The following is a 143,284-nucleotide window of genomic DNA, read 5'->3' as shown; positions in this document are numbered from 1 at the left end:
TTAAATATGTTGACATTGGACACACACAGCTCACAGGCACTCACACAATGACCCACAGGGACACGTAGCATTGGGAAATCCCACCATAGACAGAGATCCCAGCCTGTGGTATATGTCAGATACCCGCTCTTGGCCAAAGCTTACAGGAGGAGCCTTTTGGTAGTGGTGGAGGTGGTGGGCAGAAGAGCGTGGAGAGGGGCCTGGCAGGTGGCAGCAGGGTCACACAGACTCAGATTCCTGCTCCAGGGCAGGCAGCTGGAGCAGGAAATGCTCGGTGGGAAAACACACACTGGGAGGAAAGTGGGGGCAGGGAGGACAGGAACCAGCATTCCCTGGACCACTGAAATGGGAACCTGGGCAGGAACTGTTGCTGATAGGTCTGCAGGTAGGAGGGACTGCAAGGTCACCTGTAAGGCCCTTCTATGGCTATTGACAATAGAAACTTGTTTCCCACCTGCATAGGGTTGGTATAGGATTAAGTCTGGCTGTGAGAGACCAAAAAGCCGAAATAACAGTGGCTTAAACAGATAGAAGTTAATTTCTCTCACACACAGACCTATGTAGTATGCTAACTTCATGTTCCTTTTATATTATACTCTGCTATCCTTATCAGTTTCCACCCCAGTGTCCAAATAGCAGCTTTAATTCCAACCATCATGTCTACACTCAGCCCACAGAGACGGGGAAGGGGCACTCTACTGCACCTGACGATGCTTCCCTAAGATGTACACACAACCCAGTGGCTAAAATGTAGTCTCTTGGCCATGCTAGTGCAAAAAGACTGGGAAATATTATTTTATCTGGTTGGTCACGTATTAAGCTGCAAATTAGTAGTTCACTTAGTGTAGGAAGAGTGGATATTGGTGACATCTAAGTCTCTGCCCTAAGTGGGAAGCCCCTCTTAGACCCAAGTGGCAGAGCTCAGCCAAGCTTCTCCTCAGTGACCCTCCCCTCCCAGGCTTCCACTCACATGATGAGGAATCACAAAGGTTAAGCCTGAGCAATGTGCCAGAACACCACACAGAAAGAAAGACCTAATTCCCTACTTTACAGATATGGAAACTGTGGCCCTGTCTCTGGGAACCACCCTGAAATGTAAGTGTGGGCCCCAAAGGTCTGTCTATGGCATGTGATCCTGCTGGCATGGCCACTGCTGATTGGCCAGAAGATTATTCTCCAGATTTTTCAAATCAGAAATAAGAAGACACACACCAATGTAAAACAATTATACTCCAATACAGATGAAGGAAGGAAGGAAGGAAGGAAGGAAGGAGAGAAAAGAGAAGAGAAGAAAAGAAAAGAAAAGAAAGGAAACAGAGGCAGTTCCTCTCTGGTAGTGACATGCAATGAGATACAGACAGAAATTTCAGGCAGCATTTGTGTTCCTGGAGCCCAACTGCCCTTGAACTTCCCAAAGTTACATGAGATAACATCCTACCAACAAATTTTCTATTTCAACAATCTCTCTGGAATAGGTTTGTGGTGTTTTCAACTAAGAGTCCTGACTACCAGATGATGAAGGGCTTCTCAGAGGGGATAAACTTTTTTTTTTTTTTTTTGCGGTACGTGGGCCTCTCACTGTTGTGGCCTCTCCCATTGCAGAGCACAGGCTCCAGACGCACAGGCTCAGTGGCCATGGCTCATGGGCCCAGCCGCTCTGCGGCATGTGGGATCTTCCTGGACCGGGGCACAAACCTACATCCCCTGCATCAGCAGGCGGACTCTCAACCATTGCGCCACCAGGGAAGCCTGAGGGGATAAACTTTAAGCTGTGCCTCGAAGGATAAGCAGAAATAATTGACTGAACAGAAAATGTGTGGGAGAATTCTTCCAACTCTGTGAGGCTGAAGGATGTTTGTGGGATCACAGAGCCCCATTTGTTCCCCTGCGGCAGGACTGATCATGTTATGGGCAAGTGGTCAACTTATGTGTACTCTTTCCCTGTTCATAGGCAGAGATGCCCTGTAGATGTGCAGATCTATGTGAGTGGGCCGTGTTACTACCCTGCACGTCTGCTGGGCAGCCCACCCTTAAATAAGACAATGGCTAGGGATGCTATAAATCCCAGTGCTGACGGAGCTTCAGTGGGTGAGTGCAGCAGTGGAAATTTCACTGTTAATGTGTGCGGTCAACATTCATTCATTCTCCAAATATTTATTGAGCATCTAATATAAACCAGACAATCTGCTTGAAATACACTGTTAACAAGACAAAGAAGCTCCTTAACCCAAGGAACTCACAGTCTATCATAAAGGCAAATATTAATCAAATAATCCCACAAATAAATCATCATAGACCATGATAAATGCTGTTTATCGTAAAAAGTCATGACAAACTGTGAGAGGATATCACCTGGAAGCTTGATGTTCTCAGACAGTAGTAGGTGAGGTTTCTCCATGAAGAGACGTTTACGTTCTGAAGCATGAACAGGAGTCGCCTAGGACAGGGGTAGGGGAAGGGGAAGGATGGCGTGGAGCTGTCCAAGCAGAGGAACAGCGTCTGCAAAGACCCCAGGGCAGGAGAGGGCACAGAGCACCCGAGGGCCTGAACTAGACCAGAGTGGCTGACAGCAGAGAACCAACAGGAGAGTGGCCCGAGATGAGAAGGGAGCAGGGTACGGACCTTGGCCTCTGAGGTTTTTAAGCAGGGGACTGACATGGTAATTTGTGTACTTCATGATCACTCAGCTGCTCTGTGGAGAATGAACTGGAGAGGGCCAGAGGGGAGATGCAGAGGCTAACATGGGAGATAAATAGAAGAAAAAGAGAAAATGAGAGGGTGTGAGCAACCCCATGTTAGTTGGGAGGCAAACTGGCAGAGATTAAGGACTTGGGCTCGGACGCAAGCTACCCAGTTTGTGTCCTGGCTTTGTCACTTACTCTGTGATCGTGAGCAAATTACCTGAGCTCATCTATAAAACAGGGATAGTATCTGTCTACCTCCTAGATTGTGTGAGGATTAAATGACCAATACACCTCAAGAACTTAGAGTGGTATCTGGCACACAGGAACGTGCTGGGGCTCAAGGCCACACAGCTACTACCTAGAAACAGAGAAATACTGGACTGCTCTGATTAAAGCTGGGGGTGGGCGGGCCAGGCACCAAGCCTCGTCCACTTGTCCACCCCTAACCACCACCTTGTCCTAGTCCCACCCACGCAGCCCTAAATGCCTGGGACTTCACAGACTCCCTCTGTGCCAAAGAAGGTTGACCTCAGAGTGGCCTGTTGGAAGCCTGTCTCCTGGGCACTGTGTGAAAAAATGGGGTGATGGCCGCTGACCTGTTTAAGCATTCCAGCACACAAGGCCACTCTCAACTTTATAACATAACTAGACTAGAACCTCAGAAGGCTTTTGCTTCCCATACTTCATCTACCAAAAGGAAAAAAAAGTCTAAACACTCTTCTGCTTGCTGACGTATATAGAAACTGTTTTATTTTTTAAATAACAATGAAGGGGAAAAAGGCCACAAAACAGACAAAAACAGCCTCGAAGAACTCGAAGGACATGTAGATCTCAGAAGGGTACGGTTAACAGAAATGCCTTTGAAGGAACTCCTGAGAAGTTTATGGTGGCCCTCACTACCTGCCTGCTTTATTATTCACTCTGTCTCTCTTCTCTGCCCCTCCTAAGCCATGGTTGTGACCCGGTTTCGAGCAGAGACTTAGTCAACTCTGGGCTGTAACCTCCTAGAGATCTGCTTGGGGACAAGGAAGCCCATGGATCAACCACAGGCCCCAGTCCAGGAGCGGCCCCCTGAGACCTCACGGCCTGTGACTGGTCAGGGTCACTGGGGGGTGAAGACAGGGTCTATGAACCCACAACCCAGTCAGCTGTTCCAGAATTAGGTCACAATGAGGGATACTTGGACTACCTGTGTGCCAAACACCTGTTCTCAGCCATTCCTAACATTCCTGACCAGATGTAGCCTCCTGGTGATTCTGGTTTACACAGATGGGACTATGGGATCATAAGGGCAAAAAGGCCTCATGTATCTGAAGACAGGATAGCTGATAAACCCAGAACTACCCCAGGACAAATGAGAGCTCTCACCAGCCCAAAGAAAGCAGCCAAAGGTCAAAAAAGCTGGGAAGACTTGGGCAGAGGAGGCCCTCTCCAGACAAGGTGAGCTGCTGGACAGCACAGATATACACAAACGGAATAAGAAACTGACAGGTGCGCTAAGATTGCACAGACAAGTGTTCACTGAGAGCAGGTATAAGAGAAGGAAAACTTGCAATCATCCAGTTGTCCCCAGCAGCCCCGGGGAAAGCACGTAACTTCTGTTCCAGAGAGTGCAGAGCTGGTGGAGCTGTTCTTCAAGGCAGCACAACCTTCTCCACCTCACCTCAGTCAGCCAAGGCCAAGTTTGTGGCCTGCAGTCGCTCCATCTCCTGGCAGATGCTCTGCTCCACTGTATCACATGCAGCTAGGAACGCCTACAAGGTAAATGCAGAGCAGTAAGGACCCACTTGGGGCCAGGCACCCCTGCCAGCCCCACCTGCAAAAGGCTCTTTGCCCAGCCACTCTAGGGAACCCCTGGGCGACTGACTCAGGCTGAAACAGGTGTGCAGGGATGGCCTGGGCTCCAGAGGAAGGAGGGGGAGGTAGAGGAAGCACAGGACCAGGGCTTCTGACAGTGCTCTATGCCAACAACCCCCAAAGGGTGCTGAGGACAGGAAGCCAGGCCACTGCAACTGCACGATTTCAGGGGGTCCTGTCCATCGGATCAGTATAACATGTCAGCCCTATCTGCTCCCCAGCCATCTTCCTTCTCAATTAGTTTAAATCCAAATTTAATTACAGGGACATAAAAGGAGCTCTTCTCTTAGGTTCTGGGTTCATGCTGAGATATAACAACCAAAGAGAGGCCACACCACACTTGTACTCTACCGTACTTTGAACAGATACATGCACCAACACATTACACTTTGTGATGCCCTACCACACAACTCACCTGAATCTTTTTCACCAAACCCTTCCTTTTCATTCGACTGTCTTTGAAATTTTCTGGCAGAACCTACGGAAGTATAAGTTGACGTATAAATAATCCTCAGTGAAAATGACATAACACGTCAGAAATACCTACAGTATACCGAACAGGCCACAGGTCACTAATGTGAATGACATGCATTTTCAGGAATCACTTCCCTGGATCTGTAGCCTACATGGCCCTTCCCATGGCTCTCACCCCTATACAAGCTCCCTTTGTTCTTGGTGTTGGGGCCATAGATCTATAACATGGACTTTGTCCTCTTACTGTTTCCTGTGCATGGATACCGTGTCCTGGCTGGACCATGAGCTCAGGGTGGCAGGAAAAGCACAGTGCTTTTCTGCTTCTTCTTTACCACCTCCCCCCAAGAATCCCAAGCAGAGTAGTTTAGGCTAGAGATATCATTACTGTGTCATCTCTAAGAGGGAGCGTGGCATCAATGATTCCCAACAGCCTCACAGGAGCTGGGTCTGACTGAATTCTGTACAGTTAATGAGCTCAGTGAAATGTCAGACACGTGTGTTACGAAAGTTAAGCCCTGTGTTTCTCTAACCATGAGATCATGGACCATCCCAGCTTCCTGAGGATTAGATGCTACTGGCATACATAAATAAAAATAACAGGGACTTCCCTGGCAGTCCAGTGGTTAAGATTCTGCACTCCTAATGCAGGGGCATGGGTTCAATCCCTGATCGGGGAACTAAGATCCCGCATGCCGTGGCCAAAATAAATAAATAAATACATAAATAATATGACAAAAGCCCTATGTTGGTGGGACAGGAGAAATCAGGAACCATCTTACCTTTCTGTGTATTCACCAAAGACCTAGCAGTGTCTGGTACGCGATAGGTGCTCAATACCCTCAGGCAGTGAGTGCGATACTGAAAGAGTGAAACTGACTGAAAAATAGTCAAAGGAAACTAGTTCTTCTCAGCTGAATATTTACTTACTAGCGAGTCAATCTCTTCCAAGATCTTCATAAACTGCTCGATTGTGGCTTTTACTCTCCTGTCGAGTTTGCAGAGAGCTTCAGCTTGCAAATCCTTGGCCAGAAAACCCTGTGGAGGAATGATGCATTATTGCAAAGGTTCCTTGAGGCTGATGGAAAACTCCAAGCCAAGGCACTGATGAAGCAGCCACACCCTGAGTCCACATTCCCCAACAGGCTGGGCCAGACCTCAGGCCCGCAACTTCACCTCTTAGGAAAAACAGAAAAGCTGGCCCTGGGCCACCCCAAGCACTGTAGTAGGCTGCAGGCCATTACATGGTCTATCTTACATGGTCCACTGGGGTCACAAATGCCTGTGGAGGCCTGGCTCTGGTGAAGCCCCCAGTCACCAGTGTATACCCACACACGAGAAGCAGACATTAAGAGCACAGGGTTTAGAGTTTGATAGGCCTGGGCTTCAATTCTGACTGCACTGTACTGGCTTGTGACCTTGAGCAAGTTCTTTACCTATCTGTGCCTTGGTGTTCTCATCTTTAAAATGGAGATCATGATACCCACACCCCAGAGGGTTATTACCGTGAGGATAAAGAGAAATAATGTAGACCTTTAATAGAATTCCTGACACAGATGTATGTATGCTAACAAATGGCAGCACTTACATTATTTTTATTAAATTGTCTGTTTATTCACAATGCTTGGCCTAATGACCAGTTAGCTGGTGACAAAAGGTGGACAGCAGGTATCTCTGAGGAAGTAAAAGCCATAGGCTACAGATGCAGATTTGACAACATGTAGTATATATTAGCTGGCAATTCCAACTTAAAGAATTTATCCTACCAAAAAAATCGGAAATGGTCAAAAAAGATTTATGTCCGAGGACGTTCAAAGAAGCATTATGGCTTCAAGATGGCGGAGGAGTAAGACGTGGAGATCACAAATACATCAGAAATACATCTAAATGTGGAACAACTCCTACAGAACACCTACTGAACGCTGGCAGAAAACCTCAGACTTCCCAAAAGGCAAGAAACTCCCCACGTACCTGGGTAGGGCAAAAGAAAAAAGAAAAAACAGAGACAAAAGGAGGGAGCTGTGAAGGAGGAAAGGTTTCCACACACTAGGAAGCCCTTTCACTGGCGGAGATGCGGGATGGTGGGGAGGGGAAGCTTCAGAGCCACGGTGGAGAGCGCAGCAACAGGGGTGCAGAGGGCAAAGCGGAGAGATTCCTGCACAGAGGATCGGTGCTGACCAGCACTCAGCAGCCGAGAGGCTTGTCTGCTCACCCTCCGGGGTGGGCGGAGGCTGGGAGCTGAGGCTCGGGCGTCGGAGGTCAGATCCCAGGGAGAGGACTGGGGTTGGCTGCGTGAACACAGCCTGAAGGGGCTAGTGCGCCCCAGTTAGGCGGGAGGGAGTCCGGGAAAAGTCTGGACATGCCTAAGAGTAAGGAGACCGTTGTTTCGGGGTGCGCAAGGAGAAGGGATTCAGAGCACTGCGTAAACGAGCTCCAGAGACAGGCGCGAGCTGCGGCTATCAGCGCGGACCCCAGAGATGGGCATGAAACACTAAAGCTACTGCTGCTGCCACCAAGAAGCCTGTGTGCAAGCACAGGTCACTATCCCCACCTCCCCTCCTGGGAGCCTGTGCGCCTGCTACTGCCACGGTCCCGTGATCCAGGGACAACTTCCCCGGGAGAACACACGGCGCGCCTCAGGCTGGTGCAACATCACTCTGGCCTCTGATGCCGCAGGCGCACCCCGCATCCGTACCTCTCCCTCTCCCCGTCCTGAGTGAGCCAGAGCCCACTAATCAGCTTCTCCTTTAACCCCGTCCTGTCTGAGCGAAGAACAGACGCCCTCCTGCGACCTACACGCAGAGGCGGGGCCAAATCCAAAGCTGAACCCCAGGAGCTGTGCAAACAAAGAAGAGAAAGGGAAATCTCTCTCAGCAGCCTCAGAAGCAGTGGATTAAACCTCCACAATCAACTAGATGTACCCTGCATCTGTGGAATACCTGAATAGACAACGAATCATCCCAAAATTGAGGTGGTCGACTTTGGGAGCAACTGTAGACTTGGGGTTTGCTGTCTGCATTTAATTTGTTCCTGGTTTTATGTTTATCTTAGTTTAGTATTTAGAGTTTATTATCATTGGTAGATTTGTTTATTGATTTGGTTGCTTTCTTCTTCCTTTTTTTTAAAAAAATATATAGATACATATATTTTTTTCCTTTTTCTCTTTTTGTGAGTGTGTATGTGTATGCTTCTGTGTGTGATTTTGTCTGTAGAGCTTTGCTTTTACCATTTGCCCTAGGGTTCTGTCCGTTTTTTTTTTTGTATAGCTTTTAGCACTTGTTATCACTGGTGGATTTGTTTTTTGGTTTGGTTGCTCTCTTCTTTCTTTCTTTCCTTCTTTCTTTCTTCTCTCTCTCTTTTTTTTTTTACTTCTTTTTAATTTTTAATAATTATTTTTTATTTTAATAACTTTCTTTTCTTTCCTTTCTTTCTTTCTTTTTCTCTCCCTTTTCTTCTGAGCCATGTGGCTGACAGGGTCTTGGTACTCCGGTCAGGTGTCAGGCCTCTGCCTCTGAGGTGGGAGAGCCAAGTTCAGGACACTGGTGCACCAGAGACCTCCCTGCTCCTTGTAATATCAAATGGTGAAAGCTCTCCCAGAGATCTCCATCTCAACACTAAGACCCAACTCCACTCAACGACCAGCAAGCTACAGTGCTGAACAACCTATGCCAAACAACTAGCAAGACAGGAACACAACCCCACCCATTAGCAGAGAGTCTGCATAAAATCATAATAAGGTCATAGACACCCCAAAACACGGTCTTGCCCACCAGAAAGACAAATCCAGCCTTGTCCACCAGAACACAGGCACTAGTCCCCTCCCCCAGGAAGCCCACACAACCCACTGAACCAACCTTAGCCACTGGGGGCAGACACCAAAAACAGCGGGAACTGTGAACCTGCAGCCTGCGAAAAGGAGACCCCAAACACAGTAAGTTAAGCAAAATGAGAAGACAGAGAAACACACAGCAGATGAAGGAGCAAGGTAAAAACCCATCAGACCAAACAAATGAAGAGGAAATAGGCAGTCTACCTGAAAAAGAATTCAGAGAAATGATAGTAAAGATGATCCAAAATCTTGGAAATAGGATGAAGAAAATACAAGAAACGTTTAACAAGGACTAGAAGACCTAAACAGCAAACAAACAATGATGAACAACACAATAAATGAAATTTAAAATTCTCTAGAGGAATCAATAGCAGAATAACTGAGGCAGAAGAATGGATAAGTGACCTGGAAGATAAAATAGTGGAAATAACTACTTCAGAGCAGAATAAAGAAAAAAGAATGAAAAGAATTGAGGACAGGGCTTCCCTGGTGGCTCAGTGGTTGAGAGTCCGCCTGCTGATGCAGCGGGCACTGGTTTGTGCCCTGGTCTGGGAAGATCCAACGTGCCATGGAGCAGCTGGGCCTGTGAGCCATGGCTGCTGAACCTGCGCGAACGGAGCGTGTGCTCCGCAACGGGAGAGGCCACAACAGTGAGAGGGGCCCGCGTACCACAAAAAAGAAAAAAAAAAGAGAACTGAGGACAGGTTTAGAGACCTCTGGGACAATATTAAATGCACCAACAGGGCTTCCCTGATGGTGCAGTGGTTAAGAATCTGCCTGCCAGTGCAGGGGTCATGGGTTCGAGCCCTAGTTGGGGAAGATGCCACATGCCATAGAGCAACTATGCCTGTGTGCCACAACTACTGAGCCTGTGCTCTAGAGCCCACAAGCCACGACTGCTGAGCCTCTGTGCCACAACTACTGAAGCCTGTGCACCTAGAGCCAGTGCTCTGCAGCAAGAGAAGCCACTGCCATAAGAAGCCTACGCACTGCAACAAAGAGTAGCCCCCGCTCGCAGCAACTAGAGAAAGCCCGCGCACAGCAACGAACACACAACACAGCCAAAAATAAAAAAATAAATTAATTTTTTAAAAAAATGCACCAACATTCGAATTATAGGGGTCCCAGAAGAAGAAGAGAGAAAGAAAGGGACTGAAAAAATATTTGAAGAGATTATAGTTGAAAAATTCCCTAATATGGGAAAGGAAATAGTCAAGTCCAGGAAGTGCAAAGAGTCCCATACAGAATAAACACAAGGAGAAACATGCCAAGACACACATTAATCAAACTACCAAAATTAAACACAAAGGAAAACTATTAAAAGCAGGGGAAAACAACAAATAACATACAAGGGAATCCCCATAAGGTTAACAGCTGATCTTTCAGCAGAAACTCTGCAAACCAGAGGGAATGGCAGGACATATTTAAAGTGATGAAAGGGAAAAACCTACAACCAAGATTGCTCTACCCAGGAAGGATCTCATTCAGATTCAATGGAGAAATTAAAACCTTTACAGACAAGCAAAAGCTAAGAGAATTCAGCACCACCAAACCAGGTTTACAACAAATGCTAAAGGAACTTCTCTAAGCAGGAAACACAAGAGAAGGAAAAGACCTACAATAACAAACACAAAACAATTAAGAAAATGGTAATAGGAACAAACATATCAATAATTACCTTAAATGTAAATGGATTAAATGCTCCAACCAAAAGACACAGACTGGCTGAATGGATACAAAAACAAGACCCATATATATGCTGTCTACAAGAGACCCACTTCAGACCTAGGGACACATACAGACTGAAAGTGAGGGGATGGAAAATGATATTCCATGCAAATGAAAATCAAAAGAAAGCTGGAGTAGCAAGTCTCATATCAGACAAAACAGACGTTAAAATAAAGACTATTATAAGAGACAAAGAAGGACACTACATAATGATCAAGGGATCAATCCAAGAAGGAGAGATAACAATTGTAAATATTTATGCACCCAACATAGGAGCACCTCAGTACATAAGGCAAATGCTAACAGCCATAAAAGGGGAAATTGACAGCAACACAATCACAGTAGGGGACTTTAACACCACACTTACACAAATGGACAGATCATCCAAACAGAAAACAAATAAGGAAACACAAGCTTTAGATGATACATTAAACAAGATGGACTTAATTGATATTTATAGGACATTCCATCCAAAAACAAAAGAATACACTTTCTTCTCAAGTGCTCATGGAATATTCTCCAGGATAGATCATATCTTGGGTCACAAATCAAGCCTTGGTAAATTTAAGAAAATTGAAATCATATCAAGTGTCTTTTCCAACCACAATGCTATGAGACTAGATAACAATTACAGGAAAAAAATCTGTAAAAAATACAAACACATGGAGGCTAAACAATACACTACTTAATAACCAAGAGATCACTGAAGAAATCAAAGAGGAAATCAAAAAATACCTAGAAACAAATGACAATGAAAACACGACTATCCCAAACCTATGGAATGCAGCAAAAGCAGTTCTAAGAGGGAAGTTTACAGCAGTACAATCCTACCTCAAGAAAAAAGAAACATCTCAAATAAACAACCTAACCTAACACCTAAAGTAATTAGAGAAAGAACAAAAAAACTCCCAAAGTTAGCAGAAGGAAAGAAATCATAAAGATCACAGCAGAAATAAATGAAAAAGAAATGAAGGAAACAATGGCAATCATCAATAAAACTAAAAGCTCATTGTTTGAGAAGATAAACAAAATTGATAAACCATTAGCCAGACTCAACAAGAACAAAAAGGAGAAGACTCAAATCAATAGAATTAGAAATGAAAAGGGAGAAGTAACTACTGACACTGCAGAAATACAAAAGATCATGAGAGATTACCACAAGCAACTCTATGCCAATAAAATGGACAACCTGGAAGAAATGGACAATTCTTAGAAAAGCACAACCTTTTGAGACTGAACCAGGAAGAAATAGAAAATATAAACAGACCATTCACAAGCACTGAAATTGAGACTGTGATTAAAAATCTTCCAACAAACAAAAGCCCAGGACCAGACGGCTTCACAGGTGAATTCTATCAAACATTTAGAGAAAAGCTAACACCTATGCTTCTCAAACTCTTCCAAAATATAGCAGAGGGAGGAACACTGCGAAACTCATTCTACGAGGCCCCCATCACCCTGATACCAAAATGAGACAAAGATGTCACAAAGAAAGAAAACTACAGGCCAATATCACTGATGAACATAGATGCAAAAATCCTCAACAAAATACTAGCAAACAAAATCCAATAACACATTAAAAGGATCATACACCATGATCAAGTGGGGTTTATCCCAGGAATGCAAGGATCAATTAATGTGATATACCATATTAACAAATTGAAGGATAAAAACCATATGATCATCTCAATAGATGAAGAAAAAGCTTTCGACAAACTTCAACACCCATTTATGATAAACACCCTCCAGAAAGTAGGCATAGAGGGAACTTTCCTCAACATAATAAAGACCATATATGACAAACCCACAACCAACATCGTTCTCAATGGTGAAAAACTGAAACCATTTCCACTAAGATCAGGAAGAAGACAAGGTTGCCCACTCTCACCACCTTTATTAAACATAGTTTTGGAAGTTTTAGCCACAGCAATGAGAGAAGAAAAGGAAATAAAAGGAATCCAAATTGCAAAGGAAGAAGTAAAGCTGTCACTGTTTGGAGATGACATGATACCGTACATAGAAAATCCTAAAGATGCTACCAGAAAACTGCTAGAGATAATCAATGAATTTGGTAAAGTAGCAGAATACAAAATTAATGCACAGAAATCTCTTGCATTCCTACACACTAATGATGAAAAATGTTAAAGAGAAATTAAGGAAAAACGCCCATTTACCATTGCACCAAAAAGAATAAAATACCTAAGAATAAACCTACCGAAGGAGACAAAAGACCTGTATGCAGAAAACTATAAGACACTGATGAAATAAATTAGAGGTGATACAAAGAGATGGAGAGATATACCATGTTCTTGGATTGGAAAAATCAATATTTTGAAAATGACTATACTACCCAAAGCAATCTACAGATTCAACGCAATCCCTATCAAACTACCAACAGCACTTTTCACAGAACTAGAACAAAAAGTTTCACAATTTGTATGGAAACACAAAAGACCCCAAATAGTCAAAGCAATCTTGAGAAAGAAAAACGGAGCTGGAGGAATCAGGCTCCCAGACTTCAGACTATACTACAAAGCTACAGTAATCAAGACAGTATGGTACTGGCACAAAAACAGAAATACAGATCAATGGAACAGGAGAGAAAGCCCAGAGATAAACCCATGCACATATGGTTACTTTATCTTTGATAAAGGAGGCAAGAATATACAGTGGAGAAAAGAGAGCCTCTTTAATAAGTGGTGCTGGGAAAAGTGGACAGGTACATGTAAAAGAATGAAATTAGAACACTGCCTAACACCATACACAAAAATAAACTCAAAATGGATTAAAGACCTAAATGTAAGGCCAGACACTATCAAACTCTCAGAGGAAAACATAGGCAGAACACGCTATGATATAAATCACAGCAAGATCCTTTTTGACCCACCTCCTAGCGAAATGGAAATAAAAACAAAAATAAACAAAGGGGACCTAATGAAACGTCAAAGCTTTTGCACAGCAAAGGAAACCATAAACAAGACGAATAGACAACCCTCAGAATGGGAGAAAATATTTGCAAATGAAGCAACTGACAAAGGATTGATCCCCAAAATTTCCAAGCAGCTCATGCAGCTCAATATCAAAAAAACAAACAACCCAATCCAAAAATGGGCAGAAGACCTAAATAGACATTTCTCCAAAGAAAAAATACAGATTGCCAACAAACACATGAAAGATTGCTCAACATCACTAATCATTAGAGAAATGCAAATCAAAACTACAATGAGGGGGCTTCCCTGGTGGGCAGTGGTTGAGAGTCCGCCTGCCGATGCAGGGGACGTGGGTTCGTGACCTGGTCCAGGAAGATCCCACATGCTGGGGAGTGGCTGGGCCAGTGAGCCATGGCCACTAAGCCTGCGCATCCAGAGCCTGTGCTCCGCAACGAGAGAGGCCACAACAGTGAGAGGCCCGCATACCGCAAAAAAAAAAAAAAAAAATCTACAAACAATAAATGCTGGAGAGGTGTGGAGAAAAGGGAACCCTCTTGCACTGTTGGTGGGAAGGTAAATTGATACAGCCACTATGGAGAACAGTATGGAGGTTCCTTAAAATACTAAAAATAGAACTACCATAGGAGCCAGTAATCCCACTGCTGGGCATATACCCTGAGAAAACCAGAATTCAAGAAGAGTCACGTACCACAATATTTACTGCAGTTCTATTTACAATAGCCAGGACATGGAAGCAACCTAAGTGTCCATCAACAGATGAATGGATAAAGAAGATGTGGCACATATATACAATGGAATATTACTCAGCCATAAAAAGTAAAGAAATTGAGTTATTTGTAGTGAGTTGGATGGACCTAGAGTCTGTCATACAGAGTGAAGTCAGAATGAGAAAAAGAAATACCATATGCTAAAACATATATATATATGGAATCTAAAAAAAAAAAAAAGATGGCTCTGAAGAACCTAGGGGCAGGACAGGAATAAAGATGCAGATGTAGAGAATGGACTTGAGGACATGGGGAAGGGGAAGGGTAAGCTGGGACGAAGTGGCATGGACTTATATATACTACCAAATGTAAAATAGATAGCTAGTGGGAAGCAGCCGCATAGCACAGGGAGATCAGCTCGGTGCTTTGTGACCACCTAGAGGGGTGGGGTAGGGAAGGTGGGAGGGAGACAGAGGAGGGAGGAGATATGGGGATATGGGTATATGTATAGCTTATTCACTTTGTTATAAAGCAGAAACTAGCACACCACTGTAAAGCAATTATACTCCAATAAAGATGTTAAAAAAAAAAAGGAAGCACTATACATAACGGTAAAATAACATTAGGTGATGAATAATAGAGAATTGGTTAGGTAAACCATGATCCATTCATATGATGAAATAAATACTATGCAAGTTTTGAAAAGTATGACCTTGTTTTTTTCAGTCAAAACTTTTTTTCTTTATTTAGGTATAGTTGATTTACAATACTGTGTTCGTTTCAGGTATACAGTAAAGTGATTTGGTTACATACGATCATTTTTAATGACATGGGAAAATGTTCAATTTTTTAAACCAATAAAGGAACAATTTACAAACAAAGTGTGTCTAACATTATACCAATTTTTTTAAGATGAAAAAATAGATTCCAGTTTCTAGTAATGATTATCTTTGAGTTGGGGGTCTTACAGGTAATTATTATTTTTCATATTAGTGCCCATATGTTTTCTTAAAAGCTATGTACAATCAGCATGTATTACTTTTGTAATTAAAACACAAACATACATCAATAAATGTTACAAAATGAAGGGATCAAAAATAAGTATGTGCTTTGGGGCTGTTCCTCATCCTTATTTGGTTTCAGTACTCCACCTCTAATACTATAAGGAATTGAATAGGATGACCCCTATGCCCACCACAAGATCATGGTCAACTTGGACCTTCTATGAATCAACACAATGTTCTTTGCCTTGCCAAATACATTATAGCTGACTAGACTGAGAGAAGCTACTTATTCTATTTTAGACACATGATCCTAGCACAGCAGGTGTTCTCCTAGGAGCACAAATGGATGCTGGCTGGGGTTTGGAAATAACAGTGTTGATAACACTTACAAAGCACTTAGTATATGTCAGGCTCAAATTATGTAATTTAATCCCCACAACAGCCCTAAGAGGGAGGTACCATCATTACTCCCTTTTTACAGATGAGGAACCTGAGACAAAGGCAAACTTGCCCACAGTAACAGAAAGGATAGAGCCAGGGTCTGAACCCAGGGAGTCTGACAACAAAGTCCGCCCTTGTAACCACACATTTGTATCTCCAGAGAATTCTTATAGAAGGCAGAATGACAAAGTCCACGGAGAGAGTTACCTGCTGGATTCCAGTAAGCTCTTTACTCAACTCTTCCAGTTGGTCAGCTATCTTCTCCACAGACTTCTCCAAATCTTTCAACTTCTTTATTTCAACTTCTTCCTCTGGACTGTTCTAAAATGTTTAAGAATAAAATGAAGTCAAGAATTTTTTTTCTGTCAGGAAAAAAAAAATCTGACCACAAGTGGGTTAAACCACTGACCTAGAAAAAATCGTATTAACTCTGTTGCTTCTTAGAAGGCAAGCTGGAGGGTTATACATGAAGGTTTTCTATCTACAAAGACTCTAGACTAGATAGAGAGAAGGTATCAGGTACACATTCTGGCAAGAGAGCCCTGACGGCTTGGGTTCAGAGAACAAAGCTGATCCATGTGCCAGATTCAACCTCAGCCTGGGGCTGATTACCAACAGATTCCGGACTGAAGCCTGGAGTGTTAACAAATTACAGTGAATGCCTGTGAGGAGTCCAGAACGGTGAGACAGGTGGAATTCTACCCTTCCTTTAAATGGAATTCCTGAGCTCTCTCATTCAATATGATGATGATGATGAATACTTTTACTGAGCATCCCCTGTATGCCAGGTTTCATCCTAAGCACTTCACCTGTATTACTGTTTAAGCCTTACCACAATCCAGTGAAGGAGGTACTGTTTCAGATGATGAAATTGAGGTTACTGTAAAGTAACTTAAGGTTACACAGCCCAAAATAGGTAGAAGAGACATAAATTGGACTTGGCTCCACATACTCCAGGACAGCTCCAACTGAGGGTCCTAAAGCTTCTTCAAACTCAACCCTTGGGTTCTGCTCATTGCCCATCACCATTCTCCCTGACCCTTGAGCAAGAAATCTCTAGATTATTTCCCCTTCTCTCACCTTAATTGGTAGCCAGCAGCTTCCTGCTTTTACACTACCCTAAATTGTTCACATTCTTCTTTGTGGCCAAATCCTGAGTGCCAGTCTCCTGGCAGTTCCAAGTCTGGAGTAGACTTTCCTTGCCTCCACTTTGCTAATCTCTGCCCTCTCTCCACTCTGAATCAGCCACCTCACTCGAAGTAAGGGAACTTCACAGGACCAACAATTCCACTGTGTCACAATGCAGGGCTGGCTATGGCCCTCTCTCATCACCCCAGGGCCTACTTTTCTCACCAACTGGCTTTTTCTCCGTCACCTCTTTAGTCTGAACCTTTCTTTCCAGCCAAAGAGGGTTTATCCTTATGTGAGATTTTAGTAAAAAGAATGGTTAAAGGAAGAGAGGCTCCTGAAGTTTGCAGAGTACTTATTTTTAAAATCTACAGGTTTATTCTAACAAAATGCTCTCTTGCAAATCCCCCTCCAAGTGAGTAGGGACTGCCTCAGGCACTATTTTAACCAGACTGATTCCACCAACAACACAAAAGCCACATTACTGAGGCAGCATAACCACTCCTAATTCCCAGAGTGAAAGCCCTGAACAACAGGCGCTGGAGGGTGTGAGAACTGGTGACTCCAGGGAACAAAGAGACTACATTTGTTTAGAGAGCGCTACTTCACCAGCGCCAACCCTGGCTCCCCGACTTGGCCTTCTAAACAGAAACATGCATAAAAGACCTTCGTCATTTGATTCTGAGGTATTCTGGTGGAAAAAGCAATTTACCTTTTTCCCAATTAACATGACCCGGCAACCATTTTGTATTCCAAGTGCTGACAATGGCGTCTCCATTTCCTTCAGAGATTTTCCTGAACAAAGAAGAAAGTGATGTCAGGTTGCAACAATTGCACAACAGTGAAAACAGATTTCAGCAAGGGTACAGGAAGTAGTGTGTTCACTAATGAGAAGAGGATGAATTGGTATAAGCTTTTTAGAAGGTTTCTTGACCCAGTAACTTCATTTTAGATATTTACCCTAACACATAACTGGACATGTGCCTGCACAATAACTGTTATACAATAACTATTATTCATAATAGTGAGAAACTGGAAAGAGCCCAAAATTCAGGAATAGGGGACTGATTAACTATACATCAGTACAACAGAAGACTTTGTAGGCATCAAAGCTCATTTTTTCAAGAAACTTCAATGCCATAATACATGTTGATGACCCAGTGTTATAAGATCACTAGAAATGATCCTAGTTTTGTCAACTAAAAAAAAAAGCCACAAATGAGAACCTACACTTTGGGATGCCAGGACAAACAAACAAAAAGAGGCTGGACGGAAATATATTGAATTGTTATAAGGGGTTTTATCCAGGAGAACATTTTCTTTTTTGTGCTTTCCTCTATTTTCAAACATGGATTTCTATTGCCTTTATAATTCTAAAATGAAACGTTTTTAAAAAGAAAAGACAAGGAGCTGTACTATGAAGTACAAATATAAATGCCCATCACTAAATTCCCATCACTAAATTTTTTATGACTGGCACCAAATGGGATACATTTAGCCTCATCAGATACCAGAATAATGGGTTCCCATGGGAATGGGAAGACCAGAGAATGGGGATGGGAGTGGGTGTGTCCTGGCAGAAATCAGCATCATCCACTGGGCCTGCCACATCCAGGCCCTGGTAAGTTTGTTCAATACCTTCTCTGTGCCAGCGCTATGCCAAGCATTGGACACATAGCAGTATCTCTGCCCTTGTGGAATTTGTTATTGTATTAGAGAAATCAGATGTTCGGTGACTATGAAGACAATTATTTAATAGGAATTTCAGTACAAGTTATGCAAAAGTGGTAGGGAGTGCCATCTGAACACAATGGGAAGAGGATCTAACTTGGCCAGGGAAGGCTGCCCATGTGCTTCATCAAAAATGGTAATATTTCTGTCACCTTCATGTGACTTCAACTCTAATACCTGTTCAAATGTTTGCACGTGTCCAGTGCATAGTAGGTCCTCAATACATATTTGTTGAAGTGATGAATAAATGAACAAGCAAATAAGAATTGTCCTAGTTTCGAAACTGAGAGTTTCTATTATTAAAGTTAAGCAGTTTTAAATAGGCCTTTTAGCAATGAGGGCTCAAAGCTGGAAGAGAAATACCTACCCTTAAATATGAGTTTCTGAAAAGGCAGCGGGACCCCTGTGGCCTCTTCAACAACCTGGGCCAGGTCTTGGACAATTGGTTCACTACAGCCTTCTTGCGGGATAACCTGAAGATCGTGCTTCTCATTGCCTGGGGAGAGAGAAAAGTGTTGAAGAAAACTCTTTCACACAAACCAATATAGGCTGACACTTTATTTACCCAGCCTTCAAGGCCTGCTCAAGGATTTTTGTTTCCTTTATTATAGTAACTAACAATATCAGTGATATCAGCTAACATTTTAAGCACTTAACATGCATAAGGGGCTGACTAGGCTCATTTCATGCATGATCTTATTTAATTCTCAGAACAACCTCATGAAGTAGGTACTACCTATTATTCCCCATTTCACAGATAAGCAAACTATGAGTTCAGTCCAATTAAGACCTGCCTAATGAGACCCAACTCTAGAATTAGAACTTGACCTCAGATCTATCTGATTTCAAAGTCCGTGCTTTTCTTCACAAGCCATCTGCATCCTGTGGCCTGACTGTCCTCTACTCTGTGTTGTACTGGGCAAGGTACTATTTTTGTCTCCTTTGCTGTAATGGGCAAGGAAATGTTTTTCCTCCAGGTCTCTCCCACTGGGGACACCTCGGCACATACATGGTTGGTGCCCAGTAAATAGACAAATGAATGAATAAACTCAAACAGCAGAAATTCCTTTTTGGAGCAGAGGTGCTAATTCTTTTCTGGGTATGTGGACAATAAGGAGGTAGCCTGTGCCAGTGCATCATGCCAAGCCTTAAGCCTACTCAACAGCCACTTGTAGTGAGTGGGACAGGTGTTACCAAATCTGCTTCTATGTGAAGTAGAAACCAGCTGCCTAGAAAGGAGACATCCCAAGGTCACTTAAACCTGAATTATCTAGAATCCTGGTCACCAGATTCCGAAGCTCTGGGGTCTCCCCTAATTGGTCCTGAGGAAACCTCATGGACTCAGCTATCTGGAGAACTCGACACAGATCTTTGTCTAGTTCTGTGTCAACTCCAAAAGTAGGCAGACCCAAAGGGTGCCCAGAGTGTACGCTTGAACCCACGGCTCACTCAAAAAGCAGACAAGAGTTCAGACTCTCGCACACACGTAGGTGTCCAGACACACAGCAGTCATACACAACATGGCTAAAAAGAGCCAGGCACAAAGACCCACAATAACTACGCAGGCACACACTAACACATACAACCAGGACCACGATGTGAAGCACGGACATCGAGTATCTCACAAATGGCCTGAGACAAAACACACCAGCCACATGGAAAGGTGTGCTGAACAAAAGATCCGTACAAAAGCCGGCCCCACGGACACAAACCAGATCCCACGCTTCCGGACGCCAGAAGAACACAAGGACACACGCTTCGGGAGGGCACGTGGCCAAACCCACAGACCCCGCCAGACTTTTCGCAGCCCGCGCTCACTGTGGGTGACGGTTACGCTGAGCCCGGCTGCCGCCATTTCCTCGCTCCGGGCCACCTCTTCACTTAGGGCCACCTCTTCGCTTCCGATCGCCTCTTCGCTCCGGGACCCCTCTTCGCTCCGGGTCACCTCTTCGCTCCGAGCCGAGCGAGGCCGTGCTTTCTTCTTCACCCGCGGCCTGCGAACGCAGGCGGCGGTGCCCCTGGTGGATCCGGCATGCCCTCTGGTCACACTCCGGACGGCTGATCGCTGGGAGGGAGGCGGACCGCGCTCGCCTGGGGGCACCGACTGGCGCGGCTCCCGGCCCAGCCGAGGGGCGCGCCGCCGGGGGCCCAGCCGCTCCCGATCGCCTCGCGATCTCCGAGCGCCGCCGCGCTCCGCCAGACCCGCGCTAGTTGCCCACCCAGCGGTGGAGGCTGAGCGCGGAGCCCCGCGACCCCGCCCGGCTACTTCCACGCTCCGCCCGGGCCTGCCGGCCCCGCCCCTCGGAGCAGCCCTGCTCCCGCCAGGCTCTATTCCGCTACCGCCGCCCCCGGGCCCCACCCACTCAGCTGAGGCCCCGCCCGGCTTATGAGGCCACGCCCACGCCCGCCACCGAGGCCACGCCCCCTGCTGACTCGGTCTCTCACCTCCAACCTCCTGCAGTTCTTCCCCGGAAGACCGAGCTGAAAATCCGGAAAAAGGATCGGTAAACGCCAATAGGCACATTGCGCTTGCGCATGGAGGGCCGGAAGTCAAGTCGGAGGCGGAGGTGATTCTGCTTCCGTTTCTGGTTTAGCTCCAGTGTTTGGGTTGTCTTCGCGGCCGCTCAAGATGAACCGATTCTTCGGGAAAGCGAAACCCAAGGCTCCGCCTCCCAGCTTGACTGACTGCATTGGCACGGTGGGCACTTAGAAACGCATAACTAGGCTCAGGGACCCTGACACCCCCCAACCCCACCCACCCCCGGCTTCGGCGCCTACTCCTGGGTCCCGGACCTATTGCATCTCAGCTCTCTCCACCCCACTTTCTTTCCTGTTACCCAAGTCATTGCTGACTCCACAAACCAGGGACCCCTAACCCATCACTGTCTCGCCCTTCTTGCGCCCCACCCCTTCTGGTGCTCGTGCCGCGTCCACTCGCTGTTTCCTTACCTCCTCACTCTTACCAGCCATAGGCCCACACAGCTTTCCCACCTCGTCCAGCCTGACCCCTAACTCCTCTTCCATCCCTCATCCCTCTCTCACGTCAGGACCCTCGGCTTGATATCCTAGTTCAACATATCTGTACCCCAATCCTGGATCTCAGTAACACAAAATTCAGAACTCTGACCCTTGACATTAAGCCACCACCTTCCATCCAAGCGAATAGCATTAGATCTAAGCCCTAGCCGGGATCCACTGGGCACTAACCCATTTCACACACCACCTGCTTGAGCCCTCAGCCTGACAAGCCTCTGATTCTAGGGAAATCTCACCTAAGCCCAGTGATTCTCAAATTCTTTTTCTGCTCAAGCACATTTGAGAGTGACCCTGGAATATTAGAATTTAGGGGGTGGAGTATAGTTTATAAAAGCTCTCCAGTGTTTCTGGCTGAGAATCTCCCCACCACCAACAGTTAGGAATCACTGTTTTCCACCTTTCACCATATGCTCTTTTTTTTTTTAATTAATTAATTTTGTTTATTTATTTTTGCCTGCATTGGGTCTTCGTTGCTGCACGTGGGCTTTCTCTAGTTGCAGCGAGCGGGGACTACTCTTCATTGCCATGCGCAGGCTTCTCATTTCGGTGGCTTCTCTTGTTGCAGAGCACTGGCTCTAGGTGCACGGGCTTCAGCAGTTGTGGCATGCGGGCTCAGTAGTTGTGGCGCACGGGCTCCAGAGCGCAGGCTCAGTAGTTGTGGTGCATGGGCTTAGTTGCTCCGCGGCATGTGGGATCTTCCCAGACCAGGGATTGAACCTGTGATCCCTGTATTGGCAGGCAGAATCTTAACCACTGCGCCACCAGGGAAGCCCCTCTTCTTTATTTGTCCTTTCTTCCTCTATATTCATTCCTCTCCTGCCACTTTTCATGTAAATGTATTGCAATAACTACTACTGCCTTTGATGTTTTTCCCCTCAAGGTGGACAGCAGGGCAGAATCTATTGACAAGAAGATTTCTCGGCTGGATGCTGAACTAGTGAAGTATAAGGATCAGATCAAGAAGATGAGAGAGGGTCCTGCAAAGGTAAGGTAGGCAGCACCTGAAGAAGGTACTGTGACAGCCTAACTTGAGCACCTGTGGAAGTAGGGCCTGGTGGTAAGGGCTGGTGAGAGATACGGAAGAGATGCTCACAGTCTAATAAGAAAACATACGTGAGGGTGTATCCTTCAGGGAGGAGAGTTTGCAGCCATATATGAGAGGAAGGCTGGGATTTGACCTGGTGGCGAGAAGATGCTGGTTACATGTCCAGAAGCATGTACATGGGAATTAGCATATTCTACTGAGAAGGTGCTATATTCTACCTGGAGAGCTGGGCCTGCTCAGGAATAATGAGTTGCCAGGCTAGTCAGGTTAGGTAAGTATAATAGACTGGTTAAGGAGTGGCATATTGGGAAAAAAGTACCAGTGTTCTATTAATAATATCATCACTACCTACTAGCTGTGACCTTTATAAAGTCAGTTAATTTTTTATTTTCCTCTTCTGTTAGGTAGAAACAGAGTTGTATATTTAAGTGCATGGACTGTGAATGTGGAACTGTCTTCTTTTTTCCCATCCCTGTAACTTATTAGACATTCAAGCTAGGGCAAGTTACTTAGCATCACTGAACCTCAGTTTGCCCATCTATAAAATGGGGATGATATCTACTTTAAAGTGTGAGATTAAATGAGGTAATTCATGTGACCTACATAGCACTGTGTCTAGTACATAGACACATTCAGTAAATGTTAGGTATTATTATCATCTGTGAAGTAATAATACCTGCTTTTCCTTCTTCATTGGAGGAGACAAATAAAATGATTTATGAAACAGTATAGAAATGGAAGTGACAGGAGGATTTTCTCTGCCATCTTAGTTAGATGGCATGGCATGAAGAGCGAACAGAGGCAGGAATGCCCACCTAGACTTGAGGAGATGAAAGCCTAAACCATGGTGGTAGTCATGAGAATGACATGAGAGGAATCAATTTAAAAGTGAGTTCTGGGGCTTCCCTGGTGGCGCAGTGGTTGAGAGTCTGCCTGCAGATGCAGGGGACACGGGTTCGTGCCCCGGTCCGGGAGGATCCCACATGCCGCAGAGTGGCTGGGCCCGTGAGCCATGGCCGCTGAGCCTGCGCGCCCAGAGCCTGTGCTCCGTAACGGGAGAGGCCACAGCAGTGACAGGCCGGCGTACCGCAAAAAAAAAAAAAAAAAAGTGAGTTCTGAAAATCTAAGATAGCAGTGCATGAAGACAATAGAGAGAGGAAAGGTAAGGTTGGTATAACAGTTTTCAACCTAGAGAAGTGAGAGACTGGCGGGGCCATTATTAGTCATTTCCAAGGTAAGAGCAGGCTGAGGAGTTTGAGCATGCTGAGTTTGAGTGGATAGCAGACTGTCCAAATTGGGAATCTCCCTAAGGCACCTAGATATACAAAATCAGCCCTCTTGGGGCTGGGAGTAGAGATAATATGCACTAGGAAAAGGAAATGAACTTCAGTACACTGAGATGTGGGATGCCAAGACTGAGACAAGCTGGGGCTTAAAGCCTGCTTGGGAAGTGAACAATCCAGGAGTCACTGTGTCTACTACTTTGAAGATGAGAGGAAGTAGAGGTATGTGGGGATATGGGAGATTTTTTTTTTACCATATGTATATTTTCTACTTCTTTTCATTAAAGTCTGTTTTTCTCCCTAGAATATGGTCAAGCAGAAAGCCTTGCGGGTTTTAAAGCAAAAGCGGATGTAAGTTATAAGCATAACTTCCTTTCCTCTAGCAGGTTTAACCAAAAGGGAAATGGTCTTCCATTCCTTTAGGTTTTCATACCACTTTATAAGTATTCTTGAGTTAATTGCAAATTTCATTTACACATACAGTTAGCTGGGTTTTTCTCCCCCTGCATGTTCAGCAACATCTGTTGGAGCACTGTCCATTTAAATAGAACTTTTTGCTTTGATGGGAGGTGTTTTGTATCTCTGCTCTTCAGTACAGTAGCTATTAGCCATGTGTGGCTATTGAGCACTTGAAATGTAGCTAATGTGACTAAGGAACTCAAGTTTTAATTTTATTTAATTTTAACAATTTAAGTAGCCATGTGTGGCTAGTGGCTTCTGTATTGGACTGCCCAGATCTATAGAGTTTGATTCTCCCATTTATTTAATTAGAGTGTGCCTTTTTAATTTTTGTTTGTCTGTAAAATTGGGAATCTTGAATATTTGTTCCCTCCCATCAGAAGATTTAACAGTCCTTAATTTGTTTTAGGTGACTGTTTCCCAGTGTTTGAGCAGAAGCCCAAGAGTATCTTTGGTACTTACCCTTGTGAGCTGTTGAGACCCTCTGCAGGGTTTATAGAGGTCAGATGTAATCAGCTAATAAAGAACCAGAAAAATTGTTGATATCTCTATTCCTATTTATAAACTAACTTTTTATAAGACATCAGACACCATCTTACTCCTTTTAGATTAGACAGAATTGGAAAAATAAATTATAACGCCTAGAGTGGTGAGAGAGTGTGATAAAACGGTTACCTCTCTAATTGGTAGCATTGCAATTTATAGGTAACTTTTTTTTTAATAAAAGGATATTATTCATTGTAGAAACTTGGCAAGTACATAAACATGAGTAGAAGAAAAGGAAATCTACCTAGATTCCTACTAGCAGAAATAACCACCTTTAAAATGCTATTTTTACAGTTTCTTTCTCTGCTTGTGTATACATGGTATGTGTGCATATAATTTTTAGAAGATAACAAATGGCATGTATATAGGTTATCCTTTTCCACTTAATGTTATATCATGAGTATTTTTGTCCTTCTAAATATTCTTTGCAAACATACTTTTTAACGGGGTAATAATGTTCCACCACCATTTGCCTGCATCGTTGACCATTTTTCTTCTGGTTGGATGGTTAGATGGTTTCGAAATATTGTATAAGGGCTATAGGGATATAAGTCTTTGAGGCAGTATTATAAGTTGATATAAAGCTTTATTTTAAAAAAACATGGAGTGTCAGGCATTATATTAGGTTGGATAGATTATCTATTTGTGGATACGAGATTAATAAAATAACATAACTGTCCTCAAGGAGTTCAGTCTACTGGAAAAACAGTTTCACTATATGTATGAAGAGCCTTAAAAACAGTCTTGCCTTTTCCCCCAAGAATTCCATTTCTGGGAATTTAGCATAGGAAATAATCTAAAACATTATGAAAACATGTATTAAGACTTCTTAGCAACGTAGAAAGCAGCAGTAATAATAATAATGTTAAGTGGAAAATAGTGTTGTAACTAAAATATATACAAAGGAAAAAGACTGGAGGGACATTAAATGATGTTTGTGTTAGATTGATTAAATTGTTTTTCCCAATTTTTCTGTATATTTAATTTTTTAACATTTGTTATTGTTTTTAAGAAAATTCTCTTATTTTGTGTTAGAGATACTTTCTTGGTGAGGATTTCTATCTGGCTCACATTTATCCTTCTCAATTGACTCTAAAAAGGTATGAGCAGCAGCGGGACAATCTTGCCCAACAGTCATTTAACATGGAACAAGCCAATTACACCATCCAGTCATTGAAGGACACCAAGACCACGGTACTCCCAAAACACCTTTGCCATGGTTTTATTTTATTTTTGTTTTATTTTATTTTATTTTTGTACTCTGTGCTCTTTTCCCATGGTTTTTAAAAGACAGTTTAACCAACACAGCTTCTTAAGACATGGTGTTTTCTCTTTCCTTTTTTTAGGTTGATGCTATGAAACTGGGTGTAAAGGAAATGAAGAAAGCATACAAGCAAGTGAAAATCGACCAGATTGAGGTGAGATGTGTACTGGATTCTCCAAGAATATACACTTGTTTCTGAAAGAATCAAAATGATTGTGTATGTGATGGGAAGAGCACAGGAGAGGGATTGAATCTTGGGTTCTGCCATTTACTAATAGAGTAACTTTGGGAAAGGGTTCCAAAGGTCTCACTTTCCTCATTGTTAACCTAAGGATCCTAATACCACATACAATTATAATTAGGATGAAATAAATGAGCTGGTGTATCTAAATGCACAATGCCTGGCACATAATAAGCACCCAGTGAATAAGCACCCAGTTTCCTTTTACTTCTCACTCACTTAATGATTTTTAGTCAGTTGCCTGAATTGTAAAGTAGTGATGTTGCTGCTCATCTCCCAGGATTGTCCCGAGTGTAAAATGAGGACATATACATAAAGTGCTTAGCACAGTTCCTGGTGTAGAATTGGTTCTCTTTTCTAGTAATTCTCTTTATATTTTTTCCCCCCAGTTTTATTGAGATACACTTGACATATAGCATTGTGTAAGTTGAAGGTATACAACACGATGATTTGATACATATATATGTAGTGAAGTGGTTACCACTATAAAGTTAGTTAACACCTTCATAACCTCACATAATTACTATTTTTTTGTGGTGAGAATATTTAAGGTTTACTTTCCTAGCAACTTGCAAATATTGTTAAATACAGCCACCATGATGTACTTTAGATCCCCAGAACTTGAGTCATCTTTTTTTTTAAAGGTTATATTCCATTTATAATTATTATAAAATATTGACTGTATTCCTTGTTGTACAATATATCCTTGTAGCTTATGTATTTTATACATAGTAGTTTGTGCCTCTTGATCCCCTACCCCCATTTCTTTAGATTTTTTTTTTTTTTTTTTGGCTGCACTGGGTCTTAGTTGCGGCACGCGGGATCTTCACTGTGGCATGCAGGCTTCTTAGTTGTTGCTTACGGGCTTCTTAGTTGTGCTTGTGAACTCTTAGTTGCAGCATGCGGACTCTTAGTTGCGGCAGATGGGATCTAGTTCCCCGACCAGGGATCGAACCCTGGCCCCCTGCACTGGGAGCACAGAGTCTTACCCACTGGCCCACCATGGAAGTCCCTAGATTTTTAATAATAATGTCATTAGGTCCTTAAAATTAGCATTTCTTTTTGAGATCATGTTTTGGCTGGGGCACTGAGCCCTAAGAGTTTGTCTCCTCTTGCCTCTCTCAGTTGAACAGCGCAGATGGCAAACAGGGTTAGCAGGAGTAGTGACTGGCCTGAGAAAAGCCTTCCTTTCTGCGTATGTGATAGTTCTAACCCCCGGAGTAGAATGTCTCTTTCTAAGAGGGCATGGACTCAGTTTTTTTCACTGTTGTATCCCCAGTGCCCCAAACAATGCCTGTCCATAGTTGGTGCTTAGAAAGTATCTAATGATTGATGAACAAATGAACTAGAGGCTATTCATGGAGATAAAGCAGTTCTGCCCAATTGGAGCATTATTTGTTGGTGGAATATTTACTATGTCCCCAGCATTTTACGGCTTCTGCAGACGTATTCTCTGGTAGGGTAGTTCTGGTCTTTACTAAGTGAAGGCATTCCTCCCATCTTGCTCTTTTCCAGCACCCCTCCTTATACTTCTCAGGACCCTCTTTCTAATCCTCCACACCAGTCTCTGCTTACAAGAATTTAGGCTTAGTGATATCTTACAGGAGATTTCACTGAGAAAAATGTTCTGAGTATGCGTGTCTTATTTGTATATTATTATTTGATAATAAAATAAAATGAAACTGAATTTTATTTTCTGCTTTTCGGGTTCCTTGTGTTTTAATTAGTGCTATTTAATGAACAAAATAGAAATTTTGATCTTTGTGGTTTTTTGTATGTTTCTTTGTCTTTCACCTATGATTGTCTGGCTCTCTCCCCATCTAATTATCCTTCTCTTGTCACCTCATAGATTTGCTTGCATGACAGGTGGAAAGCCCCTTTCGTTGTAACTTTTTTGATGTGTATGGGTATGTGTCTTTGGCTGGTCTAGGTATTTTGAATTCCATTTGTTTTCCTAAAATCCTTTACTTGTAAAACATTTTCACTGTTTTATAGTACTCATTCAGAAAATTTGCCTCTATGTATGTATGTTCCCCTGTTTCTGTCTTTTTTGTTTCCCAGTTTCTGCACATCAAGTGTAGTGCTTATATTTGTTTTGTATTGATTTTGTTTGTTTTTCCAGAGCTGAACCTGCTAATTCTTTGTGATGATTTTTTTCTTTTCTGTGTCTATCCTAGAGTCTATTGCTAGGAATCCTATCCATAGATGATTTTGGCAGACTTGTCTTGACATGTAAAAGCATAATATAAGTTCAACTTGATTAGTTTATGTATTTTCACTCTATTTTAAGTATTGTTTCAGCCAGTGCTTCTCTGTATAGCAGACTGTTACATATGGCACTTGGAAATGCAGAAAAACAAAGCATTTTCTTTTTAAAAAAATGTTTTTCTCCGCTTTATTTTATACCCTTTATATGGAAAAACAAACCTAATCTGGGGGCCAGGAAGGAGTTTTTAAATGTTTTGCATTGCTCTAGAAATCCTGAAGGATAAGTGGTGCTGATTTGGACCCTCGGTGTTATCAACACTAGTCCATTCCCCTCTATGTGGAATTTTCAGTATATGAAAAACATATTGTTTTGTACATCCTTCACACAGTAGAAGATATATAGTATTAAGTGCTTAGTGTTTGACACATATTATGACATATATTATTGCAATAAATTCTTATTATAACCCTATGAAGAATGACTATTAATAATCCCATCTTACAGATGAGGAAATAAAGGCTAAGAGACATTACTTTTCATTGAGTAATGGCCAAATTTTAGCTTAGATATGTCTGACTCCAGAGTCTGCTCTTCTAACCATTATACTAACTGCCCTTTATTATGCTATAGTACTGCTCAGCTTGGTTTTACATTCTTTCTGGCCTTGTAATAGTCTCCCAGTTAAGTACAAATAGATAATTCCCAGAAGATTTATGCCCTCAATCAATTTTTTTCACCAGCCTGGTCTCAGGTATCAAGCCTATCCTGATTACATTTCTGTTTCCCCATCCGGGGTGGGCCCAGAACAACTCTTTTGTACTACCCAGTTGTTTCTGCTACTGCTTCCTTTCCCTGTACAGCATAGTCAGTTTTTGGCTGACTCAAGAAGAGTAATTTGCTTGTCTCAATTACCTCCTTTTCTCTATTAACTAGAAAAATTTTGATAGTGTAACTGTTGCTTGATTTGATGTTTCAAGGAAACTTTCTGTAACGAGAGAGCTGATTGGGCATCTATTCTTGCAGTAGAAGTTTGGATTTCCGTGAAGCACCTTAAATTCAAATGCAAGATTACCAATTCTATTCTTTATTTTGAAGTTTACATTTTACCACCCAAAATAGGAAGATTATGTAGGCCATTGCTCGTTTCTGAGATTCAGGGGAGAGAATAGGGACAGGTGGTAGTTAGAGAAAAATGGTAAGAAATGAATAAAAATCCTGTCATATATTTTTGTAGGATCTACAAGACCAGCTAGAGGATATGATGGAAGATGCAAATGAAATCCAAGAAGCACTGAGCCGTAGTTACGGCACCCCAGAATTAGATGAAGATGACCTAGAAGCAGGTAAGTTATAGGAAAAGCACTGTATATGTAGTTTTAGCATCTGAGAGGAGCAACTGCCTGGGACCTTTTCTCCCAAATGTTAGAGAAAATTTCTGCAGTAGTTCCCTGAGAGTTTATGGTATAGTCTCTGGGCAAAGAGCTTGAGAGGCAGCCATATCAGATTTGCATACCCCACCAACTCTGGGATGGACAAGCTCTGAAGGAATGTCTAAGCAAAGTCCTCTGCTGACCTGGTGCTTGGTATCCAAACACTGCCATTCCCTGCCATTTTCCTTTTGATTTTTTTCTCTTTATTTTCCTGCTGGAGCCCTCTCCCTCAGAACAGCGAAGCAGATCAAGAAACAGTAGTTGGCAAATACTTAGTGTGCATCTCCTATATGCCAGGCACTGTATTAGATGCTGGGGATTCAGCCTTGAAGAAAACAAACACAATCCCTGCATTTATGAAGCTTCTCCTCTAGCAGGGGTAAGAAACTGCTTGTTTCAAGTAATTCATTAATTATAAGAGCACAAACTGTTGGGAAGGAGAAGTATGGGGTACCATAGGAACACATAGCCAGTGAATCTAACCTATTTGGGAGTCAGTGACAGGCACTGCACCTGAAGGATGAGCAGAGGGTAGCAAGACAAAGCGGAAGGGGTTGTTAAGTGGCCTCACAGAGAGTTGTTTAGAAACTATTCCTGTAGTCCATTTAAGAAATTGTGGTGGCTGAGACTATGGTGGTGGTAGCAAAAACAGAGATAAGTGGACATATTGAAGAAATTTTAGGAGGTTGAATGGACAAGACCTAATGATTGATTGGGTGTGGAGAGAGAGGGAGGTGTCAGAGGTGTTTGTCAATTTCTAGCATGAGCAGCTGGGTAGATGGCAGGACCACCCCACACTGGATTTTCTGTCGCATGATTCCCCTGTCCCATTACTACTTCTTCTTTCTCTCCATGTTCTGTTTTGCCTAGAACGTTTTTTCCCCTTTTTATTTCTTTATTTTCTTATTTCTCATCTTAAGTTTCCTCTGATGAGTCTCTACCTGCTGTTGCCATTTCCCCTGGTCACTTCCAACTCACTTTGCCATAGACTTATTTTTAAAGCCTGATCTCGTGCAATGGTCACTCACTATACAACAATCTAATACCTCCTTTCACTGCCTGCTTTCAAGTTCATCAATAAATGGGAGAGGATTTTTTACATTTGTTATCATCAGGATTTTCTAATTTGAATTGGCCAACCGATAACTATAGAGTCTTCTCATGAAGACTGGGCCTTATAAACCTGTGGGGAATGGTTTTGTTTGTTTGTTTGTTTTATTTTAATTTTTGTTTTTCATGGATTTTTACTACACCAGTTCCCTTGAAAATTTCTTACAATGACCATCTTTTATTTTGAAAATAGAAATTAATAATCCCTTCTCTTTGTTTCTTAAGTTTTCATCTTATTGCAAATAATTTGGCCAACTTTCTTAACATTAGCTGCCAGTTTTCTTACTTACATTTTTTTGAAATATTGACTATTTCAATCTCAGAGTTGGATGCACTGGGCGATGAGCTTCTGGCTGATGAAGACAGTTCTTATTTGGATGAAGCAGCAGCTGCACCTGCAATTCCAGAAGGTGTTCCCACTGACACAAAGAATAAGGTGAAAGCTTTTTCTGTTTTATTTTCTTTGCAAAATGGTCTGAGAATCTAAAAGGTATTCTTAAGTAAGAATAAGGTAAAATCTTTTTCTGTTTTATTTTCTATGCAAAATGGTCTGGGAATCTAAAAGGTATTCTTAAGTAAGAACAAGGAAAGACTGTCATTATTTTGGGAACCCTTGAAAGCCCAGTTTTCCCACATTGGATTGTGGATAGGCTACATAAATAGTGTCACTGAGGCCCAGGGATGGTTTTATTCAATGACAATTTGTATAGTATACATAATCACTTTTGTGAGCTTGGACTGGGTGCTATTGGGTTTTAGACATTTCCTGGGAAAGCAGCAGCAACATATGCATGAACCATGTGGGGTGGCAGCATAAAATAAAGGTCCACTCCAGACATGATGATCAATAATAGGGTGGATTTTTTTTTTGAACTAGGGATTCATAATTTAAGTATAAACAATGTAGAAAGATTCTACTTCAACAAGGAAAAAGAATCAGGACATATGGGTGTAAGCCTGAGATTGACACCACTAACTGTGAGACCTTGGCAAATCACTTAGCTGTTTTGAACTTTTCTGTTCCTTGCATCTATAAAATGCAGATAACTGTAACTATCTCACATAATTGTTGTGTAGATCAAATTAGATCTTGTATGTAAAAGGACTTTGCGAACTTAAAGCCCTGTTCAAATCTACATGCTTGTCATTATAAATAGATAAAATTTTGCTGCTTATAAAATCCTGTTTACCCCATCTGAGTTTCTGGTATCACATGTCATTTTTTCTATTGCCACTGGCCATTTACAGTCCTGGTGTTTACCTACTCCCAGCGTGCACATCGAGGTGCACAGTATAGTTGACAGAATCCTAGAGTGGGAGCCAGTCTCAGCTCTGCCTCTATTCACTGTGTGACTTTGAGCAAATTAGAAGTTCGTATCTTCTTTCTGAACCTCATGTTTTTCCTACCTGTGCAATGTGGGGAACAAAAAGGTGGGAAAGTAGGTAATTGCTCAGGTCCCTTATAACTGCATTTTTTTTTAGTATTTATTTATTTGGTTGCATTGGGTCTTGGTTACAACAAGTGGGCTCCTTAGTTGTGGCTTGCCAGCTCCTTAGTTGTGGCATGCGAACTCTTAGTTGCAGCATGCGTGTGGGATCTAGTTCCCAGACCAGGGATCAAACCTGAGCCCCTTGCATTGGGACTGAGGAGTCCTAACCACCGTGCCACCAGGGAAGTCCCCCTTATAAATGGTTTTGACGAATGTGTGTGTTCCCCTACCTTACCCCTCCCCCCCGCTTACTTGAGCCTGGGGTTGTCTTACCTTTCTCTACTACACAGGCCACCCTCACCATTTCAAGGCACCAGGTGCATAGGTTGCTTTTTCTCAGCATACCTAAAATCATTTTTATTAACACTACCATAGCCCGTCTTTTCAAATCCTTGGTAACAAGTCCCTGAGGGATGTGTGTTATTTCCACTTTTAGAAGGTCACAGATTCCTGACTTAAATGTGCTGTTGAGGTATGGTTTCTGAATTGATAGTGGTGTCACTGCCTATAAGTTTGTAGTAAAGTGTGATATGGAAGTGACTGCCTGTCCCAGGGCACCGCTCCTTCAAGGATTGATGAGGCGGGCTTCCCTGGTGGTACAGTGGTTAGGAATCCGCCTGCCAATGCAGGGGACACAGGTTTGAGCCCTGGTCTGGGAAGATCCCACATGCTGTGGAACAGCTAAGCCTGTGCGCCACAACTACTGAGCCTGCGCTCTGGAGCCCACGAGCCACAACTACTGAAGCCCGTGTGCCTAGAGCCCATGCTCCATAACAAGAAAAGCCACTACAATGAGAAGCCCACGCACCGCAACGAAGAGTAGCCCCTGCTCTCCGCACCTAGAGAAAAGCCTGCGTGCAGCAACAAAGACCCAATGCAGCCAAATCTAAATAAATAAAGAAATTTTTAAAAATAATTAAATAAATAAAAGGATTGATGAGGCTACAAAAGGTATTGGTTCACTTTGGGATCAGAGGGAAAGTGGGAATCTGGAGCAAGCACTCTCTCCTCTGCCTTCACTCTTGGACATTCCCAGTCCCCTTTTCCCCTTTCTAGGTTTACTCTTAGGTTTCTCTTTCTTTCTGTACTCTTCCCTTACTCTGCAAGGAGTCATCCCTTTTGATCTCTTCCACTTGTTTTCCTGGTTTATCACTTCCCCGTTTACCTTTCATAAAACAGCTTGTTCTCATCTTATCAGTGGGATTTTTTTCATTGATTAAACACTTAGAAATGAGTTTTGACTACTAAACATTTGTAATCTTTTTCTTTTTTTATCAGTTGGAAAATAGTGGCACTAAACACTTCTTCCTTTTCACAGGATGGAGTCTTGGTGGATGAATTCGGATTGCCACAGATCCCTGCTTCGTAGACTTGCATCATTCAAGTACATCATGTAAAATAAACACATATTCTGGGACTAGGAAATATTTATCTTTCCATGTTTGCCATAACAGATTTAGGTTTCTTTCCTTTCTTTGGAGGAAAAGTTAACTACATTGCTTTCATTTTTTTTCCGTTAAGAGACTTATTGCTTGAAGGAAGCTTTCTTCGTACTAAATTTTTATTCCTTTTCTCTTATGAAAGACTAACTTACTTAAAGTTATCATTGGGTATGTATAACTTCATTCCTTAATAATAATTTTGAGATAAAACCAAGGAAATGGGAATCTTTAAGTTCTATGACAGCATATCTCCACAATCTCAAATTGACCCGATAAATTGATGACAAAGGCGAGATTAGTGGGACTGTCCATATTATGATTCAAAACCATTTTCTCTTGTGGTATTATAGGTTGGTTAAAGTGATGGCCTTTTTTGGTGAGTTTTGTTGTGTCTTGTGAGTAAATCATTACTGTGTCCAATATTGGAATGGAATTATCACTACTGTATCATGGGTGGCTATTTTGATTCTGTGGTTCATTCAGTATTACAGTGGACTTGTAATCAATAATGAATATTTCTTGATATTTAATGTATAGGACATTTATTTATACTCAATAAATATTTTTCAAAAGGATATAATTTTAATAGTATTACCTCAGCCTGAAACTTCCACTACAGAAACCAAATTTAATATAATTTTAATGTCGACTCAGCCTAAAAACTCCACTACAGAGATCGAATTTAACTGGCAGCATTGTGGTATAGTGGAAAGAGCAAGGAGCAATCCAGGCTTGGGCCCTGGGTCTGCATCTAATAACTACTAAGTAGCCTACTCACACCTCTAAATTTTTATTTCCTTACTAGTAAAATCATGCTTCCCTCACAAACTTGTGTGAGGAATAATTGATTGTCTTGAGTACTTTGTTAACTGCCACGTCTCATATGAGGGGTTATTAACAATTAAAAATCAGGGGTTGGGAGTTCTCTGGCAGTCCAGTGGTTAGCACTTGGCACTTTCACTGCCATGGTCTCGGGTTCAATCCCTGATCGGGGAACTAAGGTCCTGCAAGCTGCGCAGCTTGGCAAAAAAAAAGTGGGCTTTATTCCCTTCTTGGGAAGTGCCTGGAGTGCTACAGCAAGTCCAAATTCCTGCTAGATTTCAGGGTCTTTAATGATCCACCCTCCCTCTGCCAGCCTCACTGGCTGCCTCACAGTGTCACATGCACCAGCCTTTCATGTGTCAGCAGATCAATAAACATTTATTGAACACCAGCCCTGTAGAGTCTCTATACCAACCCAGGGGATACCAAGAACAATCACAGCTCCTCTCTTCAAAACTTCACTGTCTAGTTATAGGTGAGGATGAGACATGGATGTAACCCTCTCCCATCCCCACTAACCTCACCCTTGAAGAAGACTTCCAGTGGAGCAAATATTACACTATTCATCATTACCTTCTTGAAACCGTCCTTGGCTTCCTTACAAGTACTCACTCAGCCCTTTTAATATTTCTTCCATTATAGTTCCAATCTGGGATAACTTCTTACCCTTCATACTTTCCTTGAGATAACTCACACCCATGATTTTAACTATTACCTATGAACTAATGCCTCAAAATAACTGTTACTAGCCCAGACCTCTTTCCTTATTCTTTTTTTCAGTTCTGGGTATTCCAAATTAAATGCCCCACCACTACCTAAAATCTAACATCCAAATTAAGCTCATTACCCTGAGCTTCACACTCAACCAACGTTCCTGCTTTATTTCTTATCTTGCCAGTGTTAAATCAGTGACCCATATATTGCCAGTTTTAGTGGGTGATATTTAGTGCTCCAGCTAGACCACTTTAGTACATTGGATACCAGGGAACAGTCATTCTACCAGTCTCTCTTCCCTTGGCTTTTGTGATGGTATCCCGTGGTTCTTCTATTCTTCTGACTATTCCCTCCAAGATTCCTTTCTGAAATTCTCATCTCTCCAACCCTGTAATGTTGGTGTTCCTCAGGAGTCCAGCCTTTATCCACAGTACTTCTTTCCCTGCTCACTTATATTTAATAATCTCAGCTATTCTCATGGCTTTAACTGCTGACTTCTAAGTCTATACTTGTATCCCTGGTCTTAACCCTGAGTTTCAGAATCCTGTTTATATCCACTCATTGCCTAAGAGTAATCTGGATGTTACAGAAGCCCACAAACACTTCACATTCAAATAGCCAAGACAACCATTATCTTTCCCCCAGACCTAACCTCCTGTTTTCCCTGCCTCAGCTAATGGAACCATTATCCTCCATCATGCAGAACAGAAAGCTCTTGAGTTGTCCTTGATGCCTACATTTTGCCTCATCCTACACATTCAATTAATTATTAAACCCTGCTTTTAACCCCTATGTGTTTCTCAAATCCAACCCCTCCTTTTCTCTTTTCAACTCTCTTTGGCTTGGACATTGTTCACATAGCCTTTGCGAAGAAATGACCTGCCTTCCCTTGCATAAAGTCCTGGTTCCCTGACACCTCCAGCAGGGCTTAAAAAGCTGCCTATTGGCCCCTGCCTCTCTGTAATGGTTTATTGCTTAATCTTTTCAGAACAGCATTCTCTTTCATTTAGAGAACTGCCTCCCCAATTCCAAATGTGTGATTATTGGAAAAATACCAATTAGAGTAGCCCTACCTTTACTTCACTATGGGAGTGGGCTTGTAACCAGATTTGTGCCTATTGAAGTTCATCCCTCAAATTTTCTAAGGGGAAATGCTTTCCCTTTTTTTTTTTTTTTTTTTTACTCTTTATCAGTCTGAGAAGTTTGAGATATTGAGTCGGGAGAGCAGCCAAGAGGCAGAATGAAAGAATCCTCATGGCACTGAGCCCCGACTTCTGATCTTTGAGATTCTCAGAGTGCTCCAAGTCTCTGTAACTCCTCCTTTAGTTCTGTGAACTGAGAATTCTGCCAACAAACCCCCTTTTCTGCTTAAACTAGTTGGAATTGGGTTCCTGTCACTTGCTAGTAAGAGTCCTGTTCTAGTTCTCCTGCATCTGCCTACAGTCATTCCCTGCCTCTGCTCATACAGTTTCCCCTCCCTGGAGCAGTAACCGATCAATGGGCTCGTGTGCCCATGGCACAGAGAGCCAAACTAACAGCGGGTGTTTGCAGCCAAGTCAGGGTTTATTGCAGGGTGCCAAGCAAGGGAGTGAGAGACAAGTCTCAGATCCACTCCAGCTTGGTCTTTGAGTTAGGGGTTTGTTTTTGGGGTTTTTTTTTTTGCAGTACGCAGGCCTCTCACTGTTGTGGCCTCTCCGGTTGCGGAGCACAGGCTCTGGACGCGCAGGCTCAGCAACCATGGCTCACGGGCCCAGCCGCTCCGCGGCATGTGGGATCTTCCCAGACTGGGGCATGAACCCGTGTCCCCTGCATCGGCAGGCGGACTCTCAACCACTGCGCCGCCAGGGAGTCCCTCCCCAGGTAGTTCTTATGTATAGCTAACGTTAAGAAGCACTGTCCGAGGGTGCCTGATCAGTACGAACCTGTTTTCATGGACAAGCAGTCTGACTGTTGCCATAAATTTCTGCAATGAAGAGCTAGGCAATGATTGCCCTAAGGCAGAGTTTTCATCCAGAGAATGAGTTGGGAAGTATTACTTTCTCCTCTGTGTTTTGGAAGAATTTTCGAAGGATTGGTGTCAATTTTTTGAACATTTGGTAGAATTCACCAGTGAAGCCATCTGGCCTGGCTTTGTGGGAAGCTTTTTCTTTTTTAATTACTAATTCAATCTCTACTTGTTATAGGTCTATTCAGATTTTCTATTTCTTCTTGAGTCCGTTTTATTTATTTATTTATTTATTTATTTATTTATTTATTTCGGCCACGCAACACGGTTTGTGGGATCTTAGTTCGCCAAACAGGGATCGAACCTGGGCCTCCTACAGTGGAAGCACAGAGTCCTAACCACTGGACCGCCAGGGAATTCCGAGTCCATTTTGATAGTTTGTGTATTTCTAGGTATTTTTCCATTTCATCTAGGTGATCTGATTTGCTAGCATACACTTTTGTTCATGGTATTACCTATGATCCTTTTTATTTTTATAAGGTTGGGAGTAATGTCCCCTCTTTCATTTCTAATTTTAGTGATTTGAATTTTTCTCTTTTTTTGTTTTTCTTGGTCAGTCTAGCTAAAAGCTGATCAACTTCGATGTTTTTGGTGAATGGATCAACTTTGTTTTTGTTGATTTTTTTCTATTGTTTTTCTATTTTTTATTTCATGAATTCCTGCTCTGACTTTTATTATTTCTTTCCTTCTACTTGTTTTGGTTTAGTTTGCTCTTCCGTTCCTTAAGGTAGAAGGTTAGGCTACTGATTTGAGATCTATCTTCTTTATTAATAAATCTTTTTAAGGGGACTTTTCTGGCGGTCCAGTGGTTAAGACTCCACGCTTCCACTTCAGGGGGTGTGGGTTCGATCCCTGGTCGGGGAACCAAGATCCAGCAGGCCGAGCGGAGCAGCCAAAAATTAAAACCAAAACAAATATTTTTAGAGCAGTTTAGGTTCACAACAGCATTGAGCAGGACGTACAGAGAGTTCCCATACACGCCCTGTCCCCACACATATACAACCTCTCCCACTAGAGGCGTCCTGCTCCAGAGTGGGACATTCGTTACCATTCATGAACCTGCATTGACTCGTCATCACCCAAGTCCATGGTTTACATTAGAGTTTACTTTTGGTGTTGTACATTCTATTGGTTTTGACAGTGAACCCACTATTATAGTATTGTATCATACAGAGTTGTTTCACTTCCCTAAACATCCTCTGTGCTCTGCCTATTCATCCCTTCCTTCCCTCTAATCCCTGGAAACCACGATTTTTTTTTTTTACTGTCTCCATAGTTTTGCCTTTTCCAGAATGTTATATACAATAGTTGGGAACATACAGTATGTAGCTTTTTCACATTGGCTTCTTTCACTTAGTATTTGCATTTAAGTTTCCTCCATGTGTTTTTCATGGCTTGATAGCTCATTTCTATTTAGGTCTGAATAATATTCCATTGTTTGGATTTCTTTTTTTTTTTAATGTTGGGGGTAGGATTTATTAATTTATTTATTTTTGCTGTGTTGGGTCTTCGTTTCTGTGCGAGGGCTTTCTCTAGTTGTGGCATGCGGGGGTTACTCTTCACCGTGGTGCGCGGGCCTCTCACTATCACAGTCTCTCTTGTTGCGGAGCACAGCCTCCAGATGCGCAGGCTCAGTAGCTGTGGCTCACGGGCCTAGTTGCTCCGCGGCATGTGGCATCCTCCCAGACCAGGGCTCAAACCCGTGTCCCCTGCATTAGCAGGCAGATTCTCAACTACTGCGCCACCAGGGAAGTCCCTGGATTTCTTTTTTAATGTAAGTATATATAGCTATAAATTCCCACCTGAGCACTGCTTTTGTTGTTTGTCATAACTTTTGGTATGTTGGGTGAAGCACTGTTTGTATAGGAAAGGCAGGATAAATGCTTGCTTACTTCCATTTATTGACAAGTTTTGGAAATAATGAGTGGGTTCCCTAGTATGCCAGCTATGGATTATTGACTTTCAGTTCCAAATTTATCCTTTTTGCCTGCTCTGTGAAATGGATTTGGGCCCTTTAAATACTTATCCTTTACCAGCTGGCAGGTATTAAGCTTTGTCAGTAGAGGGCAACAGAGAGATACTGCAGGAGGAAAGGGTTTCCTTTCCTGTTTCTAGTGCTTGGGTTGGGCAGGGTTCTGTGCTGTAGGCAGCTTCTCCAGCGTCTGGTTCCTGTGCTTCAGCACCTGGTTTCTTCAGTGTATGATGGCCAGCAGCCAGAAATTTCTCCTGGCACCTCCCCCTGCAAAGTGGTTTGTAGTAGACGACCTCTTGTGAGACTCGTCACCAAGAATGGCTTTCCCCAGCACCATATAAGGTAGATTTCTGGCAACTTCCACCAGTGCAGCACCATAGCAGCTTCCCTATCTAGTGAGCCATAGGCGCATCCCCTCTAACAAAGTCTGCACCTCAGCTCTGGGGTGATCTTCACTGGACACTTTATCTCAGCCCTAGAGGAAGTGGCTGTTCCTTACATTGCTAATCCTGTATTCTTTGAGAGTTCTCTTTTACTTCTTTACTAGTCAGTCCCTTATTACTCTAATCCCTTGTTATAGTTAATGTCTTTAAGTAAATAAAACCTTCCCTGTTCAAATTACTATGTGGTTCCTCTCTCCTGACTAGACTCAGACTGATACAACTGGTAATTTCTAAAGGGGATGATAAGGTTTTTTGTTTGATGAACTTACCTGTCAAAATTAAGGATTTATCTTTAATCCTTTTATCAATGAAGGATAAAACTAATGGACATCATAGAAGACAGCTGAAATGTCTAAAACTGACAAGATATACAAGTCGTATATCTACAATATACAAGAAACCATCAGCAAGAAAAATTGAGCAACCCCAACAGAAAAATGGGCAGAGGATGTGAATAAGCAATCTAAAAAGAGAAACTCAAAAGGGCACTAAGAAGTGTTCAGACTCAGTAATCAGAGAACTTCAAATTAACAGAACAATGAGATTATCGCATCACACCTTTTGGTTTAAAAAACATTTGGAAGCTGGATAATGGTTAAATCTCAAATATACCTTAGATCTGCCCTCTCCTCTCCATCACATTTGCTGTCACTCTAGTCCAAGGCCACCATCTTCAGTATTAACATAATACAAAAATGCAACTTTTCTGCCCACTTATATTCTTGCTCCCCCACAATTCACTCTTCACCCGGGAGCATGAGAAATCTTTAAGGGTAATTCAGACACTGAAACTGAGTGCCCCTAAAACCGAGTTCCCTTACTGAGTTTATGATTAATCTCTCTATCCAAGACTTTATTCCCTTTCTTGTGTTCCTTCTGACCTCTATCCTGTGCTAACTGAACATTAATCAACCAGAATCAGATGACGAAAATTGCTGTTGTCAGTAACATTTTTAATGTGCTAAAATCGCTATTATAGGGATCATTAATGTACAAACTCAGGACAAGATGAGCTCCCAAGCCATGGACCACAGCCCAGAGGCTTGTAAACCAGAGACATCCTGACTCCCGAAACTATGATTAAGAAATGTCACCAGATGATCATCAATCCCAGCCTCTTTTATCTTCCTCTTTAAAAAACAAAACAAAACGAAAAAAACCCTAACTCAAAAACCAATTTGGAGTGGATCTGAGGCGTGTCTCTCACTCTTTTGCTTGGTGTCCTGCAATAAGCACTGTACTTTTCTTCACCAAAACCTGGTGTCAGTAGATTGGCTTTGCTTCGCATGGAGTGAGCAGACCCGTGTTCAGTTAGGTAACAATACCACTTCTTTGCTTAGAACCTTTTAACTTCCTGTTGCTCTTCGAATAAAGTCCATTAGCATGGCCTGCAGGTGATCCACGTGATCTCCTTATCTACCTCTCCAATTTCATACTGTGCCACTCTCCTTGCTTACTGCTATCCAGCAAATATTTCAATGACTTGAACACTTCAAGCGCTTTCCTTCCTCCATAGCTTTTGCACATGCTATTCCCTCTGAATCTTCACATAGCTTACCCTTCTCATCTGTTCTTTTACTCAAAGAAAGCTGGCCACCTTTTCTGGAGCAGATCTTAGTAAGTCTCTATCACTGCTACCCTACTTATTTCTTTCATAACGCAAATTATTTGTAAATATAAATTACTTAGTTTTAACCTCCCCTACTAGACAATGCACTTCATTGAGGGCAGAGACCATGTTTGTCTTTTTCACCATTAACCTCCAGCACTTAGAGCAATGCCTAAGACAAAAATAGGCATTAGAATGTATGTGAATGAATGACTCTATTTTGTGTTTTGGGGGAAGCCTGGACCAGTGAATTACTTTACAAATGCAGGTGCTTCACACTTAAACGTTGTGTTCTAGTTAGTAATGCAACAACAAAACACACAAAGAAAAGAACGCCACACATTCGCTCAAAACATTTTGCACTTTAAAAACTATCAGTGCCAGGCTTCCCTGGTGGCGCAGTGATTGAGAGGCCGCCTGCCGATGCAGGGGACACGGGTTCGTGCCCCAGTCCGGGAGGATCCCACATGCCGCGGAGTGCCTGGGCCCGTGAGCCCTGGCCGCTGGGCCTGCGCGTCCGGAGCCTGTGCTCCGCCATGGGAGAGGCCACAACAGTGAGAGGCCCCGCATACTGCAAAAAAAAAAAAAAAAATTATCAGTGCCTCCAAACTTTTCCCCCCTCACGTTGTGTCCATCTGCCCGTTCAAGTCCTTTATCATTTCTAATAAATGGGTGTTCGTTTTCTATACTGATTTATAAGAGCTATTTGTATGTTAGCCTTTGATCGTTTGTTTTGCAGGTATTTTTTCCCAGACCGCCTTTTGACTACTTAGTTTTTGTTTTAATCCTAAGCCTGAACTACTCTAGTAAGGAGGTACTGTCTGAGGTGACTCCAGAAACCAGGTGAAGCTGGTTGGGTGGGAGGGTGAAACAGGAGAGCACAGAGACTCTCAAAAGGAAAACAACTATTGATTACGCAAGTCCGGGCCCGCCTATCCTCCTGGTATCCTAGCCACCTACAGCCACTAGCAACCTCCTTCAGCCCAGAGCCTGGCGCGCCTGTCTGACGTCACGGACGCACCGCACAGTTGACTCGGGCCGCGCAAACTCCGTGGCCGTCTACCGGGCGCGCAGAAGCGAATATTGTCGCGGCGCCGGAAGTCCAAGGCACGTGACCGGGTGACAGCGCTCGCTGGGCTGCAGGGCTCGCTTTAGGTGTTGCGGCACGGGATGGCGGAGGCGCCTCCTGTCTCAGGTACTGTCCTGGCCCGCGCGGGACTGGGCCCCTCTCGGGGAGCGGAAATTGAGTCAGTGACGAGTCCTAGGGCACCGGCCATTCGTATCGCGAGAGTGGCGCGTACTAGGGTTGGAGATAGTGGCTCGGAAGGGCCAAGCCACGCGCGTCGTGCGAACCGAGATCTTAACCATCCTTGACTGCGTAGTGAAGCCCGGCACCTGGTTTCTAAGGAAAATGGGTTTGTCCTGCTGAGTCGATGTGGGTGTCCCGCCCTCTCCAGGGCTCAGCCCGGCCTTCCTAGGGCAGCGATATCCGACAGGCGGGCGTCGGCCGGGTCACCGCCAGTGACGGTGTCGGGCTCTCGACGCACGGCGGGTTTGCTCGCTGCGCTTAAGATGTATTCGTGCGTCCTGGGGCAGCGGCGCGTGCGCGAGCCGAGCACCCGTGGTTTCCAGTGTCAGCCTGCCACGAACTCTCAGTGTGAAGTCTCGTTTTCCTCATCTGTGAATTGGGAGTAAATAAGTCAATTACAGTGAAGGTTCCCGCCGCTGCTGTACCTGTTACACAATTGTTAGCTTACTTCCCCTCCCGGAGTTGCCTTTGTGTGCAGAGACAGCCTCATTTGGCTGTTAATAAAACATCCATTTCCACTTCCTTCAGGGTACCTTAGATCTTTGTTTTCCCAACTCTTTGGACAGTGACCGAAAAGGAATATTTTACATGGTGACCTCAGTGCACAGACATAAATATAAAAGCGAACCAAAAATTTCAAGAAGCAGTGGTTTTCCTTCCTATATGCAATGCCCTCTACTACATATTTCGTTTGAAAAAATACTTGTCCCAACCCACTGCATGATTTGATTTCATGACCCACTCTTTCTGAAAAACAGGGCAGCAGTGTACAGCATGAGGTTTGTGAACAGTCATGAATTTGAGTCTTCGTTCTGCTATCTACCAGCTGTTGGGGCACCGAGAAGAGTATATATGTATTTGTGTACTTGGTGGCAGGTAAAATGTATTTACTACTGTGGGTCTTGGTCAAAAAAGTTGGATAACACACTGCATTGGTGTACCCTAGTCCTGATTTAGGTATTAATTCATCTTGGAATGTAGGGACCTTGTTAGGCTGGTGTTTTGTTCTTCTCCCACCCATTTTTTCGCCAAATCCTCTAAATTGGATCCGTTGGTCTTCCTATCGTTAGGCTTGCTTCTGGCCCATTTCTACACCATTCAGTGTTTGAAGCAGAATTGAGTGGGGCTAGTTGTGAGTCATAGTTTGGGGCTATGGTGTTGTGCCCCAGGTTACAACCTCTGCCCCACCTACTGAGGCAAAGTCTCCTAGTCCAAAGACCTCCCCAGTCTGTCTCCTGTGCCTTAGTTTGTTTTTGCCTTAGTTCCTATTCCGTGTTCTTATTTCAGCATCATCTCTAACCCACACCTCCATCCCCACTCAAGGTTTAATTCTCTTACCTGCTGTTGTCCTGGAACACCAGCCCAGTCCAAGGGGTATCTTTCTGCCTATGGGCAGACTCTCCAGTGCCAACTTTGTCTCTGGACTCTATAATCTACAGTTGGATTTTCCCTTACTCTGCTCCACCCACCCGGTGGTCACCTACCATGGTATTATCTTGGATCTTATCTTATCTTACCTTGATCTTATCTTGGGTACCACTTGCACTATAGCCAAGCCTTGGGGATGAGACATCCTATTTTTTGAGTAACTTACGGCTGCTCAAAGTAGTGAAAAAATAAAGGTGTCTCAGATCTTTGTGTTCAGTTTCCTGTGCCCTTTCCTCCTTCCTTATGTCTCTTAAGGATCTTTCAGAGGGCTTTGCCCACTGCTTCATGTCTGGTGGAACACATACTTTATATAAATAGGTGCTGCCCTGTCTAGATTCTCAAGTTGCATCAACTCTTTGCTGCTTAACATGAAAACACCCTCTTCCCATCCTTTACCAGGCTATTCTGGACAACTTTACTGATGTTTTTCTGCCCCTTTTACAGCCTTGCTTCTTCAAGCAGAAGAAAACTACACAATACCCACTTGGTCTAATCTACCCATACACCCCTCTAAGTTACCTCTTATATTTCTGGAACAGCTTCTCTGCCACCTTCTGAATTTGTCTAATCCTCTTGCCGTTTTGTAAGGCCCTCCACCCCACCCCCAGAATTCTGCCCATTGAAAGCTTTCAGGACAAATCCTGGATTGAGAGAGAGGTTACCCTGTGACCTTTATGATCTCGCTCAGTTCTTAAGTATATGTTTCTGTAGTATGAGCCACCCAACCTCTCACATTGGAGCGTAATATAAGAGTGTGATCTCTAGGGTCACATAGCTTGGGGTGGAATCCTGAATCTGCTTTGGAATACCCCTGTGGCCTTGGGCAGGTTACTTACTCTCTACAGTGTCTCAATTTTCTCATCAGGAATGTAAAGATTAAATGAGTTAACATATGCAAAGTGCTTAGAATAGTGCCTGACACATGTTAAGTACCTAATAAATGTTAGGGCTTATTATTAAACCTGAAGCCCCACAGGCTGTGCACTGCACCCATCTGTGGTCAAGTCTGTGTTTCAGATAGTTTGTAGTCCTAACGGCAATAATAAAGCACTATTTTAACTACTTTATGCATGTTACTAACCTTGCTTTAATCTTCATAGCAACTCTTTGAAGTAGCAACTCTTTACTATTCCATTATTGAGATTAAGTAACTCGCATAAAGACACAAGTGATGGGCAGGGATTTAAACGCAAATTCCAGGCCCTATTGATTCATAGAATATTCTGTATGCTACACATAGTTCTGACTTTGCTACTAACTGGTTTTGTATCCTTAGGCAAATCATTTCATCTTTGGACTTCAGAGACTGAGTTGACTATAAAGAAGCATGTTAGGGGGTAAAAATGAGTAGGTTGAAGGGGCATGTGCTTAATTTTTGAGACTCTGGAATTCTGGACCATATTACAGAGATTATGTATGGAAAACCTAAAATATATTCCTGGGGGGAAGAGATGAGATGTACTGATCCTGCTAAGTACTGTCTGTGTGAAGTCTTAACTTAAATTCCACAATGACCCTTTGGAATAGTATTATCAACTTTTGTCATGTATGAGGAAAGTAAGGCTAAAAGCAATCAGCTTTTAGCTGATTTTAGCTTAGGGTGGTATCCCTAAGCTCATACTATAAGTTGGAGGGCCAGACTTTAAACTGATTTTGGCTGACTCCAAAGCCTGTTTACTTAATGCTGTCTTAGAGTTTTGAAAGACCACATTGAACTTGCTGATTGATGTCTCACCCCGAACTGTTTGCTGACCTCACATTTGTCGATAAAGATAAACACGCTTATAAATAATACCCGATAGCCCAGGTGAGCAGTTTTCCTTAGCAATTCAGCAGTAGCTGTTGGTGAGGCTGCTGGATATGAGATGATCAGTCTTCCACAAGCACCTTGAACCTACCACCTTCACAGGAAACATAGACCTCGTATAGAGACTGTTTTATACAAAGTCCCTAGGAAGTAACTTTTAGATATGGCTTACAGTCTTCGGGCTTCATGAGTGACCAATTAATTTCTTTACCTGCATGTCTGTTTCTTATGTCCTAGGTACTTTTAAATTGAATACGGACGCTGCTGAGTTCATTCCTCAGGAGAGAAAAAATTCTGGTCTAAACTGTGGGAGTCAAAGGAGACTAGATTCTAATAAAATTGGTAGAAGAAATTATAGCTCACCACCTCCCTGTCACCTTTCCAGGCAAGTCCCTTATGATGACATCTCTGCTGTTCATCACAGTTATCTTTCAGGAAGCAAACCTAAGAGTCAACAGACTTCTTTCCAATCCTCTGCTACTAATAAATCACTCAAGAACCATGGCCTTCCAAATCAACCTTGGCAGAAATTGAGGAGTGAAAAGCAGCATATCAGAGTCAAGAGAACACAGTGTCTCACTGACCAGACCTCAGATGCAGCTGGCTTAGAAAGTGTGGCCAAGTCAGAGAGTGGGACAAGCCTCAGAGAGCACAGCCCTTCTGAGAATGAGAAAGAAATTGTTGGTGCAGATCCCAGGGGAGCAAAACCCAAAAAGGCAACCCAATTTGTATACAGCTATGGTAGAGGACCAAAAGTCAAGGGGAAACTTAAAAGTGAGTGGGGTCACAGAATGACTCCCAAACCTGAGGAGGCGGGACCTGAAAACACCAAACCTGTGGGGGTTATCCACCCTGATTCTTCAGATGCATCCTCTAGAAAAGGAGTAGCGGATGGGTATGGGGCCAGGCGCAGCGAGCAGAGAAGATACCCACAGAAGAGGCCTCCCTGGGAAGTGGAGGGGGCCAGGCCACGACCAGGCAGGAATCCACCAAAACAGGAGGGCCAACGGCAAACAAACGCAGGATCCAGAAGCAATATGGCCTCTGTTTCAAAGGAAAATCTCAATGAAAGACCAGCAAAATCTGCCTGTGACAATGGGAACTTGGCAGTTGCCAGCAAGTCTTCCAGAAGGGTTGACCCAGACAAATGTGCTGTAAGGAGGCAGGATCCTCAGGTAGCATCTTTCCCCCGAGGCAGACAGAACCACATGCTAAAGAATGTGGAAACACATACAGGTAAACCTATCTGAATGGGTGGAAATGTTTTCTCTCTCTTTTTTTTTTTTTTTAATTTCTGAATAGGTAATACATTCATACAATTTAGAAACCAGAAAATATAAAAATGTACATAGTTAAAGTCTCTTTCTCTCCTTGTTCATCATCTCCTTGGGTCCTGCCACCACCTGCTCCCCTCCCCAATAGGTAACCACTTACTTAGTTTTTATATATCATAAGCAAATACAGGTAAGGAACGTTTTTCTTAACAAATAAGGAATTTAACAAGTGCAGGTATGGGTGGAATAGATGTTTGGTTACAAGATTTGTTTTGAATTCTGAAAGCACAAGTAAGGGGTGGTAACATCTCCACTGCCTCTCCTGGATCCAGCCTGCATCATCTCTTATCTGCTTATCTGCAACAGTTCCTAACTAATCTTGCCATCTCCAGTTTTTCTCTTTGAGTTCACCTCTTACGTCAGCATCAGAAAGTGATCTTTCTAAAACACGTATTGACCTGTGTCACTCCCCTGCTTAATTCTGTTCACTTTTTCTCATCACCTACAGATTCTGCCTTCTGCCTTACCCAACAGCCTCATCTGCTGCTGCCTCAGTCCCCACCACATTTTACTCCCTGGACTCTATACTGTCATCTTTCCATGCTGTTGCATATGTGGCTCCTTCTGTCTACACTGTCTACTACTCAGCTCACTGGTGAATTCTTACTCATATTTCAAAAGCTATAGTTTAGTCACATGTCCAGAAAACCTTTTGTCACCTCCACAGATAGCATTAATCTTTTCCAGCCCTGTGATATGTCCTTCCCTTACATATATATGCTTCTTTATAGCACTTACCACTGGAAACCATCATTTGTTTATGTGTCAGTGCCCTCCACTAGTTTATATGGTCCTTGAAAGCAGAGACCATATTTTTCCTTTCAGTTTTATATCTCCATTGCCTAGCACAGCTCTTAGAACACAGTAGATACTCAGCTCGACTGTTAGAAAGTTCTTTCTTACATTAAACTGAAAACTTCTTTCCTGTAAATATTTCCTATCTCCTAGTTCAGATTCTGTCCTCTGGAACTACACAGAAGCTAGTCTCTCTCCTCACAGCTTCCTTCCCACTCATTACACATCAGCTCTTTGCAGTATTTGAAGACACTTCTCATTTTACCCTGAGTATATATTTTATCCAGGCTAAATAGCTTCATTCCACCAGCTTTTTCTCATGGACCTTCACCATTCTGGTCTCCCTCCAGTTTAATGTGACATACAGCCTAACACAGGGAGCCACCACCTGCCCGGGCCTGTTTTTACACAGGCCTATAGTTCTAGTTCTCATTTGCTTCACCAGGCAGTCCTTCTTGGGATCTCGACTTGTGTGTGAACAAAGGCAATGTTATACCAGAGTTGTTCTTGAATCCTCAAGGCTGGTTGATAGTTTCCTATTGCTTCATAACAAATTACCACAAATGTAGTGGCTTAAGATAACACAACTTTACCATGTCATGGTTTCTGTGGGTCAGGAGTCTGGGTACGGGTTAGCTGAGCTTTCTACTCAGGGTCTCACAGGACTGAAATTTGGCCAGGGATGCAGTTTCATCTGATGTGTGGGGTCCTTGATGCTCACTGGTTGTTGATAGGATTTAGCTCCTAATGGGTGTAGGATCGAGGTCCCCATTTTCTTGCTGGCTGGGGATCACTCTCAGCTCCGAGGGGCCACCCACAATTCCTTACCACATGGCCCCTTCACAGCATGGTAGTTTGCTTCTTCAGAGCCTACAGGAAAGAATTTGCTACAGATTCTTTACATCTCTCTGACTTCTGTCTCTGATCACTAGACTCTTTTAAAAGGGCTCACTTGATTAGATCAGGTCCACCCATACTTGAGGGGAGATTATCCAGGGCATGCACACCAGGAGCTGGGAATCTTGGAGGCCACCTTAGAGTTCTGCCTAACAAATCTCTCTGGCTTTACATCCCAGCATTTTCTTGAGACCTCTTTATTCATATTTATTGAGTAGATGCTATGTGCCAACCACTGTTCTAGGTACTGGAAATACAGCACTAACGAGATATACATTCTGGTAGGGAAGACAGGTAGAAAGCACTTAAATATTTATGTCAGGTGATAAGAGCTAAAATATAAAGCAGGGTTTTTTTTTGATTGTTTGCTTTTTTAAGCAGGGTTTTTAAAAATTTATTTTTGGCTGCATTGGGTCTTCATTGCTGCGTGTGGACTTTCTCTAGTTGTGGCGAGCAGGGGCTACTCTTCGTTGCAGTGTGCGGGCTTCTCATTGCAGTGCCTTCTCTTGTGGAGAGCGGGCTCTAGGCGTGTGGGCTTCAGTAGTTGTGGCACACGGGCTCAGTAGTTGTGGCTCGTGAGCTCTAGAGCGCAGGCTCAGTAGTTGTGGTGCACGGGGGCTTAGTTGCTCCATGGCCTGTGGGATCTTCCTGGACCAGGGCTCGGACCTGTGTCCCCTGCATTGGCAGGTGGATTCTTAACCACTGTGCCACCAGGGATGTCCCATAAAGCAGGTTAAGAGGACAGAGTAACAGGGGCGCCAGTTTACATAGGTTGGTCTCTTTGATACAGAGATATTTGAACATAGACCAGAAGGAAGTGCAGAAGTGCACCACATGGCTCTCTGGAGAAGGGCATTTCAGGCAGAGAGAGAAGCAAGTGTAGATTGGGGTGGGAGGGGGGCATTGTGAGCAATGAAGAGGTGGGCAGTAGGGGAGGTCAGAGAAATCACAGGGGCTGGATCATATGAGGCTCTTAGATTTGATTCTGAGTAGGAAGATGAGAAGTAGCTGGGAGGTTTTTGGAGACGGGATGGCGTGATCTTACAAGCATTGTAAAATGATCACTCAGTCGGCTGTGTGAGGAATGGGCCCTAAGGCAGCAAGGGAATGAGTTAGGAGGCTGTTGTGGTAATTCAGGTACTTGATGGAGACTTGGATGAAGGTATCAGTGGTGGAAGAGGTAAGAATTGGTTAGACTCTGGGTGTATTTGGGAGGTAAAGCTGACAGAATTTACAGATAGACTGGATGTTGGATGCGGGAGCATGAGGAGTCCAGGACGCAGCCAGGCTGTTGTTCCTGAGCAATGTGGAAGGTGAGAATTGCCGCACAGTGCAGTGTAGCACGTGGGAGGGGAAAGCAGTGTTCGTTTTTTAGACTTTTCACTTAGGAATAATTTTAGATTTATAGAAAGTTTGCAGAGATAGAACAGAGAATTCCCATACACTCTTCACCCAGCTCCCTGTAATGTTAACATCTTTGTCAAAACTAAGAAATTAACACTGGTACCATGGTATTGACTAAACTTCAGACTTTTTTTTTGGCTACGCCATGAGGCTTCCAGCAAGGCTTGTGGGATCTTAGTTTTTTGACCAGGGATTGAACTTGTGCCCTTGCCAGTGAAAGCACAGAGTCCTAACCACTGGACCGCCAGGGAATTCCCCCAGACTTTAGTTGGATTTCACCAGTTTTTCCACTAATACCCTTTTCCTGCTCCAGGGTGCAATCCAGGATATCACATTGCATTTAATCAGCATGTGTCCTTATTCTCCAATCAGTGACAATTTCTTAGCCTTTCCTTGTTGGAAAATGTGTTTTTGCATATGTTTTGCTTTGTCTCCTCCTTGTTCAGGAAAGATAAAGAATTTGGTTAAATTTATTAGATTTGAGTTGTCTACTAGACTACCATATGGATATGTTAAATAGAAAGTTGGATATAAAATTCACAGAAGAGATCTGGACTAGAGATTTAAATTTGGGCATTGTCAGTGTAGAGATGGTATTTAATTGACTAGAGGACATCACCTAAGGTGTGAGTGTAGTTAGACAAAAAAAGAGTGAGGATGGAGCCTACCTAGGCTTGGCTGGAAAATGAGCATCCAGTAAAGGAAACGGAGAAAGAGTAAACTGAACTAGGATGTGAAACGTTCTAAACACCAAGTAAAGAAATTCAAGGAGGAGGCAGTGATAATTGTGCTAAATGCTGTTGATCAGTACAGCAGGATAACTGCACATTGACTGTTGGATTTGGCAATGTGAAGGTTACTGGTCTTTTTTTTTTTTGAATTTTATTTAATTTATTTTTTTATACAGCAGGTTCTTATTAGTTATCTATTTTATACATATTAGTGTATATTTGTCAATCGCGATCTCCCAATTCATCGCACCACCACCGCCCCCCTGCCCCACCTCTTTCCCCGCTTGGTGTCCATACGTTTGTTCCCTACGTGTGTGTTTCAATTTCTGCTCTGCAAACTGGTTCATCTGTACCATTTTTCTAGGTTCCACATATATGCGTTAATATATGATATTTGTTTTTCTCTTTCTGACTTACTTCACTCTGTACGACAGTCTCTAGATTGATCCACGTCTCTACAAATGACCCAATTTCGTTCCTTTTTATGGCTGAGTAATATTCCATTGTATATATGTACCACATCTTCTTTATCCATTCATCTGTCAGTGGGCATTTAGGTTGCTTCCATGACCTGGCTATTGTAAATAGTGCTGCAATGAACATTGGGGTGCATGTGTCTTTTTGAATTATGGTTTTCTCTGGGTATATGTCCAGTAGTGGGATTGCTGGGTCATATGGTAATTCTATTTTTAGTTTTTTTTTTTTTTTTTTTTTATGCGTTACGCGGGCCTCTCACTGTTGTGGCCTCTCCCGTTGCGGAGGACAGGCTCCGGACGCGCAGGCTCAGCGGCCATGGCTCACGGGCCCAGCCGCTCCGCGGCACATGGGATCTTCCCAGACCGGAGCACGAACCCGCATCCCCTGCATCGGCAGGCGGACTCTCAACCACTGCGCCACCAGGGAAGCCCTATTTTTAGTTTTTTAAGGAACCTCCATGCTGTTCCCCATAGTGGCTGTATCAATTTACATTCCCACCAACAGTGCAAGAGGGTTCCCTTTTCTCCACACCCTCTCCAGCATTTGTTCTTCGTAGATTTTCTGATGATGCCCATTCTGACTGGTGTAAGGTGATACCTCATTGTACTTTTGACTTGCATTTCTCTAATAGTGATGTTGAGCAGCTTTTCATGTGCTTTTTCGCCATCTGTATGTCTTCTTTGCAGAAATATCTATTTAGGTCTTCTGCCCATTTTTGGATTGGATTGTTTGTTTTTTTTAATATTGAGCTGCATGAGCTGTTTATATATTTTGGAGATTAATCCTTTGTTGATTCGTTTGCAAATATTTTCTCCCATTCTGAGAGTTGTCTTTTTGTCTTGTTTGTAGTTTCCTTTGCTTTGCAAAAGCTTTTAAGTTTCATTAGGTCCCGTTTGTTTATCTTTGTTTTTATTTCCATTACTCTTGGAGGTGGGTCAAAAAAGATCTTCCGGTGATTTATGTCAAAGAGTGTTCTTCCTATGTTTTCCTTTAAGAGTTTTATAGTATCTGGTCTTACATTTAAGTTTCTAATCCATTTGAGTTTATTTTTGTGTATGGTGTTAGGGAGTGTTCTAATTTCATTCTTTTACATGTAGCTGTCCAATTTTCCCAGCACCACTTATTGAAGAAACTGTCTTTTCTCCATTGTATATCCTTGCCTCCTTTGTCATAGATTAGTTGACCATAGGTGCATGGGTTTATCTCTGGGCTTTCTATCCTGTTCCATTGATCTATATTTCTGTTTTTGTGCCAATACCATATTGTTTTGATTACTGTAGCTTTGTAGTATAGACTGAAGTCAGGGAGTCTGGTTCCTTCAGCTCCGTTTTTTTCCCTCAAGACTGCTTTGGCTATTCGGGGTCTTTTGTGTCTCCATACAAATTTTAGGATGTTTTTGTTCTACTTCTGTAAAAAATGCCATTGGTAATTTGATAGGGATTGCATTGAATCTGTAGATTGCTTTGGGTAGTATAGTCATTTTCACAATATTGATTCTTCCAATTCAAGAACATGGTATATCTCTCCATCTGTTTGTATGATCTTTAATTTCTTTCATTAGTGTCTTATAGTTTTCTGCATACAGGTCTTTTTTCTCCCTAGGTAGGTTTATTCCTAGGATTTTATTCTTTTTGTTGCAATGGTAAATGGAAGTGTTTCTTTAATTTCTTTTTCAGATTTTTCATCATTAGTGTATAGGAATGCAAGAGATTTCTGTGCGTTAATTTTGTATTCTGCTACTTTACCAAATTCATTGATTAGCTCTAGTAGTTTTCTGGTGGCATCTTCAGGATTCTCTAGGTATAGTATCAAGTTATCTGCAAACAGTGACAGTTTTACTTCTTCTTTTCCAACTTGTATTCCTTTTATTTCCTTTTCTTCTCTGATTGCCATGGCTAGGACTTCCAAAACTATATTGAATAATATGGTGAGAGTGGACATCCTTGTCTTGTTCCTGATCTTAGAGGAAATGCTTTCAGTTTGTCACCATTGAGAATGATGTTTGCTGTGGGTTTGTTGTATATGGCCTTTATTATGTTGAGGTAGGTTTCCTCTGTGCCCACTTTCTGGAGAGTTTTTATCATAAATGGGTGTTGAATTTTGTCAAAAGCTTTATCTGCATCTATTGATATGATCATATGATTTTTATTTTTCAGTTTGTTAATATGGTGTATCACATTGATTGATTTGCGTATATTGAAGAATCCTTGCATCCCTGGGATAAATCCCACTTGATCATGGTGTATGAGCCTTTTAATGTGTTGTTGGATTCTGTTTGCTAGTATTTTGTTGAGGATTTTTGCATCTATGTTTATCAGTGATATTGGTCTGTAATTTTCTTTTTTTGAAGTATCTTTGTCTGGTTTTGGTATCAGGGTGATGGGGACCTCCCATAACGAGTTTGGGAGTGTTCCTTCCTCTGCAGTTTTTGGGAAGACTTTGAGAAGGATGGGTGTTAGCTCTTTTCTAAATGTTTGAAGAATTCACCTGTGAAGCCATCTGGTCATGGACTTTTGTTTGTTGGAAGATTTTCAATCACAGTTTCAATTTCAGTACTTGTGATTGGTCTGTTCATATTTTCTGTTTCTTCCTGGTTCAGTCTTAGAGGGTTGTACCATTCTAAGCATTTGTCTGTTTCTTCCAGGTTGTCCATTTTATTGGCATGGAGTTGCTTGTAGTAGTCTCTTATGATGCTTTGTATTTCTGTGGTGTCTGTTGTAACTTCTGCTTTTTCATTTCCAATTTTTATTTGAGTCCTCTCCCTCTTTTTCTTGATGAGTCTGGCTAATGGTTTATCAATTTTGTTTATCTTCTCAAAAAACCAACTTTTAGTTTTATTGATCTTTGCTATTGTTTTCTTTGTTTCCGTTTCATTTATTTCTGCTCTGATCTTTATGATTTCTTTCCTTCTGCTAATTTGGGTTTTGTTTGTTCTTTTTTCTCTAATTCCTTTAGGTGTAAGGGTAAGATGTTTATTTGAAATTTTTCTTGTTTCTTGAGGTAAGATTGTATTGCTATAAACTTTCCTCTTAGAACTGCTTTTGCTGCATCCCATAGGTTTTGGATAGTCGTGTTTTCATTGTCATTTGTCTCTAGGTATTTTTTGGTTTCCTCTGATGTCTTCAGTGATCTCTTGGTTATTTAGTAATGTATTGTTTAGCCTCCATGTGTTTGTGTTTTTTATGTTTTTTTCCCTGTAATTCATTTCTAATCTCCTAGTGTTGTGGTTAGAAAAGATGCTTGATATGATTTCAGTTTTCTTAAATTTACTGAGGCTTGATTTGTGACCCAAGATGTGATCTATCCTGGAGAATGTTCCGTGCTCACTTGAGAAGAAAGTGTAATCTGCTGTTCTCAGATGGAATGTCCTATAAATACCAATTAAATCTGTCTGGTCTATTGTGTCATTTAAAGCTTGTGTTTCCTTATTTGTTTTCTGTTTGGATGATCTGTCCATTGGTGTAAATGAGGTGTTAAAGTTCCCCACTATTATAGTGTTACTGTCAATTCCTGTCTTATAGCTGTTAGCAGTTGCCTTATGTATTGAGGTGCTCCTGTGTTGGCTGCATATATATTTAAAAGAGTTATGTCTTCTTGGATTGATATCTTGATCATTATGTAGTGTCCTTCCTTGTCTCTTGTAACATTCTTTGTTTTAAAGTCTACTTTATCTGATATGAGTTTTGCTACTCCAGCTTTCTTTTGATTTCCATTTACATGGAATATCTTTTTCCATCCCCTCACTTTCAGTCTGTATGTGTCCCTAGGTCTGAAGTGGGTCTCTTGTAGACAGCATATATATAGGTCTTGCTTTTGTATCTATTCAGCGAGCCTGTGTCTTTTAGTTGGAGCATTTAATCCATTCATGTTTAAGGTAATTATTGATATGTATGTTCCTATTACCATTTTCTTAATTGTTTTGGGTTTGTTTTTGTAGGTCCTTTTCTTCTCTTGTGTTTCCCACTTAAAGATGTTCCTTTAGCATTTGTTGTAGAGCTGGTTTGGTGGTGCTGAATTCTCTTAGCTTTTGCTTGTCTGTAAAGCTTTTGGTTTCTCCATCGAATGTGAATGAGGTCCTTGCTGGGTAGAGTAATGTTGGTTGTAGGTTCTTCCCTTTCATCACTTTAAATATGTCGTGCCACTCCCTTCTGGCTTGTAGAGTTTCTGCTGAGAAATCAGCTGTTAACCTTATTGGAGTTCCTTTGTATGTTATTTGTCGTTTTTCCCTTGCTGCTTTCAATAATTTTTCTTTGTCTTTAATTTTCGTCAGTATGATTACTATGTGTCTCGGCATGTTTCTCCTTGGGTTTATCCTGCCTGGGACTGTCTGTGCTTCCTGGACTTGGGTGGCTCTTTCCTTTCCCATGTTAAGGAAGTTTTTGACTATAATCTCTTCCAATATTTTCTTGGGTCCTTTCTGTCTGTTTTCTCCTTCTGGGATCTCTATAATGTGAATGTTGTTGCACTTAATGTTGTCCCAGAGGTCTCTTAGGCTGTCTTCATCATCTTTTCATTCTTTTTTCTTTATTCTGTTCCGCAGCAGTGAATTCCACCATTCTGTCTTCCAGGTCACTTTTCCGTTCTTCTGCCTCAGTTATTCTGCTGTTGATTCCTTCTAGTGTATTTTTCATTTCAGTTATTGTATTGTTCATCTCTGTTTGTTTGTTTTTTAATTCTTCTAGGTCTTTGTCAAACATTTCTTGAAATTTGCCTCCATTCTTTTTCCAAGGTCCTGGATCATCTTCACTATCATCTTCACTATTCTGAATTCTTTTTCTGGAAGGTTGCCTATCTCCACTTCATTTAGTTGTTTTTCTCGGGTTTTATCTTGTTTCTTCATCTGGTACATAGCCCTCTGCCTTTTTATCTTGTCTATCTGTGAATGTGGTTTTTGTTCCACAGGCTGCAGGATTGTAGTTCTTCTAGTTTCTGCTTTCTGTCCTCTGGTGCATGAGGCTATCTAAGAAGCTTGAGCAAGTTTCCTCAAGGTTACTGGTCTTGCTAAGAGCAGTTTTAGTGGAGTAGTGGAGATGAAAGCTTGATTGGAATAGAAAGAGAGGCTTACCCCAAATATAAGTGTCCGTGGCTGTTTGAGAGTGGGCTTTGCTTACTCTCACTCTGAACTGAGAGAACCTAGCACTGCCCAGTCCTCCCAGACTGCCTGGATCCCTCATTCTGCAGTAACAAAGCCCCCTATATCCTTCATTTGTTTTGGCTCTGCTCCTGCTCTTAATTGACCTATGGCCTTCTGTCGGGTCACCACTTCCTTACAGCCTCAGAGCCTGCTGTTTTCCCTTATCCCACTTACCTTACTTTCTGGAAGACGGGAAGTGCACACTCCTTCCCCAGTGTCATTTCTAAGCTATTATTCTTCTACCTTTGTATCAGAATCCCTGCTCTTTTGAAGCTAATGCTGCATGACCTTTTCTCTCCATCCCCTTCCATGTCTCCTTATCTTTGTCATCTGTTAGCCTCCAAATCTCCCAGCCCCCGCCTCATTTATTAATGCATCTAGCCTGTATCTTTTTTCTACCCCAGTGATTCTCAAGGTATAGTCCCAGATCAGCAGCTGTCAGCAATACCTGGGAACTTGTTAGAAATGCACATTCTTGGGCCTCACCTCAGTGTTAGTAAACAGAAATTCTGGGTGTGGGGCCCAGCAGTCTCTTCTTTTAACAAGCCTCCAGGTGGTTCTCATGCACATTCAAGTTTGAGAACTACTGATTTACCATAAATCCTGCTGTTGTTCTGTGTGACTTCAGTGATCATGGGGGTTATGTCATCCTCAGGTTCTTTGATCTTGTCACCTGCAGTGACCTTCATATCCGTTCCACCTCCACACCCACTACCAAGGAAATGACCCTGGGGATGCCCTGTCTCTGAAATTCTAAAGTCCTGTGTTCTGCTTTCTGACCATATCCTCCTATCCTTTTGGCTCTCCCAGTCTTTTCCACCCACTATCGGTTCAGTCTCCATCCTTCTTCATCCCCTCTTCAGGCTAGGCCTTACTGTAAGTCATTTGAAGTATTATCCTTCTGCCAAGACATTTGCCAGGATCCCATCCCTGGATGGATGCTGCAGTCTAGCTTTTCTACCCTATCTGGATAACAGAATGCCATTTCAGGAAATCGTATAACAGTATAGATTTGGCACTGCTGCAAATTCACTCGCCCTCTGAGGAAAGCCTTCCTGATCACCCTGTTTAAAACTATAATACTTCCCCCACTGCCGACCCTTGCTAACCTCTTTTCCTGGCTTATTTTTTTCCATAGCACTTATTACTATTTGATGATACTACTTATTTTCATTATTTATTTGTTTATTGGCTACCTTCCACCACAAGATAGTAAACTTCATAAGGGCAGAAGATTTTTGTCTGTTTTGTTCACTGTATACCCTTAGTGTCTAAAGAGTGTCTGGTACATGGTCAGTTCCCAGTAAATATTTTTGAATAGTGGTCTCCAGCTCAGCTGGCTTTCAGCACTGCCATTTTCCCCTTATATGACCTTGGGCAGCTGTCCCTCCCATTTTCATCTAAGACTATTCCAAACCTTTTCCACACTTATCCAAACCTTCCTAACATTGATCTCTCAACCTCAGTGGACCTCCTTGCCTCCTACTTCACTGAGAAAGGGGAGGTCATCACTGAGAAAGGGCATAATTTTCTCAACTTTTTGCTCTCTCTAAGCACACTCAGAGACATCTGTGCCTGTTATTCCTTTTCTTTCATTCTGAGATCTCTTTTATTTCCTTTCATCAACCTTTCCACATCTACTACTCCAAGTTCTCAACCTGAAGCTCTTCTTGAGTCTGTCCTGCCCTCTAAAAGAAAAACTTGCCCCATACGGGACCTCCCAGTAGTGTTTCTTTCCTTCCATTCAGTCTAATCAAGAGTCATCCACTCTGGGGCTTCCCTGGTGGCGCAGTGGTTGAGAGTCCGCCTGCCGATGCAGGGGACATGGGTTTGTGCCCCGGTCCGGGAAGATCCCACGTGCCGCGGAGCGGCTGGGCCCGTGAGCCATGGCCGCTGAGCTTGCGCGTCCAGAGCCTGTGCTCTGCAACGGGAGAGGCCACAACAGTGAGAGGCCCGCGTACCGCAAAAAAAAAAAAAAAAAAAAAAAGAGTCATCCACTCTGTGTCCTTTTCCCTAATCTGATTTCATGTCTCAGTCCTCTGGCATCATCACCACTTGACTCAGAGCTACTGGTAGGTCACAAATGACTCAGTCCTTACTATTATCCTGGACTTCCCTTTGAGTTGGACACAAAGGGGTCTTTTCTGAAATGTAACTTCCTTGACTCCTTTGTTATCACACACTTCTGGTCCTTGTTCTCCTTGACTGTTCCTGTTTATGTCCTTCACTCTTCTCTTCCTCCACCTCTTTCCTAAATGTTGGTGTTACCTAGGGCTTTATCTCAGCCCTCTCTTCTTTTTTTTTTTTTTTTTTTTTAATTTTACTTTATTTATTTATTTTTTTAAAACATCTTTATTGGGGTATAATTGCTTTACAATGGTGTGTTAGTTTCTGCTTTATAACAAAGTGAATCAGCTATACATATACATATGTTCCCATATGTCTTCCCTCTTGCGTCTCCCTCCCTCCCACTCTCCCCATCCCACCCTTCCAGGCTGTCCCAAAGCACCGAGCTAATATCCCTGTGCCTTGCGGCTGCTTCCCCCCAGCTATCTACCTTACTACGTTTGTTAGTGTGTATATGTCCATGACTCTCTCTCGCCCTGTCAAAACTCACCCTTCCCCCTCCCCATATCCTCAAGTCCGTTCTCCAGTAGGTCTGCGTCTTTATTCCTGTCTTACCCCTAGGTTCTTCATGACATTTTTTTCCCTTAAATTCCATATATATGTGTTAGCATACGGTATTTGTCTTTTTCTTTCTGACTTACTTCACTCTGTATGACAGACTCTAGGTCTATCCATCTCATTACAAATAGCTCAATTTCATTTCTTTTTAAGGCTGAGTAATATTCCATTGTGTATATGTGCCACATCTTCTTTATCCATTCATCCGATGATGGGCGCTTAGGTTGTTTCCATCTCCGGTCAGCCCTCTCTTCTTACTTGATAAGGCTTCATTGGGAGATTACAACCAGTTCTGTACTTTCAAACCACTGCCTCTGGGCTGTACTGATTTCTAAACCTTTACATCCAGCCCCTAAGTTCTGCCATAGGCCTTAGACTCACATAAATAAGTGTGATGTCTGACATATGCTTCAGACTCAGGAAGACCATCTTGAACACGTTGATCATGCTTACATTGTATTAGCTTTTTAAAAACAGCTGCCTTACCTTAAATAAGGCAGCTTACTAAAGTTGATAGGTTAATTTACCTTTATTCCCACCATCCAGATATAATCAGCTTTAACCTTTTAGTCTGTTTCCTTAAAGAATTTTTCAATGCTCAGTTTTACATAGTTGAAATCATATAATAAAAATGATCTTTATTCTTTTATTGCTTATTATAGTGTTATATTTTTCCACTCATTAAGAAATCTTTGTAAACCTTATTTTAAATTAATATATAATATGCCATAAATAGATATGCATTAATATTTAAACAATCTCTGTCTCCCCCCCTTTTTTTTGCTGATATATTTTAAAGTAAATTCCAGATATCAGGCTATTTCACCTTCATATACTTTTAGGTTACATCTATTTAAAAAATATGGCCGTTTTCTTACATAATCATAGTGCCGTTATTATGCTTAACAAAATTAGTAATAATTCCTTGAAATCATCTAATACCTGGTCCACAATTGAATTTCCCTGTTTGCCTCAAAAATGTCTTTTTACACTTGGATTTTTCTTTTATTTTTTTGTGGTATGCGGGCCTCTCACTGTTGTGGCCTCTCCCGTTACGGAGCACAGGCTCCGGACGCGCAGGCCCAGCGGCCATGGCTCTTGGGCCTAGCCACTCCGCGGCATGTGGGATCTTCCCGGACCAGGGCACAAACCCGTGTCCCCTGCATTGGCAGGCGGACTCTCAACCACTGCGCCACCAGGGAAGCCCTACACTTGGATTTTTCAAATCAGGATTGTTTTGTTTTTTTTAAGACAGTTATTTATTGGTGTATCTGAAAAGTTTGTAGTGCATTCTCCAGACAGGTCTCTGTTCTTCTGGTTTTTTAAGTGGGTTGTCACCCTCTTTACTGACATACTATCAAAGTAAAAGTATAGAGAATATACAGTCATGACTGGGGAATGATGGAGAAGCCCTAGTGGGAGAGGGCCTAGGATTGAAGAAGAGCCAGTGGTCAGGATAGGGCTGCATCCAGCATGGACAAGAGTCTTGCACCTGAAATGTGATAGTTCACTAGCAGAGAGCTATTCCAGAATAGTACCATGTTTTACATATGTTACACGCTTAGATAAAACTGAAATGTTGGTGAAAGAATTATACTGTTTGTCTTTCTAGTATGTTTCTAAAACCTTTTACTATTATTTTATTTATTATTTTCATTCATTCATACAACAGGTATTATTGAGTACCTTCTATGTGTAGGGTTAGGAAATAAACAAGGTAAAATATATGATAAGACTTAAGTGGTGTGAAGAAAGATAAGGGAGACAGGGAATGCTGAGGGAGTGGGTTACAGTTTGTTTTGTTTTTTGGGGGGGAGGGGTGGGTTCCAGTTCTTAAAGTGTGGCCAGAGACTGCCTCATTGAGAAGACCACATTTTTAAAAATTAACTTATTAATTAATTTATTTTTGGCTGTGTTGGGTCTTCGTTTCTGTGCGAGGGCTTTCTCCAGTTGTGGCGAGCGGGGGCCACTCTTCATCGCAGTACATTGGCCTGTCACTGTCGCGGCCTGTCTTGTTGCGGAGCACAGGCTCCAGACGCGCAGGCTCAGTAGTTGTGGCTCACGGGCCTAGTTGCTCCACAGCATGTGGGATCCTCCCAGACCAGGGCTCAAGCCCGTGTCCCCTGCATTGGCAGGCAGACTCTCAACCACTGCACCACCAGGGAAGCCCGAGAAGACCACATTTTGAGTAAACACCTGAAGCGGGTGAGGGACTGAGCTGTGCAAATGTCTGGGGGACAGTATTCTAGGCAGAGGGAATAGCAAGTTGTAAACACGTTCCTGCGGGAATCTGCCTTCCAGTTTAGGGCTGGGAAGGAGGCAGTGTCGTCTCAGAGTGGTGGCCTAGGGAAAGAGGAATCACAGATGAGGACCGGGGGCCAATGAAGGCCATTGTAAGGACTTTGGCTTTTACAGGCATGTGATGTAGGAACCATTGGCAACTTCTGAGCAGAGGAGTGTATCATCTATTAATAATTTGCATTTTGACGGGCTCCCTCTGGCTGCTGTGGTGAGAATAGACTGAAGTAGGGAGACTAGTTAGGAGGCCATTGTAATAATCCAGGTGAGTGGATAGTGGTTTAGACCAGAGTGTTAGCAGCAGAGGTTGGATTCTGGATATATTTTGAAGGTAAAGCCAGCAGGGTTTGCCGACATACTGAACATGGGATGAAAGAGACAGCCTTTGGAAAGGCTGCAATTTGTCAGCTATTCAAAGTTGACAGCTTTGTAAAGGCAGTAATTTGTAGGCTATTCAAAGTTGACAGCTGTCACCACATAACTAAATGTATGTGCATCCTAGTGGTCAAATTTCACCGTGACTGGACTTAGAAACATCACAATAGTTCTTCATTAACAAGCAATAAACTAATGAATAAGAGAAACAGTAAAATAAAAAGTCCTCAGGGTAAAAATTGTAGTGTTCTCAGGTGGGTTCCGTACTTCACTTACCTTTCTGTGTTCTTAATTCTAACTCAGTTCTATTCTGGAATGGTCAATAGGCATTTTCTATAAAATTCACCACAAGTATAATTCTCACAGACTCTTCCTCTGCCCCAACCAGCCTCACATATAGATGGCTCAAACTTAATCTCACTCTCTAATGAGCTCTCACCTAACTTACTGCTCCAGAATCTTCCACATGTAGCATGGTAACTGGTAGGAAATATAATTGACTCTGTTATTCAGAAATGTTAACCTATGCAGGGTAGGGTATCCCTACTTTTTTTTTTTTTTTTTTTGCGGTACGCGGGCCTCTCACTGTTGTGGCATCTCCCGTTGCGGAGCACAGGCTCCAGACGCGCAGGCTCAGTGGCCATTTCTCACGGGCCCAGCCACTCCGCAGCATGTGGGATCTTCCTGTACCAGGGCACGAACCCGTGTCCCCTGCATTGGCAGGCAGACTCTCAACCACTGCGCCACCACGGAAGTCCGGGTATCCCTACTTTTAAGAAAGAATCTAAGTCTGATTCCTCGGCTTTTATAATAGAATTCAATTTTATGATGTGTTCATCTGTATCTAAAGCAGGTAATTTCCTTTTAATCAGTCACTTGCAGTATCTTTATTCCAGGCTTTCTCCAGAGGGAAAGAGCTATCCCAGAAACTACTAAAGCCTAAAACTTTCAAAGGAAAGAGGTTATGGAGCAGACTAGATGATACTCGTTTATTCTTTCATCCATTCATTCAATAAATATTACTGAGCGTTTGGTATATGCCAGGCATTGGATATACTACAGTGAGCAAGGCAGACGAGCCTCTGGTCCTGCCTCCCAGAGCTTACAGTCTTGATGTTGTGTATTTCTTTTGACTTTGAACTGGACAAACAGAAAGTAATCTTAGGGAGCTAATACTATGGAATGACTAAAATGTGAACTTTTGAGTCAGATGACGAGTTTGAATTTTGATTTTTAAATTTCTGGTTATATGATCTTAGGTAAGTGCTTTAACTACTTTGAGCCTCAGTTTCTTCATCTATAAAATGGTATCTCTATTATATCCTTGTTAAGAGAATTAAATATGTGTAAAGTGCTTTAGCACAACACTTGGCATGGTGTATTTAAGGTTAGTTGTTTTATTCTTATAACTTACTTGGACCTTATAACAAATAAAATAGTATTGTGAAATAAATGCTAAAAATATGGACTCAAAAAAAAAATACAGGGCTTCCCTGGTGGCGCAGTGGTTGAGAATCTGCCTGCTAATGCAGGGGACACGGGTTCGGGTCCTGGTCTGGGAGGATCCCACATGCCGCGGAGCAACTAGGCCCGTGAGCCACAACTACTGAGGCTGCGCGTCTGGAGCTTGTGCTCTGTAACAAGAGAGGCCGTGATAGTGAGAGGCCCACGCACCGCGATGAAGAGTGGCCCCCGCTCACCACAACTAGGGAAAGCCCTCGCACAGAAACCAAGACCCAACATAGCAAAAATTAATTAATTAATTAATAAAAAGGTGTTGTTAAAAAAAAAAATACACACACACATACTCTCAGGTCTGGGTACACTTGGGATTTAGAAAGATTTTGCTGAGATCGTATTTGAAGGAAAAGTCTGGAACTGGGTGAACGTATTGAAGAGTAAATCTGGGAGGATTCTTAGGATGTTATACGCTGGTCTCTCTCATAGACGCTGAGCTTCTGGAGCCAGAGACTGTGTCTCCCTCAGTCTAGTAATCCTACCATGGGACTTGTGGTAGGCATCAAGCCTGTCTTTCTTGAGTGAACAACCAAAGACTTTCAGGGCATCTACTAGAACCATCTCACCACCATGGGTTGTTGGAACGTGTCTAGGCTTAGGTTTCTTGCACCTGACCACTGTAGCTTCACGAGCCCTTCCCTAACCTGAATCCATGAATGTGGTAGATGCAGAGCCTTCCAGATTGAGAGGGCAAGGCAAGGTGCTACAGCATGTTTCTCCTGTGAATGCTTAAGCCGTGTGTTACAAGGGGCGTTTGGCTATTCTGCTAGGATCCTGGGCAGTTTCTTGGGAATGTTTCCTCAATTGTGGGAATCCCTACCTGATGAATGTCTGCTTCCTAAGTCCTCTACCTCAGCATATTCCTGCCCCTTCCTGGCCTCAAACTCTGAACAGTCACCTTGCTCGGAATCAGACATCCCTTAAAATCTCTACATTTGAATTCTCCTCTCAAATGCCTTGCTGATCCTTGGTTGACTACAGAATGTTTTTCTGTGTTTGAGTTTATCTGTTTTGTTTTCTAAACAGGTTCTTTAATTGAACAGCTAACCACAGAAAAATATGAGTGCATGGTGTGCTGTGAATTGGTTCGTGTCACAGCCCCAGTGTGGAGTTGTCAGAGCTGTTACCATGTGTTTCATTTGAACTGCATAAAGAAATGGGCAAGGTCTCCAGCGTCTCAAGCAGGTCAGTCATCTCTCTCTTCTGAGTAGTTATTCTCACTCATTAGATATGTTCAGGTTTTAAACTTAGCTTTAAAAAACTACTTAATTTCTCTTAAGTGTTTTATCTGCAGGGAGAGTATGTTGCCCTGATCACATATTTTGATCACATATGTTGCCCTGATCACATATTTGGTTTAAGCTATAAATCTTAAACCAGCTAAGCATAACAAATTAAAATATACTTAGGGTACAACAAAATCAGTCACTTTTACTGAAAATGGTAGCTTTTATCCAAGTAGCAACTATAAAGAACGATTTTTTTTAAATTGGGGTATAGTTGATGTACAATATTATGTCAGTTTTGGATGTACAACATGGTGATTCACCATTTTTAAAGGTTATATTCTATTTATAGTTATTATAAAATATTAGCTATATTCCCTGTGTTGTACTATGCATCCTTGTAGCTTATTCATTGGAAAACATTTCTTGTATAGTTTGCTTTAGAAAATTTATAGAAAACAATGTTTAATTTACCCTTAGGATTTTGAGGTTGCTTTGCCTTTAACAGATCTTCTCCATAGTATTTTGTGGGCTTTTCCCAAAGTATACTAGTGTTTAGGGATAATGCAAATTTTACTAAAAATATGCTTTCTGAACTTTGGCTCTTCTAATTTAAGACATTTGAGTTTTTCTGCATGTACTCAAGTATTTTATCCTACTTTTTTTTTCAAACCAAGATTCAGATGCTTACTTTGATATTAAAAATAATAGAACACTGTCCCACAAAATGAAATGTTAATTTTATGAAGTGATAGAGGTGTTAACTAAGACTGTGGTAATAATCATATTTTGTAATATATAAATGTATCAAATCAACATGTTGTGTACCTTAAACTTACACAATGTTATATGTTAATTATATCTCAATTTTTTAAAATGGAATGAAATGGATACCCACTGTATTCACGATATGAGGTCCTTATAAATATAAGCCTAAATGCAATATTTAAGCAAAGAATTCAGTATTGTGAATTTGTTTCTTAAATGTCTGATATCCTTAACATGGAAATTACTACTACTGCTTCAATATTATGGCTTTCCATGGATTTAAAAATTCTTAAATTACATGTGCTTTTGTAAGGAAATTATTTTGATTTCCTCTCATTTTTCTTGACAGATGGCCAGAGTGGTTGGAGGTGCCCTGCATGTCAGAATGTTTCTGCACATGTTCCTAATAACTATACTTGTTTCTGTGGTGAGTTTTTTTGCATACACTGGAGTCTCTTTCACTTTGCTTATTGTACCTCAGTTCCCAGCCCAGGAGAGGCGGTGTGCTGGGCATGTTTTAGAAGTCACTAATAAGACTTCAGAGCTACAGGAGTTTGTAAGACATCACATGCATGTGGTCTGTTACACAGCTAGAGTCACAGGCCTTTGTGTTCTTGGCAGACTGTTCTGGAGATGAGCCTTCTCATCATGCCCACCAGGTCTCCTTGATCTTAGTTTAGATCAGAGCTGACCAGATGGCAGAGGTGGATACAGACATGGGCTTCTTCTCATCTCTAATGGTAACAGCTTTGAAATTCTAGATTTGAGCAACATGAGTAAAGAGTAATGGTGAAGTGTACTTTATTTTAATCCAAGAAATCAGTCATTGTTCTTTATAAAGAGAGATTTTCTGTAAACCATCATTGCAAACTATCCTTGTGCCCTCCCTCTTTATGGAATACTTCTTCCTGGTTTTGCATAGGTCAGTTCTTCCATGTGTTAGGAAAAAAACTTTTCATGATCCACATGCTCATCTGTTGCTAACCTATTTCCTGCGTGTCTTTTTTTTTTTTTTTTTTTCTTTTTTTCCTCTTTCCTGCCTGTCTTTTAATGGGTAACCTTTACCATCTGGCTGTCAATTTTTCAGATTTTATTTCTTAACCATTTGTCTCCCTCCTTGAACCATTGCATTTTTATCTCTGTCCTCATTACCTCACTGAAACTTATTCAGAAATCATCAATGACCCTTTCCTGACCAAATCCAGGGCTGATTTATAAATTCTTAACCTTTTTGTCCACACAGCAGCCCTTAATGCTTTTGACCATTCACTTCTTTTTTTTTTTTTTTTTTTTTTTTTTTTTTTTTTTTTTTTTTTTTTTTGCGGTACGCGGGCCTCTCACTGTTGTGGCCTCTCCTGCTGCGGAGCACAGGCTCCAGACGCGCAGGCTCCGCGGCCATGGCTCACGGGCCCAGCCGCTCCGCGGCACGTGGGATCTTCCCGGACCAGGGCACAAACCCGTGTCCCCTGCATCGGCAGGCGGACTCTCAACCACTGCGCCACCAGGGAAGCCCCCATTCACTTCTTGAAATGACTAGCTCTTTCTGTTTCTTTTTTACCTGTTCTCCTTATTTTTCTAACTAATTTGCTCATATTTCTCCTTTCCTGTTACTTAACTGCCAGCTTTCACCAAGAGTCAGTCACTGACCATCAACACTTCTAGACTCAATCTCTTTGTGAACTCAGCTATCTACAGTGTTCTTCCCCTTCTTTTTTTTAAATCTCATCCACTGTGTCATTCAAGATCTGACCCCAACTGTCCGCTTCCAAAGGAAGCTTCCGCTTCCTTATCTCCTCTCCCACTTTGGCCACTCTTATCCAGAATCTGTTGGTCCTGTATGTTCTTTTGCCAAAATCTGACCCTTAATAGATACTGAATTAGTATTAGCTGAAGGAATGAATATTCTTGAATGTACTACTGGAAAGGCAGCATGAAACTGGAAGCAAGAGATCAATTGAAAATTGGACAAATAAGACCAATACCCAGGCTTAATTACCTTATTTTTAAAGGATTTTTAAACATGAAGCATCATAATGAAATTTAAAATCTTGTTAAAGCCTTCACTGACAAATTGGATATGAGACCCTAAGAAGGCAGAAGAATGTGGGGATGAAGGTCACGATGATCTGAGTGAGGTGGAATGGTGTGGGAAGGCAAATAATGGCCTGATTTTACCTGAGGACTTTGCCCCACTCTGCTCTTCAAGGAGACCATTGGTTGGGAATTCCCTGGCAGTCCAGTGGTTACGACTCTGTGCTTTCACTGGCAAGGGCCTGGGTTCAATCCCTGATTGCAGAACTAAGATCCCACATTCTGCAAGCCACGCAACGCAGCTGAGTAAAAAAAGGAGACCATTGGTTTAATATACTTATTGTGAACTTATTAATGTAACAGATACCATGGAGAAACAGAGAAGAATGAGACTATTTACTGACTTCCCAGAGCTTACAGTCTAAAATTTAAGACACAATTAACTTGCTATTCTACTACAAAGTCTGTGGGAGATCTTTGGGGTGAGTTTGACTTCTGGCTGGAGGATTAAGAGCTTTCCTGAAGGAGGTAGAATTGAACCAGGCTTGAAAACTAGGTTTAACACCAAGAAGTCTTAGGATCTGCTGGGAGAAGAGGAAGTCATCCATTTATGGAGCCCAGGGTCTATGAAGATGGAGGAGTTCGAGATGACTGAAAAGGTAGGGCTGACTTCTTCATGCCAGGCCTAGATATTGGGACTTCATTTGTCAGGTGCTGGGAAGCCACTGAGGGCATTAGTGTGTGTGTGTGTTTTTTTTTTTTTTTTTTTTTTTGGCCGTGCTAAGGCATGTGGGATCTTAGTTCCCCAACCAGAGATCAAACCTGGGCCCCCTCCAGTGGAAATGCAGAGTCCTAACCACTGAACTGCCAGGGAATTCCCTGATTCTTTATGAAGATTAGTCTGGTGGCAGTAGTAGAGTATTTTGGGACCTAAACAGTTTGGGGACTTACAGTAACCCAGATGAAGAATAGTCAAAGTCTGCAATGGGTTTTAGAGTGGAACAGAAAGGAAGGGATATAAGATTTCAAAGGTAAACATGAATTAACAGCAGTGGGAAAGGAAGGAACCCAAATGTGACTCCAAAGTTTCATGCTTTTGGAAATGGTGATACTAAGAACAGAAAAGGGCAGGGCAAGTGAACCAGGTTTGGTGGGGACAATGAGTTCAGTTGGAGTTGGAGTTGAAGTGTTGAGTTGGAGGAGTAAGACATCCAGTGGAAGCTGTTCTCCAAGGAGTTAGGAATGTTTGAAGAAAGATCAGGAATTAGGGAAGATAGTCACAGGTGAGAGCAATAGATGGGATTCTAGTAGGTGAAAGGGTAATGGGTGAGAAGGAGTCTAATGCAGAACTCTGGCAGATGAAGGAAAAAAACATCATTGAGAGTCAGGGAAAAGAGGTTGGGCCACTGAGAGATGGTAGGAGAAAACCTGGGCACCATATTGGAACAAGAAAGCACAGAGGCAGGGGAGCTATTCTAATAGTCTAGAGATGAGGTCTGGCCAGTAGAGAGGAACAGCAGGAGTAGAGGGGGAGGTGAGTTGTGAGATACACTATGTAGGAAAATTGACAAGATTTGGTGACTAAATAGAATAGAGAAAGAAAAAGGAGGATGCCTCTAGTTTTTGAGTTTGTGTGACTCTGACAGTGATGGTGTCACTAACAGATAGGGAACCCTGGAGAGGGTGGAATCTAAGAGGGAAGATGCTAACTTTGACTGTAGATACATAGGCAATTTGAAGTGACTGTGAAACCCCAAGCACAGATGTTCAGCAGACGGTTGGACATGTAGGACTGAAACTGAGGATTCAGGGCAATGCAGAAAATGTAGATTTGGGACTCATCGGCCTTTAGATGTATTGAACCACACAGCATGAATAAGATTTCTGAAAGAGACAGACAGGAGAGAACAGCAGAGACCAAGGACTGGGAACAGGCTTCATTTAGGGTGTAAATTGCCCAAGTGAGGATGAATAGCTCAAGGGCAAGGAGGAGTCCCGCGCCTCAGTTTTACTCATCCTGCCCCTGCACTAAGTTCATGGAATAGGCTTACTAAAATTTGTGGAGTGACATTGATTATAAAATTATAACCCTAGAGGGAACTTTCCTCAACATAATAAAGGCCATATATGGCAAACCCACAGCCAACATCATCCTCAATGGTGAAAAACTGAAACCATTTTCACTAAGATCAGGAACAAGACAAGGTTGCCCACTCTCGCCACTCTTATTCAACATAGTTTTGGAAGTTTTAGCCATAGCAATCAGAGAAGAAAAGGAAATAAAAGCAATCCAAATCAAGAAAGAAGTAAAGCTGTCACTGTTTGCAGATGACATGATACTATACATAGAGAATCCTAAAGATGCTACCAGAAAACTGCTAGAGCTAATCAATGAATTTGGTAAAGTAGCAGGATACAAAATTAATGCACAGAAATCTCTAGCACTCCTATACACTAATGATGAAAAAGTGAAATTAAGAAAACACTTCCATTTACCATTGCAACAAAAAGAATAAAATATCTAGGAATAAACATACCTAAGGAGACCAAAGACCTGTATGCAGAAAATTTTAAGACACTGATGAAAGAAATTAAAGATGATACAAATAGATGGAGAGATATACCATGTTCTTGGATTGGAAGAATCAACATTGTGAAAATGACTCTACTACCCAAAGCAATCTACAGATTCAATGCAATCCCTATCAAACTACCACTGGCATTTTTCACAGAACTAGAACAAAATATTTCACAATTTATATGGAAACACAAAAGACCCCGAATAGCCAAAGCAATTTTGAGAAAGAAAAACAGAGCTGGAGGAATCAGGCTCCCTGACTTCAGACTATACTACAAAGCTAGAGTAATCAAGACAGTATGGTACTGGCACAAAAACAGAAATATAGATCAATGGAACAAGATAGAAAGCCCAGAGATAAACCCATGCACATATGGTCACCTTATCTTTGATAAAGGAGGCAAGAATATACAGTGGAGAAAAGACAGCCTTCAATAAATGGTGCTGGGAAAACTGGACAGGTACATGTAAAAGTATGAAATTAGAACACTCACTAACACCATACACAAAAATAAACTCAAAATGGATTAAAGACCTAAATGTAAGGCCAGACACTATCAAACTCTTAGAGGAAAACATAGGCAGAACACTCTATGACATAAATCACAGCAAGATCCTTTTTAACCCACCTCCTAGAGAAATGGAAATAAAAACAAAAATAAACAAATGGGACTTAATGAAACTTAAAAGCTTTTGCAGAGCAAAGGAAGCCATAAACAAGACGAAAAGACAACCCTGAGAATGGGAGAAAATATTTGCAAATGAAGCAACTGACAAAGGATTGATCTCCAAAATTTACAAGCGCTCATGCAGCTCAATATCAAAAAAACAACCCAATCCAAAAATGGGCAGAAGACCTAAATAGACATTTCTCCAAAGAAGATATACAGATTGCCAACAAACACGTGAAAGAATGCTCAACATCATTAATCATTAGAGAAATACAAATCAAAGCTACAATGAGATATCATCTCACACCAGTCAGAATGGCCGTCATCAAAAAATCTACAAACAAAAAATGCTGGAGAGGGTGTGGAGAAAAGGGTACCCTCTTGCACTGTTGGTGGGAATGTAAATTGATACAGCCACTGTGGAGAACAGTATGGAGGTTCCTTAAAAAACTACAAATAGAACTACCATATGACCCAGCAATCCCACTACTGGGCATATACCCTGAGAAAACCATAATTCAAAAAGCGTCATGTACCAAAATGTTCGTTGCAGCTCTATTTACAATAGCCATAACATAGAAGCAACCTAAGTGTCCATCAACAGATGAATGGATAAAGAAGATGTGGCACACATGTACAATGAAATATTACTCAGCCATAAAAAGAAACGAAATTGAGTTATTTGTAGTGAGGTGGATGGACCTAGAGTCTGTCATACAGAGTGAAGTAAGTCAGAAAGAGAAAAACAAATACCATATGCTAACACATATATATGTAATCTAAGAGGAAAAAAAATGGTCATGAAGACCAAGACACAGACCTACTAGAGAATAAAGACACAGACCTACTAGAGAATGGACTTGAGGATATGGGGAGGGGGAAGAATAAGCTGTGACAAAGTGAGAGAGTGGCATGGACATATATACACTACCAAACGTAAAATAGATAGCTGGTGGGAAGCAGCCACAGGGAGATCAGCTCTGTGCTTTGTGACCACCTAGAGGGGTGGGATAGGGAGGGTGGGAGGGAGGGAGAAGCAAGAGGGAGGAGATATGGGGATATATGTATATGTATAACTGTTTCATTTGTTATAAAGCAGAAACTAACACACCATTGTAAAGCAATTATACTCCAATAAAGATTTAAAAATTATAACCCTTTTATGCTTGTATTTTAACTTTAGAATAGGCGAGTTCCTACTATACTGGGGGACTTATGTCCTTTCCATTTCTTACTGCCTCTCCCCTCCCCCCATTGCTCTCTTCCCTTATTCCCTCTTTCTGATCCTTACAGTAGATATTCCCATATCAATTCAAAGACCCATTTACAGAAAGCTTATCTTGTAGGTTTTGTTTAAATCGTAAATTAAATGTGTCCATTAGTCAAAGTGGCATTTTCATCAGGAAAAATGACGATTTGTCTTTTCCAGACAAACCAGAATTTATCATACTCAGTGAAGCTTTTGATGAGTAGCATTACATCCACCTTCTTATTTTAGAACAATGTGTTTATTGAACTAATGAACACCATCCTGATGTTTCGTGCTGTCTGGCTATATTATATTATTTCATCGAAGTCTAGGATGCAGTTGAAGTTTATACCATTGACTCTCTTATTTGATATGTTTTAGGCAAGGTAAAGAATCCTGAATGGAGCAGAAATGAAATTCCACATAGTTGTGGTGAGGTCTGTAGAAAGAAACAGCCTGGCCACGACTGCCCACATTCCTGTAACCTGTAAGTTGGAACACTATACTCCTGGAGATTCCGGGTGAACACGCTTTGCTTGCAGCTCTAAGTACACATATCTGGTTAGCACGTAACAGGACTGGGTGAGGGACAGTGTGGTATCATTTACTGAGCACTTGCTTTGTGCCAGGTACTCTGCGAAAGTTGACTCGTTGAATCCTTACAACAGCCCAGTGATGTATAGATATTTATCACTCCATTTTACAGATGAGGAGGGAGATGCACAATAATAAACAGTTGATCAGTTACAAATAAATTTCTGTAGGCTTTGGCTTCAGACAAAGGTTTAATTCCTTGGTTTATTTCTTAACGGTTATGTGCTGTTGGACAAATTACTTCTCTGAGCTTCAGTTTCTGGACCTGTAAGATAATAATGATAGATAAAAAATAGTTACAGAGTTCTATGAATATTAAATTAATTAACACAAGAGACTTGGTACAGAGCCTGGCACATGGTAAGTGGTCAAGAAATGGTAACACTTGCTTTTATTACCCAAATCTAAGAGGAAACAGACATCAGACTGTCATACTTATTTCCACTGGTACCTCGCTTCTATTGCATGGAGCAAGGGTTGGATCAGAGGTCTTGTGATCAGGATGCAGGGACGGTGCTGGGGAATATCATTGTGGGGAGAGCTCTTCAGACTGAGCTAAACAGCATGGTCTGCCATCTGCTGGACAATCAGCCCTTCCTCTTCCTTTGACTGCTTCCATAGGTCAGAACTCAGGGACTCATCTGTTCCTTCCCTTAGTTGGCATTTTAGTAAATTCAGTAACAAGAAATTAATCCTACACATGAGTTATCTTTAGGAAGCCTTCAGCAGAAATGGGGCCCTGTCATGACTGTCAGAGAACACCACTGTGATACAGATCAGGTGGTCAGTCATTTAAGGAGCACTTTAAAACACCAGTGCCCAGTTTCTGCCTCAGAGCAATTGAATCAGAATCTCCTGGGGTGGGTCTAAGCATTGTAGTTTTTTTCCAGGTGATTCTAATATGTAGGCAGTGTTCTGAACCACTGCTCTGAAGGTTATGAGAACCTGGGGTTAAGTCCAGGCCTCAGGGATATTTGAAATAACCTGGAGTCATCCACACTTGACCAGCAGTTTGTCTATCAGTCTAAAGTTATTTAAGGACTTCCCTGGTGACGCAGTGGTTAAGAATCCGCCTGCCAATACAGGGGACATGGGTTTGAGACCTGGTCCAGGAAGATCTCACATGCCGTGGAGCAGCTAAGCCCATGTGCCACAACTACTGAGCCTGCCCTCTAGAGCCTGTGAGCCACAATTACTGAGCCCACGTGCCACAACTACTGAAACCAACGCGCCTAGAGCCCGTACTGTACAAGAGAAGCCACCTCAATGAGAAGCGCGCGCACCACAATGAAGAGTAGCCCCTGCTCACGGCAACTAGAGAAAGCCCGCGTGCAGCAATGAAGACCCAGTGCAGCCAAAAACAAATAAAATAAATAAATTTGTTTAAAGAAATAAAGTTATTTAAATGTCCAGCCATGTAAATAATTTCACCTGAAAGGGTTGAGGTATATCATGTGAAATATAACTGTTGAATAATGATACTCATCCTTAAAGAAGCGTGGTTAATCTTATGTCTCCTGTGGGTTCTGTCTGTCAAAATGGATTATCTTAGGAGACCGGGCACATGTTCCTGGACTGTTTTCAGTGTTTAAAGCTCATAAAAATAAAAAATCCAACCAGACCACTTTATAGGCACAGCTGATTTTTATAGCAAATTCTGTTACCCACTTGATTAATTACACTTGGCTCTGATTGGCTATTTTTCTTAATTAATTTATTTTATTTTATTACTTAGTTTTGGCTGCGTTGGGTCTTCATTGCTGCGTGCAGGCTTTCTCTAGTTGCGGAGAGCAGTTGCTATTCTTCATTGCGGTGCACGGGCTTCTCATTGCTGTGGCTTGTCTTTGTTGCAGAGCACAGGCTCTAGGCATGCAGGCTTCAGTAGTTGTGGCACATGGGCTCAGTAGTTGAGGCTCGCCAGCTCTAGAGTGCAGGCTCAGTAGTTGTGGCGCACGGGCTTAGTTGCTCCGCGGCATGTGAAATCTTCCTGGACCAGGGCTCGAACCCGTGCCCCCTGCATTTGCAGGCGGGTTCTTAATCACTGTGCCACCAGGGAAGTCCCCTCTGATTGGCTTTTAATTCCCAAAGGATTGTGATTTGCCATCACATAGGTGTCCCCCCTGCCCACCCGCAAAGTTCCCAAAATGTTTTAAGTAGTGATATTTCTGTACAGATGTGTAATTTACCAGGGGTGTCTGCTTCGAAGAGGGCAGTATTTATTTGAATTGGAATTTATTTCCATTTTGTTCATTTTTTCTTTGGTCTCTTTATAGCATAGCTCCTATAAAAAGCGTACTATTCAGAGGCCTAATTCTGACCTATAGCAAAAATTAGGCACGGTTTTTTTCCATGAGTCCCTTTCCCCTTTGTTACTTACCAGCATGCCTCCCCTCACCCAAGCAACCTTCTTTTCAATGTTCCCGTTGTTAGCCTATCACCTGGTTGTCACTTTACCAGCTGATGAGAAAATGTCTGTACTTCTCATGGATCTAGCAGATTTAAGCTCTGTTACTTTGCTCAGGTTCTGAACTTCTAAAGGACCCCATTGGCCATCCTGAGTGGCAGGATCTTTTTATCCCTACTCACTGTACTAAGTGGGCCGAGACCATATTTAGAAATGTTATCTTTGACTATCAGACCCAAATAAAACTAGTATTTTGACTTTTCTCATTAAATATTCTAAGATGATACTGCTATCGATTCTTTCTATATAAAAACATTGTTGGTATCTTTGTTTAAATAGTTTGATCAACTTTAGACAAATACTAAAACATTTCGTAGGAAGTTTATTTGCTGCCATATTCATAGTAGGGCCCAGCTGGGGCAACTATGTTTAAGTTTGGATACATGGGTATGATTTATTCATCACAGCCTTTCTTTTTCAGTCTCTGCCATCCTGGACCTTGCCCACCCTGCCCTGCATTTATGACTAAAACATGTGAATGTGGACGGACCAGGTAAAGTTAGAATTGTACTCCAAAGAAGACTTCAGTTTCCACATTAATGGTTTATGTATGAATTTCTAAAATGAAAGATTAGTAGGTAGGTGCAAATAGTATTTATTTACTACCATTAATAAATGGTAGGTGTAAATAGTACTTTTCCGTAAACAGTAATTTCCTGTGCTGCCTTAATCCTGCAATCTTATAGGTGATTAAGACGTTATAAAATAGTGAGATTACCCATTTCAGATGCAAGGCCAAGGTGACAGGGACTTTTTTCTTAACCTCTCTAGTGGGTGAAAGAACCAGGAATTGAACCCAGGCCTGCTAAGGTCCAGGAGGCAAGGGTCACTTATCTATGCCTAGCATAGTATCTGGTGTGTAGGTTTTCAGTGAATATTGTTGAATGAAAGAATAAGTAGCCCCAGAGCCCGCTCTCTTTTCATTATAATGCAAGTTCTCCTGTTTTATCAGTGCAAGGATCACTGATAGCTGCAGAGGCCCAGTTAAGACCACAGAATGATTTCTGAACCACAAGACGAGATGGGATAGTGCAGGTTTTCAGTGATAAGCATTTTTTAAATGTTTACTGAACTTACAAGGGTAGTAGTGTGGCCTTACAGAGTCACATGCAAGGGGCTGTGGGTCAAAAGCCCAGGTCAGATTTGGGCTCTGCCACTAACTAGTTGTTGACCTGGGCAAGTTGCTTCTTCTTGGTGAGCCTCATTTTTCTTATCGTATGGTAGAAATAATAGTGTCTTCCTCAAGGGGTTGATGTTAGCCTTGACACTGAGCACTGGAAACTGATCATCTATGTATGTAACAGTGACTTCTTAAAATATGTAGTTGAAGTGGGAATAGGGGGATAGAATAAAACTTTTTGTGGGAGAGTAGACTCCAAGGTCTAAACCATTACCCTGGAAAGAAACCTGAAGATGATTGTCTAAGAGCAGCAGCCTCATATCCTTCTCTAGCGGATAAGTTGGCAAAATCAGGATGTTTATTAGAAAAAAGCCAGAATGATGTCCCCATCCTGAATCAAAGTACATACAGTATGTTCTTAAGCATCATAACTGCCTAAAATGCCAGAGTGCCAGGTCCCAGGAGAATGCCATTGTGCTTTCATTCCAAGAATGTTCATTACGACTACACCTCCCAACCTCCCTACCCACCTCTGTAAGATACTATGGGAGCTCCAGGCTCTTTCCCCTCCTGCATGCTGTTTCAACTCAGAGAAGAAATCACATTGTAACAAATACTTAGGCCCTCAGTTCCTCACTGGCCAGAAAATAGGGGGGAGAAAAACGGCAGAATAGGAAATAAGGAAAGCAAAGGAGGAAAAAGAAGAAAGAGTGGAGAAGGGAAGAGGAATTGAGGAAATGATTGGAAGAGGGAAACAGAAAAAGTAGGGGAAACTGGGCAAAGAGAAAAGGTTTAGTATGTTTTGAGGGAAGGTTAGTTTAGCTGTCAAATAGGACCTCAATATCCAACATTAGACTAATACTGTCTTTACATCTATTTTTACAGGCACACAGTTCGCTGTGGTCAGGCCATCTCAGTCCACTGTTCTAACCCTTGTGAGAATGTTTTGAATTGTGGTCAGCACCACTGTGCTGAGCTGTGCCATGGGGGTCCATGCAAGCCTTGTCGGATCATATTGAACCAAGGTAAGTGGTGAGCACACCAGCCAGCAGTACTTGGGTACTTTTCTGGAACCTTATTTATGGTTGTCTTGATGACATGGATTTGTTTCAAGCCTGTAGTCACAAAGACTCTATTAGGTCAGGTACCTTGGGTAGAGAGAACTGGAGATACATGACTGATTAGACGTTTTTTTGTTTTGGGGGGGTTTTTCTGCCACACCTTGCAGCATGCGGGATCATAGTTCCCCTACCAGGGATCAAATCCACGCCCCCTGCAGTGGAAGCACAGAGTCTTTAACCACTGGACCTCCAGGGAACTCCCTAGGTGGTTTTCATTATTTTGGTTACATACTACCAGTATAGGTCATTGTCCTATAGAATTTGGATGGTAGATTTTTTTTAATGCTGTTTAAAAGTAACTGCTTGTGAATTTTTTTTGCAGTAATTACTTGAAAAAGACCCAGAAAGGCCAAAGTGATCTTGAAAAGGAACAGTTGAAAGACCTGATTTTAAGACTTACAAAGTTACAGTAATTGTGACATTGTGGTTATTGGTGTAAAGGTAGACTAGTAGATCAATGGAAGACAATAGAGTCCAGAAATAGACCTCAATATATACAGTCAGTTGATTTTCAACCAAGATATTAAGTTAATTCAGTGGAAAAAGGAGTCATTTTACAAATGGTCCTAGAACAGCTGGATGTATATATGGGAAAAAAGTGACCCCCAACCCCTGTCTCACTCTTTACATGGAAATTAATACTATATGGGTCATGGGCTTAAATGTAAAACCCAGAAACATAGTTTCCAGATAAAACTATAAGAGAATATTTTCATGACTTTGGGATCAGGCAAAGATTTCATAGAGCAGCAGCAAAAGTACTAGCCGTAAAAGAAAATAATTGATAAATTGAACTTTATCACATTAAGAAAATGAATTGATAAATCAGAGATTGTATCCAGAATATTTAAAGTACTCCTACCAAAGAAAAAAAGAAAAAGATAAAGTACTCCTACAAATCAACAAAAAAAGACAAACAACTCACACAGTGAGCAAAAGACTTGAACAGGTACTTCACAGAAGAAATATGTTAATGGCCAGTAAACACATGAAAGGTGCTTAACACCTTTAAACACTAGGAAAATGTAAATTAAAACCACAATAAGGGTAGAATAGTATAACCACTTTAGAAAACAGTCCAGGGGAGTTCCCTGGTGGCCTAATGGTTAGAATTCTGGGCTTTCACGGCCATGGCTCAGGTTCAGTCCCTGGTGAGAGAATTGAGATACCACAAGCCACATGGTGTGGCCAAAAAAGAAAAAGAAAAACTGTCCAGTAGTTCCTTTAAAGGTTAAATATAGAATTACCATATGATCCAGCAATTCAACTCCTTGGCATATACCCAAGAGAAATGAAAGTATATGTCCATACAGAACTTGTAAATATATGTTCATAGCAGCATTTTTCATAATAGTCAAAATGTGTCAACAATACAAATTCCTATCAACTGATGAATGGAATAAATGTGATATGTCCATAAAAAGGAATATTATTTAGCCATGAAAAGGAATGAAGTATTGATACATGCTATGAAGTGAATGAACCTCCAAAAACATTATACTAAGTGAAAGAAGTGAGTCTCAAAGGACCACATATTGTGTAGTTCCTCTGTTTGTGTGACTGCCTCTAATCTTCAGGGATCCTGAGCTACTATGTATTGGTTATATAGTTTTATTTTACTAGATTTTACTTTGGTGTGATGCTGTTGATCAGTGCTTGCACTTACAATAAGAAATACCCCTATGGGCTTCCCTGGTGGTGCAGTGGTTGAGAGTCCGCCTGCCGATGCAGGGGACGCGGGTTCGTGCCCCAGTCTGGGAGGATCCCATATGCCACGGAGCGGCTGGGCCTGTGAGCCATGGCTGCTGAGCCTGCACGTCCGGAGCCTGTGCTCCACACCGGGAGAGGCCACAGCAGTGAGAGGCCCGCATACTGCAAAAAAAAAAAAGAAAAGAAAAGAAAAAAATACCCCTATGAAATGTTTTGTGCTGTGCACTATAAGGATTTTATATAGGGAATTGTGCCATATACTACTCAGTATTCTGTTTATGGGTCCTCTTGGAAGAAAGTCTTGTCTGGTCTTGGTTCCAAGAATAGTTGTTTTTCCTCAAAGACTATATCTTAGGAAGCTGGTATAACTGACCTAATGTTCATCTTTATAGTGTGTACTTTTTAGCTGTGATTCATTCTCTGTCCTTACCATTGTTTTTCTTTTTCTTTTCACATCTTTTAATTTACATTCTCTAGATATATCTCATATATCCTTATATGCTGCCTCAAATCCATTTTGAGATAAGGCAGGAGTTAAGTATATATTGGCAGTTTGGTTTTAGCAGTGTAGATTGTAGTGTGGGAGAGTCCCTTTGATTTGGACGATTTTTAGCTTTTGGTACATATTGGGCTGAATCACACTTTTTTGTCAGATTTGTATGGATCCCAGTCTTCCTTTTTGTTTTTGTGTATGTAGCTGATTTTTCAAACCCAGTTGAAGACTTTTTGTTTGTCTATATTAAATATCTAGCAGAGCATTTTGGCCATCAGTGTAGTTTATTTATCTTCTTGAATTGTAATTCTCCTAAGATCGCTTTCAGCCTTATCTGGAGATTTAATAAGCATTCCTTCTGGGTCTTCATTCACGTGTTGGTAAAAATGCTGAACAGGTTCAAGCTGGCAACAGAGACCTTTCTGCAGACTGTCTTTGGTTCCTTAATACTCTTTAACCAGCAGTGACTCCACCCAACTCTTCTGTCATCAGCTCATATTTCTGTCTCTTGTGCCTAAGCATGGTAGAGTTTTTAGTGTTGTACTCACATTATTTCCTGATTGATCAGGGGCTCTACTTTTGTTTTTATTGTCACAATTTTCTTTTCTTTTCTTTCTTTCTTTTTTTTTTTGAGATCTACATGCTTAATTTTTTTTTATTAAGTATAGTTGATTTACAATGTTGTGTTAATTTCTGCCGTACAGCAAAGTAACTCAGTTTTACATATATATACATTCTTTTTTATATTTTCCATTATGGTTTATCCCAGGACATTGAATATAGTTCCCTGTGCTATATAGTAGGACCTGTTGTACATCCATTCTATATGTAACAGTTTACATCTACTAACCCTAAACTCCCAGTCCATCCCTCCCCTACCCCCCCTTTCTTGGCAACCACAAGTCTGTTCTCTATGTCTGTGAGTCTGTTTCTGTTTTATAGATAAGTTCATTTGTGTCATATTTTATTTATTTTATTTTATTTTCATTTAATTTTATTTTATTTTTGGCGACATTGGGTCTTCATTGCTACATGCGGGCTTTCTCTAGTTGCGGCGAGCGGGTGCTACTCTTCGTTGCGGTGCCTGGACTCTAGGCATGCGGGCTTCAGTAGTTGTGGCTCGCAGGCTCTAGAGCGCAGGCTCAGTAGTTGTGGCACACAGGCTTGGTTGCTCCGCAGCATGTGGGATCTTCCCGGACAAGGGCTTGAACCCGTTTCTTCTGCATTGGCAGGTGGATTCTTAACCACTGCACCACCAGGGAAGCCCTGTGTCACATTTTAGATTCTGCATATAAGTGGTATCATACGGTATTTGTCTTTCTGTTTCTGATTTCACTTAGTATGATAATCTCTAGTTGCATCCACGTTGCTGCAAATGACATTATTTTGTTCTTTTTTATGGCTGAGTAGTATTCCATTGTATATATGTACCATTCATCTGTGGATGGACATTTAGGTTGTTTCCATGTCTTGGCTATTGTATATATATCCATCCATTGTATATATATCCATTCATCTGTGGATGGACATTTAGGTTGTTTCCGTGTCTTGGCTATTGTGAATAGTGCTACTGTGAACATAGGGGTGCGTGTATCTTTTTGAATTATAGTTTTGTCCAGATATATGCCCAGGAATGGGATTGCTGGATCATATGGTAATTCTATTTTTAGGTTTCTGAGGAACCTCCATACTGTTTTCCATAGTGGCTGTACCAATTTACATTCCCACCAACAGTATAAGAGAGTTCCCTTTTCTCCACACCCTCTCCAGCATTTGTTACTTGCAGACTTTTTGCCTCGAGGTATTCTTTAGTTTTCTTTTTGATTTCCTTGTTGACCCATTGGTTTTTTAGTAGCATGTTGTTTAGTCTTCATGTAATCATTTTTTTCTCATTTCTTTTCCCTTGGTTGATTTCTAGTTTCATGCCATTGTGGTCAGAGAAGATGCTTGAAATAGTTTCTATACTCTTAAATTTGTTGAGGTTTGTTTTGTGCCTTAGTATGTGGTCAATCCTAGAGGATGTTCCATGTGTACTTGAAAAGAATTTATTGTCACAGTTTTCTGACCCTTGATTCTTTGGTTCACAGCCGTCCTATGTCTCTGAAAAAAAGCCTCTGCTCTATTTGAGCAGAAACTTAGCAAAGAAAAGCCTGCTTGCAGAAGCTCTCAGTTGCTAGGGTTTGTTTACCAGTTTGTTGATTCCACCAATATTAATTGTATTTCCTGCACCTGTATTAATTCTTCTAATAAGTTTATTGATAATGAGTTTTAGAACAGGGGATGGAACTGCACATGTATTTACTGGAAGAGTAAATGTATATTTTAAAAATCAAGAGTCTTGGTTAATGTCTTTATTGACAACAAGTTTTCATTATAAACTGAAAATGTAAAGTGGCCCTTATCAGAAAAATTATCTAAGTTGATGAAAATTAGTCCTTACCAGACTTTGTTACATATTAGTCAGAAACTTTTTTTTTTTTAGTTTCCTTTAGAAACTAACTCCTTAAATACAACACATGCTTATTGCTGATCTCAAGAAATAAAGTAACCCATTATTTCTTCAACCCATAGAAAAATCTATAGATATTAGACTAGGTTCTCTATGCAGTAAATAAAAGTCTCAAGTTATTTGAAACACTTTTTACTCATTGTCAGTACTCAAACATGATTACTTCAAATTTAACAATAGTAGAATACAAATTAATAAGGATTTTATATTGTGCCTATTTTTAAATTTCTTTTTAGCATCAGAGACTTTTTCCAAGCATTTTATGTGAACCCCAAGATATGAAGTATTAAATATCTGCTGCTTGGTTGAAGTGAGGATGGAATCCAGTTATCACCTCCTCCATAACTACCACCAGTTTAGCTTCCATCTCCTGCAGCATCTCCGCAATACCCCAGAAAGCCTCACAATCCATGGTTTTCAACCATGACATTATGGACCAGAGAGTAGTCTTTTACGTTAAAGGATTGCTTCACTTTAATGCTCATATGCTCATAATGCTGCAGGGGCACCATGAGATATGGACAGAGTCTATCAAGGCCTTTTTAATTCTTTTTCTGTGGTGAAGCTCTTAAGTGGGGCTTAGAGCTGCTGTATAAGCCACATTTATTTCTGCATCAGGTCTAATCAACACTAGTGAATAGCATTTTGTGTTTTCTTATAGATTGTTTAGAATATTTTAAACACCTGTACAGATTACTAATCTCTTGTTTCTGAAATTATGTTCTCAAGTATGCTACTGTGGCAGCACCTCCCGAGACGTGTTATGTGGAACAGACGTAGGAAAGTCTGATGGATTTGGGGACTTTGGCTGTTTAAAGATATGTGGCAAGTAAGGTTTGATGTTTTCCTCAGTTAGAATAAAGCTGTATTTTATGCAACAATTATGTAATAGTCTGTTGTTTTTCTTAACAGGGACTTGAAATGTGGGAACCACATGTGTTCACAGGTGTGCCACCCTCAGCCCTGCCAGCCATGCCCACGGCTCCCCCAGCTGGTGCGCTGTTGCCCTTGTGGGCAAACCCCTCTCAGCCAATTGCTAGAACTTGGAAGTAGCAGTCGGAAAACATGCATGGATCCTGTCCCTTCCTGTGGAAAAGTGTGCGGCAAGCCTCTGCCTTGTGGTTCCTTAGGTAATTAGTAGGCATAAAGTTGTCTTTAAAAATATGAATGTAAATTTTTGGCAGCAATGGCTACTTAAACAAAATAGTACATAATTCTAGTTACAATATCAGAGGTTTTTCTAAATATTATGATCAAATTTGTGTGGGTACTTTTTCTTTCCTCCTCAGATTATACTTCTGAAAACTCACATTTGCCCAAACAATCTCTCTTTCTAATTCAGGTATTTTATTGCCGACTCAGGACAGTTGTGGTTAGATACTATTTTGTGGGGGAGTGGGCATTGGGGTGTTTATGATTTCTCTTAGCAGCCTACACTAGTATGAATGCCAGGTATCGTTTTACTAATTTAGGGTTCAACAGGTGTTTAGAAACATTTTCGTATAATAGAAACATCTTAAAATAACGGAGTGAGGTGTTTAAGAACTGAAATTTTAAGTACACTTAAACTTCATTCATTTGAACCACTCAAGAAATGTCTTTCTCTACAGCTAGGTTTCCCATATAGCTGAGGATAACACCTCCTGAGCATCATTTTGGAGGGACATTTTTCTAAAATTTACATTCCCTTCTTTCTTTAAACAGAGGATACTGAAGACAATTTCTTTCCCCTTATTTGACCCAGAGTCATCATTTCCCTGAACCTCAGTTATTGTATTATGCTGAATACACTGATTTCCTCTGGGCTTGCTGAGGTTTCTCAGGTGATTTCCCCATAGCAGTGTACAGTTTGAATTGTTTTATTTATTTGTTAAAGCTTTTGGTTGTTTTTTTTCTTATGAATGCTTTCAGTATGCCTATGTGCCTACCTTTAGTGACTCTCCCTTTCTTCTGACTTGGGGCTTCTGATTACTTGGTTATAGAAACCAGAAAACATTTGTTGGGATTAGCTATAGTGTAATAGTCTGAGCTTCTGACAGAGACTTTTTGAGGCAGTCCTTGGGATATGGATATGTACAGTGTTTGCAGTGACTTGGCAGCTTCTCTCCTGAGTGAGTGTTCAAAGGCTGTGTGTTTAGAAAAATGAAATTGGGCAAGTGAGCTTGAATAAGAGATGTGTTCCTATAACTAACTGTGATAAAGATAGAATCTTTAGGTTTGGTTTTGCATTTTTCCAAAAAGAGAGATTTCACATTTCTTCCAAGCACCAGTAGGAGCACCCTACGTAATTCCTTTTCTCAATCTGACTTTAAAATTATGTATAGAGAAGAAATCCCCTCTTCTCATATTTTAATACATTTCAACCTCATCAGGAGAATCAGTTGTCTGTTGCTTCTCTGTGTCTACTGTGAAAATGTAAGATAAGCCCTGTGAAATAGAGATCAGATGACTTCCAAATCAAGAAGGATGATAAAGGTCTTCCCTTTTCAGAAAGCACATGGGTCAGTTTTGTAAGAATTTCATATATAATGACCAGAAATCCTACCCAGAGGCTAAGATAGCTTGTTGGCATCGACAGAAAGAGGAAATGTGAAATAGTTAATACAAAGGGACTTGAGCAAGAGAAGGACAGTAACTGTCAGTATGAACAGACCTGGGGGTGGGACAAGACCAGCTCAAGGGACTCAAGAGTAACTGCTATACCTCAGCAGAGTTTTAATCATGGAACACTTTTAAGGAACTAAGGTGAGTTGGATTGAGAATCTCAAAGAAAAGCCCATGGCTAGTGGTAACAGTGGCTCTCATGTTTATTCAGACCTGGCTTATCTATAGAAAGCTTGTTAGGTCTTAGTATCTCACCCAGTAGGAAATTTCCATCCTAGACACATAGATTTAGTACAAAAGACTAGGTGGAGTTCTGCTTTCAGGATGGTAGCATGAGGAGCAAAACAAGCAAAGCTGGGGAAAACTATAAAAAAGCAACCATTTAAAGTCTCTGGAAATTGTCCTATGGGCATACATCAAATGAAGAAAATCTACTAAAACTCAGTAAGAACAGCAAGAGTGTATGTCATTTGAATCACAACCTACTTTCTCCTTCCCCACCCCTTCCCAGCTCAGCTCAACAAAAGCTCCACTCAGGATGAGTGTGCCCAAGAAATTGGGGCTTCATCTACCCTCAGCTCCCAGTCAAGGGTTACTTGCTAGGAGGAGTGAACCACCAGCTTTTCTCCCCCCACCCCGCCCAACCCCACCAACTCCAAGTTGAAAAGGCTAAATTTCTGGTAATCACAGCTGACAGGTTGGGGATTCCCTTCCTCCACACAGCCCACCCATAGATTGGAGGCTCTACTCTAGTCACAACAGGCAGGAGTACTGGGGCCTCAGTCACCCTCACCCCAGCTCACTTGTAGGAGAGAGGTTTCACAGTGAGAGAAGCAAGCTAAGAAAACTAGAGGCTGCTATCTCACCCAGCACCCATAGTAGTGACTGAGTGACAGGGTGGGGGGAGAAGCAGTCCATAAGGCAAGAGTTCCAAAATATTCCCCAAAGGAACTGACTTTAATTTGAAAGAGAGTGTGGGGAAGTTCAGGCCTAAGGGCCCTTTAGAAAACAATAGCTCCTCTTAATTAAGAGCAACAAGGTAAACTATAGACCAACTGGTTCACCAGAGAGACCCAGGGAAGGAGATAACTAAGAGGAACCATCCTGGGGTCAGAACAAACCTCACAGATTTGCCTCAAAGACTACCTCTGCCCAAATTTTATTGGATCAGACTGCTGAGCAGTTTATGCCCCAGGGCATTGTTGAAAATAATAGAGCAATCAGCTAGCAATTAGTGGAGCCTCAGGACTGAGTGTAATACCTAATGAGGCAGACAGCTTAACAGAGAGATCAGGGAAAGAGACAGTCAAAGAGAACCCTGCTAAAACCATTGTCCTCCCAGGGTGACTGTGCACATGCCCAAGGCTGTGCCATCTAAAGAACAACACCAATGGCTTCATACTATAATAGAAATAGACTTCACTAAAATAGCTTAGCCAAGTCACAAAACAAACAAGTAGACAACAACAAAAAAAACAAGCTGTGGAAAGAGGAAGCAGTATCCAGAGTTGCTGCAAACAATATATTACCAAAAACGTTCAGTTTCCAACAAAAAACTACAAAGTATGCAAACAGAAAAAAAACAAAAACAAAAAACCCCACAGGTAACAGTAACTTTCTGTTTCAGTTTTCTGTGAGAGTGACCAATGTCAAATTTAACAGAGACTTCAAGGTAGCCGTTACAAATATATTCAAAGAACTAAAGGAAACCATGCCTGAAGAGGTAAAGGAAGGAAAGTATAAAGGCAATGTTTCATCAAATAGAGAATATCAGTAAAGAGATAGAAATTATAAAAAAAAGAACCAAATGGAAAATCTGGAGTTTTTCAGTAATTAAAATTTTTAATTCATTAGAGGGACTCAACAGTAAGTTTGAGCTGGCAGAAGAAAGGATCAATAAATATGAAGATAGATCTATAGAGATTATATAATTCAAAGAACAGAGAGAAAATGAAGTGAATAAAAATGAACAGCACCTCAAGAGAAATGTGGGACACCTTTAAGCACACAAACGTGTAATGGGAACACCAGGAGAGAAGAAAGGAGCAGACAAATATTCAAAGAAATAATGGTGGGAAACTTCAGATTTATTGAAAGACATTAATCTACACATCCAAGAAACTCAACAGACTCCAGTAGGATAAATTCAAAGAGATCCACACCTAGGCACATAGTAAAAATGCTGAAAGCCAAAGACAAGGAGAAAATCTTGAAAGCAGCAAGAGAAAAATGACACATTACATACTAGGGAACCACTATAAGATTCACAGCTGACTTCTTATCAGAAACAGTGGAGAACACTGCATCACAACAGGAAGGCAGTGGGATGACCTATTCAAAGTGCTGAAAGAAAAAAATTACCAACCAAGAATCTTATATCCAGGAAAAGTCTTTCAAAAATGAGAAAAACAGAGTTCTCTGCTAGCAGATGTACTTTACAGTAAATAGTAAAGGGAGGTCTTCAGGCTGATACCAAGTAACCCAGATGTAAATTTAAATCCACAAGAAAAAGCAAAGAGTAAAGTAATTACATAATTATAAAAGAAAGTTTAAATGCATATTTCTTCTTCTTGCAACTGATTTAAAAAGTGATTGTATAAAATAGGCATATAATTGTATTGTTAGGCCTACAGTATATAGAAATGTATCTGACAATAACAGCACAAAGGAGGTGGGTGGGATCAAAGTTGTACTGGAATAAGGAAATGATACCAGATGGTAACTTAGATATGTAGGAACAAATGAAGAAAACCAGTAATGGTAAATAAGATAAATATAACAAGTTATAAATACATACTTGCTCTCCTTTGTTTTCTCAACTTCTTTAATAGGCATAACATATAAAGCAATAATTTTAACATTGTATTGTTGAATTTGTAACACATATAAATGTAATATGTATAACAATAAAAGCACAAAAGAGGAGAAGAGAAAATACAGCTATACGGGTGTAAGGCTTCTGTATCTCACTGGAATTAGGTTGGTACAAATCTGAAGTAGATTCTGATAAGATGCATATGATAAGCCCTAGAGCAGCCATTAAGAAGATAACTGAAAACATAATGGAACATGCCATTACCGGGAAAAAATGTTACACTGGAAAATATTCACTTAATGCAAAAGAAAGCAACGAAGGAGAATTAAGTTAACAAAAAAGACATGAGACATAAAGAAAACTAAAAGTAAAATGGCAGACATAAATCCAACTATATCAATACTAACATTACCGTCAGTGAATTAAACAAAAACCAGAGATTGTCAAAATGAATTTTTAAAAAAGATCCAACTATATGCCATGTTTGGGAAGCAGACTTTAGAGTCAAAGGTACAGTTAGGCTGAAAGTAAAAGGATGGAAAAAATACATCATGTAAACAGCAGCCATTGAGAAAGACTATGGATGATCCCTGATGGGGTCCTTGAAACAGGACTTGTCCTAAAATCTAGTTTAGCAGAATGACTAGCAGGCCACCTATCACCAGATGTTCATAGAACTTAGTGAGATCATGGATGATGGTTTCTGATTACTTACAATCCCCAGGTGATTTTCGGAGTCAAGAGTACTTCAGTAAGTAACCCATAGCTACAATTTTAAGGACATCCGAGTCTAACCTGGAGACTTGAGGTCTAAATAAAGAGTCAGAAGATCTGTTCTTTGACTTAGGCAGAGCATCTTGTGCTCCAGAGCATCTTGCTGTGACTAATGCTGGGGCCTGTCCTTGCTGGAAAAGGCTCAGCCTGCCAGTTGAAGGGAAGATAGAGGAAGAGGCATTGATAGCATCCTTCTTCCCTCAACTCTGGTGATGGAGTTGCAGGGAACAGAGGTGGAAGACCATTGTGGCTAGTTAATTTGGGAGTCTGAAAATGAGTAGTTGCAATTTTCATTCCCAGTTCTTTTCATTTTTATTAAAGATTTCATTCATACTTGTGAAAAGCTCTGCCATGAAGGAGACTGTGGACCATGCTCTCGCACATCAGTTATTTCCTGCAGATGCTCTTTCAGAACAAAGGTAAATCCTACAGAATGCTAGAGTTGTTGCCACCAGTGCCTTTTATTTGTTTGTTTGTTTGTTTGTTTATGGCTGCATTGGGTCTTCTTTGCTGTGCGCGGGCTTTCTCTAGTTGCGGCAAGCGGGGACTACTCTTCGCTGCGGTGCACGGGCTTCTCGTTGCAGTGGCTTCTCTTGTTACAGAGCATGGGCTCTAGGCACATGGGCTTCAGTAGTTGTGGCGAGCAGGCTCTAGAGCTCAGGCTCAGTGGTTGTGGTGCATGGGCTTAGTTGCTCCACGGCATGCGGGATCTTCCCTGACCAGGGCTCGAACCCGTGTCCCCTGCATCGGCAGGTGGATTCTTAACCACTGTGCCACTGGGGAAGCACCCGATACCTTTTAAATTGGTGGTTGTGGGAGGGAAGGAATCAAAATAACCTCAGGCTTATTCCTGTTAATACTGTGTATGATTGATTCAATCCAGCCAATGTATACCGACATCTACTATGGACCAGTTGTAGGATAGGTATGAAGGGGTATGGCACGCAAGGGTCAGAGACCAGTAATAGGCTTAGGGCACATATACAAGTAGCTTGACCAAATACAAGTGTGATAATGCTAGATGCCAGAAGAGAAGAACAATAGCACCGTTGCAAGCAGTTAGCTCACTAAGTTAGAGGGAACACAGTCCACAAGATCGCCCTCACTTCTGACACCCACTGCAGGAGTTCAGACAATTGCTGAATTAGAACAGTCCACATGACCACCCTCACCTCTGATACCAACTACAATCCAGTGGTCCCCAAGGCTACCCTCAAGGTTTGATTATTCTCTAGAAGAACTCACAGAACTCATTGAAAACTGTTATACTCTTGATTACAATTTACTACAGGGAAAGGATACAGATTAAAATCAACCAAAGGAAGAAGCATGTAGGGCAGAATGCAAAAAGTACCAAATATGAAGCTTCCAGTTGTCCTCTCCCCATGGAGTTGGAACAGCGTTACTTTCTCAGCACTAGTGTGTGATTGTATGCGTGGGGTATTGCCAACCAATGAACCTCACCCACCAGAGAGTGGGTGGTCAGTTTTTATTGGGGCTCCATCATGTAGGCATGGTTGACTGCCCATGTAGCTGATCTCAGCCTCCAGTCCCTCCAGAAGTCTACTAACATTGTGTGACCCAAAGTCCATGCCCTAAACCACATCATTGGTCTTTCGGTGTGACCAGCCTGCACCCTAAATCATGTTAGACTGTCTGGTGACCCAAGGCTCCAGGAAAACAACGACACTCCCATTAGGCATGATATTCCAAGATTATCTCCCAGAAGCCAATGGCAAAGGCCAGACCTCTCTTCAGATAGTGTTAATTTTTCACTATACAACTGTTTTGTCAATCTCTGCTTTCTGCCTGGGACAAACTTCATTGGATTTATGTATTATAAAAAGTCATTTTACCATTTTGGAATTAGTGCCCATTTCTGTGTCTGTAACCAGAAGAGGCAAGAAGCTTTCCTCTGAAGTCTGTAGGTAATCCAACTTGGGGAACATACTGAATGTTGATCTGTCCTGCTGTCTGATGTACTTCTGGTCATTTCAGTGCATATCGGCACCTGTCCCAGCAGAGCACAGGCCTGGGTAGAGCCAGAATTCTGAGTAGTTGATTCTATTTGTTAAATACAGCCCAAGGTCTGGGTAGCAGCTGACTTGCAAATGATTCTGAGGATATTGTCCATAAATTGGGAGCTAGTTTAATAGGTAAGCTTCAGAATTAAAGAAAAACTTGTCAAAGTAGTGCAATTTACATGTGACAAAAGTTGTGTGAGGTTGTGTGGGTTTTTTTCTGAATGAAGTCACAATACATAGGACAGTAAAGGAATTTTGAATGTCAGGTACAGGACCATTTTATGCTTTGTAAATACCAGCTTGAAGACTGTGAGATACTCTGATTTAGTAATCATAAATTTAGTAATGCCTAGAGGTGCTCTTTGTAACCAAGAATTACAAACAGGGTTGGGATACACAGCTGTCAGTTTGCTTGTTTCTCCCCAGCAATCCCTTTCTCTGTCTCTGTGCTTTTTTGCTTCTCATTCACTCTCTGTCCTCACTCCCCCTAACAGTGGATCCCATGGCAGTGAGTGTATTATTGAAAAGCTATGTGTAAATTGAATTTTTTTTGCAAATAAAAGTCTTATTCTAAAATTGCTGGAGGAGCTCACTATCAATATGAATTCTGTTAAACAGTTTGACAAAATGAAAGATCTCTTTGAAACACTGATAATCACCTCATTGTTCAGCCAGATTTTTCCTGAAATATCTTTTGTACTGGAATGGGCTTTTCCAGGGAAGTGAGTTTTCTAGATAAATAAAAACTTATTTCTTAAAGCTTCAAAAGTTCTTCTCTTTTAATCACTTTGGTAGGAGTCTTTGAGAAATGTTTGCTCTATCTTACTACCTATTAACAAAGAACCCTGTATTTAAGTTTTTATTGGTAATTCATATTTAGTATAGGGATTTATGGGAGTTCTGTCTTTCCCTGCAGGTGTACATACCACTCCAGCATGTCATTTCTTTTTCTTTTTCTTTTTTTTTTTCTCAACTCCAAACAGCCTCACGTTGTGGGGTGGCTGGCGCCTGTCAGGGAGAGTCCCTTCCAGTTCCCTGGAATGAATGCGCTCTGGCAGCTAGCTGCTGGGCACTCAGGGAAGGGGCTGCCTCTGGCCAGGGTCGACCCGGCACGAGCACAGACCCCTAGGCTGGCTTCGCCAAAATTGTCACTGAACACAAGTTAATGCGCCTGACGCACAGTGAGGCCAAACAAATAAAACTTCGGGGTTTGGAGCAGAGAAAGGTTTATCGTAGGGCCAAGCAAGGAGAATGGTGGCTTGTGCTCAAAACCCCCAAACTCCCAGCATTTCCTGTGTACAATCCGGTGTTTGTATTAACTGGGGCACTCAAGCAATTTCATGAGTCACTTTTGCTTTGTATCTCTAGAGAACATATGGGGAATTTTTTCATGTCATAGAACCGAGCCAACTCATTGATTTACCGAAAACATTTTTCTAGCCAAGAAGCTTCAATTTCTTAGACATCTTCACGTCTGTTATCAGCCCCAGCAGCTGCCCCCCTTTTTCAGGGTCATTTTCACTAAGAAGAAATGTTTTTATCATTTTGCTTATTTCTGGGTACATAGCAACCCGTCCATGACATCAAAGCCAAATTCAGATGTAGGTGCTGGGCAGCCAGCCAGGCTCACTCTCTCCCAAGTGACTGACTCGCCCTTCACACAGCAGCCTCCCCACACATGTTATTCAGGAACATTTTTCAGCAAAATTACATGTGATAGACCTTTGAGGCCATTCACACATGATTGAAACCAGGGTAGCAAAACTTTGAATGGCAAAGGACTTCTGTATTCCACTCTGCTACAGTTCAGCTGCATTGCCAGGGATACTTTTGAGCATGTAGAGCTGTTTGTCCCTGCATCAGATGGTGCTGATTGTTACATATTTTCAATTCTTGTATCTGCTTTTTATGGCTTTTTCTGTCTGTACCCTTGCCAGACAGTTATTTCTCTTTGCTTTGCATACCTTTAGTAGTCAGTCCTTCTTTCCTTTCAGATTTTATAATACGTAGTCTGCTGTGAGTTTGGAGGTCAGACCACAAAGAATGTTATATTTGCATGAAAAGTCATTAGACCTGGGGCCCTGTTGTGAGTAAAGCTTACAGGGACTGGGCAAACGTAGCTCCAGATAGGTGAAGTTGGTGAATAAGTGACTGCCAGAGAAGTACTGGGTATTTGGGGTATGCATGTTACATTTAGCATTATACTGCAGTTATGTTGTTTCATTTATTCCTAAAGTAGTTACTATTCCCTTTTCTTTCTCCATAGGAGCTTCCGTGTACCAATCTCAAAAGCGAAGGTATGACTGGGAAGGGGCATGAGGTAACTTTCTGGGGTGAAGGTAATTTTTTACATCTTGACAGGGGAATGGGTTATGTGTTTGTCAGAATTCAGTGAAGGTACTTTGTGCATTTAACTGTATGTAACTTTTACCTCAAAAGAAAAAAAAAAAGAACCATAAATTGAATTCTGGTTAGTGAAATGCTGTAAAATACCGGGGAAGTGTATTCATGTATGCAGCTTACTTTGAAAAGCATCCAAAATTAAGATAAACTGATAGTTGGATGGAAGAATAGAGAGTTATGAGAAAAAGCAACTACTGGTAGAGGCTAGGTAGTGGGCATAGTGTTCACTATAAACTCGTTTCAACTTTTTTATATGTTTGAAATTTTTCATAATAAAATGTTGATATGGGAAGGGAAGGTAAATAATATGTAATGAAGCAAACTTTGTAAAAACTGACTCTGATGCTTGATCCCCTTATGGCTTGATAGGACTGTTGGATACCTAGAACAGGGGTACTCAGCCAGCAGCCTTCTTAACCTTTAGGCCTAGAATATTGTTTCTTCCTTTGTCCTTGATCCTGATACTCCACTTTATTATGGTTCTGTTCTTGTTTTACCAACTGTCACATAGTCTTTGTTTAAGCCACCTTAAAACTGTTTTGGAAAAGTGATGGAAGATAAACTTATACAAAATAAAAGCTCTTAATTCTGGTCAGAAAGAAAGCTGTATTGGTTAAGGTGCTTTTGGCTACAGGTATCAAAAAACCCAAGGAAAAATGACTTTAGCTCTCAGGAGGTTTACTGTCTCTCATAACAGGAAGTCTGGAGGCAGAACAAGTCCAAGGTTTTAATAACAAACCCAGTGATTCTAGGACTCCAGTCCAGCTTCCTGTGATTTTCTTGGTTTTCCCCTCATGGGTATAAGTTAGCTACAGCAATTTCACGCATTGAGTCATCTCCCAGCAACATCTAAAGAAAAGAAGGAGAGATTCTTCTCTTCCTTCTTGAGAGCAAGGAAGACAGTCCTGAAAGACCCTCAGTATGCTTTTTATCACATGTTCCTGCCCAGTCCCTTCACTAACAAGGGGAATGGAATTACCATGACAGGCTACACTATTCAGCATTCACTCCTGTAATGGGGGAACACGTGGGTGCCCAATTTCTGAACAAAACTAAGGATCTGTTAGCCTGAGGAAGGTGGAGAATGGCTGAATATCTGCCTCAACTGTCTGAATATTTGACATAACCAGAAATATCTTCCTCAAAACGACAGTCAAAATTTTGGTAATTAAAAAATATAATTGGAAAAACTTACTATATTAATACATAATTTTTAATAATTAAAAAATTAATAAAATAGTAAAAAGTAGAAATACACCCTCACCCCATTTTCCCCTCCTAGTTCCATTCCCCTGATAAAACCACATCATTAGTTTGTTGGGTGTGGGTCCAGATCTTTTTCTGTATTCATACAGGTGTATACATGTGCTATTATGGTTCTTGCTAAACATACTGGAACTTGTTTTTTTCCCCTAAGTAATATATCAAAGACATTTTTCCATGTCAGTGTGTATAGCTCTCCCTCTTGAGAACATTCTTTATGTGGATATGCCATAGTATAGTTCACCATTGCTCTTTTGTTGGTCATTTAGGTTGTCTCCAATTTTTCCCCATTACAGATAATGCTGTAACCATCTTGTTACTTTTTTAGCTTATGATGAAAATTTTCAATCATATGTGAAAGTAGAGAGACTAGTATAGTGAATCCCTATGTACCTACCACCAGTTATCAGCATTTTGCCCATCTTCTTTCTTCATCCATCCCTCTCTTTCCTATTTTTAATTTTCACTGAAGTACTTTGAAAACAAATCCCAAACGTTATTTCACCGGTAAACACTTCATCGCCTTCAGCACCTTTATTGAGATAATATTCACAGAACATACAATGAAACATTTTTTTGTTTTGTTTTGTTTTTTCTTTTTTTAATAAATTTATTTACTTTTTGGCTGTGTTGTGTCTTCGTTGCTGTGCACGGGCTTTCTCTAGTTGTGGCGAGCAGGGGCTACTCTTTGTTGTGGTGTGTGGGCTTCTCATTGTGGTGGCCTCTTTGTTGCAGAGCACAGGCTCTAGGCACACACGCTGCAGTAGTTGTGGCATGCGGGCTCAGTAGTTGTGGCTTGCGGGCTCTAGAGCACAGGCTCAGCAGTTGTGGCACACAGGCTTAGTTGCTCCACGGCATGTGGGGTCCTCCCAGACCAGGGCTCGAACCCGTGTCCCCTGCATTGGCAGGCGGATTCCCAACCACTGCACCACCAGGGAAGTCCTCAGTGAAACATTTTAAAGTGTACAATTCAGTGGCATTTAGTACCTTCACAGTGTTTTAAAACCATCACCTCTGTCAATTCTAAAATGGGTTCATCATCCCAAAAGGAAACCCTTTGTTTACTGAGTTTTCATTCCCCACTCACCCCTCCCCACCAGCCCTGGCAACCACTACTCTGCTTCCTGTCTCTGTGGATTTAATTATTCTGAGTATTTCATATAAATGAAATCATATAATATGTAACCTTTTGTCTCTGGCTTCTTTCATTTAGCATGTTGTTAAGGTTCATCCACCTTGTAGCACGCATCAGTACTTCATTCCTCTTTATGGCTGAATAATATTCTGTTGTATATATATACCACAGCTTGTTTATCCATTCATCTGTTGGTGGACATTTGGTTTCCTTCTTTTGACTATTGCAACTAGTGCTGCTATGAACATTTGTACACAAGCTTTTATCTGAGAACCTGTTGTAAATTCTTTTGGTTATGTACCTAGAAATGGAATTGCTGGATTATATGTTGGTTATAGGTAGAATTTTTTTAAAAGAACTGCTATATTGTTTTCTACAGTAGCTACACTATTTTACAGTCCCACCAGTAATGTATGAGGGTTTCATTTTCTCCACATCCTCTCCAACACTTGTTATTTTCTGTTTTTTATTACTACTATTATTATTATTACTGTTATTGACATCCTCAGTGGGTATGAAATGATAAGTCATTGTGGTTTTGATTTGCATTCCCTGATAACTAATGATGTTGGGCATTTTTTCATGTACTTGGCCATTTGTATATCTTCTTTGGAAAAGTCTATTCCTTTACCATTTTTAAATTGGGTTGTCTTTTTGTTATTGAGTTGAAAGAGTTCTTTATATATTTTGGATCGTAGACACTTATGAGATAACTGATCTGCAAATATTTTCTCCCATTATGTTGTTGTCTTTTCTTGATGGTGTCCTCTGATGCACAAAAGCTTTAAATTTTGATCAAATTTATTTTTCTTTTGTTGCTTGTGCTTTTGGTGTCCTAGCTACTTTTGAAAGTGTATCTGTAGGAAGCATTACTTAAAATGGAATTGCCACTTAAATTTTTGATAGATACATATGTACTCCAAAAGTTTATTCTCCCATCCACTAAGTGTGTGTGCCTTTTTCTCCACACCTTCACCTGTTCCATACATTAATCAGTCTTCCTATTTCCTTTTCTTCTTTTTTTTTTTTTTTTTTTTTTGCGGCACGCGGGCCTCTCACCGCTGTGGCCTCTCCCGCTGCGGAGCACAGGCTCCGGACGCGCAGGCTCAGCGGCCATGGCTCACGGGCCCAGCCGCTCCGCGGCACGTGGGATCTTCCCAGACCGGGGCACGAACCCGCGTCCCCTGCATCGGCAGGCGGACTCCCAACCACTGCGCCACCAGGGAAGCCCTTTCCTTTTCTTCTTACAAATTTTTTTTTTTTTTTGGTTGCGTTGGGTCTTTGTTGCTATGCCCAGGCCTTCTCTAGTTGAGGTGAGCAGGGGCTACTCTTCGTTGCAGTGTGTGGGCTTCTCGTTGCGGTGGCTTCTCGTTGCGGAGCACGGGCTCTAGGCACGTGGGCTTCAGTAGTTGTGGCACACAGGCTCAGTAGTTGTGGTGCACAGGCTTAGTCACTCCACAGCATGTGGGATCTTCCCGGACCAGGGCTCGAACCCATGTCCCCTACATTGGCAGGCAGGTCCTTAGCCCCTGAGCCACCAGGGAAGCCCCCTCTTCTTCCAGTTTTATTGAGATATAATTGACATATAGCACTGTATAAGCTTAAAGTGTACAGCATAATAAGTTTTTGTTTTTAACATCTTTATTGGGGTATAATTGCTTTACCATGGTTTGTTAGTTTCTGCTTTATAACAAAGTGAATCAGCTATACATATACATATATCCCCATATCTCCTCTTTCTTGTGTCTCCCTCCCATCCTCCCTATCCCACCCCTCTAGGTGGTCACAAAGCACCGAGCTGATCTCCCTGTGCTATGCAACTGCTTCCCACTAGCTATCTATTTTACATTTGGTAGTGTATATATGTCCATGCCACTCTCTCACTTTGTCCCAACTTACCCTTCCCCCCTCCCCGTGTCCTCAAGTCCTTTCTCTATGTCTGCGTCTTTATTCCTGTCCCAGCATAATAATTTGACTTACATACATCATGAAATGATTATTGCAATAAGTTTAGTGAACATTCATCAATTCATATAGATGGAAAATGAAAGAAATAGAAAAAAAAAATTTTGTCTGTGTTGAGAGCTCTTACTTCACTCTCTTAACAACTTTCGTATATAACACACAGCAGTGTTAATTATATTTATCATGTGGTACATTACATCCCTAATACTTATTTATCTGATAACTGGAAGTTTGTGCCCTTTGACTGCCTTCATCCAATTCCCCCTCTACCCACCCCCCCACCTCTAATAACCACAAATATGATCTCTTTTTTATGAGTTTGTTTGTTTTTGAAGTATAATTGACCTACAACACTCTGTTAGTTCCTATTACACAGCATAGTGTTTTTTTCTGTACATTTCAAAATGATCACCACAATAAGTCTAGTTACATTATGTCGCCATACAAAGATATTATTTAGTTATTGACTATATTCCCTACACTGTGCATTTCATACCCATGAATCATTGGTTTTGCAACTGGAAGTTTGTACCTCTCACCTATTTCTTTTTTCCACCTACCCGCCTTTCCTCTGGCAACCACCTGTTTGTTCTCTGTATCTATACTGTTTCTGTTTTGTTATGTTTGTTCATTTGTTTTGTTTCTTAGATTCCACATATAAGTGAAATCATACAGTATTTGTCTTTCTCTGTCTTATTTCGCTTAGCATAATATCCTCTAGGACCATCCATGTTGTCACAAATGGCAAGATTTCTTTTTTTTAATGGCTGAGTAATATTCCATTGTATATATTCCACATCTTTATCCATTCATCTATCAGTGGGCACTTGGGTAGTCTTCCTATTTTCTTTTCTATTTTTTTGACTGTCTGGCAAGTGAAAAGTGATATTTAAATAGTATGCATTTTCACCATAACTAATTTACTTACATTATTACATTTGTATTTCTTCAGCCTGTAGTCACACAAATATTTGTTGAATGAATGTTCATGTCCTCTGACTTCTTTTTCTTCTTAATTGTTCATAGCAGATGCTACATTTATGTGTGACAAGAGGTGTAACAAGAAACGGTTATGTGGACGGCATAAATGTAACGAGATATGCTGTGTGGTAAGTGGACCTATCATTAGGCAGTATCAGATTGCATTCATCTAGGGGCTGGGCTTCTGGAAGCCTCCGCCATCTAGAATGCAGCCCAGATTTGGAAATCACTGGGAGAGGCCCCTGAGCAGCAGTCAGAATGCTGCCCAGAAAGACAGACTGGTCCTTTTTAGGCCTCAGCCAGGTCAAGAAGCCAGCTGATGGCAACATGGAGGAAAGGAAAGAAGAAAGACAGAAGGCCTCAGGCCCCAGAGCTCAAGACCACTGGATAAGCATGTAGTCATCTGCAGGAGACTGTATGCTGTCCCAGCACACAGACTGGCTTGGCCTTAGCAACTCAGGCTTCAAGTTTCATATATTCCATGGGTCAGATCAGTAGGCAAAATGAGCATGGCTTTTTTTTTCCCAGAAGAGGGGCCTCCATTCTTGGGTATTCTTTTTTTTTTTTTTGGCTGTGTCAGGTTTTAGTTGTGGCACATGGGTTCTTTGTTGAGGCATGCGGGATCTTTTTGTTGCGGCGCACGGGCTTCTCTCTAGTCGTGGCATGCAGGTTTTCTCTCTCTAGTTGTGTGGCTCACAGGTTCCAGAGCTTATGGGCTCTGTAGTTTGCAGCACATGGGCTCTCTAGTTGAGGTGCACGAGCTCAGTAGTTGTGGCATACGGGCTTAGTTGCCCCGCGGCATGTGGGATCTTATTTCCCCGATCAGGGATTGAACCCACGTCCCCTGCATTGGAAGGAGGATTCTTTACCACTGGACCACCAGGGAAGTCCCGAGTGTGGCATTTTTTAAAGAACAGGTTTCAGTTATCTGAAATATTCACTTCTGTGGAACTAAATAAAGGAAGCACTACCTGGCAGTGGATACTGTGTTATCGTGTGTATGTGTGTGTGTGTGTGTGTGTGTGTGTGTGTGTGTGTGTAAACAAGGTAACACAGTACCAATAGTAAAGTAGTACATATATACACACACATATATAATACACAATTGTTATTTTTAGCATTTATATTGACAGTGTGAAGAGTGATGAAATTGTTCTGTGTATCAAGACTTACTTATAAACCAGTGTTTGAAAGTTTAAAGACTTCCTCTTATTACTGAATATTTCAAACATATATAAAAGCAGAGAGACAAGTATGAGTCCCATATGCCCAACATCTATCTTCAGTAGTGATCAGGTCATGACTAATCTTGTTTCATTCCCCACCTACTCCCCCTCCTTTGATTATTTTGAAGCTAATTCCAGATATCATGCGATCTATAATTGTGGAGAACTTCTTTATTAATCTTGTTTATGGAAAATATAAAATGGAGTTAATTTTGTAAACATATATAAATCTCTCAGGAATTCCCTGGCAGTCCAGTGGTTAGGACTCTGCGCTTCCTTTGCCGGAGGCACAGGTTCGATGCCTGGTCGGGGAACTAAGATCCTGCATGCAATCAATCAATCAGTCAATCAGTATCTCTCCTCCTAGGATAAGGAGCACAAGTGTCCTTTGATTTGTGGGAGGAAACTCCGCTGTGGCCTTCATAGATGTGAAGAACCTTGTCATCGTGGGAACTGCCAAACATGCTGGCAAGCTAGTGAGTGTCTTCACTGTATACTTTATTGTATAGAGTTTTCTAGAAAGTCAGGAATGATATATTCTGAGTGATTGATTTTCTTAGGTTGGTATGGATTACTGAATTAATAAGCCTTAGTATTTCAGCTATATTGAGACTTTTTTTTAAAAGAGGGTATTAAATCATTTATTGATTACACATGATAATGGATGATTCCCATCTATAACTTTATCTGGTACCGTAATTCAGTTTAGATATATTGCATAGGATGTGCCAACAATCATATTAATAACCAGAAAACTCTAACTTTGCTTGGGTGACCCTTTTAACAGTGAACTCCAGGTCACAACACAGTAACTGTCAGTTCAGCTGAAGACAATGGCTTCTCCACCCAAGCAGGTTGTAAATAAATTTCGAATGGGCCCTGACATCACCCTGAAGGAATTCTGACTTCACATTGTTGGGGTGAAGTTTACCAAAATGGCTTCAGAGTAGACTAACTTTACACAGCACATTTTTTAAAAAGACACATTTATTCAGCTTCATGAGTGGACTATTACATTTAGCAATCAACAGCATGGGTGCAAAAAAAAAAGTCTACATTAAAACCCTTTGTTGGAATGCTTTACGTTTTCTACAGAACAGAAACTAAAATAACCTGTTATACAATTAGTCACAAATACAGTCCTCGAGTTTTTTTGCCCATACACATGAGTATTGTCAAAAACATGTCTTCTTTGTAGCAGCTAGGTCCTGCCAGCACTGTGCTTGGCCGAGTTCACAAATCTCTTGTAACCTGTAGCTTCCCTGTCACTTCCCTGGCTCTCCTCTCCTGCTAAGCTTTGTTTCCTGGCAGTAATTAAAACCTGCTGCCAAAAAAAAACCTGCTGCCACTGCCATAGCTACTGCTGCTGCTGGAACTACCATAGCCACCTTGGTTTCATGGTTTGGCAAAGTATTGGCCTCCACCACCATAGGGGCCAGAACTTCTGCCTCCAAAGTTTCCTCCTTTCATGGGTCCAAAATTTGAAGATTGATTGTTGTAATTGCCAGAATCATTGTAACTTCTGCCACCTACAAAATGGCTTCCGTCATTACCAAATCCATTACTGCCATTCCCACTGCCACCATATCCCCCACCACCACGGCTGCCACCAAAGGCATCTCGACCACTGACGTTCCCTCCACAACCAGAGTTGTCATTCCCACCAAAACCCCCTCCACGACCACCACCAAAGTTTCAGAACCACTTCGACCTCTTTGGCTGGATGAAGCGCTAGCCTTCTCTTGCTTAGATAGGGCTTTCCTTACTTCACAGTTGTGGCCGTTCACTGTGTGATATTTCTGAATGACAGTCTTGTCTGCGGAGTCATGGTCATCAAAGGTTATGAAAGCAAAGCCTCTGTTTTTGCCACTGCCTCAGTCAGTCATGATTTCAGTCACTTCAGTTTTCCCACACTGTTCAAAATAATCTCTTAGGTGATGTTCTTCAGTGTCTTCTTTAATGCCACCAACAAAAATCTTTTTCACGGTTAAGTGGACACCAGGTCTTTGAGAATCTTCTCTTGAGACGGCCCTCTTTGGTTCCCCAACTCTTCCATCCACCTCGTGTGGCCTCGCATCCATGGCCGCATCCACCTCCTCTGCAATGGCATACATGACAAACCCGAAGCCTCTGGAGCACCTGGTGTTTGGACCCCTCGTTACCACACAGTCTTTGAGCGCTGCCCGCTGCTCAGGTGGCTTCTCAGACTGTCATCAATTGTTTCAAAGCTCAGATGTCTGGTGAGGAGCTTCCACAGCTGTTCGGGCTCTTTGGGAGACTCTGACTTAGACACGACGGCAGTAGAGGGGGGAGGCTTCAATGATGCTTACTCGGCGGTGACCATGGGCAAAAAAGCTATTAAGACTTTTAAAGAAGTTATTCCTCTGTTGTCGCTGAATGTATGAAACTTGGGATGTAAGCAATGATCCTAAGATGGGGTCTGCTTGTGTTACAATATTAAAAACTCGCATTCATTAATACACTACCAATCCCATCAGAAAACTCTGGGGAAAAGTATTAGGAAGTTGTCAAGCTCATAGTGATAAATGCATATTTTCCAAAATTCTGTTTTCACTTGAAAGCTTGAATGTTATTGTTGGCAGCAAAGTCAGTTTTCTTAAAGTGATGGTTTCACTGTTAATTTTTCATAAACGTCTGCCAAAATACCCAAGTCTGAATAATCATAGTTTGTCGGCCACTTTTTCAAGTAAAACGGTGTGTTATGAAAAAATAAGTTAATACGACTCAGAAGAGTGCAGTTCTTTAGAATGACCAGAGGTCAGACAGCCGTCCATATCTGAGGGTTCCATATCCATGGATTCCACATCCATAGTTTCGACCAACTGTGGGTTGAAAATGTTCAAGGGGAGAAATTCTAGAAAGTTCCAAAAACAAAACTTGAATTTGTTTTGTGCTGGCAGCTATTTATGTAGCATTTACATTGCATTGGGTATTATTAGTAACCTAGAGATGATGTAAAGTATACAGGAGGATGTGCATAGGTTATATGCAAATACTACAACATATTATATAAGGGACTTGAGCATTCTTGGATTTTGGTACCCATGGGGGTCCTGGAACCAATCCCTCCCCGCCAGGATACTGAGGGACAACTGTATTTTTGTGTGCAACAAAAGTGCTTGAAGCAGATACCCTATTTTGTTCCACAGAATATTAGAAAGACATGTATTTATGGGTCAAGATTTTTTTTTACTTCTTCATCAAGGACTTTCTTAAGTGAAATTGTCATTTTTTATCTACTCTAAGTATGTGGCAGTGAAAAATACAATGGTTACAGTTTGGCACTACTGCCTTATTTGTGCTAATGCCCTGGCAGTATTACCAGCTGTTGGTTTTTCAACATCAGTGCAAATGTCAACATAGTGAAAAAAGCAAATAGTATCTAAGTATTATTATGAAAATAAATTTGACCTTGTAGACTCCCTGAAAGGATCAGGGAGTCCTAGGGGTCAACTGAGCACTCTTTGAGAACTGCTACATTAAAAGATTAGCCTATATCAGGGTTTCCCAACATACCTTCGGTGGAATACTAGGCCTACCATATTTCAAAAAGGAGTTAAGTGCTTTGTTATAAATCACACACGTGGAGTTCCGTAGAAACAAGTAATGTAGCCTCTTACTCTTTCCCTAGCTGTTTCACATATATTAGTCCACCCCCACAATAAACTTTTGAGTGGACAGGTCAAAGTTTGGTATCCCCATTTGACCAAAAGGAAGCAATCTCAAGAGTCGTTAAGTTACCTGCCCACAGTCACTGCACAAGTGAGAAGTAGGTCCAGGACTAGAAGCCTAAGTCTCCTGCTATATTTACAGGGCTCTTTCCACCACGTTGTGTAGCCTCTGAAGAGTTTTCTGGAGAGTGCTGACTGGAGAAGAGCAGTGGGTAGAGGAATCCTGGAGGGCCTGGGCTTTCTGACTCTTGGTCTCTAGTTGAGAACCATGGCCAAAGACCCAGCCTCTACTAAGGACCAGGATTGAAGAACTAGCTCCCCTTTGGGTCTGAGGGTTAGTAGAGCTCTTGACAAAGTGGGCCGCTTGTTGGAGGCCCCATGTGAGTTCTCATTTTGATTGGGCTTGTGAACTGTGCCTAGTGAACTCAGATGTAGCTCTCGGCTTCATCTCAACTTCATATTTTTATCATGATAGATGTCAGTTATACTTACAAGAATTTTTTTTTAATGGCTTCAGTGGCTCTCTGAAGTTTATATTCAAAAGCATATTTTTCTGTGTTTGTTAACTACCTGTGGCTTTCATAATCTCTATCCATTTTCCTAACCAAAAAGTTAAAGAAATTTTCCTAACCAAAAAGTTTTTATCATGATAGATGTCAGTTATACTTACAAGAATTTTTTTTTAATGGCTTCAGTGGCTCTCTGAAGTTTATATTCAAAAGCATATTTTTCTGTGTTTGTTAACTACCTGTGGCTTTCATAATCTCTATCCATTTTCCTAACCAAAAAGTTAAAGAAAAGAATCTGTTTCTTTAGTGGAAGTCTCCTGTTCTGTCAAAAGAGATGGTCTGTAGATCTTTTGTTTATAAAATACATGTAAAAATGTCTTGGAATACTCATGGACTTAAAGTTTGTTGCAAGTAAAAATTGAACACTTTGCCAGCAGTTCAACGTTAATGAAATAAAAACCTTTTTTAAAAGAGCAGCCCCCCAAAAAATTCTCCTCTAAAAATACAACCCAAAAAAAAAAAAAAAGTGTGTGTGTAATTATCTTGTGCTTCAAATTCTCAAATTCATGAAGGGTTGTTTTGTTTCACCTGCGGCTTCACTAGGTTTTGATGAATTAACCTGCCACTGTGGCGCATCGGTGATCTACCCTCCAGTTCCCTGTGGTACCAGGCCCCCTGAGTGTACCCAGACCTGTGCCAGAGTCCATGAATGTGACCATCCAGGTGGGTCCTGTCTCCTTGCCTCCACACCTCACAGCCTGCTCACACTGTGTCATTTAGGATGTTGCATGATGGTCTTCACTGCTGTGAGGTTACACTGTGGTAGCCCTTCCTTGTTCCCTGTGCTCGGGCTGCTTCTGTGAAGATGGGTCTGAGATCTGGGCCACAGCTGGGAATCACAGTGCCTTACAGTGCTTTACTCTGTGGATGTCAAACACACCCAAAGGGTTGGGAGAATCCCCAGCTGGTCTTGTCTTCTTTCTTTGTGGCCTCCACTTCTGTTGCATATTTCAAAGTTAAGCATCTTTTTGTAAAGTTAAGAGTAATTCGGTTTTGTTGTTGTTGTAGACACAATATATGTTTATTACATAAAAAGGAAGAGAGAAAGAAAGAAGATAGAGATAAAGTCAAAAGATTGAAATTAAATAATCTCTTATGTCACCTTTTAGGAATTACGCCCTGGTGTATATTTTTCAGGGCCTTTTTCCATGGGCAAAAATATATATTTGTATTTTTTTTTCCTAAAATAAAAGTGGGATCCTAATGAACTTATTTTAACTAGATATTTTTCCCTCTTATTATTGTAATTTTAATCTCTCTCCTTATCAGTGAATATTTTTCTAGATGGTAGTGGAGTGTCCTGTTACATGGATGGCCCATAACTGATTCAGTCAGTTTCATGTTGCTGGACATTTGTTTCCAGTTTTTCTGTGATAGACTGCTGTAGACACCAGGTAAATAGCTACTTGACATCACCCATTTTCTGTCCAGTCTAGTCACTGGCTTTCCTCTAGGACCATATTGGCCCTATCATTTCATTTTACCAAGTCCTAGAGGCAAACCTGATATAATTTAAGTCACTGGATTTGATACTTTAAATAAATCTGGCCATATGATTTAGTCTGACAAATAGACAAGCAGTTCTCAATTTTTTAAGTTACAGAGTGAAAAAGAATTAAGTAAATTCCTCATGAAGTGGAAAGTCCCTCCTTTCCTGGAGACCTTAAGGCGGCCCTCCCAGCTTAGTTTGCAAACCCTTGCTGTGGTGTTCACACCAGCATGAAATTAATGTCCAAACAGATACTCACCCACTCACTTGTACTCACTTCCTTTATAGTCACTTGCAGATATTACAAATGAAGTCCAAATCCTGCTGATTGATGTCCATAGTGAGAACTTAACTATTTGTGAGTTGTTTTGTTTTAGCCTGCTTTCATTCAGCATTCACTTAACTTTTCTTGAGTGTTTCTTGTATATCCAGCATGGTGTCAGACATAGAGGGAGGTTCAGAGGAGGGAAAAAATAGCCCATGACCTTGAGGTTGTTCTGTTGTTTCTGAGAGGAAGAAGATGGTAGTTGAAAACATTTGACACAACTAGCCAATACATGAAGAAGGGCCAGATAGCATGGCAGCAAGCCATCTGTGTAAGAACTAAGACGTCAGGGAGAGCAAGAGTGCTCAGGTCAGGGTGTGGTCAGCCAAGGAAGGCTTTGTTGTAGGAGATGAGTTTGAATGAACTGCCTCTTCCAGGCAGTAAAGAGATTGAAAGGAGTCAGAGGAAGCATGTTAGATGAGATAACAAAGATGTCTGAACAAAAGGGAGCAGTTGCTGTGTAAGGTAGGACCAAAAGAATCACTGAGTAATGTGGACAGACCATGTGGCAGTGCCACAGGAGACGGAGTAGAAAAACTGCCTCCTTCTCTGCTTCTGTGTCTCTTGCCCCTCAGTTGGGTTTCTTTTTCTCACTCATGTTCATCTTTCAACACTTTAATATAAAGCCAACTACTTTTACTTTTCAGTGACCATTTTAAAAAGTACTCAGCTCTGAAATTTAAAAGTTCCATGTCATAGGCCATTATGATATGTGTAGTAGTCTATGTTTAAACATTATTCCTAATTTTAAACATTACTCCTAATTTTACCTTTCTCTTTCTACAGTATATCATTCTTGTCATAGTGAGGACAAGTGTCCCCCTTGTACTTTTCTAACTCAGAAATGGTGCATGGGCAAACATGAGGTAAGTTTTCTCTCCCAAGTGTTCATTGTTCCAACCAGAGATTTATGATTGGATTTCGTTAAGAGGGTTAACCTCATTGTTTCTCAAAATAAATATACTCCAAGAAGCAGAGATTTGCTGTTGCCACTTTTTTTCTTTTCTTTTTCTTTTCAGTAAGGTATAGTTTGCATAAAATGAAATGTACCCTTTCTAGTGTACAAGTCTATGAGTTGACAGAAGCATTCGTACATGTACCCTTTCTAGTGTACAAGTCTATGAGTTGACAGAAGCATTCGTACAGTCATGTAACCACCACCACAGTCAAGATGTGGAGCATTCATTCACCCCCAAACATTCCTTTGGGCCACTTCATAATTACTCACCCCTTACCTCCAGGCCCTGGCAACCAATGTTGTCTGCCCCTGTAGTTTTGCCTTTTCAGAATATCACATAAATGGAATCATACAGTAGGTAACATTCTGAATCTATTCTGCTCTCGTTTTTATTTTTATTTTATTTTATTTTTAAATTAATTTATTTGGCTGCTTTGTTGCTGTGCACGGGCTTTCTCTAGTTGTGGTGAGAATAGGGGCTACTCTTCGTTGCAGCGCGCGGGCTTCTCATTGCGGTGGCTTCTCATTGCGGAGCACGGGCTCTAGGCTCACGGGCTTCAGTAGTTATGGCATGTGGGCTCAGTGGTTGTGGCTCGTGGACTCTAAAATGCATGCTCAGTAGTTGTGGCACACAGGCTTAGTTGCTCCGCGGCATGTGGGATCTTCCTGGACCAGGGCTCAAACCCGCCGTGTCCCCTGCATTGGCAGGTGGATTCTTAACCACTGTGGCACCAGGGAAGTCCCTGCTCTCATTTTGAATCTGGTTACAATCACATGAAACTCAGCCAGTTGGCCTTGAGAGCATGAGCCGTGTTCAGAGACAGCTTCTAGGTTAGCCAGCATGGGGAGGGGTTGCTAGTGTGGGGAAAGGTGTTACAGTGAGAATATCCCAAGAGTGAGAGTGGGCTCTCCACCAGTTGCCACCGTTCCTTCTCTCTACTTCTTACGCAGCTTTCCATCCTGACTGATCGGCCATGCACCTTCCTCCAGGCTAATTGCTGCCATTACCATGAAGGACTTTCATCCTTATTCTTAGTGTCCAAGCTATATTTGGCGCTGCTGACTGTAGACACTTTGAAACACTTTAAAAAGATCTGTTTATTTTAAAAATGCATATTCATTGTAGACGATTAAGATAATACAGTTTTGCTATACAGAAAGAAATACTCTTAACATCCTGGTATGTAGACTTCCAGGCATGTGTAATACACCTTCCCCTACTCTATGAAGATTATACTGTTTTGTAACCTTTTTTTACTTAGTAACATGTTGGCCAACATTTCTTGAAACTCTTGACAACTATGACAATATGCTTTCAGTATTCTTATCTTTTTTTTAATAGTGTTTATTTATTTTTACTTGTTGACAGTTTGCTTTGTTTATTTATTTATTTATTTATGGCTGTGTTGGGTCTTCCTTTCTGTGAGAAAGGAAGTTGTGCCACTAGTTGTGGCAAGTGTGGGCCACTCTTCATCGCGGTGCGTGGGCCTCTCACTATCAAGGCCTCTCTTGTTGTGGAGCACAAGCTCCAGACGCGCAGGCTCAGTAATTGTGGCTCACGGGCCCAGTTGGTCCGCGGTATGTGGGATCTTCCCAGACCAGGGCTCGAACCCGTGTCCCCTGCATTGGCAGGCAGATTCTCAACCACTGTGCCACCAGGGAAGCCCAGTATTCTTATCTTGATAGACATATTTTTCTCCACTTATTTCCTGTCAGTGGTTCTCAAGTCTTAATCCTTGGTATTTATTCTTCCTCTAAAAATCTCACTTCCTCTGAGAGTAACCATTCTAAGACATCCATGTGTCATCTTTGTGTTATGGACTTCAGTCAACAAATACTTACTGCGTACCTGCCATGTACTAGGTAACAGGCTAGGTTTGGGTGATTCAGAAATGAACAAGACAGGTGCCGCCCCTGCCCTTGTGGAGCCTTCACTCTGAGGCGGGAAGCAGACATGTAAACAGTCGATTATAAGTACAGTAGTGTGTGGGACTTCCCTGGTGGTCCAGTGGTTAAGACTCTGTGCTACCAATGCAGGGGGCTCGGGTTCAATCCCTGGTCGGGGAACTAGATCATGCATGCCACAAATAAAAGATCCTGCATGCCGCAACTAAGCCCTGGCACAGCCAAATAAATAAATACTGAAAAAAAAGAAAAGTACAGTAGTGTGGGAAGTACAGAGTACTGAAGGGGATAGAAGGGGCCCTTACCCAGGAAAGGTGTTTCTGGAGGAAGTAGCATAAGTAACATCCTAAAGGACAGTGAGAAGACAGGCAAGTAATGTGGGGAGGGGACAACAGAAGGCATAGCATGTGTACAAATTATCCCAGTGGTGGAGTAGGTGAGTGTTTAATGACTGGGAACTACATTCTACCAAAATACTGATTACAAAGCATGTACATCCTAGGCTTTGGGGGCCTCTTCAAGAGTACAAGTTTGTCACCAGAGTCGAAGTATATTCCTCATTTTGAGGGTTCTTAAAAGAATTTGAGTGAATATGTAAGAGTAACCTTTGGTTCCACAGGAATAAAATTCCAGCATCTTTTTCCTGGAGTGAAGAATCCTGAATGGAGGCAATTTCTCAAGAAAAAAAAAAATGATTTGGTTGGTCCACAGCCTGTTGCCTCTTAATTTTTTTTTTTTTTTTTTTTTTTTTGCGGTACGCAGGCCTCTCACTGTTGTGGTCTCTCCTGTTGCGGAGCACAGGCTCCGGGCGCACAGGCTCAGTGGCCATGGCTCATGGGCCCAGCCGCTCTGTGGCATGTGGGATCCTCCTGGACCAGGGCATGAACCCATGTCCCCTGCATTGGCAGGCGGACTCTCAACCACTGGGCCACCAGGGAAGCCCCTCTTAATTTTTTTAATGACAGAGCTGTCTAAAACTATGGAGATCATGGGTTGGGAGATGTGAGGAGAGTTGAGTAATTAATTACATAAAACAGCCCTGCAAGCAGTCTTGAAACGATGAGCCAAGGGTGCCCCCACCCCCAGGGTTTCTGTGAACTCAGTGCCCTAGCTGTTTGTAGAGGGAAAAGGTCACCTGATCCTCCCAGTTAGTCATAAAATTTTCAGAAACTCCCTAGTTATCTGGTTTCACATGCTTGTTACCCACTTTGGGAAGTTTATGTTGCAAGTCACACTCAGCTGCTAAAACAAATCCTTTTAGATCATAACAAGCATTATTTTTTTTTGGCTGCATTGGGCCTTTGTTGCTGCTCGCAGGCTTTCTTTAGTTGCAATGAGCGGGGTTTACTCTTTGTTGTGGTGCGCAGGCTTTTCACTGCGGTGGCTTGTTGCGGAGCACAGGCTCTAGGCGTGTGGGCTTCAGTAGTTGTGGCACGTGGGCTCTAGAGCGCAGGCTCAGTAGTCGTGGCGCACGGGGTTAGTTGCTCCGCGGCACGTGGTATCTTCCCGGACCAGGGATTGAACCCATATTCCCTGCATTGGCAGGCAGATTCTTAACCACTGCGCCACCAGGGAAGTCCCATAACAAGCATTATAATAAGGTTCAGGTTTGTTTTCTTTTCAAACTAACCTTTCAGACTTTGAAAAACAGCCAGATTTTTGTTTCAGATAAAAATAACTTTTTTAAAAACTTGCTCTTTTTGAAAGTTCAGAAATGTTTAAGTAGGAAGTTAAAATCCACCCCGAATCCTGCATGGAGATGAGAATCTGGCTACTTCTGTCTCTCCTAGTTACGAAGCAACATCCCTTGTCACCTGGTTGATATCTCTTGCGGATTGCCCTGCAGTGCCACGCTACCGTGTGGGATGCACAGGTGTCAGAGACTCTGTCACAAAGGAGAGTGTCTTGTGGATGAGGTCTGCAAGCAGCCCTGCACCATCTCCAGAGCTGACTGTGGCCACCCATGTATGGCACCTTGCCACCTCAGCTCACCCTGCCCTGTGACTGCTTGCAAAGCCAAGGTGAGTAATCCTGGCTCCTGGTGGGGCACTGACTGTGGTTCTGGGGCTGCTGATGAGTCCAGAACTGCCTACAGTGGCACCTGGGCACACATCCTTACCAGGGGTCTTTGGTTGCAAGGAACTGCAAGTTAAGTTAACAAGAGAAGGGTGGAGTAAATTGTACAGACTTCTATCTGCCAAGCTTGAGATGGTCTTTTAATTCAGAAAGTACCCACTGCCACCTGACCAGTTTCTGTCTCCCTTCGATCAAATTCTCAAGAGAGACTCTGATTGTCCCCTCCATTTATTCAACAAATACATAAGTGTCTATTTTGTATAAGATGTAATGCTGTGATAGGTGCTGGGGCTCCACCAGTGAACAGTGGACACGTGGTTCCTTTAATTAGAGGGACAGATACTAATTACCTACTCAGATAATTAACTGTGACTGTGGTAATGTCGTGAAGGAGTAGTTACCCCCTTGTAGCGGGTGCCACAAGACCATGTGAGTGAGGGACTTACCTGGTCTGAGGGATTAAGCAAGGTCCCCCCCCTGAGGAGGTGAAAGCAGAGGGATGAAGTGGAGTCGATTAGACCTTGGCTGGTCCTGGGTCAAGTGTCTACCTCTGGTTCAGTGGTAAAAACTTCATTCTAGGCCTGCCCCTTCAGGCAGGATTAAGGACAGAAGACATTCCCAGTAAGGGGCACTGTCGACTGCACACTTCCCTCCTAGCATGTCAACCGCCACGTTGTCAGTTTGCATGTGTGGTTAGCTCCTCCATCTTGGAGGGTAGCCACTCACCGTCTCTCTATTCTCTGCCGTGGTTTGATTTGAGAGAGGCTTTAAAAGTGAAACCTGTCCATTCACATATTTACCGTGGGCTGAAAGTTGCTACATGTTAATCTTATTTCAGATAGAGCTGCAGTGTGAATGTGGACGAAGAAAAGAAATCATGATTTGCTCTGAAGCATCCAGTACTTATCGAAGGTTAGTGCTACTTAAATGTTAACAATTGGTGGGTCTAGGTAAAGGGTATACAGGAGTCTATTGTAGGATCTTTGCAACTTTTAAGGAAGGATTTTTAAATACATTTTCTTGAGTCTAGTTTTTCTGGTTAAAAGAGAAAGTACTGCTTTATGTACCTTACCTTCCCTAACTTTAATTTGTGAAATAACCTTTTTGTTTCTCTCCTCTCCTCCTCCTTCCTGTCTCTCTCCCTTTTGGTGTTATGACACCATGAGATCAGAAGGGAAGATGTCCTGAAGTTGCGTGCATTGCTTCAGCGTTCCACCGCTTGGGGCACAGTCAGGACCAGGTCCTGCGCTCTGGCTGTGGTCTGGGGGGTTCTGACTGTTCTGTGAGTTGTCTTTGCAGCCTCCTGAAATCTTGGGACCTGTGTGGTCACACCGTACAGAAGTGGAGGTGTTTAGGGATGGATGGACGAATAGATGCAGAGATGCACCATGGAGATGGGACTTTAGGAGTATGCAGACATCAGATTGACTGTGTTTGAATACACACTGAGTGCCTGGCATTGGCCCGGATGCTCAAGGGGGTACTGAGGAATGGATTACCTCATTCCCTATGGAGCTGCTTAGCATCTAATTGAGGAGATACCACATAAACGTGTGGATAGTTCATAATAGATGGGCTTCCAAGGCCACACAGATTGTCGAGTGGTAGATTTGCCTTGAAAGAAGTGTTCTCTGTGCCTGGTATGGGGAGGTTCTTGTGAAACTGCAACACCTTCCTTCCCTTTCTTTTTATTTTATCTTCCCTTTCTTTTATATACTTCAGAATAGCTGCTATTTCCATGGCCTCCAAAATAACAGACATGCAGCTTGGAGATTCAGTGGAAATCAGCAAGTTAATTACTAAGAAGGAAATTCACCAAGCCAGGTAATTTTTTAGATGTGTAGCTGTGCCTTCTTTCTCCCATTATACTTAATTTCCAAAGGGCAGGAACCATTCATTTGTGTCAGTCTGCAACAGGAAAGCCTTGCACACACAGTAGGTGTTCAACAGACATCTGATATTAAGAGACCACACCCACTCCAATGCAGTGAGTCCTACTCGGGATACAGCTAAGACCAGAGGAAGCTTTTCCGGGCCTCACTGCAGACAGTAGCCAGAGGAAGCAGAGACCTTGACGTGTCTATTCCAACCCACAGGAGAACAGAGAACAGAGTGGTTTGCTGTGTCGAGAGAGGGAGGTGGGGTTGTTACGGGGGAGCCGGGAACATTTTGGGGGCTGAGCAGCCAGGGGACACTCTGAAGCCTTTCTGAGAACTCCTAGTCTCCCGTAACTCAGAGGCCTGCGCACCTGTCCTTGAGAAGGACCCCATCCAGCCGTTATTTGGGCCAGTCTGTTCTGTCTCCAGGTTGACCATCTAAGAACTTATTGCTGAGTAGGAGCTGTGAAACTTGTACCCTGACTTAATTTTTTTTCATTTGCTTCTCAAGGCTGGAGTGTGATGAGGAGTGTTCAGCCTTGGAAAGGAGAAAGTAAGTAGTTTCAACTGCTGTTTATTTAATTGTCCTTGAGCTCTGTGAAATTAGTGGGAGGGAGCAACCCTTCCAGCATTCATTCAGCACCTGCTCTGAGTCTTTTGCTGCTGTTGGGGAGGAGGAGAAATGCAATCATCAAGAATTGAAGTGTCTGAGGATAAACCAGTTAGGTGATTTCAGCATATTTCTGAAACATGAGCTTGCGTGGTTTCAGGCAAGTATAAACATCACATGCTCCAAAGCATACTAATTCAGAGACTGAGAGACTTCCTGATTCCAATGGAGACCAGAGGCTTAAAATTCTTTTAATGAACTGTTATGTTGAACTATAATATACTTCATATAGATCAGAACTATAGTGATGAGTGAGTCATCACAAAGGGAATACAGTGGTGTAATCAGCACCAAGTTCAAGAGATAGAAAACTACCAGAACCCACTCTTACACTCCACTGAGATATAGCCTCTATCCTGACTTCTAACAGTTTAGATTATTTTTGTCTGCTTTTGGACTTTATGTAAATGATGAAATCATACTGTTTGTATTATTTTTGTCTGGTTTCTTTCATTACATTTGTGACGTTCATTCCTGTTGTTACATGTAGCAGCATTTTGTTAATTTTCATTTCGGCGTGACATTTTATTGTATTAATTTATCATCATTTATCTATTCTATAGTTTATAGATATATGTGTTGTTATCAGTGTTGGGCTGTTACAAATAATGCTCTTTTAAGAATATCCTTATACTTGCCTTGCTATATATATGTACTCATCTCTGTTGGATATAAACTCAGGAGTAGAATTGCTGATTAATAGGGTATGCATATTTTCAGCTTTAATTGATTCTGCCTAACAGTGTCCAAAATGGTTGTACCAGTTACGCTGCCACGAGCAGGGTCATATTTTCCGTTGCTCTCTGTTTGTGTCAGCCCTTGGAATTGTCAGTCTTTCTCATTTTAATCCATTTTTGTAGATGTATAACTGGATATCATTGAGCTTCTAATTTATATTTGTCTGATGACTGGTGAGGTTGAGCACCTTTTCATATGTTTGTTGGCCATTTGGATATCCTCTTTTGTGAAGTACCTATTCAGGTCTTTGCTTATTTTTTTAATTGTATCATCTGTCTTTTTCATATTGATTACTAGGAATTCTGTATATATTTTGGATATGAGTCCTTTGTTTTATATATTGTTTTCCTCACACTCCGTGCCTTCACTTTTCACTCTGTAACTGGTGTCTTGATAAACGGAAGTTTCTAATTTTAATGTAGTCCAGTTTATCAGTCTTTTCCTTAGTGAATAGTACTTTTTATGTCTTGTTTAAGAAATATTTGTCTATCCTGAGGTCGTGATGATATTCTGTGTTATTATCTAGGAGCCTTATTTTACCTTGCACGTTTAGATCTACAGTTGACCTGGACCAGTTTTTTTTTTTTTCTAAGCATGGTATAAGGAGGGTTCATGATTCCATACAAATATTCATTTGACCAACATCATTTATCAAGAAATCCTTTTCCCAGTGATCTGGGAAAGGTGGCAGTGCCACCTTTGTCTTAAATCAAGTATTCATATTGTGTATGGGTTATTTCTGAGCTCATTCTATTCCATTGCGCTTGTATCACATTATCTTAATTACTGTACCTTTATAACTGGTAGCATGTCTCTTCAAACATGGTCTTTCTCCAAGATTGTCTTGGCTGTTCTTGGCCATTTGCGTGTCCATTTAAATTTTAGAAATAGCTTATCAATATTTGCAAAAAAAAAGAGAAAATACTGGGATTTTGATTGAGCTGGTATTTAATTTATAGTTCAGTTTGGAGAGATTTGAGATCTTTATAATATTGAGGCCTCTAATCCATGAGCAAAGTATATCCTTCTATTTAGTCATGTTTTCTCTCAATGATATTTTATAGTTTTCTTTATATAGATTTTGTACATCTTTCAGTAGATTTTAGTTCCTTGCTATTTGATGTATTTTAATGTTATTATAACTGGTATTTTTTCTTGTATCACTTTTAAAATTTAATTCTCTAATTGCTTGTTGCTGGCATATAGGAATACAGTTGATATTTGTTGACCTGTATTCACAACCTTGCTAATAAATTACTTATTTCTAACAGTTTAGCTTTTAGATTTTGCATGTACACAATCATGTCCTCTTCTAATTTCTTTCTAATTCTTAACTTTTATCTTTTTCTTGCCTTATTGCACTGGCTAGGCCTCCAGTACAGTGTTTTTTTGTTTGTTTGTTTGTTAATTAATTGATTTTATTTATTTTTTGGCCGCATTGGGTCTTCATTGCTGCGCGCAGGCTTTCTCTAGTTGCGGTGAGCAGGGGCTACTTTCATTGCTGTGCGTGGGCTTCTAATTGTGGTGGCTTCTCTTGTGGAGCATGGGCTCTAAGCATGTGGGCGTCAGTACTTGTGGCACGTGGGCTCAGTACTTGTGGCTCAGGGGCTCTAGAGCGCAGGCTCAGTAGTTGCGGTGCACGGGCTTAGTTGCTCCGTGGCATGTGGGATCTTCCCGGACCAGGGCTCGAACCCGTGTTCCCTGCATTGGCAGGCAGATTCTTAACCACTGTGCCACCAGGGCCGTCCTCCAGTACAGTGTTGAATGAAGGGTGATGATAATAGGCATTTCTAACTTATCTCCAGTCTCATAGGGAAAGTTTTAAGTATTTCACCACTATGTATGATGTTTGCTGTAAGTTATTTGAATATACTCCTTATCAGATTAAGGGACATTTACTCAATGACTGGCAAACTTTCTTGTTCCAACAAAGATTAAAGGTATAGCTCTGTGAAAATATTAACATTTGGAGAATTTAGCTGAAGAGTATGTGGGCATTCATTGTGATATTCTTGTAACTTATCTTTCTTCGAAAATTTTTCAAGATAAAAAGTTAAGCAGAAACAGACAAATGCAGACAAAGTGCAGTCTTGTTTTACCTAGAAGTTTGACCTTCAACAGTTGTTAACAATACCTCTTTAGGTGGCTAAATATATAGAAGATAATATGATGATTAATAGCACTGCCCAAATTTCCCTTGGTTTGACCCTTATGGTAACTTTGTAATAACTGCTGTTCAAAACTCTTGTCCCTTAAGGACTGTAACATTGTTCTCCACTCCAAAATGTGAACTAAGAGTCCTGAATATTCAGAAATGCTGTGGTGAATACACAGAAGGTCTCAAAAACATGGAAATGCACCTTTGTTTAGTTGAGACAGTATTTCATGGTAGTTAGAGCCAGCCAGAGCTCTAGCTTAGATTGCCCAGATTTGAATCCTAGCTTCACAAATCAATTAGCAATGTGACCATGGGCAAATCACATTATCTCTCCAAGCCTTAATTTTCTTAAATATTTGGAGAAATGGTGACAATAATAGTACCTACCTCCCTGAGTTGTTACGAGGATTATACATTAAAATTAAGGAAGATATACATAAAACTCTTGGCACAAGCCTAAACCATAGTAGATGCTCGGCAAATGTCAGTTATTGATTAGAACTAGCTATTTCTGAAAGCCTTTTGAATTTCTCCTCGATCTTTGAATGATGACATAATGACCCTTTATGTAAGGATTCTTTCTTAAATACTCACAGACCTAAGGAAAAAAAAAATGTGAATTGAAAAGGAGAATACCATCTAAACTTGCAAATAGGGACTTCCCTGGTAGTCCTGTGGTTAAGAACCCGCCTTCCAATCCAGGGAACATGGGTTCAATCCCTGGTTGGGGAACTAAGATTCCCACACGCCATGGGGCAACTAAACCCACATGCCGCAGCTAGAGAGAAGCCCGCGCACTGCAACTACTGAGCCCGTGTGCTTTGGAGCCCACACACCACAGCTACTGAGCCCGCGTGCTCTGGAGCCTGTGTGCTGCAACTAGAGAGAAGCCAGCAACGAAGACCCAGCACAGCCAAAATAAAAAATAGATAGGTAAATAAAGTTGCAAATATATGCTCCATTGCAAAAATGAAAAACTGGCTGGCCATATTCATCCCACAGACATGTTTTATTGGTGTTTGTGTTTGAATTAGTGGCCAACTAATCAAAACATCGAAATACCTCCCCCTTAGGAATTCCTAAAAATTTGAAAATTAAACCTTAAAAAATTAGAAAATCTAGCAACAGTAAACCAAATTCTTATGGGCATGAAGCATGTAAGAGACCCCTATCTCTGTGTAAAAGAAAATTGTACTACGTGCTAAGCTCAATTTTATCTATCTTTAAAAATAAACAAACAAACAAAAAAAACCCAACATATATACCTGGATGTTGGTGAGGTGCCACGAAACTCACATACTGCTGGTCAAAACAGAAGCAGCACTGTGGAGCCCTTAGACCACGATATCAAGGGTCTGATGTCCATACCATTTAACCCAGTTATCCCACACCTTGGAAACATTTTCCAGAAAAATAATCTCAAAAGCTTTTTGTTCAGAGATATTGTGTTACTTATAATATTGAGAAGCTGGAGAACTGTTGAAGAAACCTAAATGGGATATAAAAAAACTTTTTAAATAAATTTTTTTAAAAATGAAAAAAGAAAAAGAGCAAAACAAGAAAAAACAAACAAAAGAAACCTAAATGGGGACTGTTTAAGTAAATTGGGGGATATATATAATTAGAAGATTATGCAGCTATTAATACAGGGAGTGTGCAAATCAAATAGTAGTATGAGAAATGCTAATCACATAATAATAAGGTGAAAAAAGATTCAAAGTTTTATATACACTGATTGCAACTACTTAAAATTACAGAGGAAAAATCTGAAAGGAAATACATTAAAAATAATGCAGAGCTTATGTTGTAAATGCAATTCTTTATTTTCTAAAGTGATATTAACTTTAATATTATCTGTCTATGTATCTGATGTTTAGGTGAAACCTCAAAGGAAGTCATCCCCCATTGACCATCCCCAGTGCTTTCCCTCCCTCAGCCTTCTCTTCACCTAACAATCTAAGTCCCCAGTATCAGCCTACAGCTTGCTCAGAACCATCTAGATCTGTCTTATTTTTTTTGTTCTTCGAAGACCGTTCAATATCTTGTCCCAAGTTGTTCTTATTCTCCTTAATAATTAGGTTTATTGAAATGAGATCATTAATGTATAAAGAATTTAGGACCTGGGGGGCACTCTGTTACTATGAGATAGTTTTCCTCCCCCTCCTTTCCTTTCATTTACTTACTTCTCTCTCATTTTCAGGCGGTTAGCAGAGGCATTTCATATCAGTGATGATTCTGATCCTTTCAACGTACGTTCTTCAGGGTCAAAATTCAGTGACAGTTTGAAAGAAGATGCTAGGTATGTAAGTTGTTACCTACTTTCTTAATTGTGGCTTACCAGAGTGATCTTTTAAGATGTAGTAACTAATATGTAGTCCTCTGTGAGCCAGTTTATATATCTATAAGGGATTATATGATATTTAATAAAAATCCTTCTCTTGGTCTCTCAAAACTGTCCCACTAAAGAATTGAACTTGGGGAGAAAGAGTGTGTGTGTGTGTGTGTGTGTGTGTGTGTGTGTGTGTGTGTGTGTGTGTGTGTTTGGGCCCTGTGGTGGGAGTCGGGGCCCCCCAAGGGCTGGACTAGCCTGAATTGAAGGATCTCTGGTTACATTCCACCTCTGTCTGCCCAGGTCTTAATCACATGGGTGGTCCTCACTTGGGTGGTAAAAAGTCTTATTTTCCTCCAGTCTCCTGGCCTTCTGGTGGCTAGTTCTTCCATCTTCCCTTTTCTCATATTTGATTTCTTACTTTCTCTTCCTTTGTTCCATCACATTCAACCTTCTGTTATCTGACAGTTCCTGACCTGTGCAGGTTTTCTGCCCACATTGTCCACTGCCTGCACTTTACAGGCAGAGGATGGGTAGAAGGGATTCTCAGAAGATCAGAAACAAATGAAATTAACTGTGGTTATTTCTCATTTCAGGAAGGACTTAAAGTTTGTCAGTGACATTGAGAAGGAAATGGAAGCCCTTGTGGAGGCCGTGAATAAGGTTGAAGTCAAAACATCCAGCTGTACATGTCTCTAAGGCCAGCTTGATAAAAAAGTCAAGTCCCAGAAACACTGTCGGTATAAAGTAGTTACAGGAAAAAGTCACAGCTGCCTTGAGGATCCTTATCTTTCCCAAAAGCCCATCCATTATAACATCCATGGAAACCCTGTCCTGGTTCAGAAAAGATACCTGCAATAATATTAATAAATAAAAATCCTAGCTCTGTGCCTAAGAATGGGTGAAGAAACTCTGGATGAAGGAGATTCAGTCGGGATACTTAGGAAGACATGCTCGGTCCTCAGATCTCTGAAGGGCTGTTGTATAATGGGACACACTGGTTCTTAGTGCCCCAAAGGCAGGAGAGAAACCGTTGGGTGAGGATAAAAAGTTGAATGGGTAGTGGCACAGACTCCTTCAAGAGAGTGAAGCTGTCCTGGAGGCAGCCAACTCCTCGGTGGCTCCCTCTTCATTCAGGGGCCTGTGGGTGAGGGCAAGGTGGCTACTTTAGCTCCACATCTTGTGAAGATGGGTTTCCTTCCCGCCATCCCCTCATCCCCTTCCTTTCTGTTCCCACTTCCCAGCAGGATACTAACACAGAGGAGAAAATGGGACCATTGTTCCCCTCCTAATTAGGAAGCCTGAGCAAATGTATTTCTGTGCTTGCGTGTCTGTATCTGTACACTCGTGATTTTTAGCATAGAGTGTACTTTTTATAGGAAGTGAGATTTTCTTGTTTATAAGTCTTCAATATATTTAGTCATTTCTTGGGAACATCACTCACTCCCCAGTTACGGGCCCCACAGGAGGAACCATTGCACTGTCCGTGTAAGTCTCAGTTTACTTGCCCTCTGTTCCTCTAACCCCGGCCAACTGCTACCCTGTGACTCACAGAGGAGATGAAGGAAGTGCATCAGCCCTCATCCTCCCACAGCCTTGGCTTGCTTAGCAGTCAGTGAAATGCTGTGTGCTGTGGGCCTCCAAAACTCAGCTGTCTCTTTATTGACCCAGGCTGTTCTGGGATGGTGGGAAGGACCTCTGTGGACATATCCTGTTTTCAAGATGATTTTTATCAATCAGTCATCTTTTCCCTCAATACAGGGAAAGAATAGTAAGAAGAGCCACTGCTTCCCTCCCATGAACAGAGACCACCGCCGGATCATCCACGACCTGGCCCAGGTGTATGGCCTGGAGAGCGTGAGCTATGACAGTGAACCAAAGCGCAATGTCGTGGTCACTGCGGTCAGGTGGGTGAATCTTGCCGTTACAGAAGGAACTGCTTGGTGGAGCAAGCTGGACCTGGGAAACAGGGCTGGTCAATATTTGCTTTCCTTACTTCCTTCCTTGGAAGATGAGATGGAAAGTCTGCCTCTGGGCCAGCCATTCTGACTGATCTAAAGGTCCAAACCAGAAAGTAAAGCCCATGCTTCAGTCCTCAGGCCAGACACACCTAAAGGATACAATCCACGTCAGACCCTGAGGGCCTGGAGTGGGTACCTGCCCGTCACATCTGTCCCTTTTTCCCTTGTGTCCTCCTTGCCTGATGGAAACAGGAAGAATGCTGACCTGTGACTCAAGGCATCCTCTGTAAACAGTGTTTGCCATTAGAGGAAACCAAGGCAGTAGTGTGTGCCAGGAGGGGACAGTAGGACCTAAGATCACTGTCAGAACCAGGGGGAGTCGGAAGAACCTCCCAACAAAGAAAACTCAAGTGTGAGATGAGAGGAAGCAGGTAGCAGGCCCAGCAGAGGTGGGTGAAAGGGACAAGGGTTAAACAAAGTTGATCATGCCTGAGAGGAGACAGGTCGTATCAGAGAGTGCTCCGCAGCGTCACAGTGAAAGTCTCAGACTGGATTTCCAGCTGTCTGCCTCTCTCCACAGACAGTTCTAACTTTTCAATACTTTGTGTTCTTACTTTTATCAGAGGGAAGTCTATATGTCCTCCTACCACGCTGACAGGTGTACTTGAAAAGGAGATACAGTCACGGCCTCCACCACCGATTCCTCATCACAGACATCAGACAGACAAGTAAGGGTTCTTCAGCTGCTTTCCAAAGAGCCCTGTCTGTTCAGAGAAGCCAGCAGGGGCTGAACTGCCCTGGGCTGCACCAGCCATTGGCGGCCTCCTTGGGCCTGGCTTTGGGGTGCTGTGTTCAGATATATAAGGTTTGACTGAGATGTCAGACACATATGTTCATTCCAGAGGGGTCCCAAGTCTGATGTTTGTAATGCCCACTTCCGCTCCAGGGAGCACAGTCACTGGCCATAATTTCCACAGTGTAGGTGGTGACACTGGGAAATGGATTCAGTCTGTCACACCAGATGATTTAGGAACATCATGTGGTCCACAACAGTTACTCTGGAGATGGAAGTGGGATTCTAGCGGGGAGCTGACAGTGAAGGGGGGAACTTTCATGTTTTGCTCTGTCTACTTATATATGGTTTGAAGCGTTTTTACAACAAAAACATATGTTTGTGATTTAAGGAGAAAAGAAAACCACATTGGCAAGCAGCAGATCTGGCAGGTGTTTTCTCAGACAGCAGCAGAGAGGGTCTTCATCCCTCCTTCCTTTCCTCTCCCTTCTCAGGAGGGGGCCAGCTGCCCTGCTGTGACAAGGCCACACTGCTGGAAGTTGCTGGGAAACACAGTGGGGTCCCTCCTCCTGTTCTGGCCTTCCACACAGAAGCCTAGGAGTACCTCCTACACAGAACCTCTGGGTAGGGAAGTTTGCAAGGTCACCATGAGCGTCCTAGCCATCTGTGTTCCCCTGGAACTGGACGGGACAACTAGGTGTTGCCCATTGGGCACAGCCTCAGCCAGGAGCACCTGGGACTGTGTAGCTCCCCAGCACCAGCCCTGCTCTAGCCCTGGAAGCAGGCAGCCTGGATTCCCAGCAGCACAAGCTGCGTTTCCTCATGTTACTCCACAGCTGTGTCCAGTACCACCTGGGGGACGTAAAGTTACGGGCCTGTTTATGACATGCTATCTTTTTTTTTACTTTGCTTGCTGTATTTTTTTTTGTAAGACTTAATTGTGGAAAATTTTTAGAGTAGAGAGAATGGTATTAATATATTAATATAAACCCCTGTGTGCCCATCACCAAATTTCAACAGTTACCAGCTCATGTGGACCCCACTGTCTTATCAAAGCTTCACACATGGTAAATCAGCTGATCCTGAACTTTCCAAGACCTGAATCTGTTTCCCCCAAGCAAGAAAAGATTGATCATTCTGTGTTTGCTTTTCAGGAATCTTGGGAGCAGTAATTTACAGAAAATAGCCAAGGAGCCAGTAATTGACTACTTTGATGTCCAGGACTGAGGCGATCAAGATGCACTTAGAAAAAAGAATGATTAGGTGGGATGGAGACTCGTTTGCCAGCAGATTAATCATGTTTGTTCCCAACTGCCTGGTGGACTCAGAGCTCACATACTGTCTTGAACTGATACATCCAAAGCATGAGTGTGTCAGAAATCCCCTTGTCCTCTCTTCTGTCTGTATAAAGTATTTCAGTATGTCTCTCACTGGACGGTCACTAGTGATTCAGTCATATTTGCAGAGGCTCCTCACACCACCACCATGATCGCTCTGATGGTTGGGGGAACATGGGGCTTGATTTAGCCAAACCAGAATTTTAGCCTGAAAGTGTCACTTAGTCATGGTCTCAGTTGTCCCAGTTATCCATCCTCCTCTGAAAATGCCTGCAGCATCAGGTGCACCTCGTTTTTTTAATCCGAAGTGATCACTGTCTTTGGAAAGACATAGACTAACTTCTCAATCCAAAATGCCAAACACTGAATTGGTACACCACAGCTGGAATCACACATGTGGTTAAACCCAGCTGTCTTAGCTGAGTCTTTTGTCAAAAATTCTTGTAGGTCTACCTAGCTGAACTTATTTTAGTGGTCCTCAGTACCATCAGTTCCAGACCTAGGAGAAGGGTTGAGTGACTTTACAGAATTCCATCTTCTGGAGTCCGGGGGAGGGCCTCTCATAGCACATCGCTGAGCCTGTGTGGTGACAGACAGGTTAGCCTGTCCATTGTGGTGGTGGAGGACATAGAGCAGCTCCTCCTTCTACCAGGTTCACACTGCAGCCTCTGTGTACTGACCAGTGCAGCCCTAACCCCTTCTCTCTGGTTGAGAAAGAGTCTCTGGGACACTTACCTTTCCTCTGTTGCTTTCTCCCAGGCCTGCAGCAGCCGTATTGGCTTTCCCTGTCTCTGAGCTCTGGACCTCTGTTTGAATATTCAAAAAACCATGTGGACAGTCCAGGGCTTATGCCAGCAGCCCACTGGAGGCATTCTTCAGGCTCCTTTTAAGGCAGGTACATCAATAGTTACATTAGTTTGGCTCTCTGCATTGGCACTTCTCCAGCATGGAGGCCAGACTTCCAACAACTTCCTTCTGCTCCAGAGCAAGCCACAAGCCCCAGAGCAACAGAAGGAGAATTGAGAAGTGACATCACAAACCTGGCACTTACTTTTACTAGGAAGAGCAGGGCTGCCCTTTGGTCCTGACCCAGATGATCTGCCTTGAAGGACATGATGTACAGCAATGGGAACAGGTGACTGGAGGGAAGAGACAAAACCACCTCTATCTGAGCCCGTTTAGTAGAGGGTCAGTGGCACCACACCCAACAGGAAGCTCATGAGCATCTGTTACTTCTTTCAAGCAGTGAGTTCAGTGGGTGAACTGTACATTGAGAGCATCTCAAAATCAGCAGGAAGCAGGAGACCTGATCTCAGATTCCAGCTCTGCCACGTAACTTGCTGCTGCTGCTTAGTGGAGTGGAGATGTCACCTAACTCACCAGGGTTGTGAGGATTAAATGAGATAACGTACATGGAGGTGCCTGGTCTGTTATAGGTGCTGAAAGTTTATAGTAGCTGGAAAATATATAGGCATCTTCTTTCTACATAATGCCAGCCAAGTGAACAATTAGAATGCTAAGCAGGCCACTTCTGGTGAATGCTTGCATCCCTACCCATGCCAGCATGTGCTAGGGCTGTGGGAAATGGACATGGCCTGTTCTTTTAGTTAGTAATCCAGTGGGGGGCACATACCTGAACAAATAAAATGAAATTGTTTGGACTGGCACAAATAGGTCATTAGTCTGTTTATTAAAAGCTGAAGGGCTATACCAAGATTTTTTTGTGGCATGCTAGGAATGGATTAGCCCTCATGCTTAGGGGAAGGACCCCTGGATGGGGAACAAAAACAGAAGGAAGCATTTGAGCTGAGTCTTGAGATGGTAGACTGCCATTTGGAGGAGAGAGGCATGCTGAGTAAAGGTAAAAGGCATGAGACAAGCCCAGGGCTGTGGTTTGTGGGAGGTTTGAGGAAGGATTAGTTGTCCAGAGTGGGCAGACAACTGGAGAGACAGTTGTTAAGCTGGAGAGGTAGACAGGGGTCAGTTTGTAGAGAGCCACAGGGAGCCACTGAAGGATCCTAAGCAGAGAGCAGCATGGCTGGATTGATGACCTAGGACAGGAGTTGGCAAAGGTTTTCTGTAAAGGGCCAGATACTTTAGACTTTATGTTGTGGCTACCCAACTCTGCCACTGTCGTGTGAACACAGCCCCAGACAGTACATGAGGGGATGAGCATGACTCTGTTGTAATGACACTTTATAGACACCAAATCAGAATTTCATAGAATTTTTACATGTCCCAAAATAATAATTTTATTTTTTCCAACCTTTTAGAAATTTAAAAAAAAAAACATTCTTAGCTTGTGGGTTGTTCAAAAACAGGCTAGATTTGGCCATGACCTTAGTTTTCCCCCCCTGTTCCTAGAGTTGTTACTCAGGCAGAGTGTGTAAAAGGGATTGGAGGGCTAACTTTGAGGCAAGAGACCCAGCCAAGAGCTGCCAGAGTGATCCAAGTGAGAGGAAGAGGGTGGTGGGAGTTGGTGCTGCAAAGAGGGAAGAAGTTCAGGAGATCCAGGAGGTAGGCTAGGCTGCCGGGTTCAGCAGGGAGCTACTCCCCTTGGATCACCAAAGGGACCTCAGACCCCTCAGCGAGGGGAAGCTGTTTCTCATGTGTTTGGTGGATTCTTCACTAAGCAGTGGCCTTAGACAAAATTTTACCTGTCAAAGTAAATTACATTTAGTGTGGGCTAAAGGGAAAGACACCTCCACCACTTACATGGAGGGAGCCATTGGGCATCAGGACCCTACTTTTGCTCCCTAAGAATCTCGTGGTATCTTCCTACCCCTCCAGCCCCACAGTCTCCTCCAACAGGAGTTTTCTTCATGGGGCCAGAGCTTTCCAGAGGCCAAGTTCTTAACTCTGGCATTCCCTCTGGCTTGTCTAGCAGGGCTGGCTCCTCTCAACAGCAGTACAGTCTGGCGTGTGGTAGAAGGTTGTGTGCGGGAAGGAGATGAAAGCAGCCCTCCTAATTGCAGGGTCTGTGTGAAGCCGCTCTGGATCCTGTCCTGGACAGGGCCTGGCCAGGCCGGGGAAGAGGCCAGGGGAGGGGAAGAAGGAATGTCAGTCTTGTGGGGGAGGTGCAGAGTCTCAAACAGTGGGTCCTGAAGTTTAGGGAGTCCTTCCCATGTGGTGCCGGCCTTGCTTCATGCTTGAGAGCCTGGAGATCTTGTTCTCTAAGGAAAACCTGCCGGTGTGCCTCCTCTTCCAGAACTGGGGAGGAATGGCCAGGCCAGGCCAGAGCTCCTTCCCTTCACAGACCTGCCTTCTTCATCAGTCCCCTCACTCACACACCTGCCACAGCCATCGGGAAAGTTCTACCTCCCAAACTCCCCACGTGGCCTCAGCACAGGTGTCCCATACCACCTCCCATTGCCTTTGAGAACTCACAGATTCCCCAGGGCATTCTCTAAGCCAGACCAACCCCAGTCTAGAAAGGCCCAGCCAGAAGGGACAGGACTCTAAGGGCTGTGTGTCAGGCCGGAATTGGAATCCAGGCCTTGGGTTTCCCAACCTAGGCCAGGAGGGGCTGTGTCCTCAGGAAAGGGGGAGCTGTCTTCCCCACACAGTTCCCTTGGAGTCCTTCCCAGTGGCTTAGGCTGCCTTCAGCCCCAGGTTTCATGCACACAGCCTCTTGGGAGACCCTGCTGCAGAGAACCCGGCTGAACTGCTGGGACCCCCGATGGGCTGCCTCAGCTTGCTCTGTGCCTGAGCAGTTTGCTTCCAGTGTCCGGGCATTGATTCCCCACCTGTCAGCTAGTGTCCGGGCATTGATTCCCCACCTGTCAGCTAGTGTCCGGGCATTGATTCCCCACCTGTCAGCTAGTGTCCGGGCATTGATTCCCCACCTGTCAGCTAGTGTCCGGGCATTGATTCCCCACCTGTCAGCTAGTGTCCGGGCATTGATTCCCCACCTGTCAGCTAGTGTCCGGGCATTGATTCCCCACCTGTCAGCTAGTGTCCGGGCATTGATTCCCCACCTGTCAGCTAGTGTCCGGGCATTGATTCCCCACCTGTCAGCTAGTGTCCGGGCATTGATTCCCCACCTGTCAGCTAGTGTCCGGGCATTGATTCCCCACCTGTCAGCTAGTGTCCGGGCATTGATTCCCCACCTGTCAGCTAGTGTCCGGGCATTGATTCCCCACCTGTCAGCTAGTGTCCGGGCATTGATTCCCCACCTGTCAGCTAGTGTCCGGGCATTGATTCCCCACCTGTCAGCTAGTGTCCGGGCATTGATTCCCCACCTGTCAGCTAGTGTCCGGGCATTGATTCCCCACCTGTCAGCTAGTGTCCGGGCATTGATTCCCCACCTGTCAGCTAGTGTCCGGGCATTGATTCCCCACCTGTCAGCTAGTGTCCGGGCATTGATTCCCCACCTGTCAGCTAGTGTCCGGGCATTGATTCCCCACCTGTCAGCTAGTGTCCGGGCATTGATTCCCCACCTGTCAGCTAGTGTCCGGGCATTGATTCCCCACCTGTCAGCTAGTGTCCGGGCATTGATTCCCCACCTGTCAGCTAGTGTCCGGGCATTGATTCCCCACCTGTCAGCTAGTGTCCGGGCATTGATTCCCCACCTGTCAGCTAGTGTCCGGGCATTGATTCCCCACCTGTCAGCTAGTGTCCGGGCATTGATTCCCCACCTGTCAGCTAGTGTCCGGGCATTGATTCCCCACCTGTCAGCTAGTGTCCGGGCATTGATTCCCCACCTGTCAGCTAGTGTCCGGGCATTGATTCCCCACCTGTCAGCTAGTGTCCGGGCATTGATTCCCCACCTGTCAGCTAGTGTCCGGGCATTGATTCCCCACCTGTCAGCTAGTGTCCGGGCATTGATTCCCCACCTGTCAGCTAGTGTCCGGGCATTGATTCCCCACCTGTCAGCTAGTGTCCGGGCATTGATTCCCCACCTGTCAGCTAGTGTCCGGGCATTGATTCCCCACCTGTCAGCTAGTGTCCGGGCATTGATTCCCACCTGTCAGCTAGTGTCCGGGCATTGATTTCCCACCTGTCAGCTAGTGTCCGGGCATTGATTCCCCACCTGTCAGCTAGACGATAGTTCCTGCCTCCTGCCCCGAGCCTTTGGGAGGGTAGTGGGTAGGGATGGTCTCCCAGTGTCATGTGGCATCTCAGCATGGTCAAGCCTCTGGAGCCTGTCCCAGGACTGTCTCTTAGGGCGTAGGGAGGGAAGGAACAGAGCAGTCGTGAAGCTGCTCTGGCGAGGGCTGGGACGTTCAGTCACCTGCCCCCTTACCCCCCGCCCGCCCCCCGCCTACCCCAAGCCTGCCACATGGGTGAGGGAGTCAGGGGTCTTCACCTACCCACACTTTCCCAAGAATTTTTAATAGAAAAATAGCTTCTAATAGCTTTTGAGCACTTTTGATACACCAAGCACTGTGCTCATCTCTTTTACTCCTCAAAGCCCCATAAAGTATGTATGCTTATTTTCCCAATGAGGAAACTGAAGGTTGGAGAAGTTAGATCACTTGCCCAAGACCACTCAGTGAATTGGGGATCTGAAATTCCTACCAGGTCTGACCCCAAAACCTGTGTCCTCCCCTCTCCACGGGCAGAGCAGTGGGAGCTCACACAGCTCATCCTGGAGTCGCTAAGACTGCGTGGTCCAGCAGGTCAGGACAAGTGGGAGGGAAGCTTATACCATGTCCCAATGTAGAGAATACCCCCAGAAGATGAGACCTTTTCCTACGGTGGCCACGAGGGGGCAGTGTGTATCCCCAAACCAGGAGCCTGGGAATGGGGCGAGGGAAGTACTTACACTTTGCCTCAGGGAAGCACTCTTTAAAGCTTTTTAGATGAGTTTATAACCAATATCTTTTAAGCTTATCACCTTTTCATCTCTTTTTTTCATACTGTTTTTTCTCTTCTTATTGATAGACACAGTATAGGCACAGGAGGATAAACATCCCAGGCAGAGGGAGCAGCCGTGGCGAAGGCTCAGTGGTAGAAACATGCCATGCACCTTCAAGGAACAGCAAAGCCACCAGGCCAAAAGGTGAATAAAGGAGAGAGTAGCAGGGGCCTTGAGGTCATTGGAAGGCTTCGGGCAGAGGAGTGAATGATAAGATCTGGCTCATTTTTGGAAAGGATCATCCCAGCTGCTGTGTTGAGACTAGACTGTAGGGCTGAGTCAGAGCAAGCAGAGAGGCTGGGAGAGCAGTCAGAAGACCACTGCTGTAATGCTGAGAGGTGGTTGGATTCTAGATAGAATTTGCAGATAACACCTATAGGATTTGCTGGCAGCTGGGATGTGGAATGTGAGAGGAGCAGAAATGACTTCAAGGTTTTGGGCCTGAGCAATGGGAAGATTGAATTTGCCATTTACTGGGATAGGAGAGAGTGTGGGAGGAGCAGGCTTGCAGGATGAGAATCTGTCCAGTAGGCGGTTGTCTGTGGGAGTCTGAAGCCTGGAGACAGGATTGAGCTGGAGATCTCATTTGGGGAGCTGTTGGCATATAATGGTATTTAAAGGGTGGTGATTTCACCAGCCTTTCAGCAGGCTGGCCATTTTGGGAGGGAGGGTGAAAGAGAAGAGGTCCAAGGATTTTGCCCTGGGCACTCTGTCATCCAGAGGGCAGGGATCTGAGGACAGGACAGGAATCAGAAATTGCCAGAGCCAGAGCTGGGGCCTGAAGCTGCGGGACTCAGTGATACGGGGAAGTGCTGTGGAGTGAGGGTCTCTAGGGCTTTCTTCCACATTGCCCAGGAGGGCATGAACTTCCCTCACTTGCCCTGACTGTCTGAACCACCTGAGGGAAGGAACCGGCCCCAAGGCACAGGTCAGTTAAGGCCCCAGAGTGTTCGGGCTCCCGGGGCCCGGGGAGATCATGGGCCTTGGCTGCTTCCTCCTCTTTAGCCGTCTCTAAAACATGGGTGCTCCCCAGGTCTCCATCGTTTCTCCCTGGGCACCTCATCCAACTGCAAGCCTTCAGCTACCACCCTGGGCTTCAAAGCTCTTTCTCTATCCCAGGCCCTTGCCTTTCCCACGATGTCCCACAAGTCCCTCTAATTCAGCACATCCAACCTCTAGACTGTCTCCTGTGTCTCCAACCAGTCTCCCCCATCCAGTCTCCCCTGCCCTGGCACTGGGCCTCCATTAGGAATTTATCTTCGGTCTAATGTCCCCTGACCTGGGGCCAGGTGGAGGAATGTGGCGGGGCAGTGAGGGCAGGAATACATTCTTGCTGGCCCTGGCAGGGCTGTTCCAGGGGTCTGTTGGAACCCTCATCTGAGGAATCCTCTTTATCAGCCAACAAGGGTTTTGTTGGGTCCCTGGAGGACTCAAAGGCTCAGCCCTAGTCTTATGACCTTATCTGTGTGCCTGGGCGTACCTGGCTCTGAACCATGTGTCTCATCTCTCAGCCTCTGAGCTCCATCACTCACTCAGTCCCCCAACTGAGCCCAGAGCATCCCCTTCACACACCCTCCAGCACCTCCCCCCACCGCCTTGGCTCCTGAACACAGACCCAAGGAGACACCGTGAACTCTGATAAACTTGTTCCATCATAGTGGAATGCTGATGGCAAAACTGAAACCTGAAGCACCTCATTTCTCTGGGCCATGTGACCCCCATTCTGCAGATGAGGAAACTGAGGTCCAGAGAGGTTCAATTAACCTGCCAGAGCTAGGTAGGGGGCACTTGAGTGTTTGGGCTTTTTTGTTTATTTAGAGATTTTGTTTTTGTATGTTTTACTGTTATTTTAACTGTACCTGTATGTTTTATACATACATTTACAGAATATATTTCACAATTTAAAGACCAAACAAAACCCGGCAGAGATCATATCAACAAAGGACTGGAATCCCTACTCTGTACCCCTTACTGAGCCAGCCTCCCCAGCTCCCAGATTCCTTGGGTGTCAGGTGGGCGTGGTGACGTGAGGACCACGAGACGGTGTAGAGTGATAACAGCACGCACCCTCCCCATGTGCCAGGCATAACTCATTTCATCATCCCAGCAGCCCTGGGGGGTGGGAGCTATTATTCTCCTGTCCTGCCTAAGGTCATACAGCTAGTGAGTGGCAGAGCAGGTATTTGGATCCGGGCCGAGTGGCCTCATTGTCTGTGCTCTTAGGTGCCACGGTTATGAGCCCTGCAGCACATGGGAGGGCGGGGTCACACCTTTTCCCACTCTGGGTTAAGCACAGGGGTGGGTGCAGAGCCAAGCTCAGGCTGCATGGCTCTAAGTGGCCACAGCCTTCTCCCTCTGAGGGTGCCAACACCAAGGTCCAGCCCGAGATGGCTTCTCCCACCTCTTCCAGGGCTGCAAGACCTCATCTGAGGGAGGGACAATGAGACCAGCCAGACCGAGGTGTTGCCAATGTGTGTCTATCCCTCAGAGGCCCTGAGTGGGAGAACAGCAGGCTGGACAGGGAGTTAGGGGCTCTTCCCAAGGCCAGGACCACTGAGCTGAGGACCCAACCTTCATCGGCAAAGCCCTGGAGGGGCTTGGCCTGGGCCTGGGGGGTCATTCTTGTCCCATCCCTGTCCCCATCTCAAACAGGGCCTCAGCTGGCATAGGGGCAGGGGACAGTAATGGGATCATGACATGAGGCTTCGAAGTGCTGGAAGAAGTCAGAGCTGGGAGGCTCCCCAGACACCAACAGATTCAAGCCTCATTGTACAGACAGGGAAACTGAGGCCCAGAGAAGGGAAGGGTCCTGTCTGGGTCACACAGCCAGTCCATGCTGGTCTGGGGCTAGGAGAGTGGGAGAGGAGCCAGAGCTCCTATAGCTCACATCCCAGCCTGGCCTCCCGAGCTGCACAAATGTCCCTCCTGAGTCCAGCCAGGGAGTGGTTACAGGAGGGACTGTGTGTGAGCAGAACTCAGACCAGGGACCCGTTAGGCGCCACACCCGCCCCACCTCCTCCCTCCCTCCCTCCCTCCCTTCCTCTCTCCCTTCCTCCCTCCCTCCCTCCCTCCCTCCCTCCCTCCCTCCCTCCCTCCCTTCCTCTCTCCCTCCCTCCCTCCCTCCCTCCCTCCCTCCCTCCCTCTCTCCCTCCCTTCCTCCCTCCCTCCCTCCCTTCCTCTCTCCCTCCCTCCCTCCCTCCCTCCCTCCCTTCCTCTCTCCCTCCCTCCCTCCCTCCCTCCCTCCCTCCCTCCCTCCCTTCCTCTCTCCCTCCCTCCCTCCCTCCCTTCCTCTCTCCCTCCCTCCCTCCCTCCCTCCCTCCCTTCCTCTCTCCCTCCCTCCCTCCCTCCCTCCCTCCCTTCTTTCCTTCCCTCCTGTAGTGGCACCTCCCTCTCTCCTCCAGAGACCTCCCTCACCTCTGCCCCAAGCCTTGGCCTCACCTCTCCACAGGCTTGGTCTGGGTTCACCCTACCCCCCCACATATACACTCCTCTGGCCTTGTTTTCTTCCACTCCACCACTCTTTCCATTCCAGGAATGGTCCTTCCAAGCTCGAACCTCAGGTTCCTTGCACTGGCTATTCCCTCAGTGTGGCATGCTCGTCCCCAACATGTCCACATGGCTCACTGCCTCACCCCCTTCAGTTCTTTACTCATTTACCTCCTCAGCCCTCCAGTCTTCACTCCCACACACAATTCCTATCCTCGTTTCCCGCTTTTCCTGCTTAGTGTGTATCACAAACACACCACATGTTTTGCACAGAATGTCAGCTCCCTGAGAACAAGGACATTTTCCATCTTAATTGTGCCTACATCCTCGGCTCTGGAACGGTGTCTGGCACGTTTGTAGGCTGTCAACCTAAGTCTGCCAAGAGAACAAAAGGGGTGTGTGCCCTGTGCACAGAAGTGCTCTGTGACCAGGGTCCGAGTTCATCTGAGCCTGACACTGGGATCAGCGTCTGCAGGAGGTTATGGGCAATGGGCCTAGTATAGATCTGTAGCAGAGCAGTGGACAGTAGGAAGGGTTCTGGACAGACCCCTGCCTGGCTGGCCTGCCTCCAAAGCCACCTCCCGGGAACATGAGGATGCCAGAAGGCTGAAATGGTCAGTGGGGCAGAGGAGGGTAGGAACCAGAACCCTGGGGCCTGTATATGCCCCTCCCATCTGTGACTGAGGCCTTAGGGTCACACTGCTCTGGAACACCAGGAATGAGAGTGGCCACCCACCCTGTGTTCACAGGGTCACTGAGGCTGAGAGGGGAAAAGACCCAAGGTCACGGAGGGAGGCAGCTGGCTGGCATTTCCAGCTGTGGGCCCCTCCCTAGCCACTCCCAGCCCTGGTTCCCTGGCTCAGCTCCTCCCACCGTGGGATGTCAGACATACTCAAGTCTCTCCTTCCTCCCTGCACCCCCAGCCCCCTAATCTCAGTGGGTCCCATACCTGTCACTCTTCCCACCACCTGTTTTCATGCTATTGCTATTTCTTCTTCATCTTTTAGAATACATGATACCTATGAATGAATATATATCACAGTTATATGTTATAAGCACAATCACATAATAAACCCAAAAATTTACCCCAACTCCAGAACTAGGAAATTATTAATAGCTTGCCCCCATGCTCCTCCCCATCTTATCAGCCATCTCTGTCTCCATGGAGGAAGCATCCCTTCTTTTTTTTTTTTAAGTAGTTTTATCACATACGTACACCCAAAGAACATATTCCTTTTTGGTTGTTTTTGTTTATTTTTTTTTTACTATTTATTTGGTTGTGCCAGGTCTTAGTTGCAGCAGGCAGGCTCCGTAGATGCAGCTCACCAGCTCCTTAGTTGCAGCAAGCATGTGGGATCTAGTTCCCTGAACAGGGATCAAACCCGGGCCCCCTGCATTGGGAGTGCAGAGTCTTATCCACTGCGCCACCAGGGAAGTCCCATTTTTTTGCTTGTTTTTTTAATGGTATAAGGTATCGTACTCCCTCGCTCTTTATGCCTCCAAACTTTCCCCGTGTTGTTGCAGGTAGCTGTTGTGCCTTAGTTTTCACTGATGTATCGTATTGCACTATATGTGACTAGACTGCAATGTATCTGTTCCTCTGTTGATGGACATCTGGGATGTTTCCAGTGTCCCCTGACCACCCAGCTTGTGCCCCTCGTCAACCAAACCTCTTGAGAGGCCCACTCCACCTCACAGCTGCCTCTTGGCTGTGCTCCCAGGACCCTGTTCACTGACCCTTCTTTCACCCTTCCTCGGCCCCAGCTATATCCACACAACCACAGTTTCCCCAATCTCCGCTTCAACTCTCTTCTGAGCTCCAGACCACACAAAAAGCATAATGGTTTATTGAGCACTTACTCTGTGCCAAGCACCATCCTCAGCATTGTACATACTTTATTTCACTGAATATTCACATCAACACAAATGGCAGGTAATATTATTAGACCCATTTTACAAATGAGAAAACCGAGGCCCAGAGAGGCTGAGTAACTTGCCCAAGACTACACACCTTGTTTTTTTTTTGTTTTTGTTTTTTTTTTTTTGCGGTATGCAGGCCTCTCACTGTTGTGGCCTCTCCCGTTGCGGAGCACAGGCTCCGGACACGCAGGCTCAGCGGCCATGGCTTACGGGCCCAGCCACTCCGCGGCATGTGGGATCTTCCCGGACCGGGGCACAAACCTGTGTCCCCTGCATCAGCAGGCGGACTCTCAACCACTGCGCCACCAGGGAAGCCCAAGCCTACACACCTCTTGCCCAAGTCCGATAGGCACCTCAAAGTCAATGTGTCCATGATATAACTTATCATCTTCCTCTTCAAACCAGTTCCTCTCCCACGCCCCACGCTCAGTGGGGACATCTCCAACACCCGGGCCCAAGCCAGAAACTGGAAGTGAGCCCTGGCCCCCGCCTCTTCCTCACCCACTCCTTCCTCCAGTCCAAGCCCAGGTTCTGCAGGTTTTACCTCCTTGGTATTAGGTGAATCCCTTCTCTCCGCCCACCAGCGCTGACCTGTTAGCTGCCCTGCCACTCCTCTGGAGCAGCCTCACACCACACTCCCTTGCAGGCCCCAGTCTCCCTGTTTTCCAGCATCCTGCACCCTGCAGCTCAGGTGGGTTTTCTAAACCTCATCTCGCCATGCCCACATTTCCAGAAGAAAGCTCAGCCTCCTCTGCCCGCTGTCTCCTCCTACCTTAAAGTGTGGCAGCCAGCCCCAGGAAGGACACCCCCCCCACCCCCATTCTGCTCTGTCTCCTCCTGAGGCTGGCCTACGAGCCCCCTCTTCACCACTTAGCTCCTTCCTTGTGATTGCCTGTCCCCAGTAGGTGCTGCCCCCCTCAAAGGCAGAGACCCAGCCTCATCCTCAGGGCCTGCACCCAGGAGGAGCTCCATGATTGTTGGAAGGCTAAATGCACGAGCAGTGACAGGAGCCATAGGTGATGCTGCCTTCTGAGTCCCAGAACACAGATGATTCCACTGGGCCCCGGGGTCAGTGGACTCTGGCTGCCCCACCGCCACCCAACCTCTACACCTGTCCCCCTGCACCCTACGAGACCATTTCCTGTGCCCTTTGGAAGGATTTTCCTCTCCGCATCTTCCTTTCCAACTCTGGAGCTCCTTCCTGTGGGAGAGCTCTGGCCTAGGAAGAAGGAAGAGGAGCCTAGTCTCTTACCTCCTTTCAGTCTTCATCAGGCATTTTCAAGGGTGGGGGAGACTTTACTCCCATGGGAGAAAAAATGGATCCTTGGAAGGGAGAGATTTTTTTAATCTTACTTTTTTTTGTATAAAGCAAAGATATGTGTACAGTACATAAACAGATATACAGTGTATCTGTGGTATTTAAAATACTGTGTGATTAAGGAAAAAATGTCTAAAAGGCTCCTTAGGGGGCGATAATGAAAACAAGGTTGAGAACTCTGACCTACACACTTGGGACGTGCCTTGCCTGGTCCGAGAACTGGCCAGAACTGAGGGAGAGTGTAGAGTCCTATCCCAGGGCACTCAAGGTGTATCCAGAACTGACCCCCACCTGCTAGCTGGTGTCCCTTCCCCCAAGCTATCCCCTCCTACCCTGTGCTTGAAAGTCCACTGTTCTGTGTCCAGTGTCCTGTGATCTGATCCTGTTCTTACCGAGGCCACAGGTTGTCCCTTCCACTTTCTTCCCCAGGGGTAACCCAGCTCCCAGAGCCAGAAGGAGTCAGAGGCCTCTCAGCTCTATGCTCAGCCTTGGGCTATGGCATAACCCTGGAGCTCCTGGAAGAATCCAGGAGGGAAGCCCAACCACAGGAGGCACCCAGGAACCGGGGCTGCCACTGTGGGACAAGGCTTTCTTTATTGGGATGGGGATGGGGTCAAAAATAGTCTTACTTAGAGGTGCTCTAGGCAGATGGAGTCACTTAAGGGTGGGACAGGACTGAAGGTCTGTTGTTGGGGACACAGAGACAGGGGTGAGGGAAGAGGTCACGGGTGTGTGAGACGTAGTCTTGGGCAACACAGGTGTTCCGTGGTCTTCATACGTCGAGGGAGTCTCCAGTATCTGGGGCTTCTGTTGGATGCTGGAGCCAATGAAGATCAAGTAGATGATGGCACCTAAGTAGGCACCCAGGGGTGGGGCCACCACTGGCACCCACCACCAGTCCTTGGTGCTGCAGGCAAGAGGAAGAGGCCTGCTTAGGGGGCCTATGCCCAGCATGGCACCTGCATCTACCTCAGGCCGAGACAGAGAGTAGGGCCTGAGAGTAGAGGAGAAACCCCACCCTAGCCCGGGGGTTGCCCCTGAGCCTGGGGCACCGATCAGCTTCAGCCTGATTCAGGGACAGAGGCGGGTCTGGGGCAGGGTTGACATTCAGTCCAGGAGCAGAGTCTGGAGGAAAGTCAGGACCCGCTCTTGCCTCCCCAGGCCACTGGGAGCTCTGCAGGATGCTCCCGGGCTACTCCACCCCTCCACATATAGGAAGCCTACAGAAAACTCACAGCAATGGGCTGGACAAGGCAGTACCTGAAGACCTGTGTGCCCCAGCCAGCAATGAAGGTGAAAAAGCGTGGAGGCAGGTCCCGGGAGGGGTTGATGGCATATCCTGTGTTCATGCCCATGGACACTCCAATGATGACAACAAGGATGCCGATCACCAAGGCCTGTGTCCCTTGCAGTGCTGGGTTGTTCCCTTTGTCCGTGATGGCTAAGAGACACAGCTGAAGCATCCCTGTCACTAACACCTGGGGAGCAGACACTGTGGCAGCCGACACTGTGGCAGCCACCTGGGACCCCTAGCCAAGCCATAGGGCCTCAGCAGTGCCCCCAGCCCAAACCCGCTGGCAGAAACATGTCCTGGCACAAGGACAAGTCCCCATCCAGAGTTCTTGTCCTCTTCACCATGAGGGGCTGCCTGCTGGCCCCCTCCTGAGTGGGGGAGGGCTTGAGGAGGGGCACCCACCCTGGACCACTGACCTCATCCAAGAAGCCCCTCCACAAGGTCATGTGGTCAGGAAGGTAGGTGGCAAAAATGTTAGCAGTGGCTGTGGGACCAGTCACTGTCAGACTTCCCCCCGAGTAGTCGATGATGGCGGCTGTGGAAACACAGATTGAGTATAGACCTGCCCGCAGCCAAACCCCACTGCAGCCTCAGAGATGAGGCTGTAGGATGGAGGGCAGGGAGTACCTCCAAGACTTTTCTCTCCCAGACATTTTCACAGGCTAGGACACTCGGTTGGATCAGCCCATATTTCAGGGGAGGAGGCTGAGGCCAGAGATGGACAACCCAGGGCGGGACACTCACTGTAGAAGAGGAGGTAGATGGTGGCAGCAGCCAGGAAGGAACCCAGGAACTGACCCAGAACATACACGGGAAACTTCTTCCAGGACATGCGGCCTAGTGCACAGTTGGTGAAGGTCAAGGCTGCGTTCATATGGGCCCCTGCAGGGAGGGTCAAGTGTGTCGGCGTAGAAACAAACAACAATAATCAGTAATACTGAGAGCAACGACAGCAACAATAATAACGGCTAGCATTCGAGGAGCGTTCTCACTCAGTCCTCAAAAGGACCCGGCGAGGCAGGCACCACCATCTCCATTTAGCCATTACGGAAAGTGAGGGATGGAGAGGTTCAATCGCTTGCCTAAGTTGACCCAGCTAGTAAAAACAAGGGGTCAAGGGGGCTCGTGAAGCGTCTGGGCAGAGGAAAAGGGCTCAGGGTGTTCTCCCTCCAAGCGGCCCGTGAGGGCAAGATGCTGGCTGACTTGGAGAAGGGGACAGCCAGAAGTGGGCAGCAGGAGCCAGCAGGGGACACCTGGCCTTGCCTGTCAGGCGGGGCCCAGCCCACTCACCCGAGATGTTCCCTGCCATGTGCACTCCCATGGTGACTCCGAAGCCAAAACCCAAGTTGACACCGAGGAAGCTCCCCATCTTGTCTCCTAGAACCATGTGGGCCACGGAGCCGAGACCAAACACCTGTGGGAGAGGGCCTCTGAGGAAGCTGCCGGCCCAGGAGCCCCAACCTCAGAGTGGCGCTCGGCCCCTCCCACGCTAGGCCTCCCCGGCATTGCCCTTGGGGACCCTCTGCCCGCCCCCCTCCTCCAGAGACTTCCCTCCTCGTGACCTCTCCCCCTTGCCCCTGCCAAGGCTGCTCAGACACGACCAGTGAGAGCTGGGTGAGGGCTGTGCAAGGAGGCAGGGCGGGGCAGTGGAGTGAGGGGCTCTCATGGGCATGTCCAGGTCCCTAGATTCCAGGTGCACCTGAAGGGCCTGGAGGAGGCAGGGCTTCCAAGAGAGCAGGGCTGGTGTGGATTCGATCCCTCAGGGCTTCTCACATTTCAGCCTAGCCTGAGGGGAGTTTCTTCAAGGAATCTCCAAGCCTCACATCTGGACTCTGCCAGGAACCTCCAACCATCAAGAGTCCCACACACTCAGCCCTGGAGCCAGCCTCATTCCCATTGCCCTCGGGCGTCACTCCTGAACTTCTTGCCCATGCCCCAGCACCAGATCTCAGCAGGTGACACGGCCCACTGACCCCCTTCACAGGGAGGTTAGAGACCTAAAAGGAGGCCCTCACTCAACAACACCCACCTGCCCCTATATCCACCTTCCCTTCAGCTCTGGCCCTTGCTCCCACCTCTCTGTCTGCAGAGACCTTCCCCTGGCCTGTATCCTCCACACTCCCCTTGAGTGGCTGCCACACGCTCCGGTCTCTTCCTTCCTGAAAGTGAAGCCTCCCGCCTCAGCCTGGCTTCCCTGTCCACCGGTGGACTCCTGGACGCCCCCTCCCATGTCAGTCAGGCTCCAGGAAGGACCCGCTGGCTGGCTCCTTTAACCCTTCCCTTGCCCTCCCTCCTCAGCCCGGCTTCTGCTTCCAACTGTCACTGACATCTGCGCTCTGTCCGAGGGCTCCAGCCTCCACATTGCCCAAAGTTCCCTTCAGGCATCGTCTCACTTGACTGTGCTGACTTTCACCCCCTTACCCACACTGTGCTTCTGGAAAGTACCTCCTCTTTGGCTTCCATGACATCTCCCTCTCCTGGTTTTCCTTTTCCCTCTGTAGCCTCCCCCGGTCCACAGTTCCTTCCCACATTCTTCTTCCTTCATCTGCCTCATAAAATACAGATGATCCCAGGGTTCTATCCCTGGCCCTTTTCATATCTCACCCCAGTCACTCCTGCGTTTTCTTACCAGGGCTAGAGCTTCAGATATGCCTGATGCACTAATTCCCAAAACCTCCACCTGGGAGCCAGATCCCTATTTCCAGATACCCACTGGAAGTCTCCGGGGTGCTTCACAAGCATCTCCAGCTCTATTTTGAAAGCTCACCATCTCTCAGAAAATGTGATCTTCATCCCATGTTCCCCCATCCCAGTTGGCCAAGCCAGAAACTTGGATGTCCTCTCCCTCCTCCCCCACACACAATCAACTCAGCTTACATTCTCCCACGTGCCTCAACTAGAGAGCCTGCACACCAGAAACTACAGAGCCCACACGCTCTGGAGCCCCTGCGCCACAACTAGAGAGAAGCCCGCGCACCACAACTAAGACCCAATGCAGCCCAAAATGTTAATTAATTATTTAAAGAAAAAAAAAAAAAAGACCACATTCAGATGGCACCTCCTCTGAAAAGTCTATGTGTTTTGGATATGTTGTCTTTGAGGGACCTCTAGATGTCCAAACTGCTGGAAATCAGTCTAGACCCGTGTCATCCAATATGATGGCCATGAGCCACATGTGGCTATTATGTACTTGAAATGTGCCTAGTCCAAATTGAGATCTACTGTATGTGTAAGGCACACACCAGCTTTCAAAGGCTTAGTAGGAAAAGGAAAATGTAGAAGATCTTATTCATAATTGTATATTGATTACATGTAGAACTGGTAACATTCTGGGTATGTGGGTTAAATAGAGTAACTATTAAAATTAATTTCACCTGTCACTTTTTACCTTTTTAATGTGGCTACTAGAAAATTTTAGATTACATATGTAGCTCATATTGTATTTCCTTTGAACAGTTCTAGAGTTTTTGAAAAAAGAAAACCTGAAGAACTGTGAACACAAGGGCTGCAGTTGAAGCCGTCGGGCTGGATGAAGACACCCGGGAGAGGGCGCAGGGTGAGTGGGCAGCTGAGGGCTGAACCTAGGGCCGAACGTCAGCCCTCAGGGGTGGACGTTAGAAACCCCAGCTGGAGCACCAGTTGAAATGGAAGAACAAAGAGAATGTACCCTGGACCCCAGGGAGAAGCAGAGTTTCCCAAGAAGGGTGTGGCCCACACGGTCATGTGCAGACTCTGGGTCAAGCGTGAGAAGGCCTGGAAAACATCCCTTTGGGTGTGACCATCCAGTGGTCATGAATAGCATGGTGAGCACTGTGTCATCAGGCCATGGGGTCTGATGAAGCCAGGTCCCAGAAAGTATGAGGGGGGGTAGGTGGTGAACAGTTGAAAGGACCAGGGTAGACATGCCTTTGAGAACCTACCTGAGGAGGGAGGGAGAGCAAGTGTGATAAATGAAGGGATGTTCTGTGTTCTGTTGTTTTAGGTCGAGAGACCTGAGTGTGTTAAGGTTGAGAGAGGGAGGGGCTGAAGAAAAAGGAGAGAGGAAAGGACGAGCAAAGTGTCTGAGTAGCGCTGGGGGTGGGGAGCAAGGCCAGGCCAGGCTGGCAGGCTTGGGGGGTCAGGAGGTGCAGGGGCTGGAGCAGGCATGGAGGGTCTGAAGACCAAGGGTCCCCATTTCCAAGTAGGAGCTCAAAACCATATACTAAAAATAATGAATGAGTGAATAAACCCCACATGATCTCCTGTGTCAAGGTTGCCAACTGGCAACCCCTAGACCTAAGCCGTCCAGCACACGTTTTGTTTGGGTAGCCTGGTCTTGACACAAGCACAGAAATTCCAGCTTCTCTTGCAAAATCAGAAGCTCTACAACAGTGGCCCGCATTCTACGTGGCATGGCAACAGTCGGCTGGAGTGGTGGCAGCCACGTCTTAGCATAGGTCAGCACTCTGCCATTAGCCACCATCTCCGCCACCCTCAGGTGACTCTCTCTGGCGCCCCACAGCACGAGTTTGCAACCCCTGCCCTACTACTCACAACTACAGCTGGTTTTCCAGGGCCCTGATAGACCAGCGCCCACCCTCTCTGATCAGTGAACGTGGCCCAGCCTGTCCAGGTCCCTCCAATAGTCACGGGCCCAGCCCGGAGGACAACAGCCCCGGAGGTTACAGAGTGGAACTGAGTGGAACAGTCTGCTTCCCTTATCTTGTCGGCAGTAAATGGGGCCCAAGGTCACTGTAGCTTTTCTGGCGAAAGCTTTGTGCTGATGACTCACTGAGCTTCCTGTCAACTGAAAAAGCCACCACTTCTTGGCACACAGGCCCGACACCTAAAAATAACAACAATACGATGTCCTCTGTGAGCATGAACCTCACAAAGTTCTTTTACAAGGGTAACTTCCCTTCGATCCTCACAGCAACTGAATGGCAAATGTTTCTGCTCCCAAGGGAAACAGAGGCCTGGAGAGTGGTCTTGAACTACCCAAAGTGAGGGCCTTACCTCAGCTGGGGGACAGTCAGAAATCTGCAGCTAAGCTAAGGGACAGAGCATAGCGATGAAGGGTCAAGACAGGGATATTAGACTGGACTGGATTTCATCTTAACTTAAAATGTGACCTTGGGCAAGTGACTTTGTCTCACGGAGCCTCAGTCTCCCCACCTGTGAAATGGGGATAATAGTACCTCCCTTACAGGGCTGTTGTGAGGATTTGGGAAGATGCTGCACATAAGGGCTTAGCATTATAGTGCCTGGTATGCAGTAGGTGCTCTATAATAATCTCAATAAAAGGAAGAAAAACGCAAACGTGGGCAGTGGGCAGGCATGAATGCATGTGGTCAGTGCTTGCTTTCCCTAAGAGCTCTCTGAGCAGGCACCCTCCCGCCTCCACAGTTCCAAGGTTTAACAGCCCTCACGGGGCTGGAATGTTTTGTCATAAATGAGTTACTTTGCCCTGGATTAAGGCAAGAGCGGATCCAGATGCTGGTGTCACAGCTCAGGAGGGCAGGTAATGGAGAACGGGGAGACAGCGAGTGGCAGGGAGGGGAGAGCAGCTGAGAGCGCTTGTTAGTTTGACAAGCAACCAACACATATGTCCTGTGTGCACTGGGTGTCGGTCTCTTGACCTTCTTCACAAAGTTGGCCAGCTCGATATTAGTAAAGTTCTGAACAGTTAAGATGCTTATGTAAGATCACAGAGCTAGAAGATAGCAGAGCCGGAATTCAAACCCAGCTCCAAAGCCCATGGAGGCCCGATTCAACACACTTAATAATGTCTGAGAAGACAGGCTCTGAGCCACAGAGAGACCTGTCCAAGGCCAGCTGGTGACTCACTGTCAGGATGATCAGTATAAGAACCTAGGTGTCCAGAGTCTCCAGGGCTCTGTGGATCCCACTGTCTCCTACACCGTGACTCAACGCACAGACACACACGAACACACAACCACACTTGTCCTCTCCCCCCAACTCCTAGCCCCCTGCCACCTCTGGGACACTCCCGACACCTTCACTTCCCTTCCCAGAGGCTAGCCCTTCTTTTCATGGACCTGGGCCTTCGTAAGGTGCAAACAAGCATGGCCACAGCTTAAGGGCAGAGGCTGGATGGGATAAGTGGCAGGGCCAACGCAGGTGGACGGACAGGGAGTTTCCAAGAAAACCCACATCCCACTTGCATATGGTTTCTGTCCCATGATCCACTAAAAGAGCCCTCACCAATGTGCCCCAGGACCTCCAGGTTGCCATACTCTATAAGAAGGCGTCAGCACTCACTTCTCTGGCCTGTCTGCAGCCTCCCACGCTGCAGACCACTCCCTCCTTGTGGACCCCGCCGCTTATGTAACCTGGTCCCCCACCCACCTCTCCTCTCACCCCTCTGGTCACTCCTTCTCAGGCCCCTTTGTGTGCTCCTCTTCATTCTTCAGGCTCTGTCCTCAACTCCGTTTTTTTCTCTGTCTGTACATTCTCACTGGACAATTTTTATAACCACAATTCATATTCTGATGTAGTCTAACTCTTTACTTCCAGCCCAAGCCACTCTCTAGAGTTCCAGACCTCTATATCCAACCACCCCCGAGATTTCTCCCCGGCATCTCACCTGGTCACATTAAAACTGACCTCATGCCTTGCCCTGCGCTGGGCCGCAGGCTCCGCAGAACGGTCCCCTAAGCACTTACCCCACATCTGTTGCTCGCAGGTTCCCTCTTCCATAACTCTCTCAGATGTGTGCTTTCTTCTCCACACCCTCTCTACCTCTATCCTAGGTCATTGCCACAGCCTCTTCGGTTCCCCTGCCTCCAGCTTTGCCCATTCGGCTTAGGCTCCACACTGCGCCGGGAATTTCCTTTTAAAATCCAAATCTGGCCATATCATTCCCCTGCTTGAGAACCTTCGTCTCCCCATTGCCCTCAGGATTAATTCTCAAAGTCTCAATGTCCTCTCCAATCTCTTTGCTCTTTGTTTCCCTTCTCCTC

General features: G+C 43.5%; 4 protein-coding genes, 1 non-coding gene and 1 pseudogene across 8 annotated transcripts in view; 3 read left to right on the top strand and 3 right to left on the bottom strand.

Annotated features, from left to right (window-relative positions):
* Positions 1 to 3,419: 3,419 nt before the first annotated feature.
* On the bottom strand, positions 3,420 to 20,732 carry BAG1 (BAG cochaperone 1). Of its 3 annotated transcripts, XM_065878732.1 has the most exons (8): positions 20,441 to 20,482; positions 20,350 to 20,404; positions 18,899 to 19,027; positions 17,513 to 17,595; positions 15,880 to 15,993; positions 5,943 to 6,050; positions 4,957 to 5,019; positions 4,349 to 4,438 (listed from the first exon to the last, which is right to left on the bottom strand). In XM_065878732.1, exons 2-8 carry the CDS (start codon positions 20,384 to 20,386, stop codon positions 4,349 to 4,351), a joined length of 624 nt encoding a protein of 207 aa, XP_065734804.1. In that variant the 5' UTR covers positions 20,387 to 20,404; positions 20,441 to 20,482. The 3 variants fall into 3 exon arrangements, with proteins under 3 accessions (XP_065734803.1, XP_065734804.1, XP_065734802.1); XM_065878730.1 differs by lacking the exon at positions 20,441 to 20,482 and having other exon boundaries at positions 20,350 to 20,386; XM_065878731.1 differs by lacking the exon at positions 4,957 to 5,019 and having other exon boundaries at positions 3,420 to 4,438; positions 20,350 to 20,732.
* A 386-nt stretch (positions 20,733 to 21,118) lies between these two features.
* On the top strand, positions 21,119 to 34,661 carry CHMP5 (charged multivesicular body protein 5). Its single transcript, XM_065878973.1, has 8 exons — positions 21,119 to 21,229; positions 22,448 to 22,552; positions 24,200 to 24,246; positions 26,001 to 26,094; positions 26,247 to 26,318; positions 29,849 to 29,957; positions 31,478 to 31,590; positions 33,963 to 34,661. The coding sequence occupies exons 1-8, from the start codon at positions 21,161 to 21,163 to the stop codon at positions 34,011 to 34,013; spliced, it is 660 nt and encodes a 219-aa protein (XP_065735045.1). The 5' UTR covers positions 21,119 to 21,160; the 3' UTR covers positions 34,014 to 34,661.
* Positions 34,662 to 42,760: 8,099 nt separating this feature from the next.
* On the top strand, positions 42,761 to 122,658 carry NFX1 (nuclear transcription factor, X-box binding 1). Of its 2 annotated transcripts, none has more exons than XM_065878618.1 (24): positions 42,761 to 42,846; positions 46,433 to 47,431; positions 64,870 to 65,028; positions 66,187 to 66,264; positions 72,748 to 72,853; positions 75,846 to 75,917; positions 77,430 to 77,569; positions 83,107 to 83,206; positions 83,290 to 83,507; positions 88,892 to 88,989; positions 92,861 to 92,891; positions 98,390 to 98,469; positions 99,935 to 100,043; positions 104,372 to 104,491; positions 106,429 to 106,508; positions 110,296 to 110,526; positions 111,420 to 111,493; positions 112,304 to 112,405; positions 112,970 to 113,011; positions 118,225 to 118,323; positions 118,950 to 119,016; positions 120,115 to 120,260; positions 120,938 to 121,042; positions 122,262 to 122,534. In XM_065878618.1, the coding sequence occupies exons 1-24, from the start codon at positions 42,822 to 42,824 to the stop codon at positions 122,332 to 122,334; spliced, it is 3,354 nt and encodes a 1,117-aa protein (XP_065734690.1). In that variant the 5' UTR covers positions 42,761 to 42,821; the 3' UTR covers positions 122,335 to 122,534. The 2 variants fall into 2 exon arrangements, with proteins under 2 accessions (XP_065734690.1, XP_065734689.1); XM_065878617.1 differs by having other exon boundaries at positions 42,822 to 42,846; positions 98,387 to 98,469; positions 122,262 to 122,658.
* LOC136124462 (heterogeneous nuclear ribonucleoprotein A1-like) lies at positions 100,882 to 102,398 on the bottom strand (annotated as a pseudogene).
* Positions 108,595 to 108,667, top strand: TRNAG-ACC (transfer RNA glycine (anticodon ACC)). The gene has a single exon. It is a non-coding gene; the product is annotated as a tRNA-Gly (tRNA).
* A 12,980-nt stretch (positions 122,659 to 135,638) lies between the features above and the next one.
* AQP7 (aquaporin 7) overlaps positions 135,639 to 143,284 on the bottom strand; it is a 12,463-nt gene continuing 4,817 nt past the window's right edge. The window contains exons 3-7 of the mRNA XM_065878740.1: positions 137,613 to 137,736; positions 137,067 to 137,204; positions 136,739 to 136,857; positions 136,289 to 136,506; positions 135,639 to 135,935 (exon numbers count right to left, since the gene is read on the bottom strand). Of these exons, the coding sequence (XP_065734812.1) occupies positions 135,683 to 135,935; positions 136,289 to 136,506; positions 136,739 to 136,857; positions 137,067 to 137,204; positions 137,613 to 137,736 (852 nt within the window). The 3' untranslated portion in view covers positions 135,639 to 135,682. The remainder of the gene's footprint in view (positions 135,936 to 136,288; positions 136,507 to 136,738; positions 136,858 to 137,066; positions 137,205 to 137,612; positions 137,737 to 143,284) is intronic.

Source organism: Phocoena phocoena, chromosome 6 (assembly GCF_963924675.1).
Source record: "Phocoena phocoena chromosome 6, mPhoPho1.1, whole genome shotgun sequence".
Lineage (NCBI taxonomy): Eukaryota > Metazoa > Chordata > Mammalia > Artiodactyla > Phocoenidae > Phocoena > Phocoena phocoena.
The sequence above is the reverse complement of the archived record's forward strand: the minus strand, read 5'-3'. Positions and strand labels throughout refer to the sequence as shown.

What these genes read in the sequence shown, in the direction of transcription:
- BAG1 (XM_065878732.1), bottom strand. Translation starts at nt 20,386, where the DNA reads ATGGCGGCAGCCGGGCTCAGCGTAACCGTCACCCACA. An exon ending in CAGCGTAACCGTCACCCACA is followed by an intron (nt 19,028 to 20,349) that starts GTGAGCGCGGGC and finishes CTCTCTCCCCAG; the next exon opens with GCAATGAGAAGCACGATCTT. An exon ending in GTTTGGTGAAAAAGATTCAG is followed by an intron (nt 4,439 to 4,956) that starts GTGAGTTGTGTG and finishes TTTACCTTGTAG; the next exon opens with GCGTTCCTAGCTGCATGTGA.
- CHMP5 (XM_065878973.1), top strand. Translation starts at nt 21,161, where the DNA reads ATGAACCGATTCTTCGGGAAAGCGAAACCCAAGGCTCCGCCTCCCAGC. An exon ending in TGAGAGAGGGTCCTGCAAAG is followed by an intron (nt 22,553 to 24,199) that starts GTAAGGTAGGCA and finishes TTTTCTCCCTAG; the next exon opens with AATATGGTCAAGCAGAAAGC. An exon ending in TGAAGATGACCTAGAAGCAG is followed by an intron (nt 29,958 to 31,477) that starts GTAAGTTATAGG and finishes TTTCAATCTCAG; the next exon opens with AGTTGGATGCACTGGGCGAT.
- NFX1 (XM_065878617.1), top strand. Translation starts at nt 42,822, where the DNA reads ATGGCGGAGGCGCCTCCTGTCTCAG. An exon ending in TACCAATCTCAAAAGCGAAG is followed by an intron (nt 92,892 to 98,386) that starts GTATGACTGGGA and finishes AATTGTTCATAG; the next exon opens with CAGATGCTACATTTATGTGT. An exon ending in GGTGCATGGGCAAACATGAG is followed by an intron (nt 106,509 to 110,295) that starts GTAAGTTTTCTC and finishes TGTCTCTCCTAG; the next exon opens with TTACGAAGCAACATCCCTTG.